At 40.8% G+C, this 121,896-nt stretch overlaps 3 protein-coding genes across 3 annotated transcripts; 2 read left to right on the top strand and 1 right to left on the bottom strand.

The window, feature by feature from the left end:
• The first annotated feature begins 12,366 nt into the window (after window positions 1-12,366).
• iba57 (iron-sulfur cluster assembly factor IBA57) lies at window positions 12,367-19,592 on the top strand. Its single transcript, XM_051699573.1, is given in 4 exon segments — window positions 12,367-12,832; window positions 16,330-16,682; window positions 19,029-19,244; window positions 19,247-19,592. Coding segments are annotated over 4 exon segments (1,089 nt in total). The 5' UTR covers window positions 12,367-12,482; the 3' UTR covers window positions 19,417-19,592.
• Window positions 19,593-20,359: 767 nt separating this feature from the next.
• On the bottom strand, window positions 20,360-27,498 carry jmjd4 (jumonji domain containing 4). Its single transcript, XM_051700045.1, is given in 8 exon segments — window positions 20,360-20,413; window positions 22,222-22,365; window positions 23,193-23,460; window positions 25,301-25,423; window positions 25,540-25,576; window positions 25,579-25,704; window positions 25,820-25,901; window positions 27,421-27,498. Coding segments are annotated over 8 exon segments (912 nt in total).
• A 72-nt stretch (window positions 27,499-27,570) lies between these two features.
• snap47 (synaptosome associated protein 47) lies at window positions 27,571-53,440 on the top strand. The gene is made up of 6 exons (XM_051699562.1): window positions 27,571-27,904; window positions 29,572-30,115; window positions 33,767-34,269; window positions 39,766-39,881; window positions 47,254-47,421; window positions 53,061-53,440. The coding sequence occupies exons 2-5, from the start codon at window positions 29,592-29,594 to the stop codon at window positions 47,398-47,400; spliced, it is 1,290 nt and encodes a 429-aa protein (XP_051555522.1). The 5' UTR covers window positions 27,571-27,904; window positions 29,572-29,591; the 3' UTR covers window positions 47,401-47,421; window positions 53,061-53,440.
• Window positions 53,441-121,896: the final 68,456 nt, after the last annotated feature.

Here is a 121,896-nt window from a genome sequence, read left to right as displayed (position 1 = left end):
CCCAAACAGAGCAGTCAACACACCCACTCCTTGAGGCTGGGAAGGCACGGCCGCCTGTTCACGTTTGTGCAGCAGCTCCGTGACGCCTGTCAGAAATGGTTGCTGGCTGAGGGACCCCATGGTGCTCGAGACATCGTAGATCAGGTGGTAATGGAACAATTAATCTCCCAGCTGCCCACCGTGGTATGGCCGAGTGGATCCAGTGCCACCATCTGCCGTAGTTGGAGGAAGCTGTTTAGCTGGCCAAGGATTACATGATGGCGTTCCCAAGAAGCAGTGAACTGGAGTCTCTCTCTTCTCTCTCCTACCCCCAAACTGCACCCTGTCCTCTTTCAGGTCCATCCCTGCCCCCAGGAAACAGGGTGGTCCCATGCCCAAATTTCTTCCCCCTCGCCTGTGTACCCTGCTAACCCTGTCTCTCTCTGCTATCCCTCCCAAGCTGGTGAGCCCAGTACCACGGGTGTGGTAGCAAAGTCTGGGCCAGTCTGTTGGAGCTGCGGGGAGCCAGGTCATTTCCAGGATCAGTGTCCAGTAATGGAGGTGGGCACTCTGGTCCGGATCCCCGATGCTGCACAGGCTGCCCCTAATTGAGCTGGGGCATATCGGATACCGGTGAGTAACCAGGGGGATACATATCAAGCTTTGGTGGATTCTGGCTGTTCCCAAACCTCTATCCACCAATGCTTGGTACAAGACAGGGCATTGGGCACAAATAGTCAGGTGAAAGTGCGGTGTGTGCATGGGAATATTCACACATAACTGGTGGTTACCACTGAGATACTATTCAGGGGGAGAAAGCATAGAGTAGAGGCTGCGGTTAATTCCCGCCTCAACCATCCACTGATTTTGGGGACGAACTGGTCTGATTTTAAGAATATATTAAAGGAAATATGTGTGGATGGGTCCTGCGAAATAATGTCTCGTGTGTGACGTGCGATGCTATGGCTGGAGAGTTGGTGCCAGGACCATCTATGTCTGCTCAGCGTCAAACTGACGCAAGGGAGGGAGTCCCCAACCTCAGGGAGTTCCCTGAAGGGGATTTCCCTCTAGAGCCGTCATGTGACAAGTCCCTCAAACACGCGTTTGACCAAGTGGGAGTAATCAGTGGTCAACAGCTCCAGCCTAACGTCATGCTCGCATACCCATATTTTTCATTTATTAAAGATCGGTTGTTGTATCGAGTGATGCATGATACTCAAACAAAAGAGAATACAGTCCAGTTATTAGTACCGAAGAGTCGTCAGGAAACTCTCTTCCAGGCGGCTCACCATAATCCAGTGGCTGGCCATTTAGGACAGGATAAAACACTAAATTTTTTTGACAGGGCATTCACAGAGACGTTCGCAGGTGGTGTGCGGCGTGACATGAATGTCAGTTGGTGAATCCGCCGGCCACCCCAAAAGAGCCATTGTGCCCTCTACTGCTAATCGATGTCCCCTTTGAAAGAATTGGCATGGACCTCGTTGGGCCATTAGAAAGCACCGCATGTGGGCATCGCTTTGTATTAGTTCTGGTGAACTATACAACGCGATATCCGGAATCAGTGCCCCTGCGCAACATCTCAGCATGTAGTGTTGTGGAGGCACTCTTCAGAATAATCTCCTAAATGGGGATTACAAAAGAAATCCTAACTGATCAAGGCACTGCATTTATGTCACGAACACTACATGAACTGTATGAGTTATTAGGTATTAAATCGATTCGCATAAGTGTTTACCACCCACAAACAGATGGGTTGGTGGAAAGATTTAATAAAACCCTGAAAAATATGATCCGTAAATTCATACAGGAGGATGCTAGAAATTGGGATAAGTGGCTCGAACCCCTGTTATTTGCAGTTCGAGAGGTCCCACCAGTCTCCACAGGGTTTTCCCCATTCGAGCTGTTGTATGGGCGTCGGCCGTGTGGCATGCTCGACGTCATGCAGGAAGCTTGGGAGGAGGGACCTTCAAACAGCAAAAATTTAATTCAGTACGTTCTTGATCTTAGAGCAAAATTCCACACTTTGGGTCAACTAACACAGGAGAATTTGCTCCAAGCTCAAGAACAACAAAGCCGACTGTATGACAGGGGCACTCGACTACAGGAATTTGCACCGGGAAATAAAGTGCTTGTATTACTGCCCACCTCAAGCTCTAAATTCCTCGCCAAGTGGCAAGGGCCCTTTGAGGTCACATGGCGAGTCTGAGATCTTGATTATGAGGTTAGGCGAACAGATAGGGGCGGGGAACATCAAATTTACCATCTCAATCTCTTAAAATCTTGGAGGGAGGCAGTCCCTGTGGCCTTGGCAATGGTAGTCCCAGAGAGGGCGGAGCTCGGGCCAGAGGTGACTCTTAAATCTAATCAGTTCACCCCGGTCCCGTGAGGAGACCACCTCTTACTGCCGCAGCTCACGGAGGTGGCCAAGTTGCAAGCAGAATTCGCAGACATGTTCTTGCCTCTCCCCAGTCGTACAAACCTCATAGAGCACCATATCGAGACCACCCTTGGGGTGGTGGTTTGTAGCCACCCCTACCACCTTCCTGAGCACAAAAAGAAGAATTAGAGGCGATGCTCGAGATGGGCGTAATAGAAGAGTCCCACAGCGATTGGGCCAGCCCAGTGGTTCTGGTACCTAAGACAAAGGGACAGTCCGATTCTGTGTGGACTATTGAAAAGTGAACGCGGTGTCCAAATTTAATGCGTAAAGGGTTATTTGCAGATCCCCTTAACTCCAATCTCCTGAGAAAAACTGCTTTTTCCACACCGTTCAGCTTACACCAATTTGTAACCCTTCCATTCGGTTTGTTTGGGGCCCCCGCCACGTTCCAGCATCTCATGGACAAAATTCTCAGGCCACATACAGCATATGCCGCCACTTATTTAAACGATATTATCATTTATAGCAATGATTGGTGGTGGCACATGCAACATCTGAGAGCTGTCCTGAGGTTGCTGTGATGAGCAGGGCTTATGGCCAACCCGAAGAAGTGCGCAATTGGGTGAGTGGTAGTTCAGTATCTGGGGTTCCACTTGGGTCATGGGCAGGTGTGACCCCAAATTAACGAAACCGCAGTGATCGTGACCTGCCCAAGGCCCAAGACTGAAGGTTTTTGCCTAGTTACTCTGATGTCACCAGCCCGCTGACTGATCTCACTAGAAAGGGGGCTCCTAATCCTGTCCAGTGGACAGAGTCGTGCCAACAGGCTTTTCTAAAAGTAAAATCTGCACTTTATGGGGGACCGCTCTTACATGCTCCGAACTTCTCTCTCCCCTTTGTTTTGCAGACAGATGTATCTGACAGAGGGCTGGGGGCAGTGTCGCAGGAGGTGGGGGGAGGAGCAGCCGGTGCTGTAAACTAGCCGCAAACTCACTCTGAGAGAAATAAAGTACAGCACCATTGAGAAGGAGTGTCTGGTGATAAAGTGGGCCATCCTCACCCTCCGCTACTACCTGCTGGGGTGGGCCTTCACCCTCTGTTCAGATCATGCCCCACTCCAGTGGCTCTACCGCATGAAGGATACCAATGCGCGGATCACCCGCGGATACCAATGTGTGGTACCTGGCACTTCAACTGTTCAAATTTGAGGTGATCACAGACCGGGGGCTCAGATTGCTGTGGCTGACTTACTCGGATTTTGCCCCGGCCTGATTAGGGCAGTGGGGTTATGTGGGGATGGGGCGAGGTTGTGTGTCTGTTTGCGGGAGAGAGGGAGTGCTGTGGCTCAACAAACTGGTTGCCATAATTTCTAACAGCTGTTTCTTGTTACAGTAATAGGGAGACCTCAAAAGCAGCCAAGTGCAGCATTGCCGTGTTTTCTGAGTGTTTAAGAAGTTTAGGTTATTAAGAAGTTTACGCTTATTGAGAGTTTTGTTACTGACCTGAGCTAAGAAAAGCACCGAGTGCGAACAGAGTGCTAAAGGCAGACAAATAAAGCCTTACCTGAACTGTGTCACTGCTCCATGTCTCCTCCTTTCCATACCTGAACCTTAAACTATTTTACAAATTTTTATTATAAAATTGTTTTTATGACTCTTATTTTAATATTATTTACATATTGTAGCATCTTTCTATTAACATCACTTACACTGTACCTCATATGGACCTATGTTTTTGACATACAAATCACAATAATGGTGACAACCAAAGACAGCATATTAAGGATATGATGAGCTCTGAATAATCACAAAATGACAAATAACTGCAAGTTAAAACAAATACAATAACAGCAGCATATATAAAATCTGCAAACAGTAAAGCAATGAGCAGTACAAAGTAATTTGCATAATTTATTCATAACGCAGGGAGCTGAAGTGCAACTTGCTGAATATTGCTCACGCCTGATAAAAATGCAGAAAATAAGATTACTTTGTGGAAATATGAGTCTTAACTTGTTTAAAGGATGGCAGAAACAGTGCTTGTCAAAGCATTGGGCTTTTCACTTTTTCTCAAGAATAATCTGGGGAAGGAATTAAAACATTGCAGACAGAAAGACGCAACAAACTCACATAGAGTGAAAATATGAGCAATTAATCTGCAAAATATCTGCAAATATCTACACTTTAAGAGGTATGTTTATTATTTTTGGCATATATTTACATTTGTTTATATATGTACATATTCTGGCTAACTTTGTTTTCATTTATTTTATTTTTTTAAATAAACATGTACACATAGTTAAATGGGTAATTGACATGAAATTTTAAGCATTGTCATCAGTGTCCTGCTGTGTGACACATAATTTTATGATCTTTAATAATTACATACACACAGTTGAAGTCAGAAGTTTACATACACCTTAGCCAAATACATTTAAACTCAGTTTTTAACAATTCCTGACATTTAATTGTAGAAAACATTCCCTGTCTTAGGTCAGTTAGGATCACTACTTTATTTTAAGAATGTGAAATGTCAGAATAATAGCACAGAGAATGATTTATTTCAGCTTTTATTTCTTTCATCACATAAAATTTGTTAGTATTTGGTAGCATTGCCATTTTTTAACTTGAATCAAACATTTTAGGTAGCCTTCCACAAGCTTTTCACAATAAGTTGCTGGAATTTTTCTATCAGATTTAGATCAGGGCTTTGTGATGGCCACTCCAGTACCTTGACTTTGTTGTCCATAAGCCATTTTGCCACATCTGTGGAGGTATGCTTGTGGTCATTGTCCATTTGGAAGACCTATTTGCAACTGAACTTTAACTTCCTGGCTGATGGCTTGAGATTTTGATTCAATATGTCCACATAATTTTACTTCCTCATGATTTCATCTATTTTGTGAAGTGCACCAGTCCCTCCTGCAGCTAAGCAACCCACAACATGATACTGCCACCCCCATGCTTCACAGTTGGGATGGTGTTCTTCGGTTTGCAAGCCTCACCTTTTTTCCTTCAAACATAACAATGGTCATTACTGCCAAAACGTTTTCATTTAACCAGACCAAAGGAAATTTCTCCAAAAAGTAAGATCTTTGTCCCCATGTGCACTTGCAAACTGTAGTCAGGCTTTTTTATGGTGGTTTTAGAGCATTGGATTCTTCCTTGCTGAGCAGCCTTTCAAGTTATGTTGATAAAGGACTTGTTTTACTGTGGATATAGATACTTGTCTACCTGTTTCCTCCAGCATCTTCACAAGGTCCTTTGCTGTTGTTCTGGGATTGATTTGCACTTTTCGTAGCAAACTACATTCATCACTAGGAGTCAGAATGCATCTCCTTCCTGAGCGGTATGATGGCTGTGTGGTCCAATGGTGTTTATGCTTGAGTACTTGACACTTGTTTGTACAGATGAACGTGGTACCTTTAGGTGTTTGGAAATTGCTCCCAAGGATGAACCAGACTTGTGGAGGTCCACAATTTTTGGCTGATTTCGTTTGATTTTCCCATGATGTCAAGCAAAGAGGCACTGAGTTTGAAGGTAGGCCTTAAAATACATCCACAGGTACACCTCCAATTGACTCCAATTAGCCAATCAGAAGCTAATTGACTAATTGCCTTAAGGCTTGACATAAGTATTTTTAAAGAAATCAGGTGAGTTCTCTGTTTGCTACAGAAAAAGAAAATTTCTCATAAAGCAAATATAATAGGAATACATGCACTGAATTATGTCTTGGTTAACATTAAACTAAATCTGATATACCTCAGATTCAAAAACACTGCAAAATGCAATTCTACCATGTATTGCAGATAGTGTGTATAGGCAATTGTAATTTGCACTATTCATTATGTCACCTGAAATTCACTCTGCTTTGCTCATGATCAAAATTCAAACATCACCAGCTAACAGTTTAAGGCTGATTTCTATGTTTATGTTTAAGGAGGATTTTAAAGAAAAAAAGTTTTGATTCCAAAAAGTAAACAAAATCTAGTTTTAAAGAATAGATCAAAACAGATTTAAACTTTTAGGGGTGGTTTCCCGGACAGGGATTAACATTAGTCTTAGACAAAAATGCACATTTAAACTGGACTAATTGAAATAACATTTCTCAGACATGGTTTAAAATAGTCTCAGACTTTCCCTAATCTTGATTTTTAAAGTCTGATTTCCAGAAGGAGGATCAGAGCTAGTCTAAGTAAAGGAATAATTTAAACTTGGCCAGAGGCAGGTTTAACTTCAGATTAACTGATGTTGGCCTCCAGGTTGACCTTGGCAACAGAGGAAAGTGGATTACCTGGACTATTTCAATGATGATGAAAGAGCACCACCAAGACCAGACAGAAGGGCAATTATAGACAGGAGCAACCCACTGAATGATTTTGATTAAATCAATTTTCGTGACCGTTTTCGTGTACAAACAAAATGCAGCTGACATAATTTGTTTGCTTGAACCAAAGCTTTCATCTCACTCTTTTAGGGGAAGGCCTATTCCTTCTTCCCTGCAAGTACTGATCACCTTTAAGTATTTGGCATGTGGAACATTCCATCGTGAAATAGGAGATTTGTGTGGCATAAGTGAACCAACTGTGTGCAAAATAGTCCACGAAGTCTGCAATGCTATATGTGAACTGAAAGATAACTACATCAAGTTCCCTGATGCTGCTGCCCAAGCCATCTACAAGCTGGAGTTCTATGAATATGGTAAATTCCCTGGAGTCATTGGCTATATTGACGGACGTCATGTTCCCATAAAGTGTCCCTCTACAACAGATGCTGAAGAGTACAGAAATCATAAAAACTGGTTCTCAATGAATGTACAAGGTGTGTGCACTCCCACTATGCAGTTTTCCAACATTGTTGCACGTTGGAAAGGTGCAACTCATGACTCAAGGATTTTCCAAAACTCCTCTTTGTATGCTCAGTTGGAAGGAGGCCAACACAATGGAATCATACTTGGTGACATTGGGAATGCTCAGACCAACTTCTTGTTCACCCCCTATCTTCATGCAGTCACACCTGAGCAACAGCGGTGCAACCAAGCTCACATATGCACTAGAGGTCTAGTGAAGCACATGTTTGGTGTTTGGAAGAGCCGTTTCCAATGTCTCAGAAACACATTGCGCTTTGAACCAAGAGGATGCTGTATTGTGATAATTGCAACAGCAGTACTTCACAATTACATCAAACAGTGTGGCTGGCCAGATCCTGAAGTAGATGACAATGACCCAGAGATTCCCATAGTTGAGGCCAACAATGACAGATATGGACTTGCCTGCAGAGATGCTTTTGCTTTGCAGCATTTCTCACAAAGAAACTATAATAATTGAAAACACTTTTTTTCTTTTCTTTTTTTAATTTTTCTTTCAGAAACGGACATGCCAGGACCCTAAACTGGACAGTGTTGACACTGGTGCTGCTTCATGTTTCTCTCCTCCTCCTTCATAGCTAACTCAACATGAAGTATTTTATTTCTTCTTTTAAATACTTTAATTTGTGCTCATGAAATTTCATGGCCAGTTTCTCATGTTTGGTCAGTCTCTTGGTCCTCCGGCCCAGATTAGTGACATCATCTTCCCTCCTGGCTGCTTCAGATGTAGTGGGCTGACCTGCATCCTGTCTCAGGCCATCCAAGCTCTGGTGATCAACTGGAAAACATTGTATTGATGCATTAAAGAACAATATTTAAGTTGTGTTTATTAAATGTTTTTGTTATGGGAGTATACGAGATAATGGAGAGAATTACATATTCCCTGAATTGTGAGGATGGCACATGCTGAATGAATGCTGCCTACCAAATGAGGACTGGACCGGCGCCCCATCTGAACTGTCCAGATGGTCATCATCGGGGATACATTCCAGGGGTTGCTGGCTATCGATAAGCGCAGTCAACAAGTCTCCTAGGTCATTAGTCTCTGGTCTTTCTGGAGGTCTACCACCAGTTTTGAAACGCTCCCTACGAGCAACAGCATTTGTCTTCTTTAACTGTATTTTTATGTTTTTCCAGAGGATCTTAAAAAGATGACAATTTTGAAATTATGTTAGTACTTATTATACTGTTTGTTACATTTCTAGATCACAAATATATTTAGGTCCCACTGTGTTGTGTTACACAAAACAAACTTTTCAAGGTGACTGATTTGTAAAAGTGGGCCAATTTAATAAATACAGTATCTTACCTGAAGTTGTTGGACTGTCCTTTCACTTTCTTTTTCATTTGAGTTGAATTCATTGCAAATTTTACTCCAGGCATTCTTTTTCTTGTTTTCAGTTGATGAGTCATGGTGTTTGTTCTCAATAATTGGGTGGTTTGACACAATTTGCTTCAAGAGATTTTTTTCAAATTCACAGAAATTCTTTGAATGTTTTCTTTTACCTTTGTCCACTGTTTGGTTGGATGATTTACTCCAGTTCCACACAATGCTACTGTTTGTTAGGGTTCCATCTCTGGTTTTCCAAATGTCCTCACGTCAGCACTATGTGCGCATCATTAAACTAATCAGGCTTCACAAAGAGTAGCTGATTAGTCCTTATTTACCTTAGTCTGTGACTCCCTAGTCTAGAAGTAATTAATCTCAAGTTAAGAAATGTCTCAAAAAGCCATTTTTTTAGTCTGGATTCATTTAAGTAGAATTAGCATAGTGTGTCTTTTCAATTACTTATTCCTAATTACTATAAGTGTTGAACATTTTACATTTGCCAGAATGTCTCCCTCACCCAGACATTTGACTGTTCTCAACAATAATTTATCAAAATCAGATCAATTCTTCATTGAACTTTCTTTCCTAAGAGTTTAAAACACACTTTCAATTAATTAATTTCGTATTTATGTGTACAATCTGGATTTGTTAATGATCAGGGATGCAAAATCATGAGAGGTGAAAAAGAAGAGAAAGTCATAGCAAGTTTTCTATTTTTTTCAGTTTTTGTAATGTTGTTGTATTCAAAACTTTTTTTTCTTAAATGATTAAGGTTTAAGTACCATTCACCTGGGGGATGGGTAATTTTTTTTCAGCTTCAATATGGAACAGAACAACATACAGGACGTCCTGGCTAAAATAGTACAGTTCGTATTTGCAACCATGCAAACTCGGGGATTTCTATGTCGTACCAGGTGTTATTTGCACATGCGACAGTAGAAGATGCTCCTGACTCAAGTGAGTCACGAGAGAGAACCCGAATAGAACGTGCATCTAAACCGTCTCTCACTCTAAACAAACAGCTGTCTGTATCACTTTATGTCAGGAAAATTCACTATTTCTTTTGTCAGAAATTGTAATCCTAAACTTGTAATCCTGAAAGTAATCCCAATGTTTTTAAAGTAACTGTAATCTGATTGTGATTGTTTTTAATGTAACTGTAATGGATTACAGTTACCTAATTTTTTTGTATCCTGCTTACCTAACGTCGTTACAATTAATCCGTTACTCCCCAAGACTACGATTACATCACATAAGAGGCAGCCTGTAGGAAGTCCCCTCGTGGACACGCTTTGGAGAGCAACCGAAAGTAAATAATTATTACCACTGGAGTCCTATGGATTACTTTTACTACGATTGTCTGTGCTTTTTTTGAGCTTTAAAGTGCTGATCACCATTCACTTGCATTACGTACAGGTGCATCTCAATAAATTAGAATGTCGTGGAAAAGTTCATTTATTTCAGTAATTCAACTCAAATTGCGAAACTCGTGTATTAAATAAATTCAATGCACACAGACTGAAGTAGTTTAAGTCTTTGGTTCTTTTAATTGTGATGATTTTGGCTCACATTTAACAAAAACCCACCAATTCACTATCTCAAAAAATTAGAATATGGTGACATGCCAATCAGCTAATCAACTCAAAACACCTGCAAAGGTTTCCTGAGCCTTCAAAATGGTCTCTCAGTTTGGTTCACTAAGCTACACAATCATGGGGAAGACTGCTGATCTGACGGGTGTCCAGAAGACAATCATTGACACCCTTCACAAGGAGGGTAAGCCACAAACATCCATTGCCAAAGAAGCTGGCTGTTCACAGAGTGCTGTATCCAAGCATGTTAACAGAAAGTTGAGTGGAAGGAAAAAGTGTGGAAGAAAAAGATGCACAACCAACCGAGAGAACCGCAGCCTGTCAAGCAAAATCGATTCAAGAATTTGGGTGAACTTCACAAGGAATGGACTGAGGCTGGGGTCAAGGCATCAAGAGCCACCACACACAGACGTGTCAAGGAATTTGGCTACAGTTGTCGTATTCCTCTTGTTAAGCCACTCCTGAACCACAGACAATGTCAGAGGCGTCTTACCTGGGCTAAGAAGAAGAAGAACTGGACTGTTGCCCAGTGGTCCAAAGTCCTCTTTTCAGATGAGAGCAAGTTTTGTATTTCATTTGGAAACCAAGGTCCTAGAGTCTGGAGGAAGGGTGGAGAAGCTCATAGCCCAAGTTGCTTGAAGTCCAGTGTTAAGTTTCCACAGTCTGTGATGATTTGGGGTGCAATGTCATCTGCTGGTGTTGGGTCATTGTGTTTTTTGAAAACCAAAGTCACTGCACCCGTTTACCAAGAAATTTTGGAGCACTTCATGCTTCCTTCTGCTGACCAGCTTTTTAAAGATGCTGATTTCATTTTCCAGCAGGATTTGGCACCTGCCCACACTGCCAAAAGCACCAAAAGTTGGTTAAATGACCATGGTGTTGGTGTGCTTGACTGGCCAGCAAACTCACCAGACCTGAACCCCATAGAGAATCTATGGGGTATTGTCAAGAGGAAAATGAGAAACAAGAGACCAAAAAATGCAGATGAGCTGAAGGCCACTGTCAAAGAAACCTGGGCTTCCATACCACCTCAGCAGTGCCACAAACTGATCACCTCCATGCCACACCGAATTGAGGCAGTAATTAAAGCAAAAGTAGCCCCTACTAAGTATTGAGTACATATACAGTAAATGAACATACTTTCCAGAAGGCCAACAATTCACTAAAAATGTTTTTTTATTGGTCTTATGATGTATTCTAATTTTTTTGAGAGTGAATTGGTGGGTTTTTGTTAAATGTGAGTCAAAATCATCACAATTAAAAGAACCAAAGACTTAAACTACTTCAGTCTGTGTGCACTGAATTTATTTAATACACGAGTTTCACAATCTGAGTTGAATTACTGAAATAAATGAACTTTTCCACGACATTCTAATTTATTGAGATGCACCTGTATATGGACTTAGAGCTGAAATATTCTTCTAAAAATCTTCATTTGAGTTCTGCAGAAGAAAGAAATTCATACACATCTGGAATGGCATGAGGGTGAGTAAACGATTAGACAATTTTCGTTTTTGAGTGAACTTTAAACCTTTAAACACCTTTTATTGGCTTATTGACATGACAGGAGTCTTCATCTAATCTGAGTGTACATAATTTATCATATTTCTAAAAATATGCTATTTATGTCTTTATGTGTAAAACTTTTTTAAATAGCAAAAAGAGTGCACCTTTAAGGTTATACATATGTGCGCCTGATGGATTGTCCGAGATTTTCAGTCTGTACACCCCCATCTCATATGACCAAGCATAATCAAATTTTTCTATTTTAAATTTTCAACCTAATGTCAGTTTACAGCATCTCTGCAGAGAATGGGATATTACCACAGACAATAACTTTCACTCATCTCTCAATGCGTATACTAACATAAATACGTTTAAATTGTACAGTAAATACAATTAATAGAAGCTATGAGAAAGTGGATTATGAATATACAGTGACTAGTTAAGATCATAACTAATGTTTTTTTAAATTAAAGTTATACTGTGTGAATATATATATAATAACTTGAAGCACCTTTAACGGTGAAGGCGTGGCTTATAAATAATACTTACATGACGTTACTTTCGGCCTACATGCTTTACTACGGCGAAGCCTTGCCTCATGAATATTAATATAAGTTAGTGATTGGAAGCTACAAACAACTTCCGCAACGACCTAATTAATATTTATAAGGTAAACCTACGCCATAGTAGGCTTTGAAATGCTGCACAGGAACAGTAAGCGCATTGCACGACGGGAAGCAAAATAGAAGGCGAAAAGACAGAATAACTCAAACTCGTCTCGTTTTTGGGAACTTCAAGCTTTCCATTCACGCTGTGGTTAACAATAATGCATAAGGTGGCAGTGTTTGGCAGTGCTGTAAGGGTGCTCGTGACAGGATCAAGCGGGCTCCATGCGCAGTGTTTCCTGCTGACCTCTTGTTTGAGACATGAAAGTGTGTCCAGAACTCCTATCAGAAAACACAGTCAAGATCAGCCCAAACACACTGCAGGACACTTGACCTGTTACAGCTTACCGCACAGGACTCTCATCAGTATATCTGGACATGACACGAACTCTTTTCTTCAAGGAATTATCACCAATGACATGACTCTTCTGGGAGAGGATGGACTTATAGCCATGTATGCGCATATGCTCAATGTTCAAGGCAGGACACTGTATGACATAATCATTTACAGGTAATATATGAGTTTGTTTGAATGTGATATGCAAACTAGCATTGCATTAATGTAATTTTAATTTTATAGGCGCTGGAATTATGAATAAGTGGAGTGAGATTTTTATCTAATGTCACTGCCCCACCTTGTTTGTTTGTTTGTATTGTAAATAAAAAAAAATAAAAATAAAAACAAATTATATACATATATACATACACTGGCGGCCAAAAGTTTGGAATAATGTAAAATTTCACTGTTTTGGAAGTAAATTGGTACTTTAATTCACCAAAGTGGCATTCAACTGATCACAAAGTATAGTCAGGACATTACTGATGTAAAAAAACAGCACCATCACTATTTGAAAAAAGTCATTTTTGATAAAATCTAGACAGGCCTCATTTCCAGCAGCCATCACTCCAACACCTTTTCCTTGAGTAATCAAGATAAATTGCTAATTTGAAACTAGAAAATCACTTGCCATTATATCAAACACAGTTGAAAGCTATTTGGTTCATTAAATGAAGCTTAACATTGTCTTTGTGTTTGTTTTAGAGTTGCCACTGTATGCAATAGACTGACATGTGTTAAGGTCAATATTAGATAAAAATGGCAAAAAAGAAACAGCTTTCTCTAGAAACTCATCAGTCAATCATTGTTTTGAGGAATGAAGGCTATACATTGCTTGAAATTGCCAGAAAACTGAAGATTTCATATAAAGGTGTACACTACAGTCTTCAAAGACAAAGGACAACTGGCTCTAACAAGGACAGAAAGAGATGTGGAAGGCCAGATGTACAACTAAACAAGAGGATAAGTACATCAGAGTCTCTAGTTTGAGAAATAGTTACCTCACATATCCTCAGCTGACAGCTTCATTGAATTCTACCCGCTCAACACCAGTTTCATGTACAACAGTAAAGAGAAGACTCAGGGGTGCAGGCCTTATTAGGGATGCACCGATACCACTTTTTCTCTTCTGATTCCGAATATCGGAAATCTCAGTATCGGCCAATACCAATCCCAATCCGATACGAGTGTTTTTTTGCATAATCAGTTTAGAATATCTTTACATTATTGTGTGGAACTAATTGGGTGTACTCTTTTAATATGTAAAGAAACACAAACCTCTAACTACACATTATTTCAGTATAAATGTATAGCTTATTAAGAAACACTTTATTGTTCACTAGTATACTGGATAATGTAGCAACAAAATTAACAGTGATTCATGTATAAGTCTTCAGTAGAAAAGAAGCCAGTTTTCTTTGCAAAACATTTTCAACTTGTATCTGGACTTTCTTTTTTGTTCAATTTAGTTGTAAGACATCAGTCCACTTTTCATTCACACAGTTATTTATTGGAACCCATTCAACTTAAATGATAACAATATCTGTAAACATATAATGATAATAACAAGTTATTATTATTTCTGTTATGTACCTTTAACTTTAAAACCCTTAGGCTTTTATTTGGACATTCTGTCCTGTCACTGTTTGTAGGCAAGTTCACAGTAGTTTAATTCGATTCTCATTCAAATTCTTGTAAAATGCTCCTCCGTTGCAGTTCTAATTGCATATTATAAGTGAACCGAACTGTTGAGCATCTACATCTGAGATGTTGTTTGTGAGTAGCGCTCAAATATTGCGCACCGCGTGAAGGCTAATAATAGCTGTGAGTGCCTCACCAGCCTGTGCGTCGTGCTTGTGTGTATGTGTGTGTGTGTGTGTGTGTGTGTGTGTCAACAGAGCAGTACCATTCACTAATGCGCTGGCGCTGCACGTGCAAATTATAAATGTACTTATTAAACACAGCCTTTTGTGATTCACAGAGCTATCACACGTCTTCAAGTGGCTTTGAATAAAATGCACGAGTTATATGAACAACTTTAATTGTGTTTAGTTTTTTTTTTTTTTTTTGGAGCTTGACAGTAATGAACATGACTAACACAGTATCGGATTTGGATTGGGCTCATCGGACCGATACTCGATCTGTCTGAAAATGTCATTATCGGAGCCAATACCGATCCAGGTATGGGATCGTGCATCCTAGACCTTATGGGAAGAATTGCAAAGAAAAAGCCACTTTTGAAACAGAAAAACAAAAAGAAAAGGTTAGAGTGGGCAAAGAAACAGACATTGGACAACAGATAAATGGAAAAGAGTGTTATAGATCTTAACCCCATTGAGCTTTTGTGGGATCAGCTGGACTGTAAGGTGCGTGAGAAGTGCCCGACAAGACAGCCACATCTATGGCAAGTGCTACAGGAAGTGTGGGGTGAAATGTCACCTGAGTATCTGGACAAACTGACAGCTAGAATGCCAAGGATCTGCAAAGCTGTCATTGCTGCACATGGAGGATGCAAATTCTTTGAAGTAGATTAAGAAGTTCTGAAAAAAAAATTATTATATACTATACATTGTGATCAGTTGAATGCCACTTTAGTGAATAAAAGCACCAATTTCTTTCCATAAGAGCAAAATCTGTACATTATTCCAAACTTTTGGCCACCAGTGTGTGTGTGTGTGTGTGTGTGTGTGTGTGTGTGTGTGTGTGTGTGTGTGTATATATATATATATATATATATATATATATATATATACACACACATGTATATATATACATGCATACATACATGCAGGTTAAGTCAGAAGTTTACATACACCTTAGCCAAATACATTTAAACTCAGTTTCTCACAATTCCTGACATTTAATCATTGAAAACATTCCCTGTCTTAGGTCAGTTAGGATCACTACTTTGTTTTAAGAATGTGAAATGTCAGAATAATAGTAGTGATTTATTTCAGCTATAGAATGAATTTGCACCCACATCCATTTCCCCAGTAAGAGTCCCAGGAGAAAGGGTACAGAATGCATCTCCTTCTTGAGCAGTATGATGGCTGCATACCTCCAAAGTTGTGGCAAAATGGCTGAAGGACAACAAAGTGAAGGTATTGGAGTGGCCATCACAAAGCCCTGAACTCAATCCAATAGAAAATTTGTGGGCAGAACTGAAAAAGCGTTTGCGAGCAAGGAGGGCTACAAACCTGACTCAGTTACACCAGTTCTGTCTGGAGGAATGGGCCAAAATTCCAGCAACTTATTGTAAGAAGCTTGTGGAATGCTACCCGAAACATTTGACCCAAGTTAAACAATTTAAAGGTAATGCTACCAAATACTAACAAAGTGCTTGTAAACTTCTGCCCCACTGGGAATGTGATGAAAGAAATAAAGCTGAAATAAATCATTCTCTCTACTATTATTCTGACATTTCACATTCTTAAAATAAAGTAGTGATCCTAACTGACCTAAGACAGGGAGTGTTTAAATGTATTTGGCTAAGGTGTATGTAAACTTCTGACTTCAACTGTATATAATGTCCAAATAATAATAATAACAACAGCAAGGCATAATTACTTAATTTAAATAATTTAAAATAATTTTATAAATTGTTGGTGAAAACAGCTGTGTTGTTCATTCATTGTATGCTATGTATGATTGGAACTTTTTTTGTTGTTTAGTTTGAAAGACAACCCAAGTGGAATTAATGGTGTGCTTCTGGAGTGTGACAGCACTGTACAGAACTCCATTATACGACATCTGAAAGTGTACAAGATACGTCGCAAAGTGAACATCAGCCACTGTCTGAGTCTCTCGCTTTGGGCTTTGTTTCCTCAAAATAAAGATGCAGTGCTGGGAAAGTCAAAGCCAGATGTTACTGCAGCAGACAAAGTATTGTTGTTGGAACAAGACCCAAGAACTGAACTCATGGGCTGGAGAATGATCACTAATAGTGAGGTTAATCCAATGGAGATCATCTCAGCCTGTCAACAGGGCAACACTGAAGAATACCACAGACACCGCTATGAAATTGGTATTAAACACACGGATATTGCACTTTGTTGTGAACATAAACATGGAGTAATTCTGTCTTCTGAAAGTTTATTTGGGTAGTTGACAGACATGTTAAGTAGCTTGAACTAGTGATAGTCCAATATATTTTAATAGGATGATATTTGGCAATTTTCACATTATATGACGATTAACTGAAGTGGTCATTCCGCCAAGTATCATGTTCTTTCAAAATCTACCAATAGCCTTGACACTAAATAATGTAAATGCACAGTTTTCAAATATTTAAAAGTGAATTTTTTGAAAATATTGGGCGAAATAAGTGTTCATTCAAATTCAGTGATTATTTTTATGCTTAATTTTGTATCTTAATTTCTATAAATATCTTGTATTATAATATTTATATATCGACCTCCCTTCTCTCTTGATATTGACATTGGCCATAAAAACTGATTTGTTGGCCACTATCTAAAACTACTTTAAAGAACAATTTCCTTTTTAAAAAAAAAAAATAATTATGCATTGTGTTATCTATATTAATTGATAGACTACATTGAATGTTTGTATGTTTAAAAAAATGTTTGTTACACAACAGGACTATTTAAGTGAAATGCTAAAATATTACATAAAATGGTTATATGCCCTTTCCCTTATATACACAAGTTTAAAGCCAAAATCTAGTGATGGACGATACCACTTATTTTCTTTTCAATCCAATACCAATAATTTCAAGTCCAATATTGTCAATACCGATACCAATACTTCTATTACATTTTTTTTATTTTTTTATTTTTTTTTGTTTTGATTTAATGAGTAATTTAAAAGATTATTTTTAGTCATAATTTGTCATTTTGTGAACCTAAACAGAAAATTACTAGACTTCTGTTTTGTTTACCCTTACAAAAATGTACCATTTCACTACAGTAACTATAGTTTAACCATAGTATTTAGTTACTAGTAAAAAACAAGGTTACTACAATATTACTTTAGTAAAACCATGGTTAACTGTTTTATTTAATTATTTATTAACAACAATTACCCACAAACTCATAAGAAATGTCACCTTTAGATATGTTTTTATTTCAGCGTGAATTTACTCCAGAAGCTGTTTCTCTGATTTTCTATCATTACCTCTACAAGGCACTGATCCCTCTTGTTTGAACGAGCCTTGTGATGGCACAAGCGCTTGTCTGCTTGTGTTTTTCAGCATGCATGTTAAGATGAGCAGAAGAAGAAATAGTTCCCATCCTGCACAGATCAATATTTAAATAAAATCCTCCTCCTTGCTCAGTCAATCTCCACTTTAACTTTCACATTCTTCTTGTGTTTTGGGTGATTCACATTCTTCATGCAAACTGGGCAGGTGAATACCCGATCACCTGATCAGGGACACTTAAATATTGATCTGTTTCTCACCCACACCTATCATATCACTTCTGAAGACATGGATTTAACCACTGGAGTCTTATTGATTACTTTTATATGGCCTTTAAGTGCTTTTTGGAGCTTCAAAGTTTTGGCCACCATTCACTTGTATTGCAAAACCAACAGAGCTGAAATATTTTTCTAAAAATCTTCATTTGTGTTCTGAAGAAGAAAGACAGTTGTATCTGGGATGGCATGAAGGTGAGTAAATGATGAGAGAATTTACATTTTTGGGTGAACTATCCCTTTAATGGTCTCAGGAACCCTTATTTCACATGAAGAAAGACCTTTTGAGATTCTGTGTTTCTTCATTCTGTCATCTCGGGCCTGACACAGGGCTCCTATGTGTCACTGCGTGTCATTTACACTGCGTGTATGAACCCACAACAAAAAATAACATTTGCCGTTACACGACTGTTAAATTAAAGTGAAACTGGAGTGCTTTAAATTCACTAAAATACTCATATTTTTGCGCTAGTTTGGTGGAACCTCCGCAGCAGATTGTGCGTGCATCACAGCGCTTCAAGTCCGGTTCAGAAGCGGTTAATCTTCATGCGCTCTTCAGGAGCTGCACTCAGTGCAGTCCACGGTGTGAGGCTCAGTGAGACGGACAGAGTTCATTTGAATGAGACACTCAAATATGCCGTTCATTCCCTTATTTGGACAGTAAAATGTGATTGAAATTTAAAGTGCACAATAATCGTGGTTATTTTAGATAACCTCAGTTAGATCAAATAACCGCAATCAGGCGATTATTTAATAATGGCGACAGGCCTGTCAACCACCCATTTTGCTCTTTTGACTGATCAATTATAAACATTCTTTCACTTTTTTTAATCTTCTAAGTGTGAATCAGATTTTAAATACTGATTTTGAATGTGCTGAAAGCTTACTTTGTGATAATTTCTTTAATCAAACCTCTAGTTTGCGTTTGCTTCTATAGGACTTCCTGAGGGAGTCAAAGATCTCCCACCAGGTGAGGCCCTTCCGCTGGAGTCTAACCTGGTCTTCATGCAGGGAATCAGCTTCAGCAAGGGCTGCTACATTGGACAGGAACTAACTGCCAGAACTCACCACACTGGTGTAATACGGAAGCGCCTAATGCCTGTGACCATATCTGCCCCTGCTGAGAACTTGGACCAAGGGGCTGCTCTGGAGACTGAGGGGGCAAACCAGCAGGAAAGTACAGGGCAGGAATTGGCAAGCTGGGCTTGAGCCTTGTACGCTTGGCTCATGCCAAAGAGCCCCTCAAAATTAAATCCTCTGATGACATGACAGTGACTCTACAGGCTAGTGTGCCTGACTGGTGGCCAAAAAACACGAAAGATTAATGAAGGGTTAATCAGCAAGTCAGATTAGCAGTCCTATTATATATGTTTTTAATAGCCCATAAGACTGCTGTAATTGCACTGAAAACATTTATTTAGATTTTGAGTCAATTTATAACTATTTTAACTGAATCACTACAGCTTTTTTTCAGATATGTTGGTTGAAAATAAAATTTCTGAAACACATTTTTGTTGTCATTCATCTTCTTAGTTGTAATCTCCAAGTGCACCTGTTAAATTCCTCTTCCGGGTGAGTTTATATTTATTACGACGTCACACAAGTAGCCTAAACATAAAAACAATGGACAACCTGACAAGGCATCAGTTTTACACAGTTAAACAACCTGCTCTATTTATACATGGTATCTTACAAATAATTCATTTTCGTAAAGCAAACCGTAAAGGGTGATATATTAGCTTTGCATATTTTGACTATAAGATCTGTCGTACGCAGCATCTTAATATGATTGAAATACAGCAATGGAAATGTAAGTACATTTTAAAAGATAATTCACTACCATCTACTTCTATGACATGCCTCCTCCAATGTCACAACTCTGGTATCATTAAGCGTGTTTGTTTACATGCACAGCAATATGCTGACAACTATTAAAAGTCAGATTATTAAAGAAAACCGACAATATGCTGATTACTCCCAAAAAATCAGCTTATTTAAAAACAATCTGACAAAGCAAGAAAACCGTGTTTACATGAGATTTGAAATAATCGAGTTATTCTCTGCTTTTGACGTAAAAAGGTAAACAGTCATGCGCACAACACCTGAGCGCATTGGGTAAGCTGGTAAGAACGTGAGTAAAGGTGTTTACGTGTATAGTGAAACTGGGGTCATGGGCAAAAATTAGGAATGTCATAAAATACCGATATATTGATTATTGATTGGCATGTTATTTTCTCGATAAGTTTTTGAGGCATTAATATATTAACATTAGCCGACGTTTAATTCCCCATAATTGATTCCAGTACATGATTTCATGATCAACTAAAATGGAATAAAATTTACAATGTATTATTCAAAATTATAAACTCAGCCAAAAAAGAAACGTCCCTTTTTTAGGACACTGTATATTAAAGATAATTTTGTAAAAATCCAAATAACTTTACAGATCTTTATTGTTAAGGGTTTAAACAATGTTTTCCATGCTTGTTCAATGAACCATTCAATGAACATGCACCTGTGGAACGGTCGTTAAGACACTAACAGCTTACAGATGGTAGGCAATTAAAGTCACAGTTATAAAAACTTAGGACACTAAAGAGACCTTTCTACTGACTCTGAAAAACACCAAAAGAAAGATGTCCAGGGTCCCTGCTCATCTGCGTGAACGTGCCTTAGGCATGCTGTATGGAGGCATGAGGACTGCAGATGTGGCCAGGGCAATAAATTGCAATGTCCGTACTGTGAGATGCCTAAGACAGTGCTACAGGGAGACAGGAAGGACAGCAGATCGTCCTCGCAGCGGCAGACCACGTGTAACAACACCTGCACAGGATCGGTACATCTGAATATCACACCTGCGCAACAGGTACAGGATGGCAACAACAACTGCCCGAGTTACACCAGGAATGCACAATCCCTCCATCAGTGCTCAGACTGTCCGCAATAGGCTGAGAGAGGCTGGACTGAGGGCTTGAAGGCCTGTTGTAAGGCAGGTCCTTACCAGACATCACCGGCAACAATGTCGCCTATGGGCACAAACCCATCTTCGCTGGACCAGACAGGACTGGCAAAAAGTGCTCTTCACTGACGAGTCGTGGTTTTGTCTTACCAGGGGTGATGGTTGGACTTGTGTTTATTGTCAAAAGAATGAGCGTTACACCGAGGCCTGTACTCTGGAGCGGGATCAATTTGGAGGTGGAGGCTCCGTCATGGTCTGGGGCGGTGTGTCACAGCATCATCGGACTGAGCTTGTTGTCATTGCAGGCAATCTCAATGCTGTGCATTACAGGAAAGACCTCCTCCTCCCTCATGTGGTACCCTTCCTGCAGGCTCATCCTGACATGACCCTCCAGCATGAGAATGCCACCAGCCATACTGTTCGTTCTGTGTGTGATTTCCTGCAAGACAGGGATGTCAGTGTTCTGCCATGGCCAGCGAAGAGCCCAGATCTCAATCCCATTGCGCACGTCTGGGATCTGTTGGATCGGAGGGCTAGGGCTAGGGCCATTCCCCCCAGAAATATCCGGGAACTTACAAGTGCCATGGTGGAAGAGTGGGGTAACATCTCACAGCAAGAACTGGCCAATCTGGTGCAGTCCATGAGGAGGAGATGCACTGCAGTACTTAATGCAGCTGGTGGCCACACCAGATACTAACTGTTACTTTGTTCAGGGACACATTATTCCATTTCTGTTAGTCACATGTCTGTGAAACTTGTTCAGTTTATGTCTTAGTTGTTGAATCTTTTTATGTTCATACAAATATTTTCACAAGCAGTTGAAAGTGAGAGGACGTTTCTTTTTTTTTGCTGAGTTTATTTACAGTGGTGCAAACAAGTATTTGGACACTTTAGCCACACTTAAAAATCTGTGAATCAGATATGTGGCATTTATTTTGTCTGCTTGTTAAATGTGAATGGAACATTTCGAAAATAGCAGGGGAAAAAAAGTTAGTTCTGAGAAAAGGTAAAGCATCATTTGTTTTCAAATGTCACTTGGTTTGATGTTTTGATATCTAATGTAATGACATTCATTTTTTTTTTTAAAGTGTCCAGATACATTTGGGGACACTGTATAAATGTTCAGTTAAAACTTCCCACCTAAAAACTAAAGCTGAAAATAAAATAATACCTGAAAATGCTGATGCCAGGTGTCCAGAGTATCACGCCAATCCCCAATCTCTCTCTGGACAGAGGAAAGTTCTTCCTGGAAAAACTGCCACATGATGTCTAGATTAAAGCCATTCAACCAGTTATGATTAATTGAGATAGTATACTCTTATTAAGAGATGTTTTATAATTTGAAAAACAAATAAGGCTAAAAATTTCGCAACATGGATAAATAAGTTTTTGCTTGTAGATGACAAAAAGAATTGTAAATTACAAATTATTACCTTTAATTTTGCTTAAAGAACATTAAGCCTATTTTTTTTTTTAGCCTATAAATATATTTTTTCTTTGCATTGTAAAGTTTTAATTGCAAGCACATTTGCCCAAATTCTCATTTCTGTCATGTGTCCAGAATCTCCAGATGTTTTACTTTAGAGTTTTTTGTTGTTGTATTTTTGATTATTCACAAATGTGATTCTCATTACTACAAAATACTGCTATTTGTTACTGTATTACACACACACACACACACACATATATATATATATATATATGATTTATTATTTATTATTATTATTATTTATTTTTTGCATTATAGTAATGAGAATTTTTGGGAACATTTTGCTATTGTCATGAAAATAATGTCACAATGTAAAACAATCTTAATGATCCTAAAATAGGTTTTATTTTATTTTAGCAAAATACAATTTCTTATTTCTTTATTTTGCTTTTGGGGTGAAATATGAATCAGACATGCTCTTGAAAGGTTTTGTGAGTTTCATTAAGTACAGACCAGCAAAGCATCTTAATCTAATGCAGCAAATTAAATTTTGAAAGTAATATTTAAAAATAAATAAAAATAAAATATATAAGATATATAACATAAATAAATAGAATCACAATAGTACAAAAACATCAAACATGCTTACTGTATGTTCTAGTACATATAACATATCTGCAGTACTTTTGAACACCATTAAAAACTTTACTTACCAAATTGTAAACTTGATGATGCCAACCACTTGGTACAAAGATGATCTCTCCAGTTTCTTGAATGATCTCAATAGGCTGACAAGCCTCTTCAAACTGTGAGTATAGACCTTTGTCTTTAAGTACAGGAGCAGTTAAATCATAGGCCAGGTTGCCAGGACAGTCTCTGAGGAACTCCTCTTGACCTGGAGGATACAGGAGCCATTTCTTACGTCCACAGATATTTGCAGGCCAACTGTAAGAGTGAAACACATCTACATGGAAAGGTGTCCTGTAGACAAGCATGAGCTTCATACTTGTAAAAATAATAAACACGACATATTTCACCAAATACTAATGCAATTTCTTATGTATTAGCTGAATATAAAAGATTTAACAGAAATTGCAAAACAATATAAAACATTCATTACATTACAATATAACTTTATGTTTGCCAAGTGGCAATTTAGTTAATAAAATAGACACAGTAAGACTGAGCATGTGCAAAAGTTTGGGCAGCTTTCCAATTGATCAAATATTGTTAGAATTCTTTTTTTGTGACATTAGAAGGTAATTCCACAGCTTAAATTCCTAGATTTTGCATATTAAACAAATGTGAGCTTCTCTGAGAAGAAAATAAAAATTACTGACTTTTACAAATCAGGGAAAAGCAATATAAATACAGTATATCTAAATGTTACATGCTGGTGATTTACATGATCCAAAATGGCATTAACCCCTTAAACTCTATGGACCTACCGGCAGGTCCACTGGGGTGCGCTATAACTTTAAAGTCTCCGGATACATAAGTCAGCATATGGGGTATCATTTCAGTGCTTAGAATCTGAACTTTTCATGGAATACCATCAATTTTGCATTTATTTTACATAAAATAACAAAATAAGGCCTGAAAACATCCGTGTCACAAATAAGCGCCACCTAGAGGTAATGTGGTAGAAATATTAATGTGACTATAAAAGTCTTTCATATATCACTTAAATGGACAAGTCATATATCAAATGAAAGCTCTCAGGAATGTGACTATACAGTTTATTTTGTTGCCCTTATACCATAGGTCAAAAGATGTTCAAAATAATCAGAAAGGGAAATTTGATTTCTGTAAAACATCAAATAAGTAGCGATCAATGGAGCTGTAAGTCCCAAGTAGCCAAAAACGTAATATCTGCTTTTATCTTAGGCAATATTCTACAAAATTGGCCATTTTTTTTTACTTGTCTGTGAGCTTGCTTGGGTGAATAATCCAATGTTATCTCTAACATGTCCGGATCAAAATATGCAGTTTTGCAGGAAAAACATGCTTAACAAATCATCAGAGCAATATGTTTTCAACAATTGGTGATAAAAAAATATTTGCAAAGGGCAGAACCTCAGATTTCTAATGACATGTAGATTGAGCTTCAAGTCCACTCAGAGGCCGAGATATTTGATGAAACAATGAGGGTGGTGCATGAACTGAAAATTAGACTGAATATCTACGGACGAGCACATCTGTGAGGACTAAAATGTGTTATAGCACCACCTACATTTCAGATCTGTATATTGTGATGGAAAGTGATAGAGAAAAAATTATTTTTCCTCTTACTTGCTGCCATCTAGAGGAATAAAATACATCTTTTTAAAGGGAGATGGAGTAAAAGAACCAGAGTCACATGCTTACAAATTTAGGACAAAAAATAAAAAATAAAGAATAAAAAAATAGGATTGTCATCATAAGATTGTAAACATAAACAATATTTTGCATTAATAATTGGAGTCTTTTTTTTTTTTTTGGGTGGTGTGGGGTGGGGTGGGGTGGGGGGTGTTCATGAAAAAATTAGACCAATTTTTTGCAATTAGCATGTGTGAATAGTGAGCTCGCACAAAGATAATTACAATTTCATGTGCAAAGTAACTGTGTATTATAATCTACTGATCTTAAAGCTGAAGTGTGTAATTTCTGCACCAAAAAAGTTGAAAAAGCCATGCTTTAAGTCTGTTTATCGTGGAGGCATTAACTTCATTCCACTTGAAAATCCAACAAAACAAGTAATTTGGCAAGGAGTGCCCAAACTCTTGCAAACCATACTCTAATATATTGCATATAAATATATTATACTGCTATTGATTCATACCATGATCCTTTAGGTCCCATGTAGACAAATCAATACTCATCCACTTCAATTGTGTACCAATATTCATTCAGCCAATCAGAGAAGTAAATTGTGGTCTTGTAAGTGTTGTGGTCAGGAAAGTTCCTAGAGACAAAAACAAAATGTGTCAAAGCAATTATCATGTGTCACAACCAAAATGAGTATTTATTGCACAGCAGTATGTTAAATAGCTTATGGTACATGTTTTTAAAGAGCTTTACCTATGCATATGCCAGTCCTTCAGGTATAAACATGTCCATGTGAAGAATGTCCATTCTGTACGTACTCTCTACAGTACTGAAATAACTCCTTGAAAGTCATGATTTGCTTGGGATTGGCATTGTATTCTTTTGCATTGCAGTTTGCAACAGGAACATGAGTCTTATCTGCAGAAATGCAAGTATTGGGTTATTTATTTAAGAAGCCATGCTTTCTGAGTGAGAAAATAAGTAACTTGTAAATAACGCATGACATACAATGAGATTAACTTTCTTGACTCACCAAATTCATGCAAAAGTCTTTTAAAATTAGGTTTTCCCTCTTCTGTAACCCAGCTTTTCCTGCAGTTCCAGTCCTCTGTGAACTTTTTTGGAAAACATGCACAGATGGTTTGGGTTCAATTAGTTCATGAGGAATATGGTGTATGGTATTTCTTTCTCTATGAACTCAGTGAAATGAGAGGAGTGCTGCTGCTGTATCTGTCTCGGCATTTTGACCAAACTACAGCAGTTATGAAAGGTTTCCCTGTCCATGACATGTCAGAATGGAGCTCAGCAGCACTGCAAATTTGCAAACACGAATCTTTCACATGCTATATAATGTATGATACATGATAAAAACTTGAGAATGTATGTCTAAGCTAATGTCAACATTTAAGGGTGTTGTATCAATTTGTGTTCCCCGTCGGAATCTGTTTCCCCCTAGCCCCGATAGGGTATGGGGTTATGGTTAATGGTAGGAAGGGTAGTGTAGGTTAGGGTTAGGGTAGGTAGGGTAGGTTATGGTTAGGGTAGGTAGGGTAGTGTAGGTTAGGTTAGGGTTAGTGTAGGGCAGGTTATGGTTAGGGTAGCTTGGGTAGGTTAGGGTTAGGGTAGGGTAGGGTAGGTTAGGATTAGGGTAGGTTACGTGATGCGATGGGTCACAGTAGGGTAGGTTATTGTTATGGTAGGTAGGTTAGTGTAGGTTAGGGTAGGTGGGGTAGGGTAGGGTAGGTTATGGTTAGGGTAGTGTAGTGTAGGTTGAACACTCCAATTATGTTAAATTCTCTTTCTCTGCCCGTCCAACCAGGTGGGTTGTGTTTCAAGGCCATAGAAAGTATACTCCCTACTGTCCGGACCTTGAAAGTGCGAATACAACATCTTAGGAGAATTCCCTTTCTAATGTAATACTCATGTTGTTTTAAACGTGACTTAAGAGCATCTTTTCCCTGATATACATTTTTGGACAGGGTCTACATCTAATGGCATACACTATGTTAGGTGTATTCAACGTGATGCGATGGGTCACAGGTAAGGGTAGGGTAGGTTATGGTTAGGGTAGTGTAGGTTAAGGTTAGGGTAGGTAGGGTAGTGTAGGTTAGGGTTAAGATAGGTTGGTTAGGGTTAGGGTATGTAGCTAGTGTAGGTTGGGTTTAGGGTAGGGTAGGGTAGGTTAAGGTTAGGGTTGTGCAGGTTAGGGTAGGTAGGGTAGGGTATGTTATGGTTAGGGTAGGTACGGTAGTGTAGGGTAGGTTAGTGTTAGGGTAGGTAGGGTACGGTAGGGTTGGAAAGGGTTAGGCTTAGGTTTGTGCATGGGGAACACATTCTGACAGTGGAGAATGTTACCATCAGATACTGTTCCCCCCATAAATATCTGCTGGGGGAAACAGATCCTGACTGGGAAACAGAGTTCGACACAGCAAATGGCAACAACTAGCACACACTACAGCGGCCTCATGTCTCCTTTTTTGACAGGTTATAAGCGCAACCAATAATTCGACGGTGAAACGACGCGATTAAATGCAATTACAATATTTTGTTATACACAATATACAATATAGTTTTTCCAAGTCGCAAATAATTGTGGTTTTTCTTCTAAAGGTTGTGTCAAGGCTAGCGAGTTGCCCATCGGAAGAAATACTTGTGCGCACCAATACGGTTACTATCTGTGTTCGTGTGTGACGGATGCTCATTGGGGTTCATGTGTGATAAAGATGTTAATTGTAATATATTTTTTGAATCATCTAACATACCAGGCGAATATATTTCGCATTATTTTATTAACTCAGTAGAATCAGAAGTCGTTGTCCTTAGCTGAACATTTGAGCGGAACCTTTAATGAGTGTCTCTGGTACATCGGACAGTAAACATGAGAAGTTATGTTTACATCGCTCAAACACGACGGGGAACCGGAATCTAAATTCGTCCTTAAATCGATTACATAAATTATATAAGGGCATCGCAGTAAATGTCTCGCTTCCGACTGAGATGTACCCCACAGAAAACACATGAAAAGAGCCCTTTACGATGTTAAAAGACGTTGTTTACGTTAGTACGCCATTGATGTCACACCCTACTGTAGCTGTCATCTAAGAAAAACAACAGAAAGGTATGATATTCATGAGGAGCGTTGGGTTTGAATAGCTTTTATCATGTTATGGCATACTCGACCATCTGTTTTTGAGCATACAGAACCATGTGAATAGTGTTTACAGTTGATTTGATAGCGTTAGTTACAATAAAATTGTATACAAAGAATATACAATACATTTACTTGTCTAAAATTAAGTCTGAATTATGGTTTTGTTGGTTATGTGTGTGTTATTGTGATTTGTTGTTAAGTCTTATTTTGTCCTATCTTTTTCTTTTTCTTCGTTTATTTGTGTGCAATTTGAGTTAATAATAATAATAAAAATAAAAAAATCAGCAAGGCCCAAACTGGGAAAAAAAACAAATCAAATAGCTTGCTGTTTAATGTGATTCACAGTCATCTCATTATATTATCAAGGAACTTTTTAAGAAAATACAAGTCATTAAAATTGCTGTAATAAATATAAAGTTTTGCACAGTAAGAAAATATATTTCAGCTGTTAGATACTTCTCATTTTAAGTGTGCAATCGTACTAAAATTATATATATATATATATATATATAATATATATAAAATACGGTAAATCTTGAAGTTGTTTTTTTCTGATTAGCCTCACAAACAAGTGGCTTTCTTGTAAATTCTTGTTGCATTGTGCATGTGGAAATGCTCTTTAACTATTTTATTTTATTTTATTTATTTATTTTTATCCCCTTTTCTCCCAATTTGGAATGCCCAATTCCCAATACTTAGTAGGGCCTCATGGTGGCACTGTTACTCACCTCAATTCGGGTGGTGGAGGACAAGTCTCAGTTGCCTCCACTTCTGAGACCGTGAGTCTGCACATCTTATCACGTGGCTCATTGTGCATGACACCGTGGAGACTCACAGCATGTGGAGGCTCACGCTACTCTCCGCGATCCACGCACAACTCACCACGCGCCCCATTGAGAGCGAGAACCACTAATCGCGACCACGAGGAGGTTACCCCATGTGACTCTACCCTCCCTAGCAACCGGGCCAATTTTGGTAGCTTAGGAGACCTGGCTGGAGTCACATAGCACACCCTGGATTCGAACTCGTGACTCCGGGGGTGGTAGCCTCCTTCATACATTCACTATTAAACATAGCCGTAAGTTCTGATTTTTTTTTAAGATGTGACTTCACCAAGCATTTTCGTGATCTCTGATCATGATCATTCAAGATTTTTAGTGACGGTTCGCCACTATCCTTACAGGTTTTAATAATGCGCTGGACAGTTCTAAACCCAATTCCAGTGATTTCAGCAATCTCCTTAGTTGTTTTCTTTGCTTGATGCAGGCCAATAATTTGCCCCTTCTGAAACACAGTAACATCTTTTCCATGACCACGGGATACGTCTTCTGATATGGTTGTTTAAGAAATGAGAAGCTACAAACTGCATCATTTAGGGATAAAAGAATTTTTGCCAGCTGAAACAGATTAATCACTACAATAATGATCCAATCATAGGCTCTAAAGCATCTGTTTATTTAAATCCAAAAGGCGATTTTTTTTTATTTTTTTATTTTTTTTGGCCAGGCAGTGTATATACCATCCATATCCAGTAATTATGAACGACTGGAAATGTCTTGGAAATTCATTGGTCAAAAGTTATCAATTAATTGTATCTGCTTATTAACTATTTACTTACATTATTGACTTGACAGGTGAGCTCCAGGCCAAATCCATGGCATTCATGCCAAATCAGTCCATTAAGATGAGCCGGGATGCATCCATTCACAGTTGGCCCGGCTCTTATTACATCAACAGTGAGAAACGCTGGGTCAGCGGCACCCTTTCGTTAACCCGCACCACCCTGCGCTTCACCTCTGAGCAGAACCAGGAGAGTCTGGCCAGCCTGAGGCTCTCGCACATCATGGAGATCAAGATGGAATCCTCAAGCTTCATCTTCAGCACTCTGACAGTGTTGGAGCAGGGAAACATCAAGCACTGGTTTGGCTCCTTGAGGCCCTGTCGTGCTGCTGTTTACCATGTGCTGGAGCACTTCTGGAGGGAGCGGCTGCTGTCGCCCACAGAACCCCACGGCGCTGAAGCTCCTCTCAGTAAAGGGCAGGAACTGATCAGCCTGATATCTGGAGCTCAGCGGAGACTGGATGACACCGGGAAAGTCCTGAACCACCAGGGAGAGCAGTTTGACAACATGATTCAGGGCTTGGACAAGATCGAATCAGACCTGAATGTGGCTGATAAGTACGTTTTGTTCAGGTTCAGACTTTGAAAATGTGTTAGTATGTTAGCAACCCATTCTTGTTGCAGTGTCACTAGGGATGGAAATCGTAAGGAATTCTGGTTCCTTAACAGTTCCATTAACGATTCTTTTAGTACTTTTGAGGAAGAAATATTTGGAAATAAGCAATTCTTGTTGCATTTAAAGCCCTCAGCAGCTTGTTTCCAAATGATGAGATCATTTAATATTTTAACAGAAAAGATTATCGGAAAATGCGTGTTTACGCAGACTTTTTAATTATTTTATCGTTTCTTGTGCTGAACACAAACAAAGATTTTTAGAAGAATATTTCAGCTCTGTAATTCCATACAATGCAAGTGAATGATGGCCAGAAAGCACAGGTCCAAAAGGCACATAAAGGCATAATAAGAGTAATCCATTTGACTCCAGTGGTTTAATACATATCTTCAGAAGTGATATAAGTGTGGGTGAGAAACAGATCAATATTTAAGTCCTTTATTACTATAAATTCTCCTTTCTGCCCAGTAGGTGGCGATATGCACCAAGAATGCGAATCGCCAAAAAATAAGAATGTGAAAGTGGAGATTTATCCACCTTTTCCCTGGGGCTCTTACTGGTAAATGGGTATGGGTGCAACTTCCACTGGAAGTTGTTCTATAGCATTCGCTTGCTTTGGCTGCAGTTATTTTAGACCCTGTTTAAAGCTGGTATTAAGACACGTTTCGGATGATCCGCTCACAAATGATCAGCGCTTAATATAGTTATAAACTACACTTACAGTACAATTACTTTAAAAATATTATTACTCAAGTAGAAGTAAAAGTAGTAATGTAAAAAAACTACTTGAGTAAGAGTATGAAAGTATCCAATTAAAAGAATACTCTTGAGTAACTATTTACTTTGCATAATGGACGATTACGCCCCAATATTCCATTACATAATACATATTTAACATGTATTACAGAATAATAATAATTATACTAATAATAATAATAATAATAATAATTATTATTATTATTAATGGAAATTGTCATCATACACCCTCATGTAGTTTCAAATGCAACACAATTAAAGAGATGTCAGACAGAATGTTAGCTTTATAGTCACCATTTACATTAACTGCATGTTTTTTCCTCTATGTTTTAAAAGGGAATGATGATCGAGACTGTCAGTCTCTAACTTTATGTCTTATATCTTTTTTGGGTTCCACAAAATACACAAAGTCACACAGATTTGGAACAACATGAGGGAGGGAAATTATGACAGCACTATAATTTATGGTTGCTTTATCACTTTAAGGACGCTTGTCAGACTTGTCGAATCTGTCAATTAGAAGAGAAGTTTGGAAACCAGTTTCTAGTAATTATTGTGGTGAAAAACACTAAGGGTAAACTGCAACTTATCCCTGTATTTGGAATCATGTTGGGATTATTTAAGTTCAGAGCTTGTTTTTTATTGTCCATGAGAAAAACGTGCCGCATCTATCAAATGCAGAAATGCTGTTCATGCGCAGATAAACTGTCAGCTCGTGCTCCAGAAGGCAAACACGCGGTCAGCAAAGCATAAGACATTTATACATTTTGCAGATGTTTACAAGTATTAAGGAACTGATATATTGCAATACTGATATAAAAATGTATACTTATAAACTGAGGTCACAAGAGCCTATAGTTACAGAATCACCCTGAAAATGACCATGACACAGACAAGCCCACGTTATCATTATCGCCAACACTTACCGTGCTGCAATTTTAATCTTCAAATATCCACTTGTCTTGGTGTAAAATGAAGGCACTGTGTGACAAAACTACTCTTTTTCATGGTGTGGAGCGAAGAATATGCATTTATTTACACTTATTAATTTAAAACAGGTAATGTAACGACAAGAACTTTGCCCATTGTACCAAAGTAAAAATACATTTTTAGAAATCTACTTGAGTAAGAGTGAAAATTACCCACCTTAACTATACTCATAAAATGTAATTTTTTCTAAAAAGTTACTCAAGTAAATGTAACGGAGTAAATGTAGCTTGTTACTACCCACCTCTGCAGAGGAAGTCAAAAATGCATGTCACCACATCGCATTTGAGGTGTAAACGCCTCAAAATTGCAACACAGCAATGAAAGAATAAATGGATGGACGCCATAACAACAGCTGTATTTACTTGATAACAGAAATAATGCCCACATTTCGTTCTTAGCATCACAGCATGTAGGAAAAAGGTGGATAGAAAAAAAAGGACTAAAATATTGATCTGTTTCTCAACCACACCTGTCATATTGCTTCTGAAGACATGGATTAACCCACTGGAGTCTTATGGATTACTTTTATGCTGCCTTTATGTGCTTTTTGGACCTGTGCTTTCTGGCCACCATTCACTTGCATTGTATGGAACTACAGAGCTGAAATATTCTTCTAAATATCTTTGTGTTCTGCAGAAGAAAGAAAGTCATACACATCTGGGATGGCATGAGGGTGAGTAAATGATGAGAGAATTTTCATTTTTGGGTGAACTATTCCTTCAAGTACACAACACAATAACAGTTCTTAGTAAATATAGAGTCAGACATGATGAAATAAATGACTCGCAGTTCAGGAAGTTTTTTCCGATTTTGATCGCCCGCTGTGCGAAAACCATTAATCCGATTAGTTAGAAAATATACAGCACTCCAAGTCAGAACAATCTGAATGTTTGTGCCAAGTTTGGTGGATGTACTTTGAAAGCTCTAGAAGGAGTTATTGTTAGAAAGTTTTGAGCTTTGTCCCAAATGACGCACTATACAGAATATACTGTATGCACTTACTATATACCCTATGCACTCAGAGATGTAGTGTATGAATTTTTAAAGTGCAGTATCTTCAAATATTTGATACTTAATACTTCATTACGACATGGAAGAATTCGCCGTTTAACAGCTGATAGAAGTGATGTCTCAGACGCATGCAGTGTGTTGCCTCTTGCTTTAGCATGCTAGCCAACCTCAATTCAACACTTATATCTCAAACAACGTAGATATTCACAGAGCGTGGGGTGATGGTAAAGCATTCAACATTCTCCATTGTTCACAATTGTTTTGTCAGACTATCAACACAGCCAGGTAACACTGCCCCTTCCGCTACATACGGCAAGCCGCGAACTCTGAGTGCATGAAGTGTCCAGTAAATTCACACTCCGTTTTGACGGTTGAAAAAGTGTATCATCCTGGTACTCGTTATACACTTCTTTGTGTTGCATTTTCAGTTTTAACATATTTCTCGCATTAGAAGTAGTGTAGCGCACTACTTACCCTTTAAAATGACATAGAATAGTGCAGAAGTGTGCAGTTTGGGATGCACCTTTTGAAAAAACCCTAAACCAATTTTGTATAATAACAGTAAATTGACTTTGTCAAACCAACATAATTATACAAGCCTTCTTCAAGACTAGCCGACTTTAAAATATGCAGTTTTGCACATCCCTAAACATAATTTTTCATGGGTCAGAGTGTCAACACAGTTATTTATGATCTACAAAAATGGGGTACAAGGTTTACTTCCGACCCCTGATTATTTGACTGGTCATAGTCTTTCAAGAGCTGTATGTAATTCTCAATCCCAGACAACAGAGATTTCTTAATGCATTTATTGATGCCCTTGTTTCCACTGTGTGCAGACTACTATGCGAACTTGAGTGTCCGTCTTGGTGGCCTTTTGGCAAACTGCCATGGAAGAGCCATCAGCAGGCCAAATCTGAGGTGGCTGCCAAAGCAGCGTATACTAAAAGAGCGGGCAAGGGCCAGAAAGTCATAACCAGCATTCCAGCTATTGTTTCCAGCAGTGGGATCTCTGGGGACATAAAACCAGGCAGTCTGATGGTGTTAGTCTCCTCTTTGGAGCTTCGAGATGCAAATGGACAGCTCCTTCATCACTTTGACAAGGAAGAGGTGGATGATATCCGTGTGCACAACCCCTATGAGATCAGTGTGCGGCAACGGTTCATCGGCAAGCCGGACATCTGTTTCCGAGTTCTTTCGGCCAGGATGGTGGAAGCTTTGTCTGTACTGGAGATGCAGTATAAGAAGAAAATGGAGTTCACCTGTGACTACGCAGCATTTCAGCTGACACCAGCAACGACACCAGGCAGCCCAGAGGGTGGAGGGAACATCTGGAGTGCAGGTACAGCTAAAGGACATCTAGCTGACTGTTTCATCCTATGAAACCATGACTTGTTAATACTGTTGTTACAACTTCAGAATTATGGTACTTTCATGTCTTTTACTTTATGTAAACAAAAGTAGATTTTATTAATTAAGGGATAATGTATTATCTGCTGGTCGTTATCGCAAGATAAACCCTGACAGGGGGATCAGGATCTTGTATCGCCCTGAAGGGGTTTATTTTGCGATAAAGACCAATTGACTGTACATTATCCCGCCACTTATTCCATGGCTACTAACCAAATAAACTAATAAATGGACATGAAATCAGTCTCCAGAAACAGAATTTAACTTTCTGTTGGTGTTTAGACTTAAGGATGAGCATTTTCAAGTTATTTTGTTGTAAATTACTCTAACCTAAACTCTAAACTAAAATGTAAGTTAAAAAATGTATTACAAATTTAAGACAAGCGGGTTTTTTAAAAATAAAATAAAAGTATGACACATACATGAAATTTAGTTTTATTCACAAACTTTACCAATAATGGTTTCAAAATACAAAAAGCTTCAGAGTTTCTCGTACTGCTTCATGTTTTCTTTCCACCATAAAGGCAGATCCTCGTCTGTTGGTTTGCATGACTCCAACAAGAACCAAATTTCAATAGCATATCTTCTCATCCAACACCTCGACGACACTTGTAACTGTGAGATTTGGTGAGAGATTCAAAGGGGGAAGGACAGTATTCAGCACTGCTCACGGCAGGATAATGTGCAAAGAAAAATCAATTTGTAATATCCAGAGTAGTGTTTTTAATTGTCGACTAGCTGGTACAGAAAGATTACTCAATTAGTCGATTACTCTTGCACGTCCCTATTTAGGCTGTATTATTATAAAATAAAAATAGTATATATAGTATATATAAAATGTACAGTAGGTTGTATTGTACTGTATTGACATTCAGGCTGTCGGTTGATAGTCAGTTGCCAGTGTGTTGTTAAGAGAGATATAATTATGACAGTCCAGTGTGAGATAATAAGATTAATAAAGTGCAGTGCTGATGTATATTGATCGTGAGAGATCAAGAGTTCAAAAGTCTGATTGCTTGGGGGAAGAAGCTGTCATGAAGTTGGCTGGTGCGGGTCCTGATGCTGCGATACCGCCTGCCTGATGGTAGCAGTGAGAGCAGCCCATGGCTCGGGTGGCTGGAGTCTCTGATGATCCTCCGAGCTTTTTTCACACACCCCCCTGGTATATATGTCCTGGAGGGAGGGAAGCTCACCTCCGATGATGTGTCTGGCAGTTCGCACCACCCTTTGCAGGGCTTTGCGGTTGTGGGCGGTGCTATTGCCGTACCAGGCGGAGATGCAGCCAGTCAGGATGCTCTCTACAGTGCTGGTGTAGAACCGTGTGAGGATGTGGCAGTTCATTCCAAACTTCCTCAGCCATCTCAGGATGAAGAGGTGCTGATGAGCCTTCTTCATAACGGCCTCAGTGTGGACAGACCATGTGAGTTCCTCAGTGATGTGGACACTCGGGAACTAGAAGCTGCTGACTCTCTCCACTGGTGCTCCATTGATGATGATGGGGCTGTGTTCTCTTTCTCTTCTCCTGAAGTCCACCACAAGCTCATTTGTCTTACTGACGTTGAGGGAGAGGTTGTGCTCCTGACACCAGCATGTCAGATTGTGCACCTCCTCTCTGTAGGCTGTTTCATCATTGTCAGTGATCAGACCTACCACCGTCGTATCATCAGCAAACTTAATGATGAAATTGGAGCTGTGTGTTGCCCCACAGTCATGTGTGTACAGGGAGTACAGGAGTGGGCTGAGAACACAGCCCTGTGGGGCTCCAGTGTTGAGGGTCAGTGATGAGGAGATGTTACTGCCCATTCTAACCACATGGTGTCTGCTTGACAGGAAGTCCAGGATCCAGCTGCACAGCGAGCTGTTTAAGCCCAGAGCCCGGAGTTTCTCATCAAGCTTGGAGGGCACTATGGTGTTGAGTGATGAGCTGTAGTCTACAAACAGCATTCTCACATAAGTGTTCCTTTTTTCCAGGTGGGAGATGTAGTGTGTATTGCTCCTTCATCACTTTGCAGTGTGAGATTGTGTGTATTGAGCAGTGTGTATTGTAGATGCAATGGCATCATCAGTGGAGCGGTTGTTGTGGTAAGCAAACTGCAATGGATCCAGTGATGGAGGCAGCACAGAGCAGATGTAATCTCTGATTAGTCTCTCAAAGCATTTGCTGATGATAGGGGTCAGAGCAACAGGACGGCAGTCATTTAAGCAAGTGATTTTAGATTGCTTTGGAACAGGCACAATGGTGGATGTTTTAAAGCATGTGGGGACTACAGACAAAGAGAGAGAAAGGTTGAAAATGTCCGTAAAAACACCAGCCAGCTGGTTCGCGCACGCTCTGATGATGCGGCCCGGAATGCCGTCTGGACCCGCGGCTTTACGGATATTCACCCGTCGGAAGGATCGGGTTAAGTGAACTAATCTCTGTAGCTTCGGCCGCAAGAGCTCTCTCCGCGAGGGTGGTGTTATTTCCCTCAAAACGTGCATAAAATGTATTTAGCTCATCCGGGAGAGAGGTAGCGGTGTTCACGGCAGAGTTTTTATTCCCTTTAAAGTCCTTGATGATATTAATTCCCTGCCACATGCTTCTAGAGTTGGTGATGTTAAACTGTCCTTCAATCTTGTTCCTGTACTAGCATTTTGCTGCTCTGATTGTTTTTCGGAGGGCATAACGGGCTTGTTTATGCTCCTCCGCATTCCCAGAATTAAAAGCGGAGGTCCGCGCATTAAGTGCCGCACGAACATCGCTATTAATCCAAGGTTTCTGGTTCGGGTAGATCCGTGTTTTGGACAGAACAACATCCTCTATGCACTTTCTGATGAAACACATGACGCTATCAGCGTAATGCTCGATGTCGTCATCAGAGGCGGACCGGAACATCTCCCAGTCCACGTGATCAAAACAGTCTTGTAGCATAGAGTCTGATTGGTCTGACCAGAACTGGATCGTTCTGAGGGTGGGTGCTTCCTGTTTCAGTTTTTGCTTGTAAGCAGGCAGAAGCAGAACGGAAGAGTGGCCTGATTTGCCAAATGGTGGGCGGGGGAGGAATTTGTAGCCATCCCCGAAGGGAGAGTAGCAATGGTCCAAAACCCGGTCCCCTCGTGTGTTAAAACTGATGTGTTGGTGGTATTTTGGTGCGATTGATTTGAGATTGGCTTTGTTAAAGTCCCCGGTCACAATAAACATGGCCTCAGGGTGCACGGTTTCCTGCATGCTTATAATCCCATACAGTTCCTTGAGTGCCCGGTCTGTGTCGGCTTATGGCGGGATGTACACAACTGTGATAATGACCGCTGTGAATTCCCTCGGTAGCTAGAATGGTCGACACAGAAGCATGAGAAATTCCAGATCAGGAGAGCAGAAAGACTTGATAGAATGTACGTTCCTCTGATCACACCAGGATTTGTTGATCATAAAACATACACCACCACCTCTGCTTTTACCTGAGAGGTCTTTCGCTCTGTCCGCTCAGTGCACGGAGAACCCCGCGGGTTCGATGGCTGAGTCTGGAATCTCCACAGACATCCAAGTTTCTGTAAGGCAGATAATGCAGCAGTCCCTTGTCTCTCGTTGTAAAGAGATCCACGCTCTCAGCTCACAGAGCTTGTTGTCCAGAGACTGAACGTTTGCCAGTAGAATACTGGGTAGCGGGGGTCGATTTGCGCGACGTCTTACTCTGATGAGAACGCCGGCTCTGTTTCCCCTTTTTCCTTCTGCATTTCCGCGGCCGGGCTACCCAGACAAAGGGCTCCGCTGGCGTGTTTGTAAACAGCAAGTCGGCATTGAGGAATTTGAAGTCCGGTTTACAGTGTGTAATTGCAGAACCAATGTCCAAAAGTGTTTGTCTGTCATAGACAATAAGGCAGACAACATCCAAGACAAAAAAACATAAGAATTGTAAACAAAACAAACAAAAAACTACAATGTTGTGTCGGAGCTCGCAACGCAGCAGCTATACTCGGCGCCATCTTGAGTCAATCCGACGTACTTAATGAAATATGAAAGTAGGAAAGATTACTCCCAGTACCCTGATATCACTTCATCCCTGGATGTGCGGTTGTTATTCAGGAATATCAGACCACTAGATGGCTTGATTGACCAATCAGAATCTAGTATTCCAGAGAGCTGTGTTGTAAGTAAGGGATAATGGACAGCACATCCAGTCATTACAGCAAAATTATTTTATATTTTGTGATAATGACTGTACATGATCTAATCAGCTTTGGCTGACTGTACGTTTTCTCACACATTTCTATTACTTGCTTACACAGCTACTACCAAATAAATAAGTAAATGGACATGAAATATTGATTTGAGTTTAAATTATCTTATGATATGAAAAGAAAGAGAGCATGGAGTGTTACACAAGACATGAAACTTTCACAACTGTGTAGGACATTGGTGATTAGGGCTGTCAACAGGGTGGAGAAACTACATTTGAATTTTTCACTTAAATATTAACAAAATTCTAATTTTAAAAACATTATTTTATTTAGAATAAAAAAAAACCATGTTAATTCAAAATACCAGTAGTACCACTGTGGTTTTTATTAATTACAGTTGTATGTACAGTAGTAATATTTTCAGACAGTGGCATTTTAAAACGCATTGCACATGCTGTGAGACACTGATAAGAGAACAAGATGCAATGGTCAAAGACCTCCACCTAAGTCATTGTCAGTGTTTGGCACATATCCAAAATTTTAAAGCACAGTTTTGCATTCGAATGTGCATTTTTATTTTAAATTCAACAAATACCTGGGACAACAGTCAATGTAGCAGTCATAATGTACATTTTATTTACAGAAGAATGCCATGATTGACCAGTTAGAGTATTCCAGAGAGTCTTGGTATTGGTAATGCACTTATGTTATGCCAAGACATACAGTATATGAAGTATTTACTAACTTTTGAGAATGAAACAACCTTCAAAATGAAAAAAGCATTTAAATGTGATCTTTATAAACTGCAACACTTGTTTGGGTACTTTTTTACTAGAATATTACAAAGCATAACCAGAGACTTAGATTTTGTTTTGATTTTTACCAGTAAAATCTTGACAATGGTTAGAAATAACGCTCAAAAACATGAGGTAGCATATTTCTACCACATGGTGGTAGTCATGCTCTAACATTTGTTGTGATCTCAATCTAATGCTGCTTGTTCATTGAGAGGCGCAGCTTTTGATTGTCCCATTGTGGCCTTCTTAAATAATGTTTAACATCATTTTATGGTGTATTGTTTAAACAATAATCTGTTTGCATATTTTAATATGCAAACATTTTTAATATTTTAAATTGTTGCAGATTTAATTCATTTAATTAAATCAGCCATCTCTCACCAACAAACCCTCAGAACATTCTCAAGTTATTCATCTCAGCTTAACTGGCATTGTCAGTACGGATCATATGTCTCCATTCTGCCTCTCTTCAGGTCATGGTCAGGACACAGAGGTGCCAGTGGAGGTACCTGCTGGTGAACTCACTCAACTGCAACTTCATGTGCTGCAGCCCATAGTAACTGAGGCAGAAGCACAGGAGCTCAAACAGGTCAGTATATAGATAAAAATTCACAGTCATCACCAATCAAATGTTTTCCATTTGGCTTATAGGTAAGTGGACAAGACAGATCACCATTTTGCAATCACTTTATTGCAACAGTCATACAGTACTGTAATGCCATAGTATATAGACCATTTCAAAGCATATTTGTTGGTTTTGGGAAGTGACATCTTTGTTCCTAGAACATTGCCGGTTAGTTGTCAAATACATTTAAAAATATAGCTGCAAGCAGCAATTAATGGGGTTTAAGCATTTAAGGGCCTTTAAGTACACATGCAAACAGAAATTATGCATTAATTAGACAGTCCGTTAGCACCTAAAACAACAATAAAGTGCCTTAATTTGAAAAGAAATTAGGTTATATAGCACAGAGATATGGCATTTTATTGCATTCCTGACTGTTACTGCCCCACCAAGAGTCTTTTTTAAAGGTGTGCGATTTTTTTTTTTTTTTTTTTTTTTTTTTTTTTTTTTTTTTCATGTGTCCTCAGATTGACCCCTTACATGAGTCTTCCAGATTTGGTGACTATCTCATTCCATTCAAAAGTTATAACCATTTAAGTAAAAGTGTCCATGCCCACTTTGTACATTACTGTTGCAACAATGAATCGAAAGTTAAAACTTTTTTGGATAATTACTGATACTGGGACTAGTGGTCGGGTTATGGGTTTTTAATGGCCGATGCCGATATCCAGAGAGCAGGGTGGCCGTTACAATGCCGATATATCACACAATATAATATAGTAAATAACATAAACATAAACTTAAAAAAAAAATAATAAACTGTTATTTAGCACTATATTTCCTCAATTTCACACAAAACTTTGTAAAAAAGTAATATTGTATTTTAAATGGTAGATAGCAGTTTCTTCAGATTTCTGTTTAGTCATAAAATTTTTGTAATTTATTTGCACATGAAGAAATTGTTAATATATTAGGAAGAAGGAAATAACAGTACACGCAGTAGTCCAGCAACCTTGGACGGTATGTCCACATTAGCAGTTGCATTTTCTAAAAAAATACAGAATTAAACCAGTTGTACATACAGTGATAGTGAATAAGACATTTACTTACAGCACACGTGACAAGCTTTTATCTTGAAGTTGCACCAGAGACTATTTAGCAGAGATGGGCCACATCTATTAAAAAGAATGGGAGAAATTAGAATGGCCAACTGCAGCCATCAGTCAGCGGATGTAGATCCCGCCTTACAGGTAAAAGAGCCAATCACCTTTTAGATACAGACATCGCCTGTCAATCAACTCGAGAACGCGCATGCGCATTAGCTATAAAAGCTGGGAAAATAATTTGTTTTAGCATAATCTGAGGTAAAGAATCACCATTTATGATACCAGTGTTGTCAGATTTTACTGCTGATTTAAAATATGATCTTTGATCGTAATCTTGACCAACAGTTTTGGAGATTTTGATCTTTCTCCATTCAAGTAGATAGGAGCTGCACTTTCATGACTGGAAATAGCCTCCCGAGGGCATTTCAAACATGGCCGACAGTGGAGTGACTTGCTAGAAAGACTTTGGTCGAACTCACACGCTCCTGCGTATCCTGTACATCAATCTCCTGACAGTTTAAACAGGCTGGATCGCCTGCTTGGATTGTGACCACTGACCATCATGATTTGTGAATCAGAGGAACTTTTAATCCTGATCCTGAAGTTTTTGATTCTGGCTGAAAGAATACGCGCTTCAGAGGAAGACATTAGATGAGCGCTCGACAGGAAGAAAATTCTGGATTTTCGTGAGGTTCGTGAATTACATCTGTTTAAACGAGATATCTGCATATTTGCAAATGGTATATAACAGAAGTTTTATTGATATTTGCCTTTTATCATTAGAAAGGAAAGTTAAAATTGACAGGGAACTGCTGAGGAGAGACTGGTAGAATACGTGCTTAGAGGTAAATAAATGAGTGCTCCACAGGATGCTAGATCTGCTGAAGTTGTGTGAGGTTATTTTATTACATCTGTTTAAACGAGATAAGTGCATATTTGCAGACAGTATAGATGATATTAGTTTTATTGATATTTGCCTTTTTATCATTAGACAAGACAGTTAAATGTTACAGGAAACTGTTGAGGAGAGAGAGGGAGAATGAAACAGGCGAGCACTTTAACATTATGAGCTCAACGCGTCTGCCGCGTCTCTGATATGCAGACCGCTTAAATGAGACTGTGTTGCACACCGGTCTATTATTGTAGTAACAAGATGCACGTAACAACAAAACGAACCGTGACTGGTCATTTACATTTCTCAGTTGCTTCACGTGCAAGCGGGTGATTTTCGGCGCCCTCAAGAAGAAAATCGGGCAAACCGGAAAATTTAACGCCCAATGCGATAATTAAAAAAGTCAGAATATCAGCCTCGGCGATATATCGGTCGACCACTAATTGGGACTACAGAGAATCTCTCTTCACTGGTTTGGTTCCACAGGGCCGCCGATAAGGGGGTACAACTGGACCTGTTGTCCTAGGCCCAGGCTTGACGGGGGCCCGGAGTAGACGGGGTGGTCCACAGAAAGGCTATTTCATATTGTAGGGCACATCTAAACACGTTGAGTGGGAGACGTGGTTCCGATCAGGCAAACGGCCTAGGACAAGTTCGAAAAAGTCATTTTTTAAAAATAATCGAATGATTTGATTAACACCAATGGTTCTTGAGGCAAAGATGTTCAGAATGAGGAGATCTGTGATATGATATGAATAATGTGTGTCTATGTGAAACGTGGTAGATACAACCATTTAAAAATTTGAAAAGCGTGATAGTGCCTCCTGGTGGCCAATTTTTTTCCAAATTTTGCACAGACCTCTTGAGCCAAGAGACAAATAGGCCTACCACTTTTTATTTCGATCAGCCTTTTAAAACCCTGTCTAATAGCTGCTGAAAGTTCATTGTCGATGGCGGCCAACATTTTATCTCTGGTAAGAGACAAGATTTTTGCCAGCTGTATGTACATTTAATAGGTAGAGTCTAGTTGGCTAGTTATGCCAGAGTGTTTCTTTACAGGCTCTAAAATTGACCTTATTGACCTGTTTCATGTGACACAACTGCAATAATAATAATAATAATAATACACATTTACACTGGACCTTCAGCGTGCTGCACTGTGGGATGCGGCAAATGTCGGTGAAACTTTTGTTTCTATTTATTAAGCTTGATAAAATGATACTGCTGTTCACTTACCAGAGACAAAATGTTTTATCTTTCAATTGTTATGGCTTCGTTTCGCCAAAGTCAAGCATCGATGATTGGAGAGAGCACGGATTAAACACTTGTTGGATTTTGCTCATTCAGAAAATGTTTAGCCTAAAGCTTAGTAACTTTACCTCAAACATCTTTGACATGTCAGTTGTCATTACATGTGTCATTTAAATTTAGCATATAACATCATCTAGTAGGATACAGTTAAGCTAGCTATGCGCATCGGACCATGTTAAATTCACAACACCCAGACTGCAATTGTAGAGGTATGTGATAATTGTAACACATTGTAATAAATGTCAATATACAGTATATAATTAATGTGTATATACTAATGTTAGTCAATAAATGACACACATCATAAGATTATGAAGCACAGACTTTATTCACCCCACCAGACCACAATGTAAACATATTAGTCGTTAAAGGTATAGTTCCCTCATGCCATGCCAGATGTGTACATCTTTCTTCTGCAGAACACAATAAAATATTTCTAGAAGAATATCTCAGCTCTGTTGGTCCATACAATGCAAGTGAATGGTAACCAGAACTTTGAAGGTCCAAAAAGCAAATAAAGGCAGCATAAAAGTATTCCATACAACTCCTGTGGTTAAATCTATACCTTCTGAAGCGCTATGATAGGTGTGGGTGAGAAACAGATAAATATTTATGTCCTTTTCTACTATAAATCTCCACTTTCACTTTCACATTCTTCTTCTTTAGTTTTTCGGCAATTCGCGTTATTTGTGCATATGGCCACCTACTGGGCATGGAGGATTACATATTTTATTGTAAAAAAGGACTTAAATATTGTTCTGTTTTTCACCCACACTTATCATATCACGTCTAATGGATTACTTTTAAGCTGCCTTTATATGCTTTTTGGAGCTTCAAAAGTCTGATCACCATTCACTTGCATTGTATGGACTTACAGGGCTGAGATATTCTTCTAAAAGTCTTTGTTTGTGTTCAGCAGAACAAAGAAAGTCATACACATCTTTAAATGTGCACAGTAATATTTTGTTAGCAATATGCTTACACCTAGCAGTGTAGATGCAGCATGCAAGAGCAAAAGTGTTCTGTTATCGATGCCATTGTTGAAACGTGCTATTTGATATGAAATGTGCGCCCAACACCATATGTAGAATAAAGCAACTTTTTTTTGCAAACACTAGGCTGTTCATCTCTTTCCATTTAAAAGTTTAGCAGTTAGCAAAAAACAACAACAACAAAAAAAAAAAAAACTAATAAATGAGTGCACCTTTAATCAGAATTAAAATTAAATTGACATCTTACATGAACACACGTACACCTCCTCTGGCCTGTAATTTTAATGCTGCAGGGGTGGGCAGTCGGCATTCCCCCACGACACATAAAAGGTCACAGTGCCATCATGTGCAGATGGCCACAGTAAAACCCTCTCAGCACTCGAGCTGACGTGCTGGATGGTATGCAGAAACAGACATAAACACTAACGCAAAAACCATTCAGCCATTTATGTTTGAGTGCATTATTACGGGGTTGTGCGGAATGGCGCTCTTCATGTTGAACCATTTCAAAACACAATATTATTGCTTTGACCAAAGATAATTAATGGTTGGTCAACCATGACAGATATCACTTTTCAAGATGGTTTTGCGGTTGAGAAACACTAAAAACAAACATGTTAAAATGCCATGAGAAGATGGGAAAGAAGTTTTTGGCAAGGTACTTTGTCTTATAGAAGACTGTAATGCACAGACTCAGCGCAGACTGTTTATAACAACATGAAAAAAATGATGTAACTTGTCACTCTTCCACAAAAAGATTCAAGGACAGAAGAGTCTCAGTGCAGCTGTAACAACTAACTTTTTATTGTTTTGGTTTATTTTATTTTATTTATTTATTTTATCTTAAGATTTCAGGTCAGAATCTTGGTAAAAGAGAATTTAACATTTATTTAAGAATATTTAAAATAGACCCATGCAATGCATGCAAAAATTCATAAGATGCTTTGCTTTTATATTGTGCCAGGTTTTATATCAAAAAGATAATTGGAGTTTGTATGATTTTATAAACTCAATATCTCACTTAGTTAAATATTATATAGAAAATTTGAAGAGTGGGAATTTTATAAACCATTATTATATTATATTTAAAGTGCTTATAGATTTTGAAAACTGAATCCAGTCATTAAATGATATCAAACAAACAGAAGAATATATCAGTTGTGGAACTTTGTTGAAGGAATATATTATATTCCCATGGTTCACACCCTAAAGTGATAATATTGAAACTGTTGGCCCTTATTGAAAGAAACATAAAAAAAGCCCCTTAGCAACATTATAAGAGCCAAGTTTGGTATGTGGCATTTCCTGCAAGTAGATTTTATATCAAAGGCTTTGTAGATAAAGAGCAGGTATTTTAAAACATTGTTTGCTTATGATATTAATAATTTCCTAGAATGTGTTCCACCCAGTCCAGCATTAAAGTATTGTGGCAATCGAGGGAGTGGTGTAGGATTTTTGCAACATATAGTGTGAATGCAGATCATAGTATCTTTTGTATGTATGTAAGAATATAAAGGAAAATACATAGATTGTGCCATTGGCCATATAGCAACATGTACTGGCCACTGTGGAAAATTACAGTTGGCGTTTCTAAGTCTAAGTAGTAGACTTAAAGATGTCAGTATTGTGTCTGAGAGTACTGAATGAGATTGGGTTTACTGCACTCAAAAAATAGCTCTTTGGCTGAACTTGATTCAATCGTGGCCAGTGGTTCAACGTGTTTGAAATTAGTTTTCTTAACTTAAAATTACTATGTAATCTCAACACAAACACTTTGTGTAGAAAGAACCTAGTTGAATTGGGTAAACCCAACAAAATTAGATGTGTCAATTTAACTCAAATCTATTTTATTTATTTATGTACTAACTAGTGAAATTGAATGTTAGCATGCTAAATACATGCTGGTTGGAATCACTACAGAGTGTAGTTTAGTAACTGTTATATGGTTAGCACAGCAATTGATCAATGAAGCGAGTAATCTTTTTCACGTGGTACATCTGTTCTCATCGTAAGCTCGAGCTCCTCTCTTCAACATAATGGTATCCCCCAAAACTCCAACATAACAGAAACTCTTCTAAATCTCAATTGTGTTGCTTTTGTTTGTTTTAATTAAGTAAATTGAACAAGCAGCAAAAATTCTTTGAGCGTGTAACTAGTGTAACAATCTTAACTGAGGATATTTCTATTATCACAAAACTAGAAAAAAAAAGGCACTTGGATGAAAAATGTTCTGTCAAGTAATGATTAGTTGTGCAAAGGCATTACTATTGCAAACCCCTAAACCTTTAAAGTTTTTTTTCAACTGTTTTATTTATATTCAATAACCAGCACAAAAGATACATGAAGCTTGTACATATACATTAGTTAACTTAAATACAATATATTAAACATATTTGTATATATTGTATATTTCTGACATAGAATGCATCTCTATGCATCAAATACCTTTTTGTTTGTTTGAAGTCCTTGATTTTTGTTGCTTTTTTCCCCCACACTTCTATTGTCAAAGCCTTAGCTTTATGAATTGTTGCAGTAGAAAGCTCCATCATAATAGCATCACCCCTAACTCTAACTTTTTAATTTCCATGCGTAACTCTGCTCGCACAGTTTGCGCTATGGACATAAATGATACCTCAAATAGTGCGGCTTGTTGAGAAGAGGGGTGCTATTACTTTTCCGACTTGTCATTTTCAGGTGAAAAAAATCCCATAGACTTAAATTGAAGGAAGGACCCATACCATAACTAGAGAAAAGATTATCATAGAGGCTCTTTTGACCTGATTCAACAAGCAGCCACCCAAAACAGACTAACAATTGCTTAGCAACATCCTAGCCACCACCCATAACACCATAGCATTGAGTTTGCATGGGCAAGCACCACTCACATTTTCTTCAGAAAATATAAAAATCGAGTTTGTTGTACCAACTAAATACCACATGACATTCTGTGATGATCTGTGATGAACATGCCTTCATGTCCCATTAGCTTGTTTTACCCCCTCCAGATCAGAGAATAGTACTATATGATTTAGTCAATGTCCAGAGAATGTCTAGGGAATTGATACGTGAGTGCGTTTTGTGCTGGTTTTGTGTAGATGCTACAGCAGCTGAAGAATCTGGCCCTGGAGGCTGAATCAGAGCTGGAGCGTCAAGACGAGGCTCTTGATGTATTAACCTCTTCCACCGACCATGCCACCATGAACATCAACAGACACACTCGCCGCATGAGGAAACTGCTGTGAACTTCTGTCACCAGATAAATTGTAAGATATATGCACAGCTATATATTTAAAAAAAAAAAAAACAACTTTGAAGGAACATGTTTCTCAATACAGTGGTGTTTCTTCAGGAAACACATTAAACTTATTCATTTCATCTTTATGAGTAAGGTGTGGCTATTTATAAAGTTGTAGAGCGTGAATGCTTAATAAAAGTACCAAACACTCAATGCTTGACTGTGACAAGGTCTTTCTATTGTGCTTGTATCACCCGATACCCCTAACATTTGTAGGCATAGAAGCTTGATAACAAAATCCATCCCAATAAGAGTGAAGTGTCAAATGTAATAACTCAAATATAAATGACCTTAGGTGTACTCTTAAGGGTAGTGATTTATGTAAATTGCAAGGCTAAACCTTAAATAGATTCCACCAGTCCTTTTTCTTTTTCAGATGGAATCTTGCGTGTTAAAAATATCATGCTAGTATTCCACATTTCAAAGAAATCCAGGAAGCAGTGTGCATACACACTATATTATGCATGTTTTTAGTATGCAAGTAATAGATAATATTCGATTTTGTCATCAAACATGCCCCGCAGCCATGTTGTGGAGATACACCAGTAAACAAAGCATTGCGTTTCTCTGGACCAACATTGAAGTGTTTTTAGAAACGGTGGATAATATTTCACAAAGGTGTTATGAGAAGATAAATGTGAAGATGAACTTAATTGGTGGATTGGATCCTTCCAACTTGTAAGAAAAATGCCTTTGCTTCTAGTATTACCTACATGCTGTGATATCATCAATACTTGATGCACACTCTTAGTGCTTACAAGAGTCAGGAAAGACATGAAGTCTCTAAAATTATGTATTATTTCATCTGTGAATGGGTGCTTGACATTACATATTTAGCGGCGGGAAAGAACAGTCAAGGTGACCGCATTATTGCCAGTTCAAAGGTATGTTACCAACAACAACACATTGTAGCAAATGCTAAATAATACAGCTAAATGTCTCTTAAAGATGTGTGCAAACTTTACATATGCAAATGCTATTCTGTACAGATAAAGACATAAAAGATGTTACTATGTCGGCTTATGTATTTGTTAATCTGAAGTCATTGTGCTTAAAATAATGGTCGAATGTATTTCTCTTTTTTTTTTCTATATATCCTGGCTAACAACCAGTGTTGGGTAAGTTACTCAAAATAAGTAATCCACTACCAATTACTAATTACTTATCATTTTTTTTATCAGATTAATTTATTGATTACTTCATCTAAAAAGTAATCACATTCCTAATTATTTTTCTTTTAAGTTACTTTCTAAATCACTTTTCCCAGAAAAAATTCAAAACGTCTATATTTTCTCATTTGTTTTTGCACACTTCAGATGTCACAGAAACGCTAACAGATGTACATATGAATTCATATTTTAAATGTATTATACATATTACTTTAGGGCAAATAATTTACTAAAAAGTAATTAATTGAAAGTCAGTAACTATAATCTGATTACAAGAATTTAAAATGTAATGTGTTACACTACTTTTTTGACTAAAAAGTAATTAGATTAAGTAACTAATTACATTGTAATTGGATACACCCAACACTGCTAACAACATACAGTTGAAGTCAGAAGTTTACATAAACCTTAGCCAAATACATTTAAAATCAGTTTTTCACAATTCCTGACATTTAATTGTAGAAAACATTCCCTGTCTTAGGTCAGTTAGGAGCACTACTTTGTTTTAAGAATGTGAAATGTCAGAATAATAGCAGAGAGAATGATTTATTTCAGCTTTTATTTCTTTCATTACATTCCCAGTGGGTCAGAAGTTGCATACACTTTGTTAGTATTTGGTAGCATTGCCTTTAAATTTTTTATTTTGGGTCAAATGTTTTGGGTAGCCTTCCACAAGCTTCTCACAAGAACTCGCTGGAATTTTGGCCCATTCCTCCAGACAGAACTGGTGTAACTGAGGCAGGTTTGTAGGCCTCCTTGCTCGCAAACGCTTTTTCAGTTCTGCCCACAAGTTTTCTAACGGATTGAGGTCAGGGCTTTGTGATGGCCACTCCAGTACCTTGACTTTGTTGTCCTTAAGCCATTTTGCCACAACTCTGGAGGTACGCTTGGGGTCATTGTCCATTTGGAAGACCCATTTGTGACCAAGCTTTAAATTCATGGTTGATGTCTTGAAATTTTGCTTCCATATATCCACATAATTTTCCTTCCTCATGATGCCATCTATTTTGTGAAGTGCACCAGTCCCTCCTGTAGCAAAGCACCCCACAACATGATGCTGCCACCCCATGCTTCACAGTTGGGATGGTGTTCTTCAGCTTGCAAGCCTCACCCTTTTCCCTTCCAAACATAACGATGGCCATTATGGCCGAACAGTTAAATTTTTGTTCCATTAGACCAGAGAACATTTCTCCAAAAAGTAAGATCTTTGTCCCCTTTTGCACCTGAAAACTGTAGCCTGGCTTTTTTATGGTGGTTTTGGAGCAGCGGTTTCTTCCTTGCTGAGCAGCCTTTCAGGTTAGGCCAATATAGGACTTGTTTTACTGTGGATGCAGATACTTGTCTACTTGTTTCCTCCAGCATCTTCACAAGGTCCTTTGCTGTTGTTCTGGGATTTATTTGCACTTTTCGCACCAAACTACGTTCATCTCTAGGAAACAGAATGCATCTCCTTCCTGAGCGGTATGATGGCTGCGTGGTCCCATGGTGTTTATATTTGAGTACTATTGTTTGTACAGATGAACTTGGTACCTTCAGGCATTTGGAAATGGCTCCCAAGGATGAACCAGACTTGTGGAGGTCCAAAAGAAATGTCTGAGGTCTTGGCTGATTTCTTTTGATTTTCCCATGATGTCAAGCAAAGAGGCACTGAGTTTGAAGGTAGGCCTTAAAATACATCCACAGGTATACCTCCAATTCAATACACCTCCTTTCAGAAGCTAATTGGCTAATTCCCTAAAGGCTTGACATCATTTTCTGGAATTGTCCAAGCTGCTTAAAGGCACAGTTAACTTAGTGTATGTATACTTCTGACCCACTGGAATTGTGATATAGTCAATTAAAAGTGAAACAATCTGTCTGTAAACAGTTGTTGGAAAAATTACTCATGTCATGCACAAAGTAGATGTCCTAAATGACTTGCGAAAACTATAGTTTGCTAATATTAAATCTGTGGAGTGGTTAAAAAATGAGTTTTAAATCTTCAACCTAAGTGTATGTAAACTTCTGACTTCAACTGTATATAGCACTCGGATTTCTCTTCTTTGTGTTCCTTCACCCATTGGTCAGATTATTGCAACTACACAACACAACTGGTTAACATTTAAAAATCAAAACAACTGTGCAGTTCATTTAGTATATAAACTTGATAGACTATACCAAATTTTTAGACTTGGGATCGATGCCTTTTCCACACCTCGATAATCGGATTTTCCCGATGATTAATGACATTTAGAAGGAATTTTTCAGTTATAGCACTACCCACTGCAAAATAGTCTTTCATACATATTTCTTATCCCAACTTTGGTAAACTGTAAGTGGCAGGGTAAATTAAAGGGGGTCACACACCGGACATGTCTGGCGGACGACATAGCGCATTCTACAATGCAAAATAATAATTTTCTATGAAGGTACATACACAGCGCGGCCTCACCGTCTCTCAAAAATCTGCAGCACCGTGGAGCGTAACTCGCAATTTGACAAAATCATTATCAAAGGACAAAGATTATTTACTAAAGCTATCAGTGGATGATATATTGTGTATATGCATCTTTCATATAGTCTACACAATGTATTTTTATTTACAAGTATGTCTTTTTGTGGTTTGACAGCGTGAATTAAACCTCTTCAAAGATACATACAGAGAAATTGCATAATAATTTCTAATTGTTCAGTTTGCACAGTTAAACCAGTTTCATACACTAACCGGCAAACTCATCAATGTTACTTTTATTCCTGAAGAAGTGCAAACACCTATGTAACTGTTGTGTTTAAGTGTCCTGTGCAAGGATCTCTGACCCCAGCCTAGCTGGGATATGTGAAAAAAGAAGAATTTCACTGTATATGTGCAAATGTATAATTTGATAAATAAAGAAAATTATTATTAAATTATTATAAAATACCCGTCCTATGTTGTGATGCCTTGCGACCTGCTTCAGTAAATGTTATATCATCCCCTTGTTGTTTCCCAACGCTATTATGCCAGACATTCAACAGAAGCCCAACTGAGTGAATTGGAAAGCATGCAAATTAGGCTTCTAATTTAAATGTGCGCTAATGTTAATATATCGATGCCTCAAAAATGTATTGATAAAATCACGTGCCGATCAATAATCGATATATCGATATTTTATGATATGCCTACAAACTTTAAATAATACACTAAACTTTACATGGTTTTTAGTAATACTCTTTTTTTTTCCTACTGCACTGCCAGATGCACTGTTTTGATATGTGTCTCCCCACATCATCGGAATACTATCTATACCCAGATGACAAATTTAACAAGCTTTTTACACAGTTGTTCAGTTAGGGTGCTGTGTAATGCGTTCACCCCACACAATTTACTTACGTGGTAGGCAATATGCAGTATTTTCTGTTTGTAAAATGGTCATTAAAACTATAGTATATGAAATTACAAGTTGCCTTCCTTTCCATCACTAAAGGCATTTTCTAGTAGTTTGGCTGTCTTTATTATTCGAATTGAATTAATCGCAATCAGTTAACCAAATTATTGCAGTTACTCTCTATATTTGCGAAATAGGCCAACAAATAAAGATAATTCAATATGTAATTCAATATAATCAAAACATTTATAAATATAATATACAGTATATAATATAATCATTCAGTTAATTCAAAGATATTCCATTATTGTTGCAGATGATTAAAGCATTGATTAGACAATACAAAAAGTGGCTTTAGAAGTCAATATATTGTTTGGTTTATTTCCATATCATGGAACACAAGCCTTTCACTGGCCTTCAGTCCACTGCAATCTGTCAGAGGTAGAGTTGGGCTATTTTCACAGGACGCGTTCCTTCTGTGTACAATGTGGTTGCGGTTTACTAGTTTTCAGTATCTCTAGCCAAAAACGCAGCATTTTTATGATGCTGTATCAAATTAAATGTAGTTTAAACTTAAGAAAATTTGTCTCGAGGCCCATACACTGTTCAATTCAGCTGTCTTTGAACAGCTGTCGGTTTGTCGACTGTATAGTGGCGTGTTATCTGCACAGGTGGAGCTGCGCTGACTGCCCGCTGCTGACTGTGATTCACAAAAACATGAAGGCGACACTTCAAGCTTAAATTGCCACTTTGGTAGGAAAATTACTTATTACAGAAGTTACGTACAGATCAGAGGGCATGATTAATTGTGTTGCATTTTTTATGCTAAATTCTTTATACAATGAATCGCACTGAATCGACGTGTGCAATCCTCAGCCTTACGTTAAACGTCTGAATACTGTTTGTTTGGATCAACTGAAATCACTGAGACTTGTGGTTTCTACAGAAGCATATACCATCTCCTTGAATCTCATGGTACATCTATTTTGAATGTTATTGTACATATGTTATTGCAAAAAAAAATAAGCTTACTCCCAGAAGCCAACTGCTATATTGAGGATCACATTAAATGTCTTCTTTTTCCTTTTTCTCAGGTCCATATAGACTTCTACAACCTAAATTCAGCCACACTGCTACAAATGGCACTCCTTTTCGATTTCACATTTTGCATGGCTTAGCATCCCCCAATGGAAAGAATCATTGAGAAGACACCACCATACTACAAACATTGTGAGCAATATGCTGTTGTTGTTGTTATAAGGTGACATCTCAAACCATTTCACATGATTCTGTGCATTGTCAACCCCCTAATAGTAATGAACTCTGTCTCAGGCATAATCTTGTTTTATTGACATAATTATATGTATGCTGAATTTCAGTCACATTGTTGATAAATGTAAACCCATAATGCTGTATTCATTTACTGTATTCTTTGTGATCAAGGCAACTGTAAAATAAACTCAAACTGACATTTGTTTTTTGTCAATCTTCTATGAGGTTGGGGGGAATGATTTGTTGATAACAAACCTTGAGTGTAACAGAAACCACAAGGGAGGACTAACCCGAGCCCCACCCACTCTTGCCCCCACATCTTGATTTGGCGCGTCAAAATATTTCCCAGCTGGAGTCGGAAGCTGTTTCCAATAACAGGGCTTGATAGTGCAGAGTGAAGGCTTTGTAAACAGGCTGACACACTTGCGGGGGAACCCTGTCATTACAGCATCCTGTTGGCACAAGAAGTTAAGCATCTGCTCACCACCCTGGCATGCAACTTTCACGAAAACGAGAGACCACCGTGTGCTAAACGCACAGATCCGTTTCATTTGGCAAGGGTAGTGGGCCCCTTATTATACGTAGTGATGGTAGTTTTAAGATTTTTGCGGCGGTGCTTTACTTTGCACGGTAAAATGCTCTCGGAAAATTTGCAACTTTAAATTCATCCCCTTCAAAGCACCAGAGCTACAGCCATACACATGCTGACCGACGTCTTTGCCTGGTGCATCGAATCCAGCGCTGTTTTTTGAGTGTCCTAACATGAGGATTGCATTTTTAAGATGGCGTGTCAAATTATAAATGCTCTAACTTTTCGAAATGAGTCTTGAAACCATTCCTTTGTGCTGTCTATCATTTTTTTGAACACAAGAATGCATCTTACGTTTTTTTGCATATTCCTAATAACAGTGGCGATTGCTTGAAGACTACACAGGGAGCATGGTTTCCCTTAAAATATCATAAGAAATGCTGCAATGAAAAGTTTAACATATGTAGAAATTGTCTAGATAACGTACATACTGCTCTTTGAGCTTTTCAATATTTTAGCGAATAAAAGTGTCAAATATCACGCATAACTATCGCACAGTTTGTTCATGTAACACACTCCACTTTATTCTACATGAATATGCCCATAGTAGATATTGACGCATGGTCCATAGAGCCTCATTGAAGCCATGCTTCAGTGGAAGTCTGTGGCAGATATCTCTATCATAAGATTTCAGGGGAGTAATGATTAGTGTTAATTGGACATGATGCTCTAAACATGTCATTTTGGATCCTGTCTGGAGGCCGTGCTTCTGTGGGAGTCTATGGGAGCTTTGTGAGCACTATTAGCAAAACAACAGGCTGTGTTTCCCCACTTTGTGAAGCTCTGGCTGCCACTGCCTTATGATGTGTAACACTTTCTAATGCAAGTGTCGGCTAGTGTAGTTATTGCAGAATTAAAAGATACACTCTTGTGAACTTTGCTAAATTGTTACTAGATCCCTTTGCTCTGGTGAGAGTTAACTCTGCTTAGCCAGCCAATGCTTGTCTGACCAAGGAGTTTGTCCTGCGGTCTGCATCCTAGTAACCATATGATCCCTGGTCAGGATTTCGTACCTCAAGAAACAACTGCCGCTTTCACCAAGGATCACTGGAAAAAAACACTGCTGTTTAACTCAAGTGTTTGTTTGCATGTTTCTCTTCTGTTGCAGAAAATCTGGGACACATTGACTCATCCTGAGCATTCTGCTTCTGTTTACCCAAGGTTACTCAGGATATTTGAGATTTACTGGTTCACTGCCCTGCTCTCAATTGCATGATAAACAGCAAGCTCTTTTTGGATTTTCTGCGTAAATTCCCAACACGTACCTTTCAGCTACTTGGATTGGGTAGCCTGAAGACATGGAGAGAATGAACACATACTGGTGTGGTTAGAAGCAGCCATGCAATGTGAGGAAGTGGCGGCGGTCTGGTCCAACCACAGTCGCTGCACATGAGATCCGGCTCTGCCTCGCAGCGGATGGTGCAGAGAAACTAGTGATTTTTACTGGCCTTGACTTGCTGGTCTGCTTACATGATGGACTTGTGGTGGGCCACTTTGGAAGGAGGGGTCTCTCTACTGATGGTAAATCAATCAGCTTCTGTCTCTGTCATGGGAAAAGGTTGGAGTGGGCATGAGTATCGATTCTGTAGAGTGGTTTCACTTGATTCCAAGATACAGTTGGGGCAGGATCACAATGAAGGTTGAGGACTTCTGGTTACAAGTTTGTTTTGAGTTCTTTCAAGTAACGCCCATTGCTTTTTCTCTAGAGTTTACTTTGACATCTAAAGATGCTTGTTGTTACCAAGTAAACAAATCATGATTTCTAAATTTAGACATCCATGCCAACTTGTTTTGTTGGTGCAACGTTTTCCTCATGAACATACACCTCCATGCATTTCTATGCGATATAAGGTGGTAGATATGTGGCACTATGCATTAGCGGTACTGGTAAAGGCAAGAACTACTATTGTTCATAATTAATGTTATCGATTTGAACAAATAGAGACTTGAAGATGTAGGGCCAGTAAGCAACCACAGAGCAACATGCTAAAAACACTCTAAAGCATAGCAACCCCCTTGACAATAACCCACAACATCCTTGCATTGTGGTGGTGTGTTTTGCCCAGGCAAGCGCCACTCACATTTCCATCAAAATATAGTTGTATCTAAATCTATGTAGTAATATCCACTGAACCTGATCTACATAGTCTGATTATTTTATTCTTTGGTGCTAATTTGGGCAAAAGAAATGCACAACTTGCACATGAGAGCAGCCCAATTAGAACATGTCTGAATGTGGAGCCTGACTCATGTGTTGGCTGCTCCAGGCTTGCTGCAGGTGCTGCTTCCTCTCACTCTGGTTTGCTATGGGAGGTTTGAGTTACAGGAAATAAGCCTTGTTGCTTAATGTTGGACCTCAGTGAAGAGAGCAAAACATTTGTGGAAGGTGCCATTTGTGTTGCAGTACATTCTTAGAAAGTGTTAAGGCTATTCAGGGAAATATGTTTTTAAAAACATATTTTGCATATACTGTGTATGATATTTAGATTACCAGGATTAGCTGCCTTTTGCTTCTGGCAAGTCCTCATGAGATCAACATAGTAGTAGTGATTGCAGTCTAGAGATATTTAGACAGTGTTTTAGTCCTGTGGGCAGTTGTTCCAACATTGAAGAATATATTAAATATGCATTCTGTAATCTTTACCTACCAATTACTAATGATAAGTATGTATGATTACGCTACTTAGTATCTGAATAACATTAAGTAGCCATAGCCACTACATTTATATAGACATGTACTTGATTTTACCAAATGCTCTACCGATTAATTGAGGAGAGGGAACTTTTTCCAAGGTTAAATTGTGATTTTTAGGTCAAGAACAAACTTCTTTCAAACTTCTGCCTTTTTCAACACTTCATTTAGCATTAACCGCCTCAGTAGGTTAATACAGCTGAGAGGTTAAAGATCTAGGCTGGTAACGTTTAGGTTCTAATGGGTAGATTACTTGTGAAATGTAATCTGGTACTGGCACAATTTAAATTTTAATCCTTAATGTAAACTTTCAGATTACACTTTTTAGGTAATATAATCTTTTTACTTTTGAATTACTAATTGCATGTATTAATGAAACTCAAATTTTAAGTGTATAAAGTAGGGGTGGGAAAAAATATAGATTTTCCAATGAATCTTTATTTGAACTATCCCTATATCGATTCTTAAATTTCAGGATCTATGCAAGTAAATCACTTGCATATGCAACCAAATTATGTGCTATGCAACTAAAAATATCTGTGATTAGCCACTGGCTGGTAAATTTGCAAATTTCACTCATCAGTGAGTGAGTAGTATAGTGGCGAAGAAGTTCTGCACAAAAATCCTTTCACTTTTTGTTGAAAGTAAAAGTTTGGTTTGACTCGTTCTGTGTAATGTTTCCAAAGACATGCTCCACGCAACTCATTTGTCATTGAATAATCTCTCTTTTGATACAATTTCTCTTCTTTACAGCCAGTTATTGATCAAAAACAACAAAACTAGAAACATTCAATTCTAATTCTAAGAAACTGTGTGACTCTCGTTAATGTGCGCTCAACCAAAAAACACTCCACATCCAATCTTAAGAACCATTGGAGATTCTGTGTATATGGTTTTATATATATATATATATATATATATATATATATATATATATATATATATATATATATATATATATATATAAAAAAAATTTTCTAATATGTACTGTATACACTCACTGAGAATACTAATACTGGGTAGGTCATCCCTTTGCTCTCAAAACAGCCTTAGTTCTCTGTGGCATGGATTCCACATGTTGGAAACATTCCTTTGCGATTCTGGTCCATGTTGACATGATTGCATCACGCATTTTCTGCAGATTTGTCAGCTGCAAATTCATGCTGCGAATCGCCTGCTTTACCACATCCCAAAGGTGTTCGATTGTCAAGTCAAGTCATTTTTATTTGTATAGTGCCTTTCACAACACACATCGTTTCAAAGCAGCTTTACAGAAAATCATGCATTAAGAGAAAATGAAACATATCTATAAAGTCTTAGAGTCATCATTGTGTAGTTTGATTTAATACAATTATGAAGTGTGTATAAAAATAAGTAATTAAATTATAATTGTATTTAGAAACCCAGTGAGCAACCGAAGGCGACTGTGGCAAGGAACACCAAACTCCATAAGATGCTGGTTAATGGAGAAAAATAACCTTGGGAAAAACCAGGCTCACTGTGGGGGCCAGTTTCCCTCTAGCTAACATCATGAATATAATGCCAATATTACTTATTTATGTGCAGTGCAAGTTATGGTTTAAAATGAGTAAACAAAGTAAGTGTTAAGAGCCAGTGTTTAAACAAAGATTTTGTATGAACTATAAGAATAATGTCTAATGTCTTTGAAATTCATCCTGCAGAACTGCAGAAGTTCATATAGATGCATTGTCCTTTGTCAGTTGGCTGATGAAGGGTTTTGTTGGCAATTTATTGGTAGTCTATGTATTTCATTTTAAGAGTGTAGTCCATCATTAGACCAAGATAATGCAGGCCAAGATCAGCGAGGTGCTTTGCAGTTCAACCGGCCGGTAATTTCGGTGAGGTCTATCAAAGTCCAAGGTTCTGGCAATGGCATAAGAAGTATCACATGTCTCATGGTTGGAGTTTGCATCAGTTCATCCTCTGAGGTCCATCGTAATAGACTGAAGTGATGTCTGGCTGGCACCTTCTGCATTTTGTCATCATCACTCAGATACATAGCAGTGGAGTCCGATACCGAGCAGGAACGGAGCTGGATCTGGCCGGTTCTGGTGACCTCGGGATAGGAGTCCTGAGGTTGAGACACGGAAACAAATATAATAATATTAGCGTAGATGCCATTCGATTTTTTGCAGAGTTATAGATCATGTTCAATGTTTCAGGTTCCAGCAGACCTAACTAAAGCAGCGTAATTATGTTATGAAGAATAAATTAGGTGTATGCCCGGCTAAATAGATGAGTCTTTAGTCTAGACTTAAACTCAGTGAGTGTGTCTGTGTCCCAAAGAGTGTTAGGGAGACTATTCTATTGGATTCAGATCCAGTGACTGGGAAAGCCACTGAAGAATACTGAACACATTGTCATGTTCATGAAACCAGTTTGAGATGACTTTTGCTTTGTGACATGGTGCATTATAATGCTGGAAGTAGCCATTAGAAGATGGGTAAATTGTGGCCATGAAGGGATGCACATGGTCAGCAACAATACTCAAATAGGCTGTGGCATTCAAGTGAATATTGATTAGTATTAACAGGCCCAAAGTGTGCGAAGAAAACATTCCCCACACCATTACATTACACCACCGCCACGAGCCTGGACTGTTGACACAAGGCAGGTTGGGTCCATGGATTCATGCTGTTGGTGCCAAATTCTGACCTCACCATCTGTATGCCTCAGCAGAAATCGAGATTCATCAGACCAGGCTACGTTTTTCCAGTCTTCAACTGTCCAGTTTTAGTGAGCCTGTGCACACTGCAGCCTCAGCTTTCTGTACTTGGTCGACAGAAGTGGAACCCGACGTGGTCTTCTGCTGTTGTAGCCCATCCGCTTCGACATGTTGTGCATTCTGATATTCTATTCTGCTCACAACAATTGTGCAGAGTGGTTATTTGAGTTACCGTAGCCCTTCTGTCCGCAGCACTGCCACTCACTGGATGTTTTTTTGTTTTTGGCACCATTTGAGTAAACTCTAAAGACTGTTGTGTGTGAAAATCCCAGGAGATCAGCAGTTACAGAAATACTCAAACCAGCCCTTCTGGCACCAACAATCACGCCACAGTTGAAATCACTGAGATCACATTTTTTTCCCCATTCTGATGGTTGATGTGAACATTAACTGAATCTCTTGACCCATATCTGCATGATTTTATGCACTGCACTGCTGCCACACGACTGGCTGATTAGATAATCGCATGAATAAATAGGTGTACATGTGTTCCTTATAAAGTGCTCAGTGAGTGTATATGCAATTTCAAGACATACTGAAAAACTATTGATAAAATAAATTTGTAAAATCGATATTTGCATAATGATGTACCAAGTTAAAAAGTCCTCTTTATAATTAACAGCAGTAGCTAAGAGAACATTTCTTTCATATGTAATCACACAGGACATTATAACTGAAATATACCCAAATGAATAGGAATTGAATCAAATAGAATCGAGAGCTTGTAAAACGGAATCAAACTGGGAAATATGTATAAATTCCGAGCCCAAGTATAAAGTACCAATTAATTAACTCTCCTTACATTAAATTAGTAAAAATTGCCCACAAACTTCATTGGTCTTTCCGTGAGCAGTTTTTATCAAAAGTAACTGTAATTTGGGTATGCACATTTAAAAATGTAATGCAATCTAATTGCAATTACAAGTACTTAAATTTAATATGATTACGTAATCCAGATTAAATGTAGTCAACTATTATCCAACCTGATTGTAGTTTAAAACCTGTGACAGATGTAACATTCCGGCAGGCTGAAGAAATTAACAGTTGGAGACAAAGTAGCTTAAGTGTGAACCCAAGTGCAGTTTATTTACAGTGCTGGTAATGGAAAATCAAACATAAATGACTAGACTTGACTTGACTTAGAACTGGATAAACTGGACAAGGAAACAGAGTTACAACCAACAATACTCAACAAGAACTATAGCAAACATGCAGGCTTAAATACACTGAAGGAAAACACATGACAAAGACAACCAATGACATGACTTAACTAATAACAAGATAACAAGACTACTAAACAGGAACCAATAACAAAACAATTAATGAGAACAAGACACATGAACATGAGGGAAACATGATATCACAAGACTAGACAAGGAAAACACAGAACTACAAACTAAAAGTCTTAAATACACCTAGTGACCTCTAGTAGCCGCTAGGGCAAATGTCCCAAGTGTAACAACAGGCAGCTTGTGCCTTTGAGCAAGGCATTTATTCACAGGTACCTACAGGGGGACTATTCTTGTAGTAAGTTGCTTTACATAACAGACTTCCTGCTAAATGGTAAAATGGCATTGTTCCAATTTTTACCAAAAACAATTCCAGCTGGGAAAAAATGAACAGAAAACATGGATTATGGAATTGTGATGTGACCTAGGACCTTAAGACAGTATAAACCCTTTGAATGAACTTTACTCATCTTTAACAGCCTAGTTTTCATCTCAGTCAAATTGAAAATGTTGTCTACCATGACTAAGGTCCATTCTTGCTCACACAGTTTATTATTATTTTATTAATAAGTATGGCTTGTTCATAATTTTCACTTGAGTTATTGTCTATGAGGTCGTGATACCCCAGGACCATTTTGAGTTACCAGCTGTGGTTATGTTTCTCATTGCTTTCAAACTGTGTATGTGACAAACGTTTAATATGAATGAACACCTTCAATGTTTTGATACATATTTTGGATTAATTGGGAGCCAGTGGATTCTTTTGTTCCAAACAGCTGTTCTGAGTTCTGTTGGTTAACTTAAATCCAGATAAAATCAAAACACTTTATTCTGTAAAGTATTGCCTCAATGTAAGCTATCTGAAATATGGATTGGATTGTTTCTGTTATTAGCTTTCATAATTGGATTAATTCATAATGTGCCATTAAAAAACAACAGCATGTGATGTGTCAAAGCTTTTAAGGCCAACAAAGATCGGTTTAACCTGAGACCAGCGATCAGTCTAAAGCGTTTTAAGTACCTGTGGGTAATAATACCTTGCAAAGATCCCTGTCTCAGCATGAATGGCCTCAATGTGACTGTAATGTACATTCCTAAACACTGAAGGTCCATGCAGAGATGAACACGATATCATCAGTGTCCTGCAAATATTATTGTTATCATTTCTTTGGTCCTGGATGGGTCTGTTTTGTTTTAAGGTTATTCGGAGATATTCTTGTTTCACTTCTGCTTAACTGATCTACATGCAAGCCAAGACCAACAAACAGAAGTTTTCACCTCTCCATGCAAACGGCTTGGCGAGGTAGCTCATCGCAAATATCTCAAATACAATACAGGATTGAGTACAGTACAATACAGATATCAATTTTATATAAAATACATAAATCACTGATCAAAAGTAGATTATAACAGTTAAACATACTGTTTAAGAGAAACATTTCCATAACCAGTCATTACCAGCCTTTTATACAATCTTTCAATGGGAGTACATTATAATAATAAAATTTAAAAAAGTCAATTAGTTGAGGATTAAGTTGTAAAATTGAATGATGAGTAATGAGTTTAATTCTCACTCCATCTCAAATCACAACAGCATATCTGAAGGTGGCAGCACAGTCCTTATTCACAGTTCTTGCTCTCTCTCTAAATTAAGAGCAAATACTTCTCATATCCAACAGACTTTTATGATTCTGCATGAGCTTTCATCACCTGTTCTTTTTATACCAATGCACCGATCCATCACACAGTTCACATAGCATATCTTAACAATGGAAACAAATTTCCAACTTGTTCTTGTGAAATACTCACTCATTTTGTGCCGTGATATATGATCCATTTCTGCCAGAACCCCTCCCATAGCCATGCTTCGAGGACTGACAAAACACCTTCCCAGAAATATATTTTAAAAGTGGAAGTAATCAATCTAGGAGTCAAAATTGCCTCAAAATACTTTATCCTCAACATCCTTCTTACTATTGCAAGCTCCAATTTTATTTTGATGGGGCCGTAACCTCATTATTACAGAATTTTTTTTTTTAATGTTTACTTGAGTCCAACAGTTCATATGGAAAGTTACTTATTATTAGGTGATATTTCTTTGTTGCTTGTAGATCATTCTGTATCATAAGGTGCAATATACGTCTAACGAAATCGAAGAAAGAATGTGTGTGATGTCATTTGAAATAAAATCTGGCCAAAAGGTGTTTTTGAGTTCATTGCAGTGGTTCGAAACAGCTCGCAGCGCAAACTTTCTGGAAAACTTTGTACCAGCTGTTAAACGTATAGCGTGTTAGCGTTAGCATTACCACCATCTATGTAGAATGGAAACATGACAAATTATATTAATTACTGCATATGTATTACATTAAATCATTATCGAGTGGTTAAATAAGCTTCTTTTACTGATCTCATGTTGATGCATGTAGTCATTGATAACTAGGGTTGCCACCCATCCCGTAAAATGCAGGATCATCCAGTATGTAAAGATGAAATTATATGTCCCATATTGAATCAATACGGGATGCAATTTGTCCCGTATTTAAGCTGGTCCAATGGTGTCACAGCGAAATCGTTCAAGATCATTAATTTAACCTTGATATTCGTTGGAAATTGTGCCTACGGTGGGTAAGGGAACGTCTGAAGGGAGCTCCTGCGCAAACCCTAATTGTTGGTAACACATTCAGTTTAATGGCACAGACTTTTAAAGGTAACTCTATCGCCCCCTTGAGCACTGAGGGTTGTTACCACCACAGTAATGCAAAAACACACATATTCAACCAGATTCCAAGTTGGCAATGCGTTGGCCAAGCGTTCGCATTTGTGTACGCATACTTACATAAAGTATTTTTCTGGCCTTAGGCCTTAGTGTTAACTACCAAGGCAAGCATCGTTATTACTATTGCTCGTATTTAGGGTTAAGGATTTGAACAATCCACTTACCTTAAATATTGATCGTGAAGCCATCCTGCACTGTCTTTTCAACAGATATGAATGATACCTCAAATCAAAGATACTAAAGCCACTCGAGTCAAAATCTATAGACCAGAATCTCATAGACACTTGGACTTGGACCAGCATGCAACACCCTAACAACCACATAGCAACACACTAAAAACCACTCCTTTGCAACAGCATAAAGTCGTACTGGCAACCGCCCACTTCACCCTAGCCTTGTTGTGGGGAGTTTTGCACAGGCAGGAACAACCCTCCAGTTCACCATCGCTCTAGTTTTTGAGTAATAATGATCTGATGAGAATGCGAGGGGCCATATTTTTTATGTATTCATATATGGATTATGTATTCATTAAAATCCCATCTATATGGCTCCCCAAACAGGCAAGCAGCCAGCCTCCACCGCATCAGTATTTTTACGAGAGAGCCCCCCAGAAACCCTGGTCCTGCTTGTTTTTAGTGGCCCTGGCTGCGAATGGAAACACTTAGCTCCCACAATAAATTACTCCGCCTCAGTGATGCCATACTGCACACGGGCCCTCCACCTCTGCAGGGCCACAGGGTGAGTCATAAATGAATGTTCAGGAGCATGTGGCTGGGAGGGGGCTGCGCAGTTATCAGTGGCAGGGTGGAGATAAGGTTTCAGGCCAGGTCTTCCTCTCCAAGGGTTGAGGAGGTGTTCTTACACGGCTCTTAAGTGTAGTGGTGGCCTTGTGTAAAGTGCTTTGAGCTTGATGGAGAGTGTGGAGACTTGAGAGTGGAGACTCGAGGATCCTTGTTGGGTCGGACTGCTAAAGGAGCTCCATAAAGCAAGAAAAAGCCAGTGAATTACTTTAAGCCATTTAAAAGATCTCCAGGTAAATGATTTTAAAAGACCTAATGAAATCAAAACTGGAGTGTTGTGGCTTTTAGTTTATGTCTTTTAGCTCTGAGGCCATCTATATGAAAGTATACTTCTAAAAGTTGATAAAATTGATTATTACACATTTAAACTGGTCCAAAACCATTTCCAAGATTTCCAGCTTATTGTTTTTAAAGTAAACATTAAAATCTAAATTAACCCTGGTGGCATCTGAATATGCATACTTCCCTACTATACAGTATGCCAAAAGCAGTATGTCAATGGTAGAGTTAAAAAAAAATAAAACAGTTGATGAGAAATCCCAGATGACCTACTACATCCGGTGAGATTCTGAAGTCTGTATACATTTGGACACTTTACTATTTCATAAAGCCACGGATGCTGAGACGTCACATTCAAAATGCTGAATACTGCTCTAAATACCATACTAAATGCACTTAGTTAATATTTAACAATATAAAAAAAAAATCTTGTCTGTCTCTTTCTTCTACGCTAGCTTCTATACTACTCCAGCTGCACTGGGAACTTGGCAGTGCAATACTGCAAATATTGTTGACTTTTGTATGACAAATTGCTTGCTATGTTCCTCATTTGTAAGTCGCTTTGGATAAAAGCGTCTACTTAATGACCAAATGTAAATGTAAAATACAAAAAAGCAGCAGATAACCATGACTCTTTTCCATTGTGAGTGCTATATATACCAACTAACTTGTTCCTTGTGGTTAAATTGTGCTTGCTTGACAAAATTAGATTCAATACAATTTTCACAGTTGTTGTGACTATTCCATATGTTTGGGTCACGGGGACAATGCCCACTTTCCCTGATGAAGTATGTCCAAAAATGTATTCATACTACTCACCTGCATGCCTTAAATGCTTTTTTAACGGCTGAGAAGTACATCCTTCATCAAATACTGTAGAGTACATACTTTGACAATAGGAGAATTTGGACATAGCCTCTATGTAGTTTCTTAATACACGTTCCTGGTCATACACCAGGTGCAACACAATAAATTGGTAAAAAGATACCAGCTATGACTTCTATGAAAAGTGTTTGTACTAACCAGTCACAACGAGTGACCGGACAAATAATTCACTGTTTATTTTTTTGCGCCATTGTGCTGGGTAGTCACGCCCGCTGTGAAATACCATTGATCCAAATTCACTCTTCATAACTGTGCATTAAACATCAACTATGTTCCGTGTCATATCACACAGCTGTTTCGAGTTCAGTGTAGACTAGAGATGTTCATAAACGATTAGTTCATTTTGTATGAATCCTTTTATGACTCGGGAATAATGAGTAGTGATTCGTTAATTTTGTTGTAGCCACGATGCACAACTTTCATCAAAAACTTGTCCACCTCTGAAATGTATTTTCTACTAACATCATCTAAGTCATGCAAGCCAATCAATAGCCAATATCCAAATAACTGTTTCGGCATTGTTTTAGCAAACTTGCTTTCAGGTCTAGCTTCATCCTAGTATTTATCTAGTTTTTTTTTCATTCAGAAATTCGTCACATAACGGATTTGCAAAAATGTAGGGTCATGTTGACTTGAAAATATCCATACTGTACATATTGATATCAAGTGCTGATCAGTTTGTATTTCCGTACAATATGTCTGATAGCTTTTACTGTCTATTTGACCACTGTTGTTTCAGTGTTTTGTGCTATCAAACGAAGTGGTGCTCTCTTGAGCATTTACACACAGAGAACTCCATTAGAGTTTACATTTCAGCAAGATGAGAGCACATGCAGTGATTGGGTGGGATTTGGGAAAGTCCTCTCTGGCCGACAGAGGCCCCTGGCACAGGGCCAGCATGGTAAGCGGAGCTTCCACTAGGCAAAGATGTGAAGTCATTGTCCAGATGCACATTTAGACGGGATCCAGAGGCGCTCACCCACCGGAGACTGTAAATGAAGTTAATGTGGAGCAGACGAGAGGGTGAACTCCAGGCCTGGCAGCGAGGCCTCCAGGGTTCACACACCATCAGCACTGGACAGAACATTGCTAGTCGGGCCAGCTAGGGAAAAGACTGTGGCTTGGAAAGAGCTCGTCTCGACATGAATCAAGAGGTCGTCTGTGGTGCTTCCACAGTGCAGTGGTGAATGAAGATCGATGTGCCAAAATCTTGTCAGTTAGTGTCAGTTAGGCTTGATGATTTAATGAATATTCCACCAGGAAGTCTCAAATTAACGAATCACATCCTATTCCTAGATGTATGAAAATTCGTACTGCATAGATATACGCTCACTGAGCACTTTATTAGGAACAATATGGTCCTAATAAATTGCTAAACGTGGTCTTCTGCTGTTGTAGCCCATCTGCCTCAAGATTCGACGTGTTGTGCATTCTGAGATGCTATTCTGCTCACTGCAATTGTACAGAGTGGTTATCTGAGTTACCGTAGCCTTTCTGTCAGCTCAAACCAGTCTGGCCATTCTCTGTTGACCTCTCTCATCAACAAGGCATTTCCGTCCGCTGAACAGAACCATTCTGAGTAAACTCTAGAGACTGTTGTGTGTGAAAATCCCAGGAGAATCAGCAGTTACAGAATAACTCAAACCATCTGGTCTGGCACCAACAATCATGCCACGTCGAAATCACTAAGATTTCAAAATTTTTACCCCATTCTGATGGTTGATGTGAACTTTAACTGAAGCTCCTGACCTGTATCTGCATGAATTTATGCATTGCAGTGCTGCCACACAATTGGCTGATTAGATAATCGCATGAATAAGCAGGTGTACAGGTGTTCCTAATAAAGTGCTCAGTGATTGTATATTTATAGATATCCAAGCTTTAAGAAAAAGTTCACCCAAAATGTTTTAATTCTATGATAATTTACTCACCCTTGTGGTGTTTCACACCCATTGGCGTAGAGCTGGGGGAGACAGGGGACACATCACCCCCAATGCTGTAAAGGGGTTGATTTGTCCCCACCAATCATGCATCTGTCCTTGATTATATATTTTTATCAATGCTGAAAATAATTTAGTATGAGATACCTTGCATTTGCGTGGTTGTGAGTCTGTCATATTCAGACAAAAAACTGAAGCCCCTCTGTTGTACGAATTGGTATCGCCCAACTAGACGGCAATGTCACGTGGTACCTGTTATTTTCTCAGCACTAGCCGGGATGGGCCAGTCGCAGTTGTTTATTATTACTGGATGAGGATTTTTAAAAATGCTGTTATAGATAATGCTGAGGCGGATTTCCATTCACAGGTATGAATCCTTGCAATTATACGTTTTTATTAAAAATAACTATCCAGTGTAAAATGTCTCCAAAAGGATATAAAGCATTCTTAGATTTAAATGTGGATGCATGGAGGATTCAGTGTTCAGAGCGTCAAGCGCCCCCTACAGGAATAAAACTCACAAGACAGTCAGTGGCTGACGATGTTTAATTTCAGTCTGTAGGTCTGTTACCCACAAAAAACTTTTGTATGAATTTAGAAAACATGAAATATATCTCATGAGTCATATGTGGAGTCACTGAAGATGTTAAAGGTGTCCATACAAATGATCAGTTGTTTTCATGGTGAGGAAAGAAGACAGGCATTTCAGATGAGCAGGTAAGAATGGTATATTTCTGAAATGCTTTTTCTGAATGTTTGATATGATACAGTGTATAAATATTTAAGACTATACAATGAATATAATTTTTTATTTATCTGTGCATTCATTTGAACTGTTATTATGCATTGTGTATTGTGTTGCAATGAAACATTACAACCATCCCTCCCACACCACCCCCCAATACACACCCTCTGCCGGACCCACATTTGGTCCCCTCAATGTTCAAACCAAATCTACGCCATTGTTCACACCCACGTGATTTTCTTTTTTCTGTTTTCTGGGACTGCTTTTGTCTTTAAGTCAAGTCCAAGTACACAAAAGTGGTTTCACCAGTAGTAGCTTTGTATGTTGGTTTCAAAAACCTAGTTCAAAGCTGTCTTGCATTGGAATATTTTGTGTGAATTCTGTCCTCTAAACTAAAATTCCAGACACACTTTATATTAGGTGTCTTTAACTATTATGTACTTAAGCATTTGATACAATGCATTTATTATGTACATACATGTTGTTGCATTGTACTTACTTTTAAAATACCTGCATTTAATTACATCTGTAGTTACACTGTTAACATTATCTCTAACCCTAAACCAAACCCTACACTGTAAAGAATTGCCAGTGAATTTTACAAGATTTAACAGTAAATTCATACAATAAAATACTTTTTTTAATATTTTTCTGTCACAACACAACAAATTACTGTGAAAAAAGACATCTGAATATTGCACTGCATTATGGGAAAATGGTGTTTCGTTTGAAGTCACCATTATGGTGTATAGTGTTCCCTTTATTTGGGAAATTATCTTATTTATTAAATTTCTTCCAGTTGGTGTAATTGTGTTTAAGAGCACAATTAATTCTACTGGAATTTATGTAGAAAATAGTCATTTTAGTGGTTGACTTTATGTTGGCACATGATGTAAAAACTACACCATATGATGCATTTGAAAGTAATGAAATAGTATCATTTTAAATGAACAACGAGGAAGGGATGTTTGCAAAGCTAGGCTATAATATTGGTTTTATCGCTCATTAACTTTTTATCATGAGTTGTCAGTCAAGTGTGCAAGATATCAACACTCAGCATACAAATCTCAACGAAGGTGACAATTAATAAACACTGTATATAAAAGAATACAGATGATCATTGTGATTCTACAACACAGCATTGCTACATTACAGTAATTTATTGGTCCTGTTCACTGTGAAGTCACAGTATACAGTTGTCTTTTAATTGAAATAAATTGTAGAAATACTACAGTAAAATATACTGTGAAATTAATGCAACTAGTAGCCAGGAATTTACTGTAAACTCACACTATTTTTTTTTTACAGTGTACCCCAACTCTTACCCTAAAACCTAACCCTATTGCTACTCCTAAACCTACCCGTACCTGAACCTCAGTAGCAGTGAATGTAAATCTTGTGTGAATTCTGTCCTCTAAACTGAACGGACCCACATTATATTAGGTGTCTTTAACTACTATGTGCTTATTATGTACATATGTTTTGTTGCATTGTACTTACATGTTTAGTACCTTCATTTAATTACATCTTTTTGCTGAACAACATGTAGTTACACAATAAATACATTGTATTGTGTGTATTTTAATGTTAGTCCACCGTAGTTTAAGACACCTAATATAAAGTGGGACCAAATTCCAATATCATCATATTTTTTGTTATATGGTTAAACAAGTGAACACAATAAAACCACATAGCATACATTAAGATAAGAGTCAACTAAATAATGGTATGTTACCTTATAAATTGTTTCTATTACATTTCATAACTTTTCATAGCTTTTGTCTTTCAAAATAATTTTCATCATTGTTAATGGATGAATGGAAGGATGAATAGTTCCTGTCCTATACAACTATGCAACTTTTTGCTAACATAGTTATATTTTCTTTCTTAAAATCTTATGATATACGCATACGTTTTTATAGTAAATAAATAATAAAATTTCTAGTTAAAAAAAATAGAACCAACATTTTCAGGATCGATCCTTTTGATTTAACATCAGCATCAGAAGTATTGATTCTTTAGGATCAATCCACTCATACCTAATTCACGGTTGTGCATATTCAAACTTGACATTGCGCCAGGTTTGAAATAAGCATTACAAAACATCCTTGGTTCTTGCGTCTTGTAACGGATTGTGATTTGGCAAGTTTGAATATGTAAAAATAGGATTGAGATGATGCCAGAGGGGAAGATTTTCAGTAAACAACAACCTAAAAATACAAAGCTATATTCTGACTTCAGAAGACTAGGAATAAAGTCCACAAACTACTTTCATGATGGTTCTATGGTTTTTTCCTTTTTGGAGACCCTGGTCACTTTATTTGAACATTCTTCAGAACATCTCCTTTTGTGTATCACAGAGGACAGAAAGTCATACAGGTTTCGAACAACACGAGAGAGAGTAATTGACAACAATTCCTTTCAAATTTAGCAGGAACCAAAATTACTTTAAATGTCAAATGTTCCCAGTAAGTGGGGTGACTCAAGGTAACGCAAAAAGAGGTCATAGACAAAGAAATAACACCAGGCACCCTTTTGCGTGAAATATCGTTCCGACAGAACCATCTGTAAAATATGAATAATAAAGGAAAATTCTCATGTCATGCTATGATAATGAGTTCCATTTCAAACTGACATTTTCCGAGAAGCGATCGTAGCATCGCATGATACACACACAATGAGAGGATGAGAGTCACAGACACACTTTGTGGGTTTATTTCTCTAACTGCATGGAATTCGTGGACAACACCTATTTTGGTGGAAAATCTTGCTGCAGTCCAGATCATTTGTCTACGTAAAGCAGCATACGAGCAGCCTGTAGTTTTGAAACTGGAGATGATGGCGCTCCACTGAGAACACAGACCAAGGTCTACTGAGCCATCAAGGAGCGCAGTCAAAGATTACCAGATGTGGTGTGCAGTGCGCTCCACCATGTGTTAAGCAGATATAGATCTCGTTTTGAATGGTGAACGTGCCAGAGACGGAAAGCGCAGTAGACCCTTTACAGGTGAAAAATTAGGGTGGCGGATCGTTAATCGCCTGTTGATGGCGTGGTTAATGAAAAACAATGACGTGCTCTGCGGGTCTGTTTTCTTGGCCAGAGAGATGTAAGTGTTCCTCGGGATATCGCCCAGGAATCCCCTCTACAGAAGGGAAAGCACAGCACAGTCAAAACAGTGTGCTGTAATCCCGCAGACTGGTTTCAATTATAGCATAGAATATCAAAGTTAATTACTCCTCTTTTAATGCAGCTTTTTTTCCACTTTCCTCTTCCGTGCCCAGTTTAGTTGGACAGAAAATTTGTGGGTGGAGCCCTCACTAATTGGTATGGAAAACTTGCACCTGTGGTAAACCGATGTTTTGAAAGACTTAGACATTAAATATTTGTGTGTGCGTCCAGCTTGGAAATGTTTGGCCCATAAGAGCTTTATAAAACACTTTAGCCATGGTGAAGTAAAAAAAAAAAAATCATGTGTGTGGTGTATTCTATTTGCTCTGTTTTTTTTTTGCCACCTCTAATCACAGCTCATTTTATCTGAATGGATCTACATCTACTCTGGGGAATATTTTTCACGGCAAATTTATTTTGTCAGTCATTTTCTGTACAGGCATACACCTTAAAAATACACGAAAGCCATTGATCTTTTCCACTGTTTTCCCTCCTCATTAGCATGTACCCGCAAATCGATCGCTAAATTGTGGCCACTGTTATGTCAGTGGGAAAAAAAGCTGGAGTAAGCTGATCTTCTTTGATAGAAAACTGGGATCATTTTAGAGGACTTTCCAATTGTTTGGAAACCAAGTTTACAGTTTGTATTGCACCCAGTGTCAGAAATGATCTTTTCTGTTAAGGGGAAATATTTGCCACCTGGAGTTGTTTTTCAGGGGCAGTTTAATTATGTATAATTAGAAATGCTATTACCTATACATTTAAATGAAAATAAAATAATTTAATGTGATAATTAGTATAATTAGGACTAGAATAGAATATTAAGAAAAATATCATAATTGCAATACAAATAAGAAATAGAGGAATTCATTAGGGGGACAATTTCAGGGGCATTTTTGTCACTTTCAGTGGCATTTTTGCCCTGAGACCTTACAAATGTCTACCACTTATTGCACCTAAAATTAAATGAAAATGAATTAAAACGTTAATTAGCGCATTTATCGTTAATGCAGCATTAACACATGTTGGAGGGGCGTAATCTTTGTAATGTATCTGCCCAGAGTCATTACACTGACGCACACTTTACAACACACACACATACACACATACACACACAAACAGCGCTTCCCTGTCAGTGATAAAATTATGGAGAAAGAACCTCTTAATGCTATTTGATGTACAAAACAAGCCCAGATGGAACTTGTGATAGAAATCAAGTATTTTTCTGTCTATGTAAGGCACATTTTAATTACCACAGAAGCACGTCAAGTCACCAAAACGCAGAATGAGACGTTTTTGTCTGCAAGCGATTTTCATGTGGAGTTCAAAGTGGTGCTTGATGCTGGTGCTGACGCCCTGATCATGAACGTGGCTTCATGATTTAGGAAAGTGGATAGCCACAGTCTACCGGCATATTAATATTGTGGAGGATGAGAGTTTAAGAGATTTAATGCCCATTGCAATGAATATGCAACCTATAGGGAGACTAGTTCTTTCAATTAGTCAAACTCCTACTTAGAATTTGGGAAATGTTTAATGTTACTTGAATTGGTAATATTTTAGTGCATTTCTAACTTTATACAGTACTGTGGAAGGCTTTGTTTGGAAAATGTTAACTCAACTTACATTTATTGTCACTACACCATTACACAAGTGAAATGATGTGTGAAAAGCTTATGTGCGTGGTCCAGACATGTCAGCCATACATGTAAATACAATAAGTATCACTCAAGAGAATAACAATGTACAGAATAACAATATTACAATGTACAGAATAACAATATAACACTATACAGAATAACAATACACAGATGTTTACACAGTTTGCATGTAACCCAATACACATTACACAATATAAAAACTGAACAGTTAGAGGCAATTGCACTGAATTGAATTCAGTATACATAGTATGCATAACGTGCAGTGATGTGTGGCATATACTACTGTGTTGCAATTAATTCTCAGATGTGCATGAAGGGGTACATATAAATAATAATAGATGTGATATATATATATATATATATATATATACACAGTATATATACACATTGAGTCCAGTGAAATCCAGTGAATTTAGTGTTAAGGTCCTAGGGTATGGTGTTGTTAGCAGTTCAGCAGTCTGGTGGCCTGAGGGAAAAAGCTGTCCCGCAGCCTGCTGGTGCGGGTTCTGATGCTGCGGTACCGTCTACCAGATGGTAGCAGTGAGTGGCTTGGATGACTGGAGTCTCTGATAATCCTCTGTGCTTTCCTTACACATCACCTCGTATAGATGTCCTGGAGGGAGGGCAGCTCACCTCCAAGGATGTGCTGGGATATTCGTACTACCCTCTGCAGCACTTTGCAGATGAGAGCAGTACTGTTCCCGTACCAGTTGGTGATGCAGCCAGTCAGAATGCTCTCCACAGTGCAGGTGTAGAACGATCTGAGGATGTTGTGACTCATCCCAACTTCCTCAGTCATCTCAGGAAGAAGAGTGCGCCTTCTTCACTACGGCCTCTGTGTGGACGGACCATGTGAAGTCGTCAGAGATGTGAACTCCGAGGAATTTGAAGCTGCAGACCCTCTCCACCGGTGTTCCGTCGATAATAATGGGGTTGTGTTCTTTGTCCAGTCTCCTGTAGTCCACTACTAGCTCCTTGGTCTTGCTGACATTGAGAGAGAGGTTGTTCTCCTGGCACCAGCATGTTAGGGAACACACCTCCTCTCTGTAGGCCGTCTCATCATCATCTGTGATCAGGCCTACCACCGTCGTGTCATCTGCAAACTTGACGATGACGTTGGAGCTGTGTGTGGCCAGGCAGTCGTGGGTGTAGATTGAGTACAGGAGTGGGCTGAGAACGCAGCTCTGCGGAGCTCCAGTGTTGAGGTTCAGTGGAGTAGAGATGTTGCTGCCCATTCTGACCACCTGTCATCTGCCTGACAGGAAGTCCAGGATCCAGCTGCACAGTGAGCTGTTCAAGCCCAGAGCCCGGAGCTTAACGTCAAGCTTGGAGGGCATTATGGTGTTGAATGCTGAACTGTAGTCCACAAACAGCATTCTCACATACAGTTCAGCATTCAACACCATAGTAAATAAAGTTAATAGTTAATAAAGCATTATATTGTTACATATTGTTTTGTTTTCTTTCCTAAGATGGAAATAAATGCATTTTGACAGGAAAAGAAGTACTGTATATTCAGTATTGTGTCAAATTTCAGCACTTATCTGCGATTAATCACGATTAACTAAACAAAATTGTGATTAATCGCAATTAAAAATTTCGACTGACAGCACTAGTATTTATTAAATTGAATTATATGGACCATGGATTGAAAACACATTTTAAATTAATTAATTTATTATATAATCAATAGATTCACATTTTGATGTCAACATTTATTTTTTATTAAGTAGGGTTGTTGATTTAATGCCTTAATTCAGTGCGATTAATTATATAAAAATAATGCGTTCAAAAAATTATGCAATTAATCATGTCCATGGACCATAATTCAAGCTTGAAATACCACCTGTTTTCTCCAGGGAACAGTAATCGAAACTCCAAGTGTATAGGCAGCACGCAGTTTATACAAAGAACAAACCACACACACCGACAGCACAACATAAGGACGGACGCATTCTTACATTTAAACAGCTTGATGGATGGTAATTCCGAATGCAGGGATCTCAAGACGTGTTTTTCAAGTTTCAAACTACATTAAACTTGACACAGTGACATAAAAACGGTATGCTTATGATGTGACGCAACAGAGACGCTCCAAAAGCATCCGTTTGACGCAGGTGTACACTGACATGTCCTTAGACAAGCCCTTATAATAAATCTATTTTGGACAGATTGACTAATTACATTTCAAAATGGATTGCTGTGAACTGTAGGCTAATGATTGGCTTATATTCAATAATATGGAAATAAACAATATTTTGGATTCCAAAGCCACCTTTTGTATTGACATTTTGGTAACACTTTACAGTAAGGTTCCATTGGTTAACATTAGTTAATGCATTAGGTATCATGAATAAACAATTAACAATATATTTCTTATAGCATTTATTCATCTTTGTTCGTGTTAGTTAATAAAAATACAAATGTTAATTGTTAGTTCATGTTAGTTCAGAGTGCATTAACTAATGTTAACTAATAAAACTTTTGATTTTAAAAATATATTAGTATATGTTAAAATTAATTTTATCTAAGATTAATAAATGCTGTAATAGTATTGCTCATTGATAGTTCATGTTAACTAATGTTGTTAACTAATGTAACAAATGGAACCTTATTGTAAAGTGTTACCGTCTGTTTTAATGCTTTAGTCGTGTGCCTCAATAATGTAATGCCTTTTAATTATCTATATTATAATTTTTTATAATATACTATATATTTTGTTTATAATGATTTAAATATAACTATTTATAATTATTTAGTCATATATTGAATTATTACTATTTGAGGGGCTTTTTCAGCAAATATTTGCACTGGTGGCCAAAAGTTTGGAATAATGCACAGATTTTGCTCTTATGGAAAGAAATTGGTACTTTTATTCACCAAAGTGGCATTCAACTGATCACAGTGTATAGTCAGGACATTAATAACATGTAAAAAACTTCTTAAACTACTTCAAAGAGTTCTCATCAAAAAATCCTCCACGTGCAGCAATGACAGCTTTGCAGATCCTTGGCATTCTAGCTGTCAGTTTGTCCAGATACTCAGGTGACATTTCACCCCACACTTCCTGTAGCACTTGTCATAGATGTTGCTGTCTTACAGTCTAGCTGATCCCACAAAAGCTCAATGGGGTTAAGATCCATAACACTCTTTTCCAATTATCTGTTGTCCAATGTCTGTGTTTCTTTGCCCACTCTAACCTTTTCTTTTTGTTTTTCTGTTTCAAAAGTGACTTTTTCTTTGCAATTCTTCCAATTCTGCACCTCTGAGTCTTCTCTTTACTGTTGTACATGAAACTGGTGTTGAGCGGGTAGAATTCAATGAAGCTGTCAGCTGAGGATATGTGAGGCGTCTATTTCTCAAACTAGAGACTCTGATGTACTTATCCTCTTATTTAGTTGTACATCTGGCCTTCCACATCTCTTTCTGTCCTTTTTAGAGCCAGTTGTCCTTTGACTTTGAAGACTGTAGTGTACACCTTTGTATGAAATCTTCAGTTCCCTATCGACACTAGGGGTCACTCTTGGGAGCCCGAGACACCTCTGGTCTTTGATAAAAGGCCAATGAAAATTGGCAAGTGGTATTTGCATGCCACTCCCCCGGACATACGGGTATAAAAGGAGCTGGTATGCAACCACTCATTCAGATTTTCTCTTCGGAGCCGAACGGTCATGCTCACTGAGCTGAATTCCCACGACTGTTCATTCACCTCTGCTGGATCTGACGGCACATTTCAGCGGCTTCTCCCTCCTCTGCACTGGTGCACTGCAGAGAATGCCCCTGGGCACTTCGGCAGAAATAAGAGTATATTTCTCTAAAAGAGTATATTTCTCTAAAAGAGCGGCACACATGTAACATCTTTTTAAAGACACATCTTTTTAAAGATGCCTTTCCTTTGTGTGTTATTCCTGGTTGCGCTCGTTATCTCTCGCCTTCTGATGGTCACGATCACTGTCTTTCGTGTCTGGACACTGCTTACGCGGAGACAGCGTTCGTGGATGGGTCATGTACTCATTGCGAGAACATGACCATGGCAACGATGCAGTCGCGGCTTACCTTCGTAAGAAAGAAAGCCACCCCAGAGGCTCCCCGCCTCGGTCCTTCTACCCACGGGTATGAGGCCAGCGCAGCTAGCACTGGGGGCGGCTAGCACCATCCAAGGCCTGTAGGTTTACGTCGTCTCTGATGGCCAGGGCCTACAGTGCCGCTGGACAAGCTGCCTCTGCCCTGCACGCCATGGCTCTCCTGCAAGTCCGCCAAGGCGCTAAAGGAACTGCACGAGGCTAGTTCTGCCCCGGGATTGATGCAGGAACTGCGCTCGGCGACCGACCTCGTGTCGCGGGACACATCGTGTGGTCATGACGCTGGTCTGTCACTGTCTTTTCAGCCCTTGGACCGACCTCTCGTTTCTATGGGCAGGTGTTCCCCTAGAGCAGGCCTCCAGGCACGTCGTGGTCATGACAGATGCCTCCAAAACGGGCTGGGGCGCTGTTTGCAACAGGCACACAGCAGCCAGCTTATGGACGGGCCCGCGACTGCATTGGCACATGAACTGCCTCGAGTTGTTGGCAATTCTGCCCACCCTGCGGAGGTTCCGGCCATTGATCCAGGGCAAGTATGTGTTAGTTCGGACAGACAACACGGCAACGGTAGCATATGTCAACCGCCAAGGCGGTCTGTGCTCTCGTTGTATGTCATAACTCACCCGCTGTCTCCTCCTCTGGAGTCAGCAGCACTTCAAGTCGCTGCGAGCCACTCACATCCCGGGCGACCTCAACACTACAGCGGACAGTGCACAGACTCTGTACAAGGTAAGGGAGGATGAGGAGCAGGTCGTCCTTGTAGCATCCTACTGGCCCACCCAGACATGGTTCTCGGACCTCACGCTCCTCACGACAGCCCCCCCCCCCCCCGGCAAATTCCCCTGAGGAAGAACCTTCTTTCTCAGGGACGGGGCACCATCTGGCACCCGCGCCCAGACCTCTGGAATCTCCATGTCTGGCCCCTGGATGGGACGCGGAAGACCTAAGCGGTCTACCACCCACGGTGGTAGACATGATCACTCGGGCTAGGGCCCCCTCTACGAGGAGCCTGTATGCCTTTAAGTGGCGTCTGTTCGCTAAGTGGTATTCTCCGATGGGAAGACCCCCAGAGATGCGCAGTCGGATCGGTGATTTCCTTCCTGCAGGAGAGGTTGGAAGGGCGGCTGTCCCCTTCCACCTTGAAGGTGTACATTGCTGCTGTAGCAGTACACCACAACACAGTGGACGGTAAGTCCTTAGGGAAGCATGACCTGATCATCAGGTTCCTGAGAGGCACCAGGAGGCTGAATCCCTCCAGACCGCGCCTCGTTCCCTCATGGGACTTCTCTGTAGTTCTTCAGGGTCTACAGAGAGCCCCTTTTGAGCCTTTGCAGTCGGCTGAGCTTAAGGCACTCTCTTTGAAGACTGCCCTCCTGACTGCGCTCACTTCCATCAAGAGGGTAGGAGACCTGCAAGCGTTCTTTGTTAGCAAAACGTGCCTGGAGTTCAGTCCGGGCTACTCTTACGTGATCCTGAGACCCCGACCGGGCTATGTGCCAAGGTTCCCACGACCCCTTTTAGGGACCAGGTGGTGAACCTGCGAGCACTGCCCCAGGAGGAGGCAGACCCAGCCCTGTCATTGCTGTGTCCAGTGTGCACTTTACGCATCAATTTGGATTGAACGCAGAGCTTTAGGATCTCTGAGCAGCTCTTTGTTTGCTTTGGTGCACAGCGGAAAGGAAGCGCTGTCTCCAAGCAGAGGATCGCCCACTGGCTCACTGATGCCATAGCTATGGCATATCACGCCCAGGACATGCTGCCCCCGGTAGGGCTACGAGCCCATTCTACCAGGGGTGTAGCGGCCTCCTGGGCCCTGGCCAGGGGTGCCTCTCTAACAGACATTTGCAGAGCAGCGGGCTGGGCAACACCCAACACTTTTGCAAGGTTCTACAACCTCCGGGTGGAACCGGTTTCGTCCCAGGTAGTGGCACACAATACAAGCGGATAAGCCCGGGATGGCCAGCCGGGTGTATCGCTTACACATAGTGCCTTTCACCTCCTCTGAGCTGAAGACGTGCGCCATTAATTCCCAGTAGTGTTCACAAACTATGTTCCCTGGTTGACTTCCTCCGAGTCCTGTGGCAGTCGAGTTATCAGAGAGACTTGCTGCCGGCCCAGTACATGTGCTAACTAAGAGCCCTGTTCTGGGGTAGGTGCTCCGCATGTGGCAGTTCCCTGTAAGGTAACCCCATATGATGTATTTCTTCCGCTAATTCATTTCCCTGTTGGCAAACTGTGTCTTCCTTGGGCAGAGCCCCCTCTGCCACAGTCTCCATGTTTGTAGTAACTCCTCCCCCGTTGGGTAGGATCTACCATGAGAATCTCCACATGGTCGGCAAGACCATGTGACGTATTTTTCCACTTAAATATCCCCCCTCTCTTTGGGCGAGGTGTGGTCTCAGCGGTGTCCTCCCCTTGGGAGGAACACCCCCCGACTAGACCTGGCGGCCCAGTTGGATAATCCCCCTTGTTTTTTAGGGAGTGGAAAAAAGGAAGGGGAAAAGAGGCCACGACTGGGTTAGCCTGTCTCTATCTTTTGGGTAGTCGACTTGTCCCCAAAGGGCCGTTCGTAACTATGTTGGGGGAGGTTACGTGTCGGCCTGGTGTGCTGGCTACGAGGATACACAGTTGTCTGCCCGTCACACACCGCCAGTTCACGTAACACAGTTCAGCCAGTTGCGGCGTTTTGTATAGGGACCACTAGTGTCACTACATCGACACAACGTCGAGTGAGTGACAGATAGGGAACGTCATGGTTACTTGCGTAACCTCCGTTCCCTGATGGAGGGAATGAGACGTTGTGTCCCTCCTGCCACAATGCTGAACTACCTGCTGAAATGGCCGGACCTTGTCTCGGCTCCTCAGCATAAAACCTGAATAAGTGGCTGCATACCAGCTCCTTTTATACCCATGTGTCTGGGGGAGTGGCATGCAAATACCACTTGCCAATTTTCATTGGCCTTTTATCAAAGACCAGAGGTGTCTTGGGCTCCCAAGAGTGACCCCTAGTGTCACTACATCGACACAATGTCTCATTCCCTCCATCAGGGAACGGAGGTTACACAAGTAACCAGGACGTTTTTTGGCAATTTCAAGCATTGTATAGCCTTCATTCCTCAAAACAATGATTGACTGACAAGTTTCTAGAGAAAGCTGTTTCTTTTTTTTTGACCTAATATTGACCTTAAGATATGCCAGTCTATTGCATGCTGTGGCAACTCAAAAACAAACACAAAGACAATGTTAAGCTTAATTTAACGAACCAAGTAGCTTTCAACTGTGTTTGATATAATGGCAAGTCTAGTACCAAATTAGCAATTTAGCATGATTACTCAAGGATAAGGTGTTGGAGTGATGGCTGCTGGAAATGGGGCCTGTCTAAATTTGATAAAAAATGACTTTTTTCAAATAGTGATGGTGCTGTTTTTTACATCAGTAATGTCCTGACTATACTTTGTGATCAGTTGAATGCCACTTAAAGTACCAATTTCCTTTCGAAACAGCAAAATCTGTACATTATTCCAAACTTTTGTCCGGCAGTATATATATGCGATTAATTGCGATTCATTAATTGGCATACCATGCAATAAATTTGCTTACAATTTTTGATCGATTGACTGCACTATTATAAAGTTATTTGAAAGCAATGTGGTGGACATTTTGTGATACTGGTAAAATCAGTCCCTTTAAACATCCTGTGTATGGGGTGTGGTCAAATCAGTTCAAATTCCAACACATGAACTAAAGGGAGTCAAATTCTTGCCCAACCCTGCCTACCTCATCCATCCCTTCTGTTTCCATATAAAATCTGTCTCTGGCTGAAATGACCAAACTGTTGTGTTTGTTTTCTTCTGTTTATATTTTGCTGCCTTGTGTGTTTATATTAAATTTTTTATTGGGGGTCATTTTAAAAGTTAAAATTGATTCTTCCCAACCAAAGGTAACAAGGACAAATATCCCCATCTAAATAAAAGACAATGTGCGTCAGTCGCGATCTCGCTTCCGTAACTTTGTAGGTTTTGACCCAGAGAAATCTATATTCCAATTTAAGTCACTGACCGTGCCATACTCTCATTTGTGGTGGCATCTAATCTCCAAATTAAAAGGGCAAATCATCAAGCAAATATTCCACACATCTGCAAACAAAATGGAAAACTGAGAGAAGGGGGAATGACTTGAGGGAGTCACTACACTCTATGAGTGGAACATTGGAACAGCACTGTTTATTTGCCCTATTGAACTTTTCCTGTCAAACATGGAGCTTGTAGTTAGAGTGAAGCTGTGGTGGGGCTCGGCAATGAGACTGGCACGGTCGAGCTCTTTTACAAATGCACACTCTCTCAGTTTTATTACACCAGTCCACTCTTTGAAAGTTCCTGGTGATTACTGCATTTTCATTTTACTGACTATCATGTGGCACTGAAACCCTCATAAATGACACCCATCCTTGTCAAGTTTTGCATCCAGAATGTGTGGTGCGGAGAAGTAGAGAAAAAATGATTCTGAAAAAGATTAAATTAGTTCGAAAACACGTAAGGAAAGTTTCACTTTTATTCTGTTTTAGAATGTCCAAGCTGCTTTCTTCCGATCAATGAAAGTGAATGGGAACCTTTGGCTGTCAAGCTTCACCATAAATAAAAAAAAAACAACAAAAAAACATGAAGGTAGTCTATGCGACTTATGCGCTATATATTCCAAGTCTTCTAAAGCAATAGCACAATGAAGTTTTAGTCATCATTCACTGAAAATCTTGCCTGGGTCACCGTTCACTTTCATTATATGAAAAAGAGTAGCTTGATCTTTGTGAAATACAGATGCGGTCTTTGAGAATGCATGTTTTTTCATGTGCTGTCATGAAATCCATCACGTGAAATCACGCAGCACCACTCAGGCGGGCTTCTCAGAATTAAAATTAATTTGTTATGCTTCTCACAATATCCACCAGGTGGCACATGGGAGTCTGACGTGTGTGCATTAAAGTATTTCTCTTGTGCATATTTTAACCTGGCTGGCAGAACTAGTTATTGTAGCCAACATGAATAAAAGAGGTGCTTGACAGCTGCAGTAATCATATGTATGTAGGATCAGCTGTCTATGATTATATTGTAGAATATATTATTATTTTTGTGTCAGAGACATCTCAGGCAGAATATTGCAGAAAATCCGAGCAAATTACAGTTGAAATCTGAAGTTTACTTACACTTAGGTTGAAGTCATTAAAACGTCCTGGTTACTTGCGTAACCTCCGTTCCCTGGTGGAGGGAACGAGACGTTGTGTCGATGTAGTGACACTAGGGGTCACTCTTGGGAGCCCAAGACACCTCTGCTCTTTGATAAAAGGCCAATGAAAATTGGCGAGTGGTATTTGCATGCCACTCCCCTGGACATACGGGTATAAAAGGAGCTGGTATGCAACCACTCATTCAGGTTTTATGCTGAGGAGCCGAGACAAGGTCCAGCCATTTCAGCGGGTAGTTCAGCGTTGTGGCAGGAGGGACACAACGTCTCGTTCCCTCCATCAGGGAATGGAGGTTATGCAAGTAACCAGGACATTCCCTATCTGTCACTCACTCGACGTTGTGTCGATGTAGTGACACTAGTGGTCCCTATACAAAACGCCACAACTGGCTGAACTGTGTTACGTGAACTGAAGGTGTGTGACAGGCAGACCACTGTGTGCCTCGTAGCCAGCACACCAGGTCGACACATAACCTCCCCCAACATAGTTATGAGTGTCGAACAGCCCTTTGGGGACAAGTCGACTACCCAAAAGATAGAGACAGGCTAACCCAGTCGTGGCCTCTTTCCCCTTCTTTTTTTCCACTCCCTAAAAAAGAAGGGGGATTATCCAACTGGGCCGCCAGGTCTAGTCGGGGGGTGTTCCTCCCAAGGGGAGGACACCGCGGAGAACACACCTCGCCCAAAGAGAGGGGAGGATATTAAAGTGGAAAAATACGTCACCTGGTCTTGACGAGCATGTGGAGAGTCTTCAAGGTAGATCCTACCCAACGGGGGAGGAGTTACTACAAACATGGAGACTGGGGCAGAGGGGCTCTGCCCAAGGAAGATGCAGTTTGCCAACAGGGAAACGAATTAGCGGAAGATATACATCGCATGGGGTTTGCCTTATAGGGAACCACCACATGCGGAGCACCTACCCCAGAACAGGGCTCTTAGTTAGCATGTGTACTGGGCCGGCAGCGAGTCTCTCCGAAAACTCAACTGCCACAGGGCTCGGAGGAAGTCAACCAGGGAACAGAGTTTGTGAACACTACTGGGAATTAATGGCGCACATCTTCAGCTCAAAAGAGGTGGAAGGCGCTATGTGCATGCGATACACCCGGCCGACTATCCCGGGCTTATCCGCTTGTATTGTGTGCCACTACCTGGGATGAAACCGGTTCCACCTGGAGGTTGTAGAACCTTGCAAAGGTGTTGGGTGTTGCCCAGTGTGCTTCTCTGCAAATGTCTGTTAGAGAGGCACCCCTGGCCAGGGCCCAGGAGGCCGCTACACCCCTGGTAGAATGGGCTCGTAGCCCTACTGGGGGCGGCATGTCCTGGGCATGATATGCCATAGCTATGGTGTCAATAAGCCAGTGGGCGATCCTCTGCTTGGAGACAGCGCTTCCTTTCTGCTGTGCACCAAAGCAGATAAAGAGCTGCTCAGAGATTCTAAAGTTCTAAAGTGCACACCGGACACAGCAACGATAGGGCTGGGTCTGCCTCCTCCTGGGGCAGCGCTTACAGGCTCACCACCTGATCCCTAAAAGGGGTCGTGGGCACCTTGGGCACATAGCCCGGTCGGGGTCTCAGGATCACATGAGAGTAGCCCAGACCGAACTCCAGGCATGTTTCGCTGACAGAGAACGCATGCAGGTCTCCTACTCTCTTGATGGACGTGAGCGCAGTCAGGAGGGCAGTCTTCAAGGAGAGTGCCTTAAGCTCAGCTGACTGCAAAGGCTCAAAGGGGTCTCTCTGTAGACCCTGAAGAACTACAGAGAGGTCCCATGAAGGAACCTCTTGATCAGGTCATGCTTCCCTAAGGACTTACCGTCGACTGCATCATGGTGTGCTGCTATGGTGGCAACGTACACCTTCAAGGTGGAAGGGGACAGCCTCCCTTCCAAAATCTCCTGCAGGAAGGTAAGCACTGATCCGACTTTGTACTGAGCCATCAGGGATGACGTGAACCTACAGGGCTTGTACGGGAGCTTAGGGTGTCCGCGCCAGGTGGCGGCACTCTGCGAGCATAGGTGCACCGCGAGCGCCTTATCCACCAGGGGAATCGCCGTATAGCCCCTGGCCGCCCCTGCCATCTAGGGTAGTGAGGGCGGGGGAACTGAGGAATCGTGGGCCGGGCAGTAAAAGTGCCCCCCACGATTTCATTCAGCTCCTCGTGCACTTCCAGGAAGAAAGCCACTGGAGCGGGGTGTGGCTGCTTTGAGCGGTGCCGCAAGCCCAGGAACCAATCATCAAGCCGCGAGGGTTCAGGGGAGAGTGGAGGGTTCCACTCTAACCCGACGCTCGCGGCCGCCCGGGAAAGCATGTCCGTCATTTCTGCATCAGCCTGTGACTGGGCAATCGGCCCCGAGGGGGGAGCCCAGCTGATGCTATGCTCGAGAGCTCATCATCTTCGCGGGCTCCGAACAAGAGGCCAGACTCGCTGCGAGACGAGCCAGCGGACTCATCTGGAAGCCCGACTGGGGCAGACGAGCGTGCTGGGGAATGGGAGGTCCGCGGAGGGATACCCGGCAGAGGCGATCCCATTGGGGTCCCCAAATCGCCCCCAGTGCTACCTGCGCTGGCCTCAAACCCGTAGGTAGAAGGACCGAGGCGAAAGCAAGCCGCGACCGCAATGTTGCCAGGGTCATGTTCTCGCAGTGAGAACATGAACCATCCACAAACGCTGCCTCCATGTGGGTCGTGCCCAGACACAAAAGACAGTGATCATGACCATCCGAAGTTGAGAGATAACGACCGCAACCAGGGATAACACACAATCGGAAAGGCATCTTTAAAATGATGCATCTTTAAAAAGACGTTCCATGTGTGCTGCTCTTTAGAGAAATATACTCTTTTAGAGAAATAAATTCTTTCAGAAAATATACTCTCTTTTTTCTGCCGAAGCGCCCAGGGGTGTTCTCTGCAGTGCACCAGTGCAGAGGAGGGAGAAGCCACTGAAATGCACCATCAGATCCAGCAGAGGTGAATGAACAGTAGTAATTCAGCTCAGTGAGCATGACCGTTCAGCTCCGAAGAGAAAATCTGAATGAGTGGTTGCATACCAGCTCCTTTTATACCCGTATGTCTGGGGGAGTGGTATGCAAATACCACTCTGCAATTTTCATTGGCCTTTTATCAAAGACCAGAGGTGTCTCGGGCTCCCAAGAGTGATCCCTAGTGTCACTACATTTAGGGAACTAAATTTTTAACCACTCCACAGATTTAATATTGGCAAACTATAGTTTTGGCAAGTCATTTAGGACATCTACTTGTGCATGTGTGACGCTCCTGTTCTACCCGCTCTGCACGGGACTCGAACCGGCATCTCTGGCATGGGAGGCAGGTGCGCTAACAAAGAGGCTAAAGGCTACAGCCTCTAGCGTCATTTGCTAGAGCACCTCTTGAGGTTAGAAGAGTGAGGTTTATACACATTGCACAGCTATCTATCAGCTGGCCACCGTTACACATGACATGAGTAATTTTCCCAACAATTGTTTACAGACAGGTTGTTTCACTTTTAATTGACTATATCACAATTCCAATGGGTCAGAAGTTTACATACACTAAGTTAACTGTGCCTTTAAGCAGCTCGGAAATTTCCAGAAAATGATATCAAGCCTTTAGGCAATTAGCCAATTAGCTTCTGATAGGAGGTGTACTGAATTGGAGGTGTACCTGTGGATGTATTTTAAGGCCAACCTTCAAACTCAGTGCCTCTTTGTTTGACATCATAGCAAAATCAAAAGAAATCAGCCAAGAGCTCAGAAAAAAAATTGTGGACCTCCACAAATCTATTTCATCCTTGGGAGCAATTTCCAAATGCCTGAAGGTACCATGTTCATCTGTTCAAACAATAGTACGCAAGTATGAACACCATGGTACCACGCATCCATCATACCGCTCAGGAAGGAGGCGCATTCAGTCTCCTAGAGATGAACGTAGTTTGGTGTGAAAAGTGCAAATCAATCCCAGAACAACAGCAAAGGACCTTGTGAAGATGCTGGAGGAAACAGGTATACAAGTATCTATATCCACAGTAAAACGAGTCCTATATCGACATAACCTGAAAGGATGCTCAGCAAGGAAGAAGCCACTGCTCCAAAACTGTCATTAAAAAGCCACACTACAGTTTGCAAGTGCACATGGGGACAGATATCTTACTTTTTGGAGAAATGTCCTCTGGTCAGATGAAACAAAATTTGAACTGTTTGGCCATAATGACCATCATTATGTTTGGAGGAAAAAGGGTTAGGCTTGCAAGCCGAAGAACACCATCCCAACCGTGAAGTGTAGCAGCATCATGTTGTGGGGGTGCTTTGCTGCAGGAGGGACTGGTGCACTTCATAAAATGGATGGCATCATGAGGAAGGGAAATTATGTAGATATATTGAAGCAACATCTCAAGACATCAGCCAGGAAGTTAAAGCTTGGTCGCAAATGGGTCTTCCAAATGCACACTTGACCCCAAGCATACCTCCAAAGGCAATGCTACCAAAAAAGTGTATGTAAACTTCTGACCCACTGGGAATGTGATGAAAGAAATAAAAGCTGAAATAAATCATTCTCTCTAGTATTATTCTGACATTTCACATTCTTAAAACAAAGTAGTGATCCTAACTGACCTAAGACAGGGAATGTTTTCTACGATTAAATGTCAGGAATTGTGAAAAACTGAGATTAAATGTATTTGGCTAAGGTGTATGTAAACTTCTGACTTCAACTGTAAGTAAAAAATACAGGACAACGTATTTTTAAATGGAGGACATCGATATTTAATTTCAAGCAAATACTGACCTTTTTGTTGTGCTTGGAAAAGTAAACGTGTTACAATATTTGGGATATTTCAAAATATTTTTAAAACATACTGTAGGCATTGTCAGACACTGTAAATTGTACAGCGTATGTTTGTCTTTTTGTTTAAGTTTATCATTAAACTTTATTTATATTGTCAAGCTGGTTCTCGCCTCCTCCATTCCCTTATAACCCCTTTACAGACCTTATTTTAAAATATGTGCCTGCTTCAAACAGCAAAATGGTTAGGACAACTACTTGATAATTATTGCAGTTCTAAGAATGGATGATAATAAATTGTTAATAGATCATCAGTCTCCATACAAGCAACGGGCAGCTGCCCGTAATTCTCTTTCTCTCAAGCTGCCCTCTCCGGCCACCTTTATCCCTCGCTCGCCTCATCAGGCTGATTGGGGTCCAGACGTGCGTCATTCTGGCCCGGCCCGGCCCGGCCCGCGCCCTCCTCTGCGCTACAAGGTCTAAATGCAAGAAAGAGTGATCAGAATACTTTAACGATGTTTTGCTTCTTCAAATGCCATTTTGTAGCCTATTGATTTAATTGCTTTACCTTTCTCTGACAATCATTCCATTAAAAAAATATTATAAAATTGTTAAGAACATGTTTAAAACTATGATGATCTAAACCAAAAGTACCTACAAACCATTTCAGTATTCATTTTGCGAAATGCATTTATTTATTTGCTAAATTACCGCTGTCTTCCTTGTGCCGTCATTTTAACAATGAACAATGTTGCCCCTAATAATGTACTTGTAGAAAGTACTTATTTCCTGAGACAACAGTGTCAGTTTGAATGCAAAATATGTAATTTAATTGCATGCATACAGAATACAGACAATACAGAATACAGTTGACCATTTTATTCCCAAAAGGTTTAAAATGGTATTGCCATCCCCCTTCATTCTCACAACAGACAATAATAATAAAATAATATTGTATTGTATTGTACTGAGTAATCTTTAACTAAATTAAATTAATTGAACTTAACTATATGCAAGTTTTATTCATTTTATTAATCAATTGATAAATGTATTATTTAATTGATCATGTAAATGCTGGCAATTAGAGCTCTGAAAATATTGTATTTACAACAATGATATTTATAACAGGTAAATATTATTACAATAATCTGAACTTCGTAAAACTGTGTAAAACTGGTTCATTGTGGAAAGCTGCTTTGAAACAATTTGTATTTTAAGGGTGCTATAAATATAGAAATGACTTGAATTCAGAGTGCTGAATGAACAGTGAGCTGTTTGTCACTATGAACATCATTAATAGACAATCCTTTTTAAACATTGCCTACCAACATCTACTCAGTTTACTCACACAAAACAAGACTTGCATTACACTTAGATAATTAATATTGGCATTATATTTATGTTATGAGTGGACAATATTTTTCAAGGCATGTTTTTCAGTCATTTTATTTAAACTGCACAATGAGGACTTTAAGACATTACAGCACCATTTTCTGTTACTGCATACTTTTCTGTAAAGTTGCTTTAAAACAATGTGTGTTGTGAAAAGCACTATACCTACAAATAAAAATGATCTGAAAATAACTTAAATTCGCTGGGTTCTGAGTTTCACAAAATTGTATTTCAGAACAAATTCTTGCTGTTGCGATAAGTGAGAAACGTAGCTGCTATATATCGAATCCTTTGCAATATTAATTTTTATGTGTAAAATGCAAAGTACTTACAGTGGAACTGTGAGTCTATGCATCTTGATTTATTAATTTTTTTTTATTTATTTTTTTGCAAAACATATTCTCTATTGTTATAATTTCCCATCTTTTTACATATATTGATGAAGGCATAAAGTGTAACTTTTTATGTGGTCACTTGTTCCCTGACTCAAATGGTTTATTTAAATCTCATACAGCATATGTGGTGTAAAGAAATGGACAGTGCCCCTTATTTTACTAAAAGGAAACAAGGTCTGAGAGTGTCTCTTATCTCTGCTGAAGTGTGCAGCAGTTAACCCCATTCATGTTTCTTTTGTCTCACACGTCTCACACGTTTGCCCTTTGTGAGATTCAACTTTGGAACTGGCTTGGCATTGGGGGAGGGTCTAGGAGGGGGTGGGGGGTGGCCCGCAGTCCTCCTGAATGCAACAGGAGACCCCCTGGAAGGCTAATGTGTGCATTCTTGGCCAGCGCTGCTTACTCCCTGTCACTTGGTCTCTCAATTTAAAACCTCATTCACACTGGGCTTTGATCCCAAGATATTCCCAGCATAATTGCAGAGGAGCCGTCTCTGTGAACGCAAGCCAGAGCCTAAATTCCAGAAAATTTGTTATAGAAATATAGAAAAGAAGCATATTTTACCTTGTCCGTGTAGTTAGTTTTCTTTATTTTTAGGAAGGTAATGTTTAGAATCAAACTAAATGACAAAGCAATTAGCCTGCTGAATCGAATGCACATCTTAACTGTTGCAGGGCAGAAGATACTGAAAAATCTTCATTGTTTTTTTGTTTTGTTTTTGTTTTTGTTTTTTGTTTTTGTTTATATATATCATTTTTCAATTATTTAATATTAATCATATTGCAGTGCACCTTGATAATGTGATTTTTTTCTTTCCCTTTCAATCTTTATTGTCCAAAATACCAAAATATCTTCAATGTAAATGTGTATATTGTGAGGAAGTTTGCAAAACACTAGAAAAACAAGTAGGCAAGTTTTAATATTTTTAATTGTTAACTGTAAGTGCTATCATAAAGTGGGATCATCTTCCAGTCATCTTTCTATTATCATTATGATTATTATTATTATTGTCATCATTTTGTATAAAACGGCATAAAATGTTTTTCTGCATATTTTTTTTTCCCATTTTCCCTTGCATTGTTTTGCTTCATTCACAATTTGCGCCTTATAGGAAATACAGGAAAAATACTTTATACTTTGTTATGCCTATGTATAATGGAATAAAACAATGACCAATGAGAACCAAATTTCTCTCACTTCACTTGTCAAAAACACAATCCTACTGCTAAATGAATGACACAGAAGATTTTAATTTTAAGCCTTTTCCTTCCAACTGTCCACAAGGAAAACACTTAACGTGGCTTAAGATTTCTCGTAGGAGAAAAATAATTCTACGTGGCTGTTTTTAGTAGTATTAAGCCACGTTAAGCGTTTTAGAATGTCCTATGAACTTCATAAACTGGAGCATAATAATCGAACTCTATGAAATGCACGTATTTATGCATCAATAAAATCAGAATGTGCATGCCAAAAATACAGTATACAAATACTATTAGTAACTGAATCATTAGTGTTTTATCTGCATGTGCGCAGTATACACACACAATAAAAATTTATTTGGCTTGTCCTCTGTTTAACGTGTTTTCCACTGCCCGCTGCATAACGGCTCCGATAGAGGTTCACAGATCCCCGGCCAGGCACAAGCTGAGCATCTGCTTCAGCAGGAGAACAGCACCATTTCACTGATAAATTTGTATGTAGCCAAAAAGGAGTATATGTCCGAGCGAAACGTGTGACACTTTCATATATTTATACCACTAGTCAATGATAAAAAGTCAACAATACTATAGTTTATTGCCATTGCTGATCAGAATCACTTGCTGTGGTTTTCGGTGAGACTGGCTACTACTGTAGATGATCTTGTTTGAGAAATTAACTCACTGACTAAACTATTAGTGATTGGTGCTTTCTCAAAGAAAGACACGACTGCCCTCTACTGATCATGTCTCTCTTGCACCGCCTAATGTCGCGTCACACCGTGTGAAATTGCAGGATCTCTTTCCCTTTGACGTGCATTTTCAAAGGCCACATCTGTAAACAACTCCTTTTGTTTTCCACATAAAAGGACAGTTTGAAGTGACTTGTGGGTGAGTGAATGATGACAAAATTAAACATTTTTGGTGTACTATTCCTTTTAAGTCAACATAAAATGCAATTTGTAACCTATTTAACTTCCGTATTCTGATTCCTTTATCTATATTTCTGTATGAAACAGGATATTCAGTAAGAAAAAATGTTGCATGGGAATTGTTTGGATCGTGAAAAGTGGCTGTTACTTACCAGAATGGTGCAGAGTGGTTGGAGGTGAGGAGCTGAAAAGTAAGTGGGATTCACAATGCCTCCTGAAAAGGAAAGAGGTTTCAGAGGTGGAGAAAGATATTACATTTTGATAAAAGATTACAGAGACAAATCTTATAAATCGTTTGGCCCCATTTGGCGAAAGAGAAGCACCTAAGTTTGCAGCCATTGAAAACTTAGCTAAATGATTTACTTATTTATTTATTTGTAGCAAGTTGTCAGCAGTTACAGAAATACTCAAACCAGCCCGTCTAGCACCAACAATCATGCCACGGTCGAAATCACTGAGATCAGTTTTTTCCCCCAATCTGATGGTTGATGTGACCATTAACTGAAGGTCCTGACCCGTATCTGCATGATTTTATGCACTGCACTGCTGCACCATGATTGGCTGATTAGATAATTGCATGAATAAGTAGGTGTACAGGTCTTCCTCATAAAGTGCTCAGTGAGTGTATATTTTAATAATCAATAAATTGTAGCAGACAGCTTGCTTCATACACCGATGAGCCAACACATTATGACCACTCACAGGTGAAGTGAATAATGTTGATCATCTCCTAAGAAAGCCACATGTCAAGGTCTGGGTAGATTAGATAGTAAGCAAACAATCAGTTCTCACAGTCAATGTGTTGAATGCAGGAGAAATGGGCAGGAGTAAAGACCTGAGAGACTTTGACAAGGGCCAAATTGTTAAGGCCAGATGCCTGGGTCTTCTCTGAAACGGCAAGGCTTGTGGGGTGCTCCTGATCAGCAGTGGTGAGTACTTACCGACAGTGGTCTGAGGAGGGACAAACCACAAACCAGCGACAGTGTGTTGGGCGCCCAAGGCTCATCAATGCGTGAGGGCAACGAAGACTATCCCGTCTGGTCCGAACTGACAGAAAGTCTACTGTGGCACAAGTCACAGAAAATGTTATGATGGTTACAGGATGGTAACAATGTGTCACAACACACAGTGCATCGCACCCTGCTGCATATGGGGCTGCGTAGCCGCAGACCAGTCAGAGTGCCCATGATGATCCCTATCCACTGTCAAAAGTGCTTACAATGGGCATGCGAGTGTTGGGACTGGAGCAGTGGAAGAAGGTCACCTGGTCCGTTGAGTCCTATTTTCTTTTACATCATGTGGATGGCAGTCTACGTGTGCACCGTTTACCTGGGAAAGTGATGGCACCAGGATGCACTGTGAGAAGACGACAAGCCGGTGTAGGGAGTGTGATGCTCTGGGCAATGTTCTGCTAGGAAACCCTGGGTCTGGCAATTCATGTGGACGTCAATTTGACACGTACCACCTACCTAAACATCGTTGCAGACCAGGTACACCCCTTCATGGCAATGGTATTCCCTGATGGCAGTGGCCTCTTTCATCAGGATAATACACCCTGCCACACTGCACACATTGTTCGGGAGTGGTTACAGGAACATGATGAAGAGTTCAAGGCGTTGACCTGGCCTCCAAATTCCCCAGCTCTCAATCCGATTGATCATCTGTGTGATTTACTGGACCAAAAAGTCCAACACCATGACTTGAAGGGTGTGCCGCTAATGTCTTGGTGCCAGATACCACAGGACACCTTCAGGGGTCTTGTAGAGTCCATGCCTCAGCGGGTCGGTGTTGCTTTGGTGGCACCAACAGCATATTAGGCAGGTGGTCATAATGTTTTGGCTCATCAGTGTATATTCAGTTCAGCAACAGTTTAAGGGCTCACTTTACCTTTATCATTATTTTTAATTCAGATTATAACTTTATGATTTAGCTATGCAGCAATTTTAGTGATTGGACAGGCTACATTTAAGTTTAAATAACAACAAAATAAAATAAAAGTATTAATTTTTAGAAACTTATGTTAGCTCTGCGTTCTGATTGTTCACCTTATGAACTATTGCAAGTTTTTTATACATTTGGACCTGCTCAAGTGTCAAGTGTTGGACCTTTTGCCCCTCACCCTGTCATTCCTGAACTGCTGCCTGCAAAACAGAGACGCAACGCAACAGCTGAAGATAAATAAAAAAATGTAAAAAATCACACAGACAGTGTTGTACTATTCATCATATATAAATCGCTTTGACGCTGTGGATAAAAAGCATCTGCAAAATGAATATATGAAAATGATATTACTTTCTTCAGAGGGGCACCTCGGCCCAGGAGGCCAAAGGGGCAGTGGCTTGACTGCTTTTGCCACCCCCATGTGCATGTCCCTGGATAGCGCCATAGAGCCACACTTTTAGGTGAAATCAAACTACAAATGGCTAACTTATAGATGACTAAATATTAAGCAGGAATACAAGAATTTTAACATAAAACAAATGACACCTCAACTTTACATGTGGACAGTATCCTTAAAAAGGCAGACTACATTAAAGAATGTAAAGCAAACAGAGAAGGTGAAATTATTATCTCAGACACTGCTTTTTTATGACATTTACTGCAACAGAATGCAATATGCATTGACATCAGTGTCTTTTCACTTGGGCCTCACAGTGAAAAAAAAGAGCTGCATAAAACGTCATGAGGAATGCATAGTTTAGTCTAAAAAAAAAAAAGAGGGTCACTAAATAGTACTGCAATTATATATCGAGATGGTGGTCTGAGCACAGCTTAAGAAAACAGACGCTTAAACGTCTGTTAAAGACGTGTTAAAAGTTTATTACAGCAAGACTCACAAAGCAAGAGGCTACAAAGGAAATTAGGGGGGAAACAGGCCCACTTCAAATGGAGGATATGGCACAATATGACAATAAGCAGTCAAGAACTGATTTGTGTGCTGCTCTTTAAAAATCGATTAAGAATTTGACATGGGCACTCAAAGGTAACTATGCACTTCCTCTTTTCCTAAACATGCAAGATTGTTCTCACCTTACGTCCCGCTGTAGTGTGCTCGACTTAAATTCAAACACATTCTGACATTATGAGGTAATAAGACTTATTAGATTAAACTCAACAAACAAGTCGTTGTGGGAGATGAACTTCTGTTAGACGTATTTGTTGACAGCACAGAAATTTCATTTTCCGTGTTCTCACACACATAATGCTTTTAAGTAAAATGAGCTTCCATATTTCTTGTAAATCCTTATGTTCCTGTCAGGGTGGGACAAAATTCTGAATTTAAGAATTGGCTCCCTTTCAGTTCATGAGTTGGAATTTGAATTGATTGGTCACATCCCACAGGATGGGCCAACAAGCCCAGATTGGTACAGAACCAGACTGATCTCACAGTGAAATCAGAAATAGTAGGTTGATTTTCTTTCTCTAAAATCGGTCTGTGCTTACCGAAATCGAAACACTGCCCCCAGTGGCCACAGCAGTCCACGAAGGGGTGCCAAAAGCGAGTTGTGAAGGGAGTTATTTTCATCTGTACTGGCTGTAGTACAGTGAAGATGAATGAATATTTTATAAACTGTTCCCCCCATCCCATCAGTGGAGTAAAAATGTGATGTTAGAGGAAAAATTTAACCTCTTAATCACACTCGTTACTGATTATGCAAATGTGATTACTTCCTACTTTCAATAAGGGATCTGAATCCAGGTCTCCCATGCTGCTGATGCAATGTGCTTCCAGCTGTGCCACATGGGAAGGTAAACATACTGGAGCTGATGCAAAAATGTCTGAAAGGAGATGGCGCTTGTCAGTAAGTCAGCATAATGCAGTCGATCCTAGGGTATCGGAACTCACAGAAACAACATGCCGACTTCCCGTGTGATCATGTTTCTAGAACCGCACAATTCATTAATAATAAACATTTGGCCCAATGGCTAAAAAGCGGCTTTAGACACTCTTGGTGTGTTCTCTTTTGACTTGGATCAGTAAAACAAAAGTGTTGAGGACGCTGTAGTCACAAAACGCTACATTTGTCACATTGTATTGCGAACGCAGTGATGAAGCCAAGGGAGTAGCCAAACATGCTCACCTAAACTATCCTTTCTCTCTCATGTAACGCTGGGAAAATCAAATCATTTAAATTATTCTGTGTATTTGTTCAGTTCATTTAAATGAACTGGTTAAAATATACGGTTCCCTTATATTTAAAGTTGAGAATCATTTTAGTGATTTGGTTCTTTAAGATGGTTCATGTAAATGAACTAGTTTACATAAATGATTCACTAAATCACTTGAGCCCCTTCTTATTAAAATGAAATATTTAGTGTTTGCTGCTGTTTACTGCTGTGATTCATTTATGTAAAATATGGTGTTTTCTAGTTATATCAGTGTATATTAAATTTTGTTACGTGTTTGATTAAATTTATGTTCAATTTAATGTTGTCACTCTCTTTGTTTAACCCTTATGAAAATTAACCAGGGTTTTACTGTAGTATTGACTGTAGTAACCATGGTTAATTTGGTGGTTACTATGGTTTTACTACAAATACCTTGGTTAAACTAGTTACTGTAGTAAAACCATGGTTTATTTTTGTAAGGGAATGTCAACCTAATTAAATGTATAGCCTATCAGGTGTTTCTAATGAATTCTGCAGTCTGGCAGAATTAAATAATATCATCTGATTATAATCTAAAAGTATGTTCAGTTTCAATGTAGTTATCTGCTTTTTATTAGTAGCTTTTAGTGAAGCTAACTCCTGTTTAAAAGTGTAGCTTGACTCTAGTTTAAGTACTGCTGTGTGGCTGCTATGGTGTTCTGGGTGGTTACTGGGGTTGCAAATGGTACAATGGTCAGCAAACACCTATTTACTACCCAGAACACCATAACAACCACCTAGCAACACACCAGGAACCACTCAGAACACCATAGTATCCACATAGCAGCATGCTAACCACTCAGAATACTTTAGCAACAGCATAGCAACAACCCACAAGCACCACTCACATTTTCTTCAGAATCTTTCAGTTTATACAATCTAATCTCACAAAATTCTGTGTATATGGTTGCCATGCTTGCTTATAGTATTATTAGTGAGCAACAAAGCATGTTGAAACATCTGTGTAGTTCAAGCTAGAATGGCACAGCTATCATTTCTCTTTCGTCTGGTGCAGCTGGTATCTCCTCAGTAGACTGAAAACGTTCCTGGAACCGTTGCTCGTGGGAAAACAGATCTGCTACCTTTGAGAATGGAAACAAAGAATTTTGGCAGTCTAGTTCGCTACAATATGCTTTCCACAGTGGAAATAAGGTGTAAGACTTAATAGTACAACTAATATGGCATGTAATGCCAGAAAAACTGCAATGTCTTCCTGGAATTACAATGCACACCCACTGACACATATGTCCCAACCATTGATTTGTAGAAGTTTCGGATTTCATAATGCAATAACTTGGATTCAATAAGTTAGGTCTGAACAATGACTTTTCCAGTGCAAATCATAACCTTGGATTCTGCAGACATAGATCACATGAAACAGAATAGGAAAAAAATGTTATCAATATGGGAATGCTTCCCTGTGTCAGGAGACAGTTAAGTTAAAAATTATGACTGAAAAGCACAGTCAACACATCACTTCCAAAACATAATGCAATTTATAATCAACAGCACAATGGGGAGCCTAAAACTGTAGCACTTTTGAATTATAATGAAATCTTTGAATGAAAAAACTGTAACAACTGGATTTGTGCAAGCTGTGCAAAGCACACAGCAAGTGGACCTTCAGTGGCTTGCAAATATACAGTTTTTGAATTGGTCATATAAGCTTAAACGGTTTGACACCTGCAAAAAGCAATTTCTCAATAAACTATAGAATTTCATGTACCATTATACCTGCATAAAAGAATAGCTCCAACCTGGTCTCATTGAATCACGTTACTATACCTATATTTTTGCTAAATAATTTTTATGTGGCTCGTTGTATGTGGCAATTTCCTGGTGAATAAACACAAGAAGCGCTACAAAAACAATTACATTTATTCACTTCAACACAGATCACGAGTAAAATGGCAGATTATCAGTTCACAAACACTTTTCGCTCTGTTCCTCACACAATGCTATCTTATGACTTTAAACATTTTACTACAGTACGACTTGTGAGGCAATATTTTTTTTTTTTTTTTTTTACATTTGCATTACATAACCAACTACATTTACAAGCTTGTTCAACACGATCAATTTGCACAGTGGCAATAGAGCATAGCACTTGCGATGTAAAGGACCGGGGAACTGAAGAGCACACAAGCTGACATTGTGAGCCGAATATATCATAGAAGCACCACAAAATGAAGTGGTTGCTTCAGCAATTGTGTTTTCATCTCACATTTGCTTTTTGACATTATTGGTTAGGTTTAGGTTTAACGTTTAGGGTGGCGAGGTCAGTTTCATTGATTTAAAACTCGATGTAGCATTAACCTTAAAAACCTGTTTGGGAGAAAATTAAACTCGCTTTTAGTTCCACACAGTGGACATTTCACCTCAGAAATGCCACAATATGTATTATGAACCAAGCAATATAATATTGCAGAAATGTAGGCACAGTCACATAATTTTCATGAAATCAAGGTGGACAGAAATGTTAAATGGGGTGGCCATGTTTCAAAAAGGAAAAAATAAATCTCTGTAAAAGTAGTCATTTGCACAAGTTTGAGTGATAAACAGTAGGATAGGCTAAGTTCACTGAAAGTGAATATGGCGGCTATGTTGATAACATCATACCTCAGTGGTTCTCATCGTGTTTCGGGACAAAGTGTGCAAAATGGCGCCATGACATTAGACTTCACGAGATACAAAGAGAACCAGTGAGGTTCGATGTTATCAATGTAGCTGCCATATTTGATTTAAGAGCTTTATTAAAGGGTTAGATCACCCAAAAATGAAAATTCTCTCATGATTTACTTACCTTTAAGCCATCCGAGATGTGTATGAATTTCCTTCTACAGTAGAACCGAAGTTAAAATTTTTATAAGCACATTTCAGCTCAGTTTGTCCACACAATGCAGGTATATGGGTGCCATCAGTCTGCTATCTGTTTGACGGTCCAAACGGCATATTTAGGCAGCATAAAAGTAATCCACACAACTCCAGTCGATCAATTAATGTCTTCTGAAGCAAAAGATAGGTTGGTGTAAGAAACAATTATTAAAGCGTTTTTAACTTTAAAATGTTATTTCCACCCAGCGCTGTGTTGATGTTTGAAATGACCTAACTCTCACGTGACGTTTGTTCCTCTGTTGTATACAAAGTGCGCGCTTCCAACTTCTTGTGTGAAAGCGTCATTGTGCTTACATCACTGATGTGTCAACTGCTGGCAGGAAGTGATTTTTTAAAGTTAATAAAGTTTTAATTATTGATTTATTTTTTACACTGACCTATTAATTTGCTTCAGAAGTCATTAACTGATCGACAGAGTTGTGTGGATTACTTTTATGCTGCCTAAATATGCCTTTTGGAACGTCAAACAGCCAGCAGCCTGATGGCACCCATTTACCTGCATTGTATGGACAAATTTGGACAAACTGAAATGTACTTATAAAAATCTTCATTTCGATTGTGCTGAAGGAGCAAATTCATACACATCTGGGATGGCTTAAAGGTAAATAAATCATGAGAGGATTTTCATTTTTGGGTGAACTAACCCTTTAAAGATTTGATGAGTGAATGACGACTTAAATTGTTAGATTTGAGGTGTAAAGGGATAGTTCACCCAAAAATAACAATTCTCTCATCATTTACTCACCCCCATACCATCCCCAGATGTGTATTACTTTCTTTTTTCTGCTGAATACAAGTGAAGATTTTTAGACGAAAATCTCAGTTCCCTGTCTGTAACTCGATGTTGTGTCGATTTAGTGACACTTGGGGTTCGATCTTGAGAGTCTAAATCACCTTTGCTTAAATTAGAAAAGCCAATGAAAACTGGCGAGTGGAATTTGCATGCCACTCTCTGCCCCAGACATATGGGTATAAAAGGAGATGGCGTGCATCACTCATTCACAAGATTTTTTCTTCGGAGCCGAATGCTTGTGTGTTCGTCCTCTCACCTATTGCTACGCTGCTGGATTTTTTACAGCGCATATCAGCAGTCACCCGCGCATGGTGGAGTGTGGTGCTTCCCCTGGGCGCTTCGACAGCCTGAGTCTGCGGGTGCTAAAACAGTATATTCAAAAGAGTATATTTTCTCTAAAAGAGCTCGCGCAAACGCTTGCCGTCTTTTTAAAGATGTCCTTCCGCATTTGCGCTACTGGATGTGGCCGTTATCTCTCCCCTCCGGACACCCATGAAATCTGCCTCTAGTGTCTGGGGCGCCAGCACGCCGAGGCGGCTTTTGTGGAAGGGTTGTGTTCTCATTGCGAGAACATGGCTTGGAGCTGCAACTTTCTTCCCGGAAGTGCACAAGGAGCTAACGAAGTCATGGAAGGCACCTTTTACTGCCCGTACACACTTTGCGGGCTCATCCACTCTCACTACCCTCGACGGCCGAGCAGCTAAGGGATATGTCGAGCTTCCCCATGTAGAGCGCGCCGTAGCGGTGTATTTATGCCCGCAGGGCGCAGCCACCTGGTGCGACCAACCAAGGCTCCCTTCCAAGGCCTGTAAATTCTCTTCCTCTTTAATGACAAAGGCTTACAAGGCCACGGGTCAGGCTGCTTCTGCCCTACATACCATGGCCATCCTGCAGGTCCACCAGACCAAGGTGCTGAAAGATCTGCACGAGGGTAGGACCGACCCAGGGCTGATGCAGGAACTGCGCACTGCGACGACCTTGCCTTACGTGCAACGAAGGTCACGGTGTGCGCACCTGGGCCTGACGATGTCCACTCTTGTGGTCCAAGAGTGGAACCTGTGGCTCAACCTTGCGGAGATGCGCGATGCTGAGAAAGTCCGTTTTCTTGATGTGCCCATCTCCCAAGGGGGGCTTTTTGGTGACACATCAAGGATTTCACCAGTTTTCAGTTCTCAACGGTGAGGAAGCAGACCGAGGCGATTAAACCTTCAGGCCACCGAGGTCCCACAACCCATCTGCTTCTCGCCAGAGCCATTCTCCTGCGTGCAGGCCCCAGCTCCTGTACCATCGGAGCCCACACGCCAGCCTCAGAGAAAAAGATCCTCCTGTGGGAAGTTGGCTCCACCTGCCCGTCAGCCGGCCCCAAGAACCCCAGATGGGCTTCGAGGCGGTCCTGACATGGGCCGCCCAGGGATGAGGCAACTACTCCTGACAGGTATGGCCCGTGGCATCTCTCCAGCCCCACCATTGCCCCTGGGCCAGCGCGTGGTGAGTGTTACATCACCGAGTGCCCTCTGGGCCTTGGCATCCACATGGTCAAAAGAGCAGTTTCCTCATTCCCTGGGCTAGCGCACTCGCAACGGCAAGGCGCTGGAAGTCTTTCTGGTCAATCAGGCGAACGCGAGTACCTCCCGTTCCCTCGTTCTCCATCGAGAGATAGCCGGCGAACAGGTAAGTGTGCTGGTCTCTGGGGCCGCTTGCCCGCCCCAGTCACCGGCCATCGTTGTGGGCTTGCGGAGCAGCACGGCCCCACGGGCTGTCTTCCAGGTGGGGCACCTGCTCTGCCTTGCCACGAACTACCCTGCCTGGGCACGGTAAGTCCAGTCGTCCCCCTGGTGGTGCTGTTGTGGAGGATGGAGGCTCTCCAGTACCTTGCGGTGGCTGATTCGCCTCGGCTACGCGATCCAGTTCACCAGACGCCCGCCCTGGTTCAGATGCATCCTATCCACTACGGTGCAGGGCGAGGTTGCCACCATTCTGGTGAAGGGAGCAATAGAGCCCGTCCCCATAGTCGAGTTGCACAAGGGCTTCTACAACCCTTATTTTATCGTGCCCAAGAGAGGGGGAGGGTTGCGCCCAATCTTGGACCTGCGTGCCCTGAACAAGGCCTTACACAGGCTTCCGTTCAGGATGTTAATGCAAAAGGGCATCCTGGCATCACTATGACATCAGGATTGGTTTGCGGCCATCGACCTTAAGGACACATACTTTCACGTATCGATCCTTCCTCGACACAGACCCTTTCTTCGGTTTGCCTTCAAGGGACGAGTATACCAGTACAAGGTCCTCCCCTTCGGTCTGTCCTTGTCCCCTCACATCTTTACCAAAGTTGCAGAGGCTGCCCTGGCCCCACTGAGGGAGCAGGGCATACACATTCTCAATTATCTCGACGACTGGCTAATCCTAGGTTACTCGCGAGATCTATTGTGTGCGCACAGCGACCTTGTGCTTCAGCACCTTGACCGACTCGGGCTTCAGGTCAACTGGGAAAAGAGCAAGCTCTCCCCTGTGCAGAGCATCTCTTTTCTCGGTACGGAGATGGACTCGGTCACTCTCAAAGCACGTCTTACGACCGAACGTGCTCAGTCAGTGCTGACCTGCCTGAAGACCTTCAAGCAGAAGGTAGCGGCACCAGTGAAACAATTTCAGAGGCTCCTGGGGCATATGGCATCCTTGGCGGCGGTTCTCCCCCTCGGGTTGATGCATATGAGACCACTTCAGCACTGGCTACAGACTCGAGTCCCGAGGTAGGCATGGCACCATGGCACTCGGTGTGCGACCATCACGCCACAGTGCCATCAGACTTTCAGCCCTTGGACAGACCTGGCATTTCTACGGGCAGATATTCCCCTAGAGCAGGTCTCAAGGCACGTTGTGGTCACGACAGATGCCTCAAACTCGGGCTGGGGTGCCATGTGCAATGGGCAAGCAGTTTTGGGGCTCTGGACGGGGCCTCAACTCCAATGGCACATCAACTGCTTAGAGTTGCTGGTGGTATTGCTGGCCCTGAGGAGGCTTTGGCCGTTGATTCAGGGCAAGCATGTGTTGGTCCGAACCGACAACATAGCGACTGTAGCATACATAAACCGCCAAGGCGGTGTACACTCTCGTCGCACGTTGCAACTCGCCCGCCGCCTCCTTGTTTGGAGTCAGCAGACTTTGAAGTTTCTGCGAGCCACTCACCTTCCGGACGTCCTCAACTGTGCAGCGGATGCACTCTCACGGTAGGTAACGCTCCGCAGGGAGTGGAAACTCCACCCCATGTAGTCCAGCTGATTTGGGAGAGATTTGGGAAGGCACAGGTAGACCTCTTTTCCTCCCAAGACTCCTCTCACTGCCCCCTGTGGTACTCCCTGTCCGAGGCCCCCCTCAGCATGGATGCCTTGGCGCACAGCTGGCCTCAGGGGCTACGCGAGTATGCGTTTCCTCCTGTGAGCCTCATTGCACAGACTCTGTGCAAAGTCAGGGAGGACGAGCAGCAAGTCCTGTTCATTGCACCATACTGGCCCAACCGGACAACCGGATCTGATGCTCCTGAGAGTAGTGCCTCCCTGGCGCATTCCCCTGAGGCAGGACCTTCTCACTCAGGGGCAAGGCATGCTCCAGCACCCGTGGCCGGACCTCTGGAATCTCCACGTCTGGCTCCTGGACAAGACCAAGCAGGTCTTCCACCAGTGGTGGTAGACACGATCACTCAGGCCAGGGCCCCCTCTACGAGGCGGCTGTATGCCTTGAAGTGGCATCTTTTCGCTAACTGGTGTTCTTACCGTGAGATAAGAACCCACAGAGATACAGCGTCGGGTCTGTGGTGTCTTTCCGTCAGGAAGGGCTGGAGAGACGGCTGTCTCCCACTACCCTGAAAGTGTATGTGGCTGCCATAGCAGCTCACCATGATACACTGGACAGGAGACCCTCACGACAGGGTGACCTGATCAACAGGCTCCTTAAAGGCATGAGGAGGTTGAATCCTCCTAGACCGCGCCTGATTCTCCTCTTGGGATATCTCTGTGGTCCTACCTGCCCTACAGAGAGACCCCTTTGAGCCCCTGGAGCAGGCCGAGCTCAGCACTCTGTCCCTGAAGACAGCCCTCCTGGTGGCGCTCACTTCCATCAAGAGGGTGGGGGACCTGCAGGCACTCTTTGTTACCAGTGAATGCCTGGAGTTCGGGCCGGCACACTCTCACATGATCTTGAGACCCTGGCCCGGTTACGTGCCCAAAGTTCCCACCACTCCTTTTTGGGACCAGGTGGTGAACCTGCAAGTGCTCCCTTCAGAAGAGGAAGACCGGGCCTTGTTGTTGCTGTGTCCAGTTCGCACCCTGCGCATCTATCTGGACAGCACGCAGAGCTTTAGATGCTCGGAGCAGCTCTTTGTCTGTTTTGGAGGACAGCAGAAGGGGTCTCCAAGCAGAGATTAGCCCATTGGATTGTGGATGCCATTTTCCTCGCATACCAGTCTCAGGATTTGCCGTGCCCCTTGGGAGTCCGGGCACACTCCACTAGAGGTGTTGCATCCTTCTGGGCACTGGGAAGGGGGGCCTCTCTAGCAGACATATGTAGAGCTTCTGGTTGTTCTACACCAAATACCTTTGTGAGGTTTTATAACCTATGCATAGACCCGGTTTCGACCTGAATGTTACGCGGTAACAGCAGGCAGATCGGGTGGCCGGTTGGGTGTATTGTTTGCATTGCGCCTTTCCCCTTTTTCAAACCGGTTCCACCCGGAGGTTGTAGAACCTTGCAAAGGTGTTGGGTGTTGCCCAGCCTGCTGCTCTGCAAATGTCTGTTAGAGAGTCACCCCTGGCCAGGGCCCAGAAGGCTGCTACACCCCTGGTAGAATGGGTTCATAGCCCTACCAGAGGCAGCATGTCCTGGGCGTGATATGCCATAGTTATGGCGTCAATGAGCTAGTGGGCAATCCTCTGCTTGGAGACTACCGTTGCCGTGTTGTCTGTCTGAATTAACATGTGCTTGCCCTGGATCAACAGCCGAAACCTCCGCAGGGCGAGCAGAATTGCCAACAACTCGAGGCAGTTGATGTGCCAATGCAGTCGTGGGCATGTCCACAAGCCGGTGGCTGCGTGCCCATTGCAAACAGCGCCCTGGCCTGTTTTTGGAGTTCGTCGTGACCACGATGCACCTGGAGACCAGTTCTAGGGGAACACCTGCCCGTAGAAATGAGAGGTCGGTCCAATGGCTGAAAAGATGGTGACAGACCGGCGTGATGACCACGCGATGTGTCCCATGGCACCATGCCTATCTCGGGACTGAAGTCTGAAGCCAGTGCTGAAGCGGTCTCATATGCATCAACCCGAGCGGGGTGGCCACTGCCGAGGATGCCATATGCCCCAGGAGCCTCTGAAAAAGTTTAGTTCCGCGGTGTCCACTTCACCTTGGTGAAGGACGAAAACGCTGCTACCTTGCACGGAGATCGCTACCCTCCTACGGAAGGGCGCAACAGATCCTGCATCAATCCCAGGGTGGAACTAACCTCGTGCAGTTCCTTTTAGTTTCCTTGGCGGACTTGCAGCCATGGCGTGCAGGGCAGAGGCGGCTTGTCCTGCGGCACTGTAGGCCTTTGCTGTCAGAGATGACGTAAACCTACAGGTCTTTGGACGGGGGCTTTGGGTCCCCGCTCTGCGGGCATAGGTACACCGCGAGCACCTTTATCCACTGGGGGATTGCCGAATAGCCCTTGGCCGCCCCACCATCGAGGGTAGTGAGGGCAGGGAAGCTGAAAAGATTGGGACCGGGCAGTAAAAAAGTGCCTCCCACGACCTTGTCAGCTCATCATACACTTCCGGGAAGAAAGGAACGGGGGCGTGGCGTGGCTTTGAGCGGCGCCGTGAGCCCAGGAACCAATCATCGAGCCACGAGGGTTCAGGGAAGAGCGGAGGGTTCCACTTCCCGGCTGCCCGGGAAAGCATGTCGCCATCTCCGCGTCAGCCTGTGACTGGGTAATCGTCCCTGAAGGGAGGAGCCCAGCTGAGGCTTCTGCGTCCGACTGGACGAGCCCGCTCTCCGATGCTGCGCCCGAGAGCTCATCACTTCCGCGGGCTCCGAATAAGAGGTCGAACTCGCCGTGAGATGAGCCGGCAGACTCATCTGGAAGCCCGATCAGGGCAGACGAGTGTGCTGGGGAATGGGTGGTCCGCGGGGGGATACCCGGCGGAGGTGGTCCCATTGGGGTCCCCAAATCGCCCCCAGTGCTAGCCATGCTGGCCTCATACCTGTGGGTAAAAGGACTGAGGCGGGGAGCCTCTGGGGTGGCTTGCTTTCTTACTAACTGCATTGTTGCCATGGACATGTCCTCGCAATGAGAACATCCACGAATGCTGTCTCCACGTGAGCAGTGCCCAGACACGAAAGACAGTGATCGTGACCGTCAGGAGGCGAGAGATAACGAGCGCAACCAGGAATAACACACAATCGGAAAGTCATCTTTAAAAAGACGTGTCTTTAAAAAGACGTTCCGTGTGTGCCGCTCTTTTAGAGAAATATACTCTTTTAGAGAAATATACTCTTATTTCTTCCGAAGCACCCAGGGGCATTCTCTGCAGTGCACCAGTGCAGAGGGGGGAGAAGCCGCTGAAATGCGCCGTCAGATCCAGCAGAGGTGAATGAACAGTCGTGGGAATTCAGCTCAGTGAGCATGACCGTTCGGCGCCGAAGAGAAAATCTGAATGAGTGGTTGCATACCAGCTCCTATTATACCCGTATGTCCGGGGGATTGGCATGCAAATACCACTCGCCAATCTTCATTGGCCTTTTATCAAAGACCAGAGGTGTTTGGGGCTCCCAAGGGGGCGACCCCTAGTGTCACTACATCGACACAACGTTGAGTGAGTGACAGATAGGGAACATTAAACCTCATTGGTTCTCATTGTGTCTCGTGACAAAGCGTGCTACATGGTGTCATTACTTTAGACTTCATGAGGCACGATGAGAACCAGTGAGGTTTGATGTTATCGATGTAGCTGCCATATTTGATGTAAGAGCTTTATTAATGATTTGATTTTATGTGAGAGTGAATGACGACTTAAATTTTGTTCTTTTCATCACACAAAATGATCATATCGCTTTAGAAGACTTGGAATGTAGTGCATGAGTCGTATTTATTACTTTTACTGTGGTTTTTGGTGTTTCTTTTCATTTTTTGTTTTGTCCTTTGTGAGTCACTATTCACTTGTATTATGGCAAATAAACCATATGAAGATTTTTTTATTTTTTATTCTCCTAATAGTCATATTAGTTTGGAGTGGCATTAGGGTGAGTAAATAAAGACATTATTTTCATTTATGGGTTGACCTTTCTTTCAATGTTTCGACCAATGGACAGCATGCATAAATTAAATTTTATTTAAAAGAGACATTTGTGTACATTTTCTAGTGATAACTGTAGCAGTAATTCATTAAATCATTATCAAATTATGGAGATTAGCATTCTAACCAGAAATGCCAGAAAGTCAACCACATTTTTTAGTATCTTTAAGAGCCAATTTAGGTGCCTGGATTGCAGGGTTGGAGTGATGCTCTACAGTGCCTGTAAAATATGCCAGATTGTGGGAGTATGCTGCATCCTCCATCTTTTTTTTTTTTTTTTTTTTTTTTTTGTCGTGTTTGTACCATTACCTGATTTGCATAATTTCAGCAGTGATTCCAAATCAAGTTTGCAAATAAAGGTGGGTGCAATTCATTCTTAGGGAATTTGTCTTGAGTTATTGTTAGGTTGTTACTGGACTTATTTTATATCCCATATCATTTCAGTGAATGAATACTGGATCAAAGCATTGTCTTTTTTTTCTGATTATAATTTGACTTTCTCTAATTGGCCAGGTCTGACACTTTGTTCTACTGTACATTTTTGCTCCACTCTACGTCCCTGTCACAGTCTCCCTCGTGTTTCCTAGGACTCTTATTTTGAAGTGTTTCCCCCCAACTATGTTTCCCATCATGCACTGCCCTCATCACTGCCATCTGTTCCCCATTGTTCTCACCTGTTTTCCTCGTTAGCCCTTGTGTGTGTATATACACCCTCTAGTTTTGCATTTCTTTGTCAGTTCTTGTTTGTTGCTTTATGAGTTCATGTTTGTTTGTTTCACTATTATCATCTTCATTAAAAGCCTGCATTTAGATCCAGTGTCTCCCGTCTCATCTCAGCAACCCCTTGTTACAGTCCCCGCATTAAAAAAATATATATCACATATAATTCAATATTCACACTTTCCTCCAGGTCGTCAAACTTGTAAGCGAGCGCTAATAAAATGGTGCCTTCACATTTTATTCACAGTTTGGAAACTTTTGAAATCCTCAAGAATAATTTCAAAACAATACCAGCCCACATTTAATTGACCATATACCCTCTTAGGCCAATAAAACACCATTTAATTTGTTATTGTCAAGATCCCTCCCACTGGAGTGATTTATAATGTGTTTCAGCTAGAATACAAATGGGAAAAATCACAATACAAGTCGATTCCCTCGCAAAGTTTCCCAGCTGCCTGAGATCCCCGAGCACACTGGTGAAGTACTTTACCAAATCTCTTCTCCTCATTTGAGCTTCCATTGTAGCGTACTGCTGTAGGCTCCACTCCTCTGTCCAAGTCTCCTATGTCTAATACTTAACTTTACAGATGTCTGTTTATGAACCACAATAACCATTATCTCCAGACCCTTCCAAAGCTGTCAGTGGTAGATTTACAGTGAAATGATATCCTGTCACATTACAATATCAGATGCTCATTATCTGAGAATGAAACATTTTGGGGTGAATGTTACCCAGAAAGCACTTAATCAGGATGGAATATGTCAAAAAAAGTCATATCAATCTTCCTGTCATGAGAACTGCATTTACTTTCAAACAGTTGAAAAAGCAGTTTCATTTGGCTTCTTGAAAAAAATCAGAACAAAAGAGGACCCCAAAGACTATTGAGGATCGTGAGTAGGCACTTTCCTTTACGTGGACTAGACCATCTGAAGGGATCTCCTAGCGGCAGATGTAGAGAGTAATTTATGGCTTGTGGAAGGGTGTGACGTTGTTCCAGTTCTCATCGGAACGGACCACACTCTAGCTCACACAGCTGTGAACCAGAGTGGAGGAGAATTTTACCTGCCCATCCATCAGAATGGAGAACACATTTCCTACCCAAAAATTATCAGGGAAGACACATCCCCTCTGGTAGCTCCTCAGCAGGGCTTTGTCTTGCGTAACAGCCCTACTTTGTTGTTTAATGTGTAAAGAATAAGAAAACATATCACAATTTTTAATTTGAAATTGTTTAATTGGGGTTTCTTAGAGTTGAATTTTCAAGCTCGTTCAGAGACAACTACAACAAATGTATGCAAGCTTTTGCAAAGAGTTGATGACAAGCACTTAAATACTATGGTTATGGTGTGTCACTACATTTTGAAGACAATTTTAATACTTGTACTCTGATACATTTCTCCAGACCCAAAATGCAGAGACTAGTTCTTCCTCGGAAACCGAAACTTGTAAAAATGACTTCATTTCTCGGCAGATTCTCAAAAAGTTGTGCACCCTAAGACTAGAGCTTGCCATTTGCAGATCCTACTTGCACTGTACTGGAATGGTCACATTCAAATTTAGAATAATTTTTCAACTTTTTTTTATCACATTTTGTGGCAGGGTGAGCAAGAGACAGACACATTGGTATGGCGTCAGGCCTCAGAGAGGTGTTTATTGGGAAATGGTGTTCAAAATAAATTAGAAGCTGACATACTTGCGGTGAAAGGGGGCATTGTGTAGGATGGGGAGTGTCCAAGGGAATGGTTCAAAACGTGAGCAGCGTCCCTCAATGGCCCGTAGCGTGAGGGGCGGCAGCTTCTGTGGCGGCTTGTTTTCCCAAGACCCGTGGCGAGAGTGAGGGGAAGGGCAGCCCGGTATCCATGCTCGTCAGCCGCAAGGCATGCTCCCGGCATTGCATCTAATTCACGTGGAGGGTCCGGGGGTGCGGGTCTGGTGCACATCTAATTAGGCTGCTTCCCTCCCTGCTCTGCTCTGCTCTGCTCCTAGACCTGTGAGGATGCCAGTGTGTGCAGACAAGGAGATAGAAGCTGGCTCCCCGAGGAGAGGCACAATCTGCATTTATAGCAGCGTTGATGTGGCTCCATTCACATCGGGTATGCCTCATCATCCGCTGTCCAAACGAGGCTCATAAAGTTGCGCCTATCCTCGTCTCCAGCCCACTCCTGTTGTGAGCCTGGCTGAAGGAAGGCCGTAAGAGGTGGGGCGACGATGATGAGAGGCAGGTGCGGGTCCTTCCACTACACTAGCAATACCACTAAGTAGCTTGTAAGAATTAGAGTTAGGGTAATTGGCTTTTTTGCCACTTTATTGATAATGCACAGTAGATTCTACATAAATGACATGAAATGATGGGCAGAAGAGGGGAATGGGACTGGGAAATGACACAATCTGGACTTGAACTTGCATTTCCCACATGTGCGACACAGCTCAACACATAGGAGTGCATGTGTACGAACTGTGGTATAAAAATTTATTTTTAATGATTAAACATTTTATACTGTAAATTTGAAGGTTAAAATTCAGGTCATACTGATATCCTTGAGTAACATCTACACTTGTTAGGGACTTAACCAATTGTATGATCTTTTTTCATTAAGATCTTTATTATACACATGGTTTAAAGAAGTTTTTAAAACAAACAATAATTGGCTTCTTGACTTTTGCAAGACACTGATGAAGAAAAAAAGACAAAAGCTAAAATTGTGGTAAATGGGGCCAGTTTACGTCAGAAAGCCACAAAACTGGCATGTGCAAAGTCAGTCTGAAATGCCCCACCTTGTTGCAGGGCCTACACTGAGTGTCAGTGGTCAATGAAAAAATTGTGTGTTTGGCCTGCCATATTTCCAACATAAACCCACAGGATGTGTTGGAACAATTCACTGAATACATATGGGCTGAGAACCCATAGGTCATGTGTCATTGCTCCAGCATTAATGTAATAAATGGCTTTACATTTGGAGGAAGGCAATCATTAACCAGAGTTGCATAACCAAATTATATTTTTGAACTGAATGGGTTAGTAATTTGGTATAGAATTCAGGTGATGATCAAACTTACAGACTTGGTGTTTCCGCTTGGAGCATTGGGGGAACTGTAGTTTCTCAGTCGCACCAGTAAAACAAGAGCAGAGCAGAACTGAGGTTCAGAAAATTGAATTTTTGCTCGAAAAGTGCGTAAGGCAGCCAGGGCTGCATACCTATCATGCCTTAGTGGCGAGAAAAAGTCAACACCATTGACAGTCCCAGTGCATTGAAAGTTAAATTATACCAATTTTGACATGAAAAAAACACTTCCAGACCCATTTTCTCTTTAATTTACAATCATTCATACTCTTGATAAAACTGAAGTGTGGTTTTAAAACTTGAAAATGGAGATGGAGGAGATGTTACAGAGACTCATACGGAGTTAATTCAACAGTTTAGTTGCAATTACACTGAAGAATCTGCCACCACAAGTTGAGAGATAAAATCTGGGGATAGAGAGTAATCTGGAATCAGAAAAATGAAGAGAGTGTGCAGGTGTGTATGGATGTATCAAGTCACACAAATAGAGAGGTGCAAGATCATGAAGAGCTTTGAAAGTTAAAAGAAGTATTTCGAACTGAATACAACATGAGACAGGCCACCAGTGAAGACTGAACAAAATGGGACAGTTTTGGACATATTGCAGTTTGGTGATGCTTTTGTAGGGTAGACCGATGAAGAGGTCAAGATGTGATGTTATGAAGGCATGAATTAGTGATTCAGCATCCTTTGAACTAAGCATGGATTGAAGTTGTTTGGTGGGATTTTTATCAATATACAGTAAATACAAATGTCAATATTTATTGTGAGTGTAAGTGGTCCTTAAACCACTTTTTATTAACATTAAATTTGTGAAAATTGCTGTTTAACCAAATTTTTACATCATTAATATGGGCCATTAATGAGCTGACAGAATGAACTGGATCAAAATTAGGGGATGTATTAATCTGTCTGTCGTCAGCATAGCAGTGATAACTGAGACCATGACGACAGGGGTAGTATAGAAATTATGAACAGGAGATGACCCAGAACAGAAACTTGGGGGACACCCTGAGTGAGAGGAGCAGTAGGGGATTTTTATTTTTTAATAGAGATAAAATATTGTCTGTTGGTGAGGTAGGAAGAAAACCAGGACTGAGCAGTGGCAGTGATTCCAATACCTGAGAGTCAAGAAAGGAGCATGTCGTGGCAGAAAGTGTCAAAAGCAGATCTCAAATCAAGCAGGATCAGAAAACTGAGGGACCCAGAGAGGAGATCATTAACAACCTTCAGGAGAGCTGTTTCAGTGCTGTGTATTAGACAAAAGCCAGATTGGAAAGGGTCATAGAGATTATTGGCTGCTAAATGTAATTGTAACAGGGAAGCTTTTTTCAAGAAATTCGAAATGAAAGGCAGATTGGAAATTGGACGATAGTTGAGAGGGCAGATGGATCTAAGCTGGGATTTTTAAGGACTGGTCTGACTGCAGCAGTTTTGAGATCAGTAGAAACAATGTTCTAGGCAAGTGATGTGTTTATCAGATGTGAAATTGGAGCAGAAATGACATTCAGACAGTATTTAAGAAGAGGGGTTGGGGCAGGGTCAAGCTGACAGGAAGATGAGTTAGACTGTAAAATGTAATCATTGATTGAAGATGGACAAGTGGGAATAATACAGAAGAGAGAGTTGATAGGGTGTTCAGGTAAAATTCTGTGAAGAGGATTGTGGTGATTTTGACGTGGCCAAGCAACATCTGTGGCGAGAGAGGCTGGGAGAAGGAGAACGTTAAGGATTGACACCTGTGGGAAATTATTTCTAACAGCTGTTCTGTGTTTTAGTGAGAGCTAGAGGGGAATAAAAAGGGTGTCCAAACTGCCAGAGGGGAGAGAGAGAGACGCATGATACTGGCTGTGTCTCCATACATTTTATGTTGTGCTGAAAAGCAAGTTGTTAACGCTGAAAAGTGCTAAAATAAATACTCACGTTGGATTGTTTACCTGGCTCCCGCTTCCATCTTCAAGACCCTTGCTGGCATCCACCAGGTTCAACATCAGGCCCTGCTTCAGCTGCGCAGGGAACAGGAGCGGCAATTCCAGGTGCTGATCCAGGCTTGAGCAGAGGACTGGCAGGTGTTACGTAGCTTAGTACTCCAGAGGGATCTTCCACCATGACCCCAGCTGTGACTATGGCCACGCTTACTAAGATGGGACCACAAGATGACCCGGAGGCTTACATCAAGCTTTTCAAGATGACGGCCGAGGTGTGGAAGTGGCTGAACTCCCAGTGGGTGGTCTGTCTACTGCCGCTGCTGACTGGGGAAGCCCAACTCATGGCCCATCAACTTCCGGTCAACAACCTCCTGGTGTACGAGGATCTGAAAAGAGACCTTGCAGCCGGTTGGCCGTAGCGTGGAGCATCATCGCCAGTGCTTCTGATCACTGATGCTTGTTGAGCACTGTCACCTGTTCACCTTCAACCGACAGCTCCGTGACGCCTGCCGAAGGAGGATGCTGGCTGAAGATCGTGAATCCGAGGAGATACTCCATCTAGTGGTTCTGGAGCAGTTCATCACCTGGTTACCGAAATGGACAGCGGAGTGAGTCCAGTGCCACCGACCTGCGTCGCTGTATGGGGCGGTCCAGCTGGCTGAGGACCATATGGCGGAATAGTCGGGGGCCAGTGAGCCCTCTTCTCTCTCGCTCTCTCTCTTCCCTTCCCCTCCCCTTCTCCTCTTACTGTTCCTGTTCCCCAGAAACAGGGAATTCCTACCCCAAACCCGGTTCTCCTTTCATATGGGCCATTCATCCCACTGGTTTCCCCTTACCCTCTCAGCTCTCCTACACAGGTTGGTGAATCCACTGCCGTGGGTGTGGGCATGAAGTCTGGGCTGGTCTGCTGGAGCTGCAGGGAACCTGGGCATTTCCAGGACCGTTGTCCCACAATGGAGGTGGAGACATTGGTCAGGGTCCCAACGTGCCACTGGCCACCCCCGATCGAGCAGGAGCATACCGGATACCTGTGAGTATTAAGCGGGTACATATCAAGCCTTGGTGGATTCAGGTTGTAATCAAACCTCCATTCACCAAACCTTGGTCTTTGGATACAAGCCGGCGGGTGAAGGTAGGGTGTGTGCATGGGGATAATCATGATTACCCCTTAGTGCCTGTCACTATTCAATTCAAAGGGCAAAAGCATAGAATATAGGCGGCAGTTACTCCTTGCCTCACCCATCCACTAATTTTGGGAATTGGGAATTGGCAGAAATGTACAACTAGGCCTTGTAACAAAGTGTATCAGTATGTGGGGTGCGATTCACTGGCTTGGGAAGCGGTGCCGGGGCCATCTATGTCAGCTCCATGTCAGAATGATGCAAGGGAGGGGGAAGCCATGGCTTCCCCTGCCCTTAGAGGATTCCCTGCAGGGGATTTCCCTCTGGAGCAGATGCGAGACGAGACCCTTTGGCATGCCTTTAGGCAAATGAAAGTGATTGATGGTCAGCGCCTCAAGCCAGACATTGCAAATGCGTATCTGTATTTTTCGGTTAATAAGGATCGGTTGTATCGAGTGATGCAGGACACTCAGAAAAGGGAGGATACGACACAACTGTTAATACTGAAGAGCCGTTGGAAAACGCTATTCCAGACGGCTCATCATAATCCGATAGCGGGTCACTTAGGGCAAGAGAAAACACTAAACTGTCTAATGGCCCGTTTCTTTTGTTCGGGCGTTCGCGGGGATGTCTGCAGGTGGTTTGTGGCATGCCGTGAATGTCAGCTGGTGAATCCGCATGCCACCCCAAGAGCACCATTATGCCCTCTTCCATTTATCGAGGTCCTCTTCGAAAGAATTGGCATGGACCTTTTCGGGCCATTAGAGCGGACAGCACACAGGCAATGCTTTGTGTTGGTTCTGGTGGACCACGCAACGTGATATCCGGAAGCAGTGCCTCTGCGCAACATCTCAGCACGTAGTGTTGCGGAGGCACTCTTCAGAATAATCTCCTGAGTGGGGATTCTGAAAGATATTCTCACTGATCAGGGCATGACGTTTATGTCACGTACACTATGTGAACTGTACAAATTATTGAGGATTAAATAAATTCGGACCAACGTTTACCACCCCCAAATGGACAGCTTGGCCAAACAATTTAATCAGACACTAAATTATATGATTCGTAAGTTCATGCATGAAGATGATCGAAATTGGGACAAGTGGCTCGAGCCCCTATTATTTGCAGTACGAGAGGTCCCGCAAGCCTCCACGGGGTTCTCTCCATTTGAATTATTGTATGGCCGTCAACCGCGTGGCGTGCTCAACGTCCTACGGGAAAATTGATAGGAGGAACCTTCAAACAGCAAAAATTTAACTAAATACGTTCTTGACCTGAAAGCAAAACTCCACACACTGGGACAGTTAACACAGGATAATTTGCTCCAGGCTCAAGAATGTCAAAGACTGCTGTATAATAGGTGTACTCATCTACGGGAATTTGCACCGGGAGATAAAGTCCTTGCATTACTCCCCACATTGAGCTCTAAATTACTCGCCATGTGGCAAGGGCCCTTTGAGGTCACACGGTGAGTCTGGGAAATCGATTATGATTATGAATGAATAGAGGCGGAGCACATCAGATTTACCACCTCAATCTCCTAAAACCATGGAGAGAGGTGATCCCCATGATGTTGGCGATGGTGGTTCTGGAGAGGGAGGATCTTGGAACGGAGGTGAACTTAAAAGCCACCGATCAAGTCAGAGCCGGCGTTCTCATCAGAGTAAGATGCCACGCAAATCGACCCCTGCTACCCAGTATTCTACTGGCAAATGTTCAGTCTCTGGATAACAAGCTCTGCGAGCTGAAAGCACGGATCTCTTTCCAATGAGAGACAAGGGACTGCTGCATTATCTGCCTTACGGAAACTTGGATGTCTGCGGAGATTCCAGACTCAGGCATCGAACCTGCAGGGTTCTCCGTGCACCGAGTGGACAGAGCGAAAGACCTCAAAGGTAAAAGCAGAGGTGGTGTATGTTTTATGATCAACAAATCCTGGTGTGATCAGAGGAACATACATTCTATCAAGTCTTTTTGCTCTCCTGATCTGGAATTTCTTATGCTTCTGTGTCGACCATTCTGGCTACTGAGGGAATTCACAGCAGTCATTATCACTGCTGTGTACAAGCCGACACAGACCGGGCACTCAAGGATCTGTATGGGATTATAAGCAAACAGGAAACCGCGCACCCTGAGGCTGCGTTCATTGTGACCGGGGACTTTAATAAATCTAGTTTCAAATCAGCCGCACCAAAATACCACCAACACATTAGTTTCAACACACGAGGGGACCAGGTTTTGGACCATTGCTACTCTCCCTTCCGGGATGGCTACAAATCCCTCCCCCGCCCACCATTTGGCAAATTGGACCACTCTTCCATTCTGCTTCTGCCCGCTTACAGGCAGAAACCGAAACAGGAAGCACCCATCCTCAGAACGATCCAGTGCTGGTCGGACCAATCAGACTCTATGCTACAAGACTGTTTTGATCACACAGACTGGGAGATGTTCCGGTCCACCTCTGATGACAACATCGAGCTTTACGCTGATAGCGTAATGTGTTTCATCAGAATGTGCGTAGAGGACGTCGTTCCGACCAGAACAATACGGATCTCTCCAAACCAGAAGCCATGGATTAATAGCGATGTTCGCGTGGCACTTAATGTGCGGCCCTCCGCTTTTAATTACAGGAACGCGGAGGAGCATAAACAAGCCAGTTATGCCCTCCGAAAATCAGAACAGCAAAACGCCAGTACAGGGACAAGATTGAAGGACAGTTTAACACCACCAACTCTAGAAGCATGTGGCAGGGAATTAACATCATCACGGACTTTAAAGGGAATAAAAACTCCGCCATGAACACCACTGCCTCTCTCCCGGATGAGCTAAATACTTTTTATACTCGTTTTGAGGGAAATAACACCACCTTCACGGAGAGACCTCTCACAGCCGAAGCTACAGAGGTTAGTTCACTCTCCGTCTCTGTAGCGGATGTAACCCAATCCTTCCGACGGGTGAATATCTGCAAAGCCGCAGGTCCAGATGGCATTCCGGGCCGCGTCATCAGAGCGTGTGCGAACCAGCTGGCTGGTGTTTTTACAGACATTTTCAACCTTTCCCTCTCTTTGTCTGTAGTCCCCACATGCTTTAAAACGTCCACCATTGTGCCTGTTCCAAAGCAATCAAAAATCACTTGCTTAAATGACTGGCGTCCTCTTGCTCTGACCCCCATCATCAGCAAATGCTTTGAGAGACTAATCAGAGATTACATCTGCTCTGTGCTGCCTCTCTCTCTAGACCCATTTCAGTTTGCTTACCACAACAACCGCTCCACTGATGATGCTATTGCATCTACAATACACACTGCTCTCTCCCACCAGGAAAAAAAGAACACTTATGTGAGAATTTTATTTGTAGACTACAGCTCAGCATTCAACACCATAGTGCCATCCAAGCTTGATGAGAAACTCCGGGCTCTGGGCTTAAACAGCTCGCTGTGCAGCTGGATCCTGGACTTCCTGTCAAGCAGATGCCAGGTGATTAGAATAGGCAGCAACATCTCCTCATCACTCCTCAACACTGGAGCCCCACAGGGCTGTGTTCTCAGCCCACTCTTGTATTCCTTGTACACACATGACTGTGTGGCAACACATAGCTCCAATGCCATCATTAAGTTTGCTGATGACATGACGGTGGTAGGTTTGATCACTGACAATGATGAAACAGCCTACAGAGAGGAGGTGCACACTCTGACACACTGGTGTCAGGAGCACAACCTCTCCCTCAGTGTCAGTAAGACAAAGGAGCTTGTGGTGGGCTTCAGAAGAAAAGACAGAGAACACAGTCCCATCACCATCAATGGAGCACCAGTGGAGAGAGTCAGCAGCTTCAAGTTCCTGGGTGTCCACATCACTGAGGAACTCACATGGTCCATCCACACTGAAGCCATTGTGAAGAAGGCTCATCAGTGCCTATTCTTCCTGAGACGGCTGAGGAAGTTTGGAATGAACCACCACATCCTCACACGGTTCTACACCTGCACTGTAGAGAGCATCCTGACTGGCTGCAACTCCGCCTGGTACGGCAATAGCACAGCCCACAACCGCAAAGCACTGCAAAGGGTGGTGCGAACTGCCAGACACATCATCGGAGGTGAGCTTCCCTCCCTCCAGGACATATATACCAGGCAGTGTGTGAAAAAAGCTTGGAGGATCATCAGAGACTCCAGCCACCCGAGCCATGGGCTGTTCTCACTGCTACCATCAGGCAGGCAGTATCGGAGCATCAGGACCTGCACCAGCCGACTTCATGATAGCTTCTTCCCCCAAGCAATCAGAGTTTTGAACTCTTGATCTCCCACGATCAAAATACATCAGCACTACACTTTATTACTCTTACTCTTATATCTCACACCGGACTGTCATAAATTATATTATTATTATATTATATTCTCTCTTAACAAATTACTATCAACTGACAGCCTGAATGTCAATACTATATATACTTTTTTTATTGAATAATGTGTATCTATATTGTGTGTATTGTATACTGTACAGTGTATGTTATTATTTGTATATTGTGTTGTGTGCAATTATGTGCATATTAGACTTTAAATTGTGCTGTGTTAATCTGATGTTATTGTAAATTGGTATATGTCTCATCACTGTCACGACTGCTATGTTGATCGGAACTGCACCCAAGAATTTCACACATTATTGCACTTGTGTATATGGCTGTGTGACAATAAAAGTGATTTGATTTGATTTGATTATGGAGTCCACCTCTCATCGTCACAATTCATGGAGGTTGCCAGGTTGCAAGAAGAATTCTCCGATGTGTTCTCGCCTCTTTCTGGTCATACGAATCTAATAGATCACGATATCGAGACGACCCCAGGGGTAGTGGTACGCAGTGGTAGTGGTTCGGGAAGAATTAAAGGCCATGCTAGATATGGGAGTAATTGAAGAATCCCACAGTGACAGGGCCAGCCCAGTGGTGCTGGCCCCGAAGAGTGACGGCTTGGTCTGGTTCTGTGTGGATTACAGAAAAGTCAGTGCGGTGTCTTAATTTGATGCGTGCCCAATGCCTTGGATTGATGAACTGCTCGATCAGTAAGGTGTGGTTCGATTTTATTCGACACTGGATTTAACAAAGGGATTTGGCAGATCCCATTAACTCCCATTTCCCCTGAAAAGACGGCATTTCCCACAACGTTTGGATTACACCAATTCATGATGCTTCTGTTAGGTTTGTTTGGGGCCCCGGCTACATTTCATCAGCTCATGGACCGAATCCTCAGATGGCATGCTGCATACGCCTACTATCTGGATGATATCAATATTTACAGTAATGATTGGCAGCGGCACCTGCAGTATCTGAGGGCTGTCCTGAGGTCGTTTAGATGAGCAGGACTGACGGCAAACCCAAAGAAATGCACAACTGAGTGGGTGGAAGTACGGAATCTGAGCTTCCACTTGGGTCATGAGCAGGTGCGAAGCCAAATTGATAAAACCACAGCGATTGCAGCCTGCCCGAGACTTAAGACCAAAAAGGAGGTGAGACAGTTCCTGAGGCTGGCTGGCTGTTATCATAGGTTTGTGCCTAATTATTCGACCATCACCAGCCTGCTGACTGATCTCACTAAAAATGGGGCACCAGATCTGGTCCAGTGGATGGAGCCATGTCAGCAGGTGTTCACATGAGTGAAAGCTGCACTTTGTGGCAGGTGGTTGGGGGCTGTATTATCCCAGGTAGTGGAGGGGGAGGAGTGCCCCGTGCTGTACATTAGTTGGAAGCTCTTGGTGCAGGAGACGAAGTACAGCATGATTGAGAATGAGTGCCTTGCCATCAAATGGGTGGTCTTCACCCTCCGGTACTACCTGCTTGGGAGGGCCTTCACCCTCTGTTTGGACCATGCCCGACTCCAATGGCTCCATCGCATGAAGGATGCCAATGCGTAGATCACCCGTTGATATCTGGCTCTCCAGCCTTTTAAGATTGAGGTGATTCACAGGCCGGGGGTGCAGATGGCTGTGGCGGTTTTCCTCTCTAGAAATGGGGACGGGGGTACGGGGGTATGTGGTGAATGGGGCGCGGCCGAGTGACGTCTGTGGAGAGCAAGGCTGGGAGAAGGAGACCGGTATAGATTGACACCTGTTGAAAATGATCTCTAACAGCTGTTCTGTGTTTCAGTGAGAAATGGAGGGGAATAAAAAGGGTGTCCAGACTGCCGGAGGGGAGAGAGAGATGCACGATGCTGGCTGTGTCTCCATACATTTTATTGTGCTGAAAAGCAAGTTATTAACACTAAAAATAAATAAAATAAAAACTCACGTTGGATTGTTTACCCGGCTCCCACTTCCTCCTTCAAGAAGAGAGTTAAAGAACTTGTCACAAGGAGTTTCAGGAGTGTTTGCAGCAAAGGATTGATAAATTGAATTAATTTTATTTTGAAAGAAGTGAAGAAAAGAGCAACAGAGTTCCTCAGAGCCTGAAACATCCTGAAAAGGTGAGTGAATTAGCTTATTGACAGTGGTAAAGAGAGTTTTAGGTCTACAGCTTGCATCTATATGATGGAGGAAAGATACATCGAATGAGCAGCATTAAGATATCTATATTTTAGCAGATGTTCAGAAAGAGCTAATGAGTGAACAGTGAGGCCTGTTTTTATGGCATTGGGAGAGAAGGTGTTGTAGGCACAAAATATATTTTATGCAAGTATGTGAACGCAAATGCTTCTAGCTACACAGGCATGATTTCATGCATTGTTGCATTCTGATAGGTGTCAACACAATTCTCAGAGGTGCTATAGTTTGAACTCTTCTTCTAAGGTCAGTTTTTTTCTTTTAGGTCAAATACCGTTATGGTGGAAAAACAGATTGAAGAGAATATTGCTGAGAAAGTTAAAGTTACAGTTAGTTAATCTGCCATGTTTATACAGTAGCTAGCTACCTACACTATAACACAATCTGGTTTAAATAGCACAGACATTTGCAGGTAACTCTATCACCCCTTAAGAAATTAGGTTTGTTACTGTTACAGTTAAGTATGTACAACTGGACCACAAGTTAGCAATTTGTTGGCCAAATATTTGTATCTGCATTTGCATAGTTTTGTAGAGTATACAGTATTTCTGCTCTTATAGATTTAGTTTATTAGCATAACAGCACAGTTAGGCATACAGAAAGAAACTTATATATGCATATTTAGTCCGAGGACAGCTGAGAAATATGACACACCAAATAACACCATGTTCCCCCAAGCGAGTTGGACTGCATTGAGAAAATCATACTTGAACAGTAATTCTGAGAGCCACGAGAGGCCCAGACAGTTTCCAAGGTCAAGGAAAGCACACAACATCTGGTCCATGGCTGGCAGCAAGACATCTGAAGTTGTAGGGAAAAGACAGAAAGGGGAAAAAGAACATCATTCCATATAGCTTCAATGGAAGAGATGGCGGAGGAGTCTTCACAGCGACTCAGTGCTCAGGGTGGGATCCAGACAGCTGGGGTGGCATGGCTGGGGAAGCCCTCATCTTTATATGACCTTCTGCTTAAAGGTTTGGTCTTGTCTTAGATGCTATTGTCATATGGTCTAGCATTGGACTGCTAGAGAAACATGCTGAGGCACAGCAGGTATACAAGGATGTAGTTGTGATAATAAAGTAAGAAACAAATTGGCAAAAAAAAAAAAAAAAAGAAAGAAAAGAGACATTTTAGAAAAAAATAAGGCTCTTTTCCAAATCCTAGTGAGCTGCCCAAAGGTTCATGGTTTGGCTAGCTAGCAGGGCCCAGTTAGCCTCGGCTGGTAGATGACATAACTACACCATTCTGGGGTCAAAAGCATCTTTCCCCACTGACCTCCATTCAAAAGTAGTTATGTATTCTGACAAAATATATATATATATAATAATTATTATTATTATTATTATTATTATCTTTTTTTTTTTGTTTGCAAAAACATATAATTCACAAATGTTTAATTATATAATACTAGATATACTACCATATATAATACCAGAGCCCAATTTTTGAAGGGCTTTGAAATTAATGGGAACACAACAGATCTGCTCTCTTCAGACATTGTAGACCTCCTTGGAGCTGCATCTCTGTCCACTATCTACATAGGCAGCCATCTTCTAAAGCAGCATCCTAACAGAAATGGAACATACGTGAATTATTTGAAGTGCTCTACCTTGGCAGCATCTCTGTTAATGCTCACTAATGTGCGGCACACAAATATCGCTCCCCACATGAAGCCCAGGAGAGACTTGATAAACACTCACAGTTAAGTCAATATTAGCATGTTGCTACACTAATGACTTAATAGTGTGCATAGATTTACACGGCTGGCAAAAACTGTTTTCTTCACACTACTGTTGAGCCGAACTCATAAGATGTGTTGATTATTTTCCAAAAAGTGTAACTGACAAACTTTTAGTTTGGGGGTTATAATGACTGCTATGCCCCTGGTGACTACAGTTATGCAAAGATGGGGGTTTACTGGTCATATCAGAGGGTGCTACTTTATCTTTTGCCTAATTAACAAATTAAAAACCATGCAGTCATATTGGACCTCATACACTAACTGTGCAAACTTATGCATTTGTGTTTGAAACCCATCTGTGACCATTTACATTTTGTTTTTAAAGATATAATTTAAATATATAAGGGATAATGTACGGTCAAATACTGTAAATACCAACATAATGATCTGAACCCTGCTTATTACATAGCTATGGTACCTATCAAATAAATAAATAAATGTACATTAAATAATAATTTGCACTGAAATTATATTATTATGTGAGAAAAAAAAAGAGACTGTTGAGTCTCTAGAAAAAGCTGAATTCCACCTCCGGTTTGTGTCGGAGTTGTGTTGGTGTTTATTATGCAAAAATTACTATCTGACTGCTCATTATATCACTTATTACATGACTGCTTGCCAAGTAAATAAATAAATTGACATAAAACATTGATTTGAGTTTTGAGATTTGACAATTATTTTGTTAGCTTACCTGTAAAGATCGCAGAGTGATACAAAAGGTAAAGACAATTAGGGGGTGGACCAGTCGATCTCGAAGGAGAAGAGAACACCATTGAAAAAAAAAAACACAGGGTCGTCACTAGATCATTTTTACTTAACCTTAAAACAGGCAACGTGCACCACAAGATACATACTCTTTAGTGTCTTATAGGGGGAA

The sequence above is a fragment of the Myxocyprinus asiaticus genome, chromosome 6, assembly GCF_019703515.2.
Source record: "Myxocyprinus asiaticus isolate MX2 ecotype Aquarium Trade chromosome 6, UBuf_Myxa_2, whole genome shotgun sequence".
In the NCBI taxonomy this organism is placed as follows: Eukaryota; Metazoa; Chordata; class Actinopteri; order Cypriniformes; family Catostomidae; genus Myxocyprinus; species Myxocyprinus asiaticus.
The sequence above is the reverse complement of the archived record's forward strand: the minus strand, read 5'-3'. Positions and strand labels throughout refer to the sequence as shown.

What these genes read in the sequence shown, in the direction of transcription:
- snap47 (XM_051699562.1), top strand. Translation starts at nt 29,592, where the DNA reads ATGGCATTCATGCCAAATCAGTCCATTAAGATGAGCCGGGATGCATCC. An exon ending in GACCTGAATGTGGCTGATAA is followed by an intron (nt 30,116 to 33,766) that starts GTACGTTTTGTT and finishes CACTGTGTGCAG; the next exon opens with ACTACTATGCGAACTTGAGT. An exon ending in AGGGAACATCTGGAGTGCAG is followed by an intron (nt 34,270 to 39,765) that starts GTACAGCTAAAG and finishes GCCTCTCTTCAG; the next exon opens with GTCATGGTCAGGACACAGAG.